Here is a 112642-nt window from a genome sequence, read left to right on the forward strand (position 1 = left end):
AATTAGCCAATGACCCTCTTAGCCTTAAGAGGGCAGATAAGACTTGTCTCAAAGGTGCTTTTTCAAAAGGCAACTGGAGCTTAAAGACTTTTTCAAAAGGCAACTGTTTTTTCTTAAAGACATTTTGCTTATCATCCAAGAAGCTTCAGTCAGAACTAAATAAAATACTTGGATGAGAAGCAAAACATCTTCAAGGAAAAACAAAGTCTAGTTGCCTTTTGATAAAGCACCTTTGGGACAAGTCTTATCTGCCCTCTTAAGGCTAAGAGGGTCATCATAGAACAGGAGTATTTAGGAATCAGGGGGAAATCCATTTGCTGTCTCTTTTAATTTGCACAATATCTTGAACCAACTTGTGCAAGGTAGAAATCCAAATCACGCTGGCTTCTTCTTTCATAAAGATTTGGAACTAGAGGGTTTCAGAAATATTTTGGAAGAATTTATCCCCGATCATCATTAAAATATAAACTTCTCTTAGCAGAAGAGAAAACAAACAAAATTGCCATCCCAACTCGTTCTAATATCTGGGGTGGTTTGTAAGATTCATATCAGGCAAGATTTCTTTTTGTTTGCTCACTTTATGTTAGCAAGTTTTAAACAGAAAAATACTCTGGGTGGCTCTTATTTTTGAGGGTGGGTGGGTGGAATTTCTATTTCTTCAATAGCCTTGAAAATTACAATTAACATGCACTGGAACAGTTGATAGACTTTTAGAAACTGGATATTGCAGACTCAGAGATGGATGCCATCTATTGCCATAATTGTGTATGGAAAAAGTTTGGAAAAACATGTGTGCAAGATTTAACAATGAAACATTTAAACTGCAAGCCATAAAACTATTGTGAAAGTCTACCACACTGCATTTAAAACTGTAGCTTCCTTGGACGATTCCAAAGGAATAAAGGATTCCAATAGAAGCAAAATGGTGAAGATGCATGTTGGAGTATCCTGAATGGAGTAGCTGCTTATTTAACAGATAACAGAAAAACAAGAGTTGGAAGGAACCAGGTCATCTAGTTCAACTCCCTGCCTAAGCAGGAGACCCTACACCATTTCTGACAAATGGCAGTCCAATCTCTTCTTGAAAGTCTCAACTGATGGCGCTCCCACAACTTCCGAGGGCAAGCTGTTCCATTGGTTGATTGTTCTCACTGTCAGAAAGTTTCTCCTGATTTCCAGGTTAAATCTCTCCTTATTCAGTTTCCATCCATTATTCCTTGTCTGGCCTTCAGGTGCTTTAGAAAATAGCTTGACCCCTTCCTTTCTGTGGCAGCCCTTCAAATATTGGAAGACTGCTATCATGTCTCTCCTGGTCCTTCTCTTCACTAGATTAACCGTGCCCAGTTCCTGTAACCGTTCATGTTTTAGTCTCCAGTCCCCTAATCATCCTGGTTGCTCTTCTCTGTACTTTTTCTCAACATCTTTTTTATAATTTGGTGACCAAAACTGGATGCACTACGCTAGGTGTGGTCTTACTAAGGCTTTATAGAGTGGTATTAGTACCTCACTTGGTCTTGATTGTATCCCTCTGTTAATACAATTTAAGATTGCATTAGCTTTTTTGGCTGCTGCTGCACACATTTAGTTCTCTTTGGAACATAGATTTTATCCCATCTGCCCATGTCCTCTTTTTTTCCCCTTCTATGTTCCCATATCATCATTTTGCCCCCTGCTCATGACTGAGATGGGCTTAAATTGCTCCTAGTGGTACCAGTGTTGATGTTGGACAGTTGCAATGTTCTTGGGAATTTCAGATGACCCGGTGACTGTGGAAATTATGGCAACCAACTGTCATACATTTAAAGATCTACCAATTCTTTGATGCAATGGCATGGCAAGTGGGGAATTTAAATATGTGGCTCCAAATCTCAGCCTCTTTGCAAAGGACATCTCCAAGTCCATCAACAGGCCCTGTGATCTTTGGAAACAATGCAGCTACTTCCTATCCCCACATGCCTCAAAGCCTTGCACAGCTGTAATAGATCATAGAACATCCTGTACGCTATTTCAAGAAGCATTCTGACTGTTAGGAGAGAATTCTTTGAAAAATCCTGCAAGTCCCCAAGCAAGCATCCATATGAAAGGGAACTTTATGAAACACTCACCTGGTCCTTGATAAATGGAGAAGCTTGAGCTTCCAGCCGTGCCAGTCATAACAAGGCTCAGCTTGAATGGCTTTCAGCGGAGCAAACAGTAAAGAAACATGGGATATGGGAGGTTTATGGGCTGTTCTATCCCACTGATTGCTAACACTTGGTTTATTCTCTAGAAGAAAACTTCTTAAACATATGCTTTTTTTTTTTTTTGCATTTGTGTAGAGTCTAACATTGCTGCCAAAACTACAGGTATGGGATTGGATCAAGCAATGGCACTAAAGATGACCTGACTGTTTGAAAGTCTTGTATTACAGCTTACAGCAGGGGTGACCAGCTTTGGCGATTTTAAGACTTGTAGACTTCAATTCCCAGAATTTCCCAGCTAGCAAATATTGAACACCTCTGATTTAGAGGTTTGCCAATTCTTGGAATAGTGGCGCTAATGATATGAACAATAGTTTAGTAGTAAGAGGTGTGGTGGCACAATGGTTAGAATGTAGTACTGCAGGCTACTTCTGCTGGCTACCTGCAATTTGGCACTTCAGATCTCACCAGGCTCAAGGTTGACTCAGCCTTCCACCCTTCTGAGGTCAGTAAAATGAGAACCCAAATTGTTGGGGGCAATAGGCTGACTCTGTAAACCGCTTAGAGAGGCTGTGAAGCAGTATATAAGTCTAAGTGCTATTGCTATATTATGTGCTTGGTCGTACCCAACAAAAGGCATTAACAATTTACTGATCCAGCTTCAGCATATGCTCTACAAGAGAAGGGCTCTATCTTGGGGACTGCTATACACCTCTGGTCTTTTGAGTCCATGTTGGGAGGACAGTCACAAAAGACAGTTGATTGTGGTGGGAAAAAAGATGAAACAAATGAAAAAATAAAATATTTGCCAATCTCCAAACACTTAACACAGTTGAGATTTCTCTCCTATCATCTCAGCCTCCTTTTTTTCTGGAGAAACAAACACACCTCTAAACAAAGCACTGAGTTGAAGCTGTCCACCATTTTGATTTTCTATGACTCCCTCTGGAAACTATGTGGGGCCTTTGGCATTGCTGCTAATACTTAAGATGGGTGCATTGCTTTCCAGCATGCTAGTTTTCTGTTTAAAAAGAAAAAAAATAGAATCAGGTGGGATAGGGACTCTGGGCAGGTACAGAGGGAAGTCTTGACAACTTCAGATATCATACTGAGGTTACCAATTTGGAATGATTAAAATCACAGACAGCTATTTAGGCCATGAAGCCCAATTTTCTGCTTAGTGGGATAATCCAAATCAAAGGATCCCTGAAGAGGATCTGGTCTCTGTTTGAACACGTTTAATGAATGAGAATCCACTACTTAACTGGTTAATTGGCCCATTATCAAAGTGTTCTTATTATTTCAAAAAAAATTTCTAACATTCCAAAACAATCGTCCTTCTTTTAACTTAAATTTGTTATCCAGTGTCCCATATTCTCAAACAGAAAAGAGGAAGTTGGGGGATCTTATGTGTGATGCCCATTCTGGTATTTGAAGAATGGAACCATTCTCAGTGATGCTACTGAGAAGTCACTATGTGGTTGGTTGGTTGGTTCATTCCTCCTCTGAAAGAAGCATGAAAGATAGTTTGGTGCTTTAGAAAAAAAATTAAAGTCCAGTTGCCTTTTGAAAAAGCATCTTTGGGACAACCATGACCTGGATGATTGAGAATCTTCATACATATTTGGTTTGATGAAATGTTTTGAGTAGCTAAATGGGCTTATATAAGTCACTTTTCTGTTTTAATCATGAGTTGCTGAATAATCCACAATGGCTGAGTTCATATAACAGCTTAAAATATAAACCATGATCCACAATTGAAGTGATCAAGCAATGTTCAAGGCCCCAAACAAATCACATACATTTTGTGAATTCATGTAGTGTTGGATTATATTTTGATAGGAAGAATCATTGGGATTCAATAAGGTTGATTCTAAGCCATTCCTGTGCCTATTTATTTATCGGTTAGTAGGGGAACTTATTTTTGCACCAACATGCATTGGGCTATAGCTTGCGACTATTATCAATAAGACTCCAAACAAGTCAAACTGATTGTGTGTGAAGCTGAATTCATTTTGGATGCTTATTTTTCCCAATTTTTCACTTAATTCCCTTTGCAGAAAAAGAACATTGGCAGTTTTTCAAAATAAACAGTCAACTAATTTTGTTTGGCTGAAAAGTAGCTATTTTTGGGTTAAAATATGGGATATGTTATTTTTTCATCTATTGATACGAGTTGAGACAAATTCATTTTATATTTTCGCTCCTCTTCCCAAACTCATTCATTTTTTAAAAAAACCGATTACTATAAAATGCAAGAGTCAACACCAAATTAATCTTGGTCATAACAGCTGGTTTTTTGCTTGCAAAATGCAAGGATAATATTTTTTTGTCTCAGATTAGTCAATTTTTAATTTCTAGGTGAATACTGTGTACTGTCCTCAGGCAGCTCTCTGGGAGGGAGAACCAGCGGTCCATTGGATGTGGGAAATCTCCTGTTTTGAGGTGGAAAATTACTTATTTGACTTTTCAAGTCCCCATGAGACCAAAGGAAGATTCACAGCTGGTGTCCTCTGATGCCAGAACTCCAAACGTTGAATTCTTAAGTGAGAGACTGCAAAAAGAAGGTATTCAGAGACACTGAGAGCAATTGAGGAAAGAAAGAGAAACAAGCAATGGCTGTAAAAGTCCCAAAGAAAAGAAATATGCACTCCTTTCCATTTCTGTCAGAATAGAATAGAATAGAGTAGAATAGAATAGAATTCTTTACTGGCCAAGTGTGATTGGACACACAAGAAATGTGTCTTGGTGCAAATGCTCTCAGTATACATAAAAGAAAAGTTACATTTGTCAAGAGTCAAGTATCATAAGGTACAACACTTAATGATAGTCATAGGGTACATAGGGTATGATAAGAAATCAAAACATACTAGGAAACAGTCAGCAGAGTATAAAAACCAGAAGGCTCTTCCACCTTGATTTCATTCTTGCTCTCTCCTAAATAATTGTTCTAGAAACAATGTTCTTCCTTGTCTTGGTCTATTAGTGGAAAACACCAACTCCACCAAAGAGCTTGCTGCTTAAAAAACAATATAGGGCACAGTAGCAATGAAGCTTGATTCACAACAGCAAGGAAACTTGGAGTACAGTTAGGAAGTTGAACATTGACCCAGGTAAGATAGAACAGCATTACAGCGAAACACTTAGATAACATGTTCCTTACTACTAAATGGCAAATCTTCAAATAAATTCCAGGAAAAGAAAATGAAATCTCAGGAACATCACAAAAGGAAGTATATTTTTGGAGGTTAAAAAATGTCATGAAACATAACACAAAGACACTAACCTCAGCAACATTTGGAATGAGCAAATAAAGCTTGGACTGGGTACACAGAAATGGCTCCTAGAACAATTTGACCCGTATAAAAACAGATAAAAAGTCTAAGCCTTATCTCCATGTCTCCTTAAGTGCAGCATGCACATTATCCAGTAAATGTTCTTCTTATGCTATGTCCACATGGCATTGCAGTTGCCTCATGCCCAACCCAAAGCTGATTTAAGTGTTTAAAAGTCAGCGTTAACCACCACACTTTATTGAACAAATGGTTGCAGTCAGAATAGAAACTACTCAGCTCCTATTGGCTGTTTTGCTTGGTATGGGCATCTCCCACATCCCAGTCTGGCAGCTGGACACCTCTCTCCACCTAGGTGTAGCAACAATTAAATTATTTTGAGGAGAGTCTGACAGAACAAAAATCCATACTTAAAATCCATGATTAAAAGTCCATGAATGACTTTCAGTGCTATCAAAGATGTTTATGGTAATATACAGGAGGTGAACCTCAACTTACAACCACAATTGAGGCCCAACATTTATGTTGCTGAGTGAGAAATTTGCTGAGTGAGTTTTGTCCCATTGTATGACTTTTCTCGCCACTTTTTTAAAGCAAATCATTGCAGTTCTTAAATTAGTAACAGGCTTGTTAAGGGAATTTGGTCTCCCCGTGGACTTTGCTCGTGGACTTTTGTCACAAAAGGGGATCACATGACCCCAGGACACTGCGACCATCGTACATATGAGTCAGTTGTCAAGCATCTGAATGTAAATCACGTGACCACAGGGAGGCTGCAATGGTCATAAGTGTGAAAAATGGTCATAAGCAGAGGTGGTATTCAGCAGGTCTGACCAGTTCTGGAGAATCAGCAGTGGAAATTTTGAGTAGTTCGGAGAACCGGCCAATACCACTTCTGACTAGCCCCGCCCCCATCTATTCTCTGCCTCCTGAGTCCTAGCTGATTGGCTGAGTCTTCTTTTGTTGCCCTGCACAGGAGAATGGAGCTGGAAAGCAGGTTAGTGGGGTGGGGAGGGAATGGGGATTTTGCAGTAACCTTCCTCTATCATGCTCACCGAGCCACGCCCACAGAACCGGTAGTAAAAAAAATTGAATCCCACCACTGAATAAATCACTTTTTTCAGTGCCATTGTAACTTCAAATGGTCACTTAATGAAGGGTTGTTAAGTTAAGGACTACCTCTACTGATGTTGGCTTTTACAGCTGGTACCAATTGGGTGGTATTGAGCTTCAGGGTTTAGTGACCCTCATCTAGGTAGCAGATTTCCTGATGTTTCATTGTCTACTGCGACCGGCATCTTCAGAGGCAAAGTCATCAGCTATGCAGATCCAGCTCTAAGGAAAGGAAGCCAGTCAATCCCTGTCTCGGTTACCATGGTTTGTGTTGCCGTCCATCTCACCTCTAAAGTTGGCAGCTCTGGCTGTTGCTGGAACATCAGGAAATTTGCTGTCTGGACCACAGTCCTTAAACCTTGAAGGTCAACACTGCCCGGGTTTACAGCAAATTAGTAAAACTATAGCAGTCTAGTGTAGGAAGGAACTGGCGGGCTGACAAATATTACACCAACCTCTTGTAAACATCTACTTCTTTGTATTGTCTTTGTTATTTTTCTATTTCTTTCTTTCACTTTTAAGCTTTTTTATTTTTTCTTTCTTTATATTAGTTGTCTTAGTTTTTTTTAAACTTTTGATAAAATTATTAAAAAGTGTCCTAAGAAAAAAAATACTCATTCTATCATCAGACAATGCCAAGTCAATACAAATGGGCAGAAAAGAAACTGGTTAAATAAGTGGTAATAGGTATCTTCCTAGGGTTAAAACGTTATCTTGTGAGTAACTATTTAATAAGATGTTCACTTCCTGGAAGAAGAACTATGACTATCCTGGACAAAAGTGCAGGAATGTTATATTGACAAGCAAAAGCAATTTTAAAAGAGGACTAGGTGTCTATGTAGTACTGTATTACTATTCATATAAACTAGAGCATACAAGAACACAGTGACAAATAATCCTGGCAAAATGATGTCCATTGGATTACAGAGCCATAAATTACTGAATTAGTGAATAACAAGGTTAGGCTAAGAAGTTGGAAAAAAACAGATTCTGGGGGTAAACCTTTTCTATTTGGTTTCCATGAAAACCACATTAAGTTGATATCCTTGTAATTATTGGGAATCAAATTCATTTTGAGTGAGACGTAAAAAGGAGAAATAAAGATGGAAGAGAGAAAAGGACTCTGGGAAAGGAGAATGATATATTACTGACTCCTATGAACAAACATCAGATTTCAGAAGCAGTTCTTTAAAAAGATGAGTGAAGAGCTTCAAAATATGGACATGTAACTTATCTACTGAGAACTAGACTTCTGCTTTTACTAGGTCTATACACAGGGAAGCCTCCAACTGGAATAAAAACTGAGCAAGAAACCTCAAAATTGGACACATTGGTAAATTCCCTTAGATTTTCATTCAGCATAAAATATGTTGCCTTAACCACGCTCTCTACACACTTCCACCACACAGCAGGATTTTGTAAAATATTTTTAGCATTTGACAGCTGAGATGAAGTACACTGATGCTTATAGTAGCCTAATTTTCAGCAATTACATTTATTTTCCTGTAAGGAAATCAACTGTGTTGCCCTGCTGTTGGTTAATTTTTGATTAAAGCCTGCAGTCCATCAAATGTCAGTATTCAGAGGAGCTAATGAAGAACAAATACTCAGCTCTGATATTCTAAAGTAGCTTTTCCAATGTGCTTCCTTTGAGGAATTTTTCTCACTCATTTGTTTAGCTGCTGAATAATTTCTTAGCGTTCCTTGATGAATTTGGGGCATAAAAATCCCCTCTAGGGCTATTTCACATGGGCATTTAGGGTTGGTTCAAGATTTGTTGCTAAAATTTGTTGTTAAGAATATCTTGAAACACTGCCAAGTAGTTTGGGTTGGACTCAGACATTACATGGAGAGCCAGATGTTTACAGTAGATGGTCTCTGCTTTCTTAATAGATTCAGGAAGCTATCTAACCTTCCTAAGTGCCTGAATGCCTGGGCTTGATGCAAAAGGAAATCTCTGGGACACAAGACAGTAATTTGCAAGATTTCACACATATTTATTGGGAACTGCTGAAGATCACCCAACTCTACGTTGCTATGCTAAATTGTTATACTCATCATACTACTGTACATTGTTAATGGCTTACTGTGCTGTGAACAAATATTCAAATATTTTTGTTTCTAAGCAGCAGATCATTGAGCAAACCTTTCCATGGCCTTTTTACAGAGGAAGAACAGATACTTTTCTAAAAAGAAAATTCAAAATCTGCTTGCCTTCCTGATGTTTTCCAGGCAACAAAAATAGCAGCAGCAGTATTTGGAGAACTGCTGTCAGAAACGAGAGAAGCATATGAAAAGCGAAATGAGCCAAAATGCATGGAAGTTGTACCAAAATAAGACTTAGACATTATTTTGATTTGTCAATTGCTTACAAGATAATAGGTATAAGTATATACATAGTTATGAATACATGAAATGGGTACATATAAGAAAAATAAAAGAAACAATAGGACAGGGATGGTAGGCACATTGGTGCGCTTATGCACGCCCCCTACAGACCTCTTAGGAAAGGGGTGAGGTCAATAGTACACAGTCTAAGGTTAAAGTTTTTGGGGTTTGGGGAAGAAACTACAGAGTCAGGTAGAGTATTCCAGACATTGACCACTCTGTTGCTGAAGTCGTATTTCCTGCAATCAAGTTTGGTGCGGTTAACCCTGAGTTTGTATCTATTGTGTGCTCTTGTGTTGTTATGGTTGAGGCTGAAGTATTCATTGACAGGTAGGACATTGCAATGTATGATTTTATACACCATACTTAGATCAGACCAAAGACGGCATAATTCTAGGTTTTCTAGGTCTAGAATTTTAAGTCTAGTGGCATAAGGTATTCTACAACGAGTAGAGCAGTGGAGAACTCTTCTTGTAAAATATTTCTGGACTTTCTCAACTGTGCCAATATCAGATACGTAATGTGGGTTCCAGACTGATGAGCTGTATTTGAGTATTGGTCTAGCAAATGTTTTGTATGCTCTAGTTAGTAGTGTGATATTAGCAGAGAAAAAGCTACGTAGGATTAGGTTAACAACTCTTAATGCCTTTTTGGCTATGTAGTTACAGTGGGCTCTAGCACTTAGATCATTAGAGATGAGTATTCCAAGGTCCTTTACAGAGCTTGGATCATCAACAAGATCTTGACTATTCAGCTTGTATTTTATTTTCTGAATTTTTTTTGCCAATATGTAAGACAGAGCATTTATTTGTTGAGATTTGAAGTTGCCATTTGTTTGACCATTCTAATACATAGTCAAGATCTTTCTGAAGGGTAGCAGTATTGTCTGTGGTATTGAACAGCTTTACATCATCAGTGAAAAGAACGCAGTTGCTCTTAATATGATCACAGAGGTCATTTATGTAGAGTATGAAGAGAGTTGGTCCTAGAGCACTGCCTTGGGGGACACCACTATTGACTGGTACAGAATTTGATAGGACACTCCCAATTTTGACCATTTGTTGTCTGTTTGACAGGAATGCTTCTATCCAGTTATGCAGGAGTACAGAGATACCATAAGATTTTAGTTTTAGGAGTAGTTTGTCGTGTACCACTGAATCAAAGGCTTTACAGAAGTCTATGTAGATTGCTTCTATTGCTTTGCCCTGATCGAGTTGTGTAGTCCATATGTTTTTGCAGTGTAAGAGTTGCAGATTACAGGATAGTTTTTTCCTGAAACCAAATTGTTTATTGGAGAGTAGGTTGTTTGTCTCTAAGTGGAGGATAATGGATTGGTTAATAATTGATTCCATGACTTTACAGGTGATGCAGCATAAGGAGATTGGTCTGTAATTTTTAACTAGGCTGGGGTCTCCCTTTTTGAAGATGGGGATGACTGTGGCTTGTGACCATAGGTTAGGCAAGGAGCTGGTCCTGAAAGATTTTTCAAAGATTATGCTTAGAGGTTCGGCTATGGAAGTGGGTAGCTTTTTTAAGAAGTAGGCACATATTCCATCCGGTCCAATAGATAGAGATGGTTTTAGATTGCGAAGTGCTTTTTCAACATTGTCTTCTGTAAAATCAATATGTATTAGATCATTGTAGTTGTCTGTAGTTCGGCTAGGAAATACTGGGCATGATCCATTGCTGTTTACAAATACTGAGCTGAAGAATGTGTTAAAGATGTTGGCTTTAATGGTGTCGTCTGGACATCAAGAAAATATAGTCCTTGACTTACAACAGTTCATTTAGTGACCATTCAAGGGTATTGAAAAATGTGACTTAGGACCATTTTTCACATTTATGACTGTTGCAGCATCCCCATGGTCACATGATCAAAATTCAAGTGCTTGGGCAACTGGCTCATTTTTACGACAGTTGCCATGTCCCGAGGTCATCTGATCCCCTTTTGTGACCTTCTGACAAGCAAAGTTAATGGGGAAGCCAGACTCACTTAACAACTGGATTACTCATTTATCAATTTCAGTGATCCACTTAACAACTGTGGCAAAAAAATGTCGTAAAATGGGGCAAAACTCATTGCACAGCAGAAATGTTGGACTCAATTATGGTCATAAGTCAAGGACTACCTGTAATTTCCTGGTAGGAAAATTCAGTTCCATGTTATTGTTGCCTACAGACACAAAGTTCTTGCTGTGGGAAAATAGGAAGAAGATATGCTAGCCACCTTGAGTTATTTGTAAAAATAATAAAGTCAGGATACAAATAAAATCTAACAACTCATCGTACTGATATCTTAGTAAGTTAACAGTAATAGCACTTCAGCGGTGGTATTCTACTGGTTCGGCCGAGCCGGTAGTGCTGAAGAGCAGCGGAGGCTGAACCAGTTCTCTCCAACGTTCTGCTGTTGGGCCCACCCACCCCGCCTGGGCTCTCATACTCACCTTTATTCCCTGCTTTTGAAGTGTAGCTGCTTTGCACGACACAGCAGATTGCTGCGTGGCAGCTGCTGAAGCAACAGGGAGACTGCAGGATTGCAGGAGGGAAGGTTGGAAAGCCTCTGTGCCTGTGCAAAGTGCGTGTTTGGTGCACGCACATGCGCAAAGTGCGTGTGCATGTGCAAAGCACGCCCACCAAGCCACGCCCACCAAACTGGTGGTAAGATTTTTTGAAACGCACCACTGTTAAGACTTATATACTGCTCAACTGTTTACAGAACTCTCTGGGCAGCTTGCAAAATCAGTAGGTCATTGTCTCTCAGCCTAACACTCCTCACAAGATAGTTGTGAGCTTAAAATGTGTATGGAGTGTTAATCATTATTATAACAATAATACAGTCTTAAAAATTTGTAAGAGGAAATGCTAGGTGTTTTTCATTTAGAGATTACTGTGGAATGACAAATGAATTTAGAAAGTAGCACATAGGAAGGATATGGGGTAGGTGAACTAGCAGCCCCAAAATTAGCTGATTGTAGCCTTGTAATTCAAAAGGGAGATCTTGGGAATGATAATAAACACAAATCTCTCTCTCTCTTTCTCCCTCCCTCCGTCCCCCGCTCTCTCTCCCCCTCCCTCTCTCCCTTCCTCCCCTCTGCTTTTCTATTTGTCCGGCTGAAGTTGCTCAAGAGCTTATTAATTGGACCACATACTGCTTTTGGCACAGTCCCAGCTCCATGGGTCACTTCAGGGAAGGAAAGGGTTTGAAAAGCTGCAGAGTGGGGAGCAGGAATGCCTCAGAAGTCTTGTCAGCGAGAGAAAAACAGAAGCTTCTCTTTTGCAACCAGGAGCTGGAGATACCTGGGTGGCTGTTGGCCTGGAACTGTTGAGCAAATGCAGATATTAGCACATGTAGGCATGCACAGCTCTATGGAAGAAGGTACACACAGATGAGATAGTATGAGGGAGTGCACGAGTGGAAAAGAAAAACACGGAAAGCGTGTTAGATGCTTCATTTGGGACCTTTCAACCGCCAATGCCGGTCCAGATCAAAGGACATTGATTTGACAAGGATCACTGCCTTGCTAGACAATATAGACAAGCCAGCCATTCATTTTATGAGTAGGGGGGCTTGCAAGGAAGAACAATTGCAGCTTCAAAGTCCAACGTTTTCACTACTGAAGAAGCAACTAAAGGCCAAGTTTAGTGATGTCTAGATGGGGAATTCTGGGAGTTGCAGTCCATAAAACTTAAAACTTGCAGTGGTTGAAAAACATTGATCTACTATCTTACCTGCAGTTTTAGTAAACAATTAGCAAATTCATAATCAAACTATTATTATTCTTTGCAAAGCCAAGAAGCCAGGATTATTTAGCAGTTGCCCCAACTTTGGGGAACAATTTGTTTCTTAAGATTTGAAGGTGTATAGGCCATCATTTTTTTTCAATGGAGTTTATGAATTCTTTAGCTGGGTGGATTTTCTAATTTTCAATCTATTTTATAGTTAATATGTTTATTTTGATTCTATTTTGGCACACTTTTTTCAAATTTTAATTGTTGAGTACTATCATGTCAACCACCCACAGCCTGTTGAATTGGAGTGGGATATTTATTCATTACATTCTTCTTTCGAGGAGTTGAGAAATAAAATAGAATCCTTTCTACAATGCAGCATATTTCTTACTAGTCTTTAACTAGTGTGCACTTTTGTGAGATTCTCTTTTCTATATTAGTTAATGGTTTTAATAATTAAATAGAAACCCTTAGGCTAATTTAAAGACAATTCTGGGATGTTGCATCCTCACATCATTGAGATGGCACTAGGAAAGGTGTTTTGAGATCAAAGATAGCCCATCTCTGAATATTTTGAAGAGATCTAATCAAGATCCATTCCAACTCCAATTCTTAACCTCTTGGAATGTCTGTGAAAAGAACATTTTGTGAGGCTTGACCTTTAAAGATGTGACACTGGGTATTTAGCAGCTGGAGAAACACTGAAATGTATCTCACAAAACAGACAGTCCAAGGTGGGCAACTCAGTATCTTCCAGATGTTTTTGGATTCCAACTCTTACAAGTTTCTGGAAAGATTGTCATGGATTAAAGGTTGCAAAATCCAAAACTTCTGGCAGGTGATTGCATTCCAGCCATGAACAAAGAAAAGAGAACAATTCAGATTTATGCAATGATTTAAAAAAGAGAAATATTTTAGGGCAGAATTACCCAAATGTTGTTATCAGAATTACCCAAATGTTGTTATCAAAATTACCCCAAATCATTCAAATTTAGCAGATATCAGACTTCAACTTGTAAAATTTCCAGCTCACTGAAATTAAAGACCACATACCTAAGACCCAAACAATCAAGTCAAAAACAATATCCTAAATATACACCCCTACCAACACTGGTAGGAAAAGCTACTGTATATAGACAGAAAGCACACTCCACACTCACTAGCAATGATGGGGTTACCTAGTTGGGTAATGAAATGCTTGCAAGGAAACAAAAAAGGTCAGAGAGTACCAAGGACTCCACAGCTCAACCCTCACCTATAGAAATTATTTTCTATTAAAACTTTTTACTAGACCATTTCAAGATCGTAAACCATTGTGCAGGTTCTTCAGAAACCCTTAAAAGATGGACAAAACAACACTAAAACAAGTGTGTGTGTGAGGAGGAAGATGAATTACTGATGTTTAAACCACTTTTTCCAGTTTTTGTATAGAATGTAAAAGTAGGCCACAGACATTCAAAATGGTCTACTTAAGTTCTAAAACAGTTTATTGTTAAACTTAAGAAGGGATGCAGAGATAAATGATGCTTGTTGCCTTACTTTTGAAAATATCAGAACCAGCTGTTACTTGGCATTAAATTCTAGTTGGTTTTAAGTGTTACCTGCAATTTTCTTGGTAGGAAGAATAAATATTAGTATATTGCCTTTTCTCAGATGGTGCCAACCCTGCTTATTTATTTCACTTACGAAGGGTACAATGTTATAACATTGCTCATCTGAGAAGTCCGCTAAACTTTTAGGATCTTACTGTTAAATTAGACAACCTCGTTTAGCCTCATTTCATCCTTCTATCAGAAAAGCCACATGCCCTCACAAACAAGGGTGAGAGGAGTCATCTTGTTCTTCCAAGTTCAATTATAGAGATGACCTTTGAAAATCTCAAGCAGCCAAGCTGAACAGGAGAGGAGATGGAAGACTCAGGTTCTGTTTATACAAACTATCACATTTCACATCCCACCCATGGCAGGAATGGCAGGAACCAAGAGGGGAAGGGAAATGGATGATGCAGTTTTGCTTCTCCAATTTAATCTGTCTTCAAATGAAAAATAAAAGCATTGGGAAGGCGTCGAGGTTAACAGATTACACATTATTTTGTAACCGAATGCACTTGCTGTGACCAGCACTTATGCTTGAAGAGGAAAGGCTTATGGTATATTGGACACAGATATTGAAAATTTATCAGTAGAGGACAGTAAAAGTCTGTAGAGAAAGCCAGTTTGGTGTGGTGGTTGAGGTGGCAGCCTAGAAACCAGGAGACTCTAAAAGAATGCAAATGACCGTCTATCTGCAAGGAATATAAATCCTTCCATTCCCCACCATCTGGTCAGAGCTGAAGAAGCTTCTTGAATGAGAAGCAAAATGTCTTCAGAGGAAAACAAGAAAGTCCTCTTGCCTCTTGAAAAAGCACCTTAAGGGACAACCATGAACTGGATGACTGAGAATCTCCACAGACAGGAGACTATGAGTTCTAGTCCCACCTTAAGACATGGTGATGTTGTGCCAGTCACCCTCTCTCAGCCCACCCTAAACCACTCCACCCCACTAGGAGTGGTTATGGGGAAATAAGAGGAGGAAGGGAAGAGTATTAGGAATGTTTGCCATCTTCAGTTACTTATTAAGTACAAGTAATAAAGGTGGGATAAAAAAATCTAATAAATAAAATTAATTGGGTTTGTGCCACAATTAGATTTGATGCACCTATTGTTCTGCTGTGTGTCTTTGTGAGGAATAGCCTTCTTGACTCCAACCAAAACTTCACTTAAGAAAGCTAGCTATATTCCAGGAAATTTGACGAGGAAAGCTCCCTTCAACTGCCTTTCTTCCAACATACACTATTCAAAAATGGAGGCGATTAAAGAATGAATGATGGTGAGTAGGAGGAAGACCCTTCACTTCATTCATTTGCTTGCGTAACGATAGTCCACCCATATTAAAACTCCATTTCTGTTTAGAAGAAATTATGGAGATAGGTCTTCCTTATTTCTCTTCCTTTACATTGCTGGCTAGCCGAAACATCCCCTTTATTGAAACATCTTAGTTAGGGATGGTTACACTATTTAAGACCTTGAAATCTAAGAATGATCTATTATGAAGTATTACTGAATGAACAAAGGAGTAGCTAACTAACTTATCTGCATGAACGTCACTTGACAAATTGTGGGGCAACATCCGTGCTAAGCTTGTGAAGATGTATTACTTGGAGCACATTTCTTTGCCCTCCTGGAAGGAAACAGGGGTGGTCTAGGATGCATTTCTGGAAGGAGGCAACTTGTGTTTATTATTCTTTTCTGTAGACAAGGGAGTAGACAGAAATTAAAATGAGATTAACTTTTGTACTGTGGATGTGAAAAATCCAGCCCAGTGCTCGAGCTTAAATTGGAACTACTACATTCAAATTTTTATAAGGTGCTGGGCAATTTACTAATGTAGTTTTTATGAATTTATAAATGAATGAGAATTCTTTAAACAAGAGCATTTTGATGAAGCATTTCAATGGGAATAGGGGAAGTCATCAGCAAACCAGAAGCAAGGAAGTTGTTGAGTCTTTCCATACCACTGCCCTGTGAATTTTGCAAACTGTTGGAAGTTGTTTTTATTTTTATTTTTTTATTTTGTCAAGCGATTATAAGATAACAGGTATAAGTATAAACATAGTTATGAATACATGAAATGGATACATATAAGAAAAATAAACAATAGGACAGGGACGGTAGACATGTTGGTGCACTTATGCACGCCCCCTACAAAGTTCCCCCAAAGGATGGGCTTCCTCCTCATCTTTTCACCAAGTGTGGCATGCCAACCACTTTCCAAAGGATTCCAGGACAAGCTGTAAGGTAGGGGCTGTGATGAGGACACAGGCTTCACCATTCCAAAACTAGAGCCAGGAGATATGCAGAGCAGCCAGAAATTTTGGCTGCTTTTGTAAAGTTCCATCTCTAGATTGAACAGGCAGCTGCTAACGCAGGAAGTGGGAAACTGTGAATGGGGAACATTTCCTGTATCTGACAGACTCATTGAGCAAAAAGTGAGACCACATCAATGAGTTGGGAAATTCCTCAAGTGTGTCCAATTTAGTTCATTTTCAGTTAACAGTTTTCCCCATGGACAATTGAGAGCTATATGCAGGTTGAGAAAAATATGTATATCTTCAGAAGACTTGGAGAACAATCAGTCTTCCACTTGTTCTCTCCAGTAGATGGAATTTAAGCCACATGATTCAGAAGAGCAGAATCAAACCTTGATTAGTTGCCATTCGCAGCTTCCATGTATTCATTTAGCTTTATTAAAACTCTTTGAATGAATGCCTGCCACCACTCGGAGATGATAGAAGAATCCACCATTTAAAAGGTATTTTATAACAATTGTATTTTTATCAGTCTCAAATCCCTTCATCATAGCTTAGATTTCTATTTATTTATTTACATTTTCCACATGCATGATTTTATAAATCTGTATCACAGCATCTACTCTGCACTTCTTCCATCTCATTTTCATGGATCGTGACGGTGGCTTCACCACAAGCTTTCTTTGTACTTTGGCGACATGTCAGAGTAAGTTAAGACATGAGCAGCCATGATTCCAAATCACGGTTTGGATATTTCTCAATTCTAATTTCATCCACGGCCTGCCTCTGGATAAACCTGTCGACCAAACCACTGCATAACTTAGTGTGTTGTGCACATGTGCCACTGAAGTACGTTTAAAATGAACAGGTAGAGGAGGTGGCTAGCAGAAAGAATCGGAGGCTGACAATGTTTCCCCAAAGCACTGAGCACTTTTAATAGTTGTTTGGTCCGTTAAGAAGATGGCATTTAGCCCAGGCCTGAACTGACATCATCTCTGCCTCTTCCCCAAAACCACAAATATATTTCCCATCCTCAGCTATAAAGAAGGATGTGCTTGGAAAGATGTGGTGAGCTCAGGGCAGGAAGGATCTGCCATTTAGAAGGACAGCCAGGCCAGAGATCCCAGATTGGTTTTATTTTCACATGAGTTTTTAGAAGATTGATGGAGGGAGAGTCAGAAGAAATACATATCTGATGCTTGCCATGCCAGAATGAGGTGGTGGAACAAGCACCTTCAGTTTGGTGCACCCAAACCAGAAATGTGAAGTTTATTTTCTGCAGCAGACATACATCTTTGGCTGCCTTGGGAATTTGTACTTTCCAGCACCATCAAAAAGTTGTAATTGCAAGCTACAGATAGGAGCAATGCCTTCAAATAAACTGGAATGCTTTCATACTGTTCAGCAAAGCCCATAGTATGTTTTACAGATATAAGCAGAGTTGGAAGGGACCTTGTAGGTTATCTAGTCCAACCCCCTTGCCTAAGTGGGAGACCCTACACCATTTTTGACAAATGGCACTCCAATCTCTTCTTGAAAGTCTCAAGTGATGGCGCTCCTACAACTTCCGAGGGCAAATTGTTCCATTGGTTGATTGTTCTGTCAGAAAGTTTCTCCTTATTTCCAGGTTAAATCTCTCCTTGTTCAGTTTCCATCCATTATTTCTTGTCTGGCCTTCAGGCGCTTTAGAAAATAGCTTGATCCTTTCCTTTCTGTGGCAGCCCCCCAAATATTGGAAGACTGCTATCATGTCTCCCCTGGTCCTTCTCTTCACTAGACTAGCCACGCCCAGTTCTTGTAACCGTTCTTCATATGTTTTAAGTCTCCAGTCCTCTATTCATCCTGGTTGCTCTTCTCTGCACTTTTTCTAGAGCCTCAACATCTTTTTTATAGTGTGGTGACCAAAACTGGATGCAGTACTCTAGGTGTGGTCTTACTAAGGCTTTATATCCCTTGATCTTGATTGTATCCCTCTGTTAATGCAACTTAGAATTGTATTGGCTTTTTTGGCTGCTGCTGCACACTGCTGGCTCATATTTAGCTGGCTGTCCACCAAGATTCCTCTCACAATTACTGCTATTAAGCCTGGTTTCACCCAGTCTATATGTGTACTTTGGGTTTTTCTTGCCTAAATGTCGGACTTTTTATCATGGGAAACAGACTAAGAGAGGACTGGGCAATTAATTTCTTTTACGTTCTCAGCAGTTATCCCTGGAGGTGTTCGTGAGCAATGAATGTCATCTGTGAAGAGGCTGCCTAATTATAAATGGTGCCCTTCAGAGAGGCAAGGAGGCACACCTTTCCTTTGTATGCCTTTGTTCCCCTTCATTGCACGTTCATTGGCCTTGAAGAGCTACAACGTGATTCAGATGGCTTTCAGGTCTGTAAATTCTTATTGAAACCATCAGGAGCCAAGGACAACCAGGAATTTGTCCAGACTTGTCTAAGACAGAATAATCTCCAGCTAAGCATGTTAATAATATTTTTAGTCCTTTTTAGCATCCAAACCAGCGTTTCTCAACTTCGCAGCTGCCACTGACTACTGTTAGCTATTGGATGTTGCCATGGCACGTTTGCACCATAGTTAGGGGTAGAATTGGTGTACCTCAAGGACATTAAAGTACACGGCTACTGCTAGAAAAAAAACTAGGCCCAAATCCTCCCTCTTCCAGCACTTGCTCACTCTTTCCCACCAAGTGTTAGATGAGCGTGGTGGATGTTGTAGTGCAAAGAACCAGTTTGGTCAAGTAGAGGTTAAGTTACCAAGCTAGAAAGCGGGAAACAGCTCAGATTCTACCTTAGCCATGAAAGCTAGCTAGATGACATTCGGCCACCCATTCTCTCTCAGGCCATCTCACCTCACAGACTTGTGGGGAAAATAGGAGGAGGAAGATGTGTTAGATAACATATGTAACACACCTTCCTCCTTCTATTTTCCCCACAATAAGCCTGTGAGGTGAGGCCTTTCCTGAAGGCTTCTGATGGCGAAACAGAGGCTGGGGTGCCATGTGCGAGTGGTGGCAAGCAGCCGCAGAAGTGGGCCGGCGTCTGCTGGGCGGGGCTACTAATGCCGCCGCCGCAAGGTGAGACAGTGGAAGACATCTACTGAAAATAAGACCCGATGCCTCTTTTGGAGGCAAAACAAATAATAAGACGGGTCTTATTTTCGGGAAAACATGGTAGTAACCTCTGATCCAAAACTGGAGAATATACTGTATTTAGTCTGACCCATGTTTTCTGGCATACACTTTTACACTTGTGGACTTCTTGAATTATCTGGAAAAAATGGTGAACCAGTGTATGGGAAATTAAGTAGAAGATACTGACTGGCTCAAACTTAGAGAAAGCACCATAGAATGAAATCCTGTCAAGAATACAGAGATCATACCTTATCTGCAGTGTGGGATCAAGAACACAAAAATAATACCCTCAGTTCCTCAAATTAATCAGATTTCATAAATTATAGTGGTTTGATTATGGACCAGTTTAGGCAAAACCATGTCTAATGAAATTCTGCATGCATCTGGAATATTTGAAGACACAGGAAAAAACATTAAATTAAAATTAAAGCCATCTGAATGACCTGGAAAAATATAATCACTAGCAACTATGAGTTCAATGGTAGTCTGCAAAGAGGAGACACCATATACTTGCATCTTGATAGATTTCCAGCTTTATGGACAATGTCTTAACTGTTGTTGAGAGGAGTTACTATGTGTATAGCTGGTATTCTTTAGCTTCCGTCCATCTATCCATCCTCCACAAAAAGTGCATAAAGCCTTTTTTTTCACTTTGGGAACCTTATAACATGAAAAAGCACAAAAAATATTTTATATGAATTTGTGAGCCCTTCTGAAACTTTTGTGTTGAAACTAAATGCATGCATTCTGATTCTCCATTAATAATAAGAACCACAAAATAATAATAGTAATAAACAGGGAGGAAAATGGCTGCAAAACATCCCTAAAGGAATTTCACTGCTGAGAAGCTGTATTAATTTCAGCTCACAGATATCATCGGGAAACGTTGCCTGAGAAGAATCAGACGCAAAACATTCAAAGTTGTTACAAAATCATTTACTCTGTAATTTTTCATAGTTGATGTACTTAATTTCTGGATCTCATTAAAGTTTGGGAGGGCTCCAAAAGGAATAGATTATGTTTTCTTCTGAAAGTAACTTTATTTTCTAACCACATTTTGATGGGCATTTTTTTTTCCAGAAGGAACAAGTACTCTGAAGTCTAAATGTAATTACCTACTGCACATGAATGGCTATAAGAAATTATTTCATTATTTCCTGAATACCGTGAAGTTTTTTTATACACTGTAATTCTCCACAAACCATTTACAATTCTGTTTGATCAATAAAAATAGGCTTAGTGACACATCTCAAAATGGAACTGAGAATGTGGGGTGGGCATTAAAACATCCAAGTTATTTTATCCTATTCTTTAATCCTTCATCTATCTGGAAGAACCTTGGGACATGAATGATTATAATGCTTCCTTTTATTGGAAGAAAAGAAAATTGCTTTACATTCTCCTTTAGTCAAGGCTGTATTTTTAGCTGGTGCCAATAAGCAATATGAGTGTGTCTGTCTTTCTTTCTGGGCGGGGGAGTCAGACCCACTTAGTGTCATGTCTAGAGCTGGTGACATCTTTCTCAATGCATTTTCTTTCCAAATGAGGCCGATTTAGCTCTTTGATTCAGATAATTTTGCCAACTGAGAATGGCGTCAGACAGAATGAAACTTAATGGAGGATCCTGAGAGAGGCCACTGCGAGGAGATTCTTATTCCAGTCTCAACTTCAATTTGGCTCAATCTTAATTTATTGGCAGATACGGTCATACAAGAATTGCCAACCCATTACCAAGGTCAGAACAAACTAACTGGAAGGTTTTCTGGGAGAGATGAAAATGTTTTTCTTTCTTTTTTATATATAGACACCACTGGAATGTATTGGTGCCTTCCAATTCATATTTCTAGCCAGCCTCCAACTTTATATGGTTCATCTACACTATTTTTCATGCCTTTTGCTACATTTAGTGTCTACCATTGGTGATTTGATTAAAATAACATGATTCATGAGAGAAGAAGAACCAGAACTAGATCATGACCAAAATGCTGTAAGTCCTAGGATATTTTCAAATATTTTATTGAAAGATACTGGAGAAATTATGAGATGATTTGCTACAGAACATTCTGTTCTTGCAAAGTTGTGGGGAGTACATTGTCAAAAATAAAAATATCACCTGATTCTGATCATTGAGACTGGATGGGTGTTGCTTGCATGTAAAGCGAAACATGAGATCTGACCTAAATTGCTGTCATTTTCCTAATAGATTATACAGTTTTGGTCACCAAATTATAAAAAAGATGTTGAGACTTTAGAAAGAATGCAGAGAAGAGCAACCAAGATGATTAGGGGACTGGAGGCTAAAACATACAATGAACGGTTGCAGGAACTGGGCTTGGCTAGTCTAGTGAAGAGAAGGACAAGGGGAGATATGATAGCAGTGTTCCACTATTTGAGGGACTGCCACAGAGAGGAGGGGGTCAAGCTATACTCCAAAGCACCTGAAGGCCGGACAAGGAATAATGGATGGAAAGTGAACAAGAAGAGATTCAATCTGAAAATAAGGATAAATTTTCTGACAGTGGGAACAATCAACCAATGAAACAACTTGCCTCCAGAATTCGTGGCAGCTTCATCACTGGAAGCTTTCAAGAAGGGACTGGACAATCTGTCAACAATGGTGTAGGTTCTGCTTGGGCTGGAGGTTGGACTAGATGACCTACAAGGTCCCTTCCAACTCTGTTAATCTGTATCTTTATCTGTATATTCCAGGGAAGCTTACTTGTGTGAGCTCTATAATAGAAAATCTCTCCTAAGGACTGAGTTGCAATTGTATATGTAAGCTAAGAGACTTAGTAGGAGGCAGCCCTGGGACAGCTTTGGCTTTCTAGGACATAAAGTGGCTAAATGTTCAAAGTGACACTTGGATGGGGGAACCATTGAAGAATCCCAAAGCTGATAGTAAAAACTCAAAAGATAGTAAAACCTCAAAAGATATTTTAAAAAACATCTCAGAGGACAGTGATAACAATCCACTTCTATATTGTTGCCATCACAAAAGCTACATTGATGGGGTCACTCAGAAGTTGAGTTTGATTCAAGTTAAAATTTTGGGTTAATATGACTCCTGATAGCCTTAGGCTTAGGTGAAGCCATGTTTTGCCTACCTGGTGCCATCCAGATGCATTGGACTAATTTTATAATACTCAAACAACAAACAACAAGTTTTTGGGATTCACAATTCAGCCCAACCAGAAGGTACCAAGCTATGAAACACTGTCTTAAATTATCTCCTATATCTTGTGTGTAGGCAGCAGTAATATTTCTCTATAATGGAGAGCGTTCTTTCCTTCCATTGCTTATCTCTGTAGCCTCTGGCCTTATATACACTCTTTGTGCTGGTTCTAGATCAGCTCTATGCTTCTCATACCCAAGACGATGGTCTACTTTCCCAGCTAAGTTGCTGTTTCTAAGTTGTTGTTGTTTTGGGAGGGGGTAGGGAGTGCAATGCTGGAACTTCTGGCAGTCTGTTTCTCTACTGACTTTTCTGATTCTATCCACTGCCCTCAGGCAAGAAAATAATGCTCTGAAAATCAGAACAGAAGGGGGCTGGATTTGGATTGCTAGGAAAATGAGGTAAAACAATTACTGAGATAGAAAATGGACCGGATTGGCTGGAGACTGCAAGAGAAGGAAAAAGAGAGATTTCCTAAAGGTGAAACGGGGAGAACCCTCACAGCTGCCCCATTCTTAAATTATCCTTCCTATTTTTTGCATAACTCAAAACTGACCCCATTTATTTATTGCCAGAATTAAATGACTCTCCACAGTTATAAGATCACCCAACATAGTAATAACATCCATGATAGACATCTGCCCTGCACTTCTCACTGTACTCATAGAGGCAAACGTACACAGACACATTTCTTGGACACACAGAAGGAAATATGGTACCTTTGATGGCTGCTGCTGCTAAAAGCTTGAGAACAATTTCAGAACTCATCTTTTGGGTTTTTTTTAAAGTTATTTTTTTTAAAAGAATCAGTTTTATTTTTATTTTATTTTAAAGAATCAGTTATCCAACAGGTATACATTTATTATGTATATACATACCAGTTTAAACTTATGTTTCTATGTTATGTTCATACTTATAAGTATACTTATACTATGTTATGTTCATACTTATACTTGATAGTAAAACCTCAAAAGATATTTTAAAAAACATGAGAATACATGCTTGACAAACTAAACTAACTAAAAATAAAGGTACACAGCAACCGTTCCTCGTATGTTTTAACCTCCAGTCCCCTCATTATCCTGGTTGCTCTTCTCTGCACTCTTTCTAGAGTCTCGACATTATAGTCTGGTGACCAAAACTGGACGCGGTAATCTGAGTGTGGTCTTACTAAGGCTTTACTTACCAAGACCTGGCTGACCACATCCCGCCTTTCGTGTGCGCGCGCGGGAAATCCAGCGGGGCGCTTTCCCCTTCTCCGCCTGCTGGCGTGGGGGTGGACGGGGTGGACGGGGGGAGAGCTTCAGCTACAGCGGCGCCCCGCGCGCGTGGGGCGTGTGCGGCTGGGGAGTCTCCACCTCTTCTGGCGCGGGCCCGGGGAACTGCCGGAGCTCTCCGCAGACGGGGCTGGAGGCGAAGGAGCGCGCTTTGCAGCGGGACGAGGCGGCGTCGGCGTCCTGCAATCTCTCTCTCTCTCTCTCTCTCTCGGAGCAGCAGCCGAAAGAGCGACCCTCGGCGGCCTCCTTTGGTAGCGGGCTCGGCTCGGTTCCCGGGTCCGCAGCACCTCCATGGACGCCAGGTGGCTTTTCTGCCGAAGCAACGCGCACTGAGCGTCCCCCGCGGCCCTTTTTCTTCTTCTTCTTCTTTTTTCTTTTTGAAGGGGAACCGGCTCGTTTGAAAGAGAGGAGCCTCCGCTTTGGCCATGCTCCGATCCTGGGCGCTCGTGGCCCTCTTCTTAGGTGAGAGTTACGCAAGGCTCGGCTGCTCGGCGAATTTGGGGAGCGGGTGGGACGGGAGTGCGAGTGTAGGACTTGCGCGGCTCGGCCCGGGATTGGCGTTCCTTGGCGCCGTCGAGTTTCAATCGGGGTTGTTGAGGGCTTTCGGGAAAGCCAGGTCCGCTCCCTCGAGGATGGGTTTCTTCCCCCTCCAGCCTAGCAAGCTCCGGGAGTGTGTGTGTTGGGGGGGGGGGGTTGGTTTATTTTCCCCGGAGAAACCTTAAAGTGAAGGGGTACTTCATCCTCTCTGAGCTTATTTGCTAACACTGATGAGGTTGCCTCCTTTGGGTAATGAAACGTCTGCAAGCAAACAAACAGGGAGCACCAAGGAACTCCCCCTCGGGTCCACCCAAAATATTCTCCTTTATTCAAATATTAACAGGCAAACGTCAAACGGAGCGCGCGCGGCTTGATGGATGGGGCTGCCGTGGAAGAGACGGTGGAAATCGCGCGGCGGAAAACGGGGTACCTGTTCCCGAACGCGGGATCGTTAAGCCTCAAAACAACGGTGTCCGGAATAAGCAGCGCGGTCCTATTTCTCGAGCGCTCAAAAGTGAAGCCCGCCGTTAGCTTGCTTCGTACCCTGGTTTATAGCCTGCGACGGGTTTGGAAAAGTTTTGAGGTTCGAGGGTATTAAGAGAATCTAACCGCGGAATTACTCTTGGATTGCAGGGGAAGGTCAGTTAGCTGGAAATAAAATTAAAACGAAAAAAAAAAAGACAATCGGGAACAGCAGAACCGTAAAGGGCATGTTTAGTAGCTGATCCGTGAACGCTTCTGCTAAAATAAACGTATTGACCTTTTAAGACGCCGCAAAAGCTTTTACTAATTTTGCTTTGGTAAACTCGAAGGGTTTTTCCTTAACGAAGAGAAAATCCACTCCCATCCGAGTTTAAACGTTGCCGTTAGTAATAATGATAATGATGTGCCGTTAAGAAAATAAGAGTTTTTCCTGATAAATTCAAAGGACTTTGTTCCATATGGGGCAAAATGGCTCAGGAGATTCTCATTCATTCCAGCTCATAATTGTCCCAAAGGAGCTTTTATTTTAAAGACAAGTGAATTATCTGGGTTTGTTTTTTGTTGTTGTTGTTGTTGTTGTTGTTAAATCGTTTGGCTTTTCATCCAAGAAGCTGAAGAAGTGAAGAAACTTCTTGGATGAGAAGCGAAACGTCTTGAAAGAAAAATCAGACAGTCCAGTTGCCTTCAAAATGAATTAGCACCTTTGGGACGTGGGGCTGTATATAATTGCAGTCAGAAGTGGGAGAAACTGAATACACCTGTTTGCAAAAACAAAAAAACCCCTGAGTTAGCATATTGGCTTCCATAAGGCTGAACCAATTTTCATGTTTGGTATTCTTTTAATTAGCTTAAGAGGAGCTGTTGCCCTGGTTCGGTGTTTTTCAATCTGGGTAAATTTAAGATGTATGGACTTCAACTGCCAGGATTTCCCAGCCAGTAATATATATGGAAAGAGTGGGAGAGTGCTGACTTTCCTGGCTTTTTGAAAAAAGTAAATTCTGCACAGAATGAAACGGCCAAGGAGTAACTGTTGACCACTTTACATTGAGAATGTCAGCAGAGTGAAAATTAATCACTACTGCCTTCTCAAAGAGCCAATCTCTGTTTGAAATAAACAGATTTTCCTTCACCGTCTTTTTAAGCGGCCAAATTGTTCCTTGCTTTTAGCACGCTTTCTTTCTTCTTTTTCTTTTTTAAAGGATGCTTCTTTACAATATTGTGCTCTGGAGAATATGGGGAATTCTCTCCAAAAGTAGCATAATGTGTGAGACTTAATAAATCTGTTTCTTGTGTGGGCTGAACCATCTGGGCTCCTATTTGTAATGCAGGATGGATGGAGAACCAGGGAAAGCATCCAAACCTCCTGTCCCTTGCCCAAAATAGATGAGGCTTCCTGTGTCTCTTATGCCCCAAATACCAGATGGTGAGGTGTGTGTGTGTGTGTGCTAAATCTAAGACAATGCCATATTCAGAACCCTTCTGTTCTTTTTTCTCCCTTCCCATATTCTGGAATTGACAGCAGGCTCTGTGGGTAGCCTGGTTGAACCTTGGCTCATGTTTTAAGCTTAGATGGTTTTCTTAAGTCTGTCCAAGGCCAATTCCAGAAGAGTGGCCACAATAACCAATAGTAGCTAATATAGCAAAGAATCTGGAGGTGGCATAAACACAAATCCTACTCCTCGATTTTTTATCTTATTTTGCAGAGAAGAACTTCCGTCAGCAGATGGATATGTTGGCTGATTTTCTTAAGTGTGAAAAAATATTTTCTTGTGCTCTTTGGTCTTTTTCCTTTGAAATCCCAAGTCATTGATCTCTTGGCCTGCAGATTTTATACTGTAACAAAAGGGTTTCAGAAATACAGGCATCGTGTGTTAGGTGTCTGCTTCTGTTTGCTGGGGCTGGGGTGGGTTTAGAAAGCAGCTCCTAAATATCAATTAAGCAACTAATAAAATATCAGATTCACTAATGAAGAGGTGACTGCTGAGTTTATTAAAAACATCTAAAGTTTGTATGGAAGAATTTTCTGATTAAGAAGTCTGTTTGGTGGGGGTAGATGGGATAAGAGAGATTGCTATCATCTTTTCCCATTATTGTACGATATTGAGCTTGTTTAACTGGATAAATGAGAATTGTTAAGATTGGGGTTTTGTCCTCCTCTTTGTGCAAGTTTTTTCCCCTCTGCCACTTGCACTTGCTGTATTTGCATTTTATAGCTTTCAACGGCATGAAATTATTCTTGGTACGATAGCAGAATATATAAAAGACATGCTAATCTATATAAAGAAGAATATTTGTGTGCACACAGTGGGCCTTCATGAAGCAAAGAAGAAGGATTGCTAGTTGCTCAAATGGTGATGGGAGTTGACATTTGTGTACATAAACATGACATTCCCTGGCAAGTTTTGTAAAATTTGAAGCCACCCAAACATGGCTGACATTCATTTACTTTATGGAAAAACATCTGGAATTTTGAGTTCGCTTGTTGAGATGGGTAGCCATACAGACTAAATTAATATGTAAAATACATTAATGATAGACTTCTGAACCTGTGCAGAATGTGAGGCTACTGTTACTCATATCCTACAATAGTGTTTCATAACCTTAGCAACTTTAAGATATGTACAACTCCCAGGATTCCCTAGCTAGTCATGTACTGTCTGGGGAATTCTGGGACTTGAAGTCCTTATATATCTTCAAATTGACAATGTTGAAAAATCTTAGAAGCTGGAGTTCGAAACATTTGACTGATAGCTAAAAGCAAACCATGGTGGCGTGGCGGAATAGGAATGGAGAGATCTAAGCTTTGCCCTCAGCCATGGAAGCTGAGTGGGCATCTTTGGGGCAGTAACACATTTTCTACCTAGCCTACTTCACAGGGTTAGAGTTGTGGGGAAAAGCTATAGGCTTTGCAGGGAATGCAATATAGGTTTCAATGAGTTCTGGTACAAAAGACAGGATATTAATTTAATACCGGTAAATATCACATGATTACCAAATATCTTATTAGATCCAAGTAGAAAGTTAAGATGGACTGAGGTGGTTTTTGTTTTTAGGGTTATAATCCATAATATCAGATAAAGCAATAAATAAGACAGTTCTGTCTTCTTGCCTAGTGTTTTGAGTGACCTGCTAGCTTTTCAAGTATCAAAATGATTTTTCAACAGCAGGGATTTGGAGCTATCAAAGTAGTTCAAAATCAGGTTTATTTTCTCCCGCTATCCTTTTTGCAATGTTTTGCAATGAAGAAATGAATTTGAAGTGAAGCACAGTGGCTTCATTTCTTCCTTCTAAAAGTAAATCTGGGATATCTCAATCCCTGCATATAGTTACAGATCTTCTGTTGCCAACCATGCCTACCTGCCACAGACTTCACCCTGACCCTGGCTTTTAATTTTTGAAACAGAAAGCTTTTTCATGTGCACTCTCAACTGCACTAAGACAGGGTCTCCGAGGGACTTGTTGGTAGACTTTTAAATGGTTAGAAACTTAAGCAGCTCAATTAAGTTGGGGCTATGTTTGGCTGGTCCCCAAACAGAGCAGACCAGGGGTGGGATTCAACTACCGGTTCAGTGACTACATTTTGTGCTGCGTGCATGTGTAAAGAAACCTTAAGCTGTGCTGCCCGGACAGCTGAAAAGTGCTGCGTGCCTGTGTGCAGTGTTTGAAAAGCCTCTTTTTTCCTGCTTTTTCAACCTCAGCTGTGCCGCACAAAGCATCTGAGGTTGAAAAAGCAGGAAATCAAGGAAAGGTAAGTGCCCAGGCGGGCGGGTGGGCCAAACTGGTTCAGTGTCTGCTGTTCTTCAGAGTTACTGGTTCTATAGAACCGGGCAGAACCGGTAGAATCCCACCCTTGGAGCAGACATTAAAATAGTGATGCTGAATGTGTTCAGTGCATAATTCTTTTTTCTCCTGGATGAATGTACATGCTAAGCAATACTTTTGCTGGCTTCATTGTACTGAGAGTAGAGTGACAGATTCAAGGGCTTCCTGCTATATTTTGCTGGATAGATAGATACGTTCATTCATCCCCTCTTAGACTTAGACTAACTTTATTGTCACTTTGAATGTGCACTAATCGGCATACATCAGGAGTATCAAACTGGCAGCCCAGGAGCTGGATGCGTCACACGCAGGCCACGCCCACCCCAGCTCCATGAAGGGAAAAAACCACCATGAAGCGTCACGTGACAACAACGTGATGCGACAAGTTTGACACCCGTGGCATACATTAAAATGAAATTCTGTTGCATACAACTCTCAAAGGGTGTCCACCTCCAATATACACTACATAAACATGGCTAAATAAATAAATAAATGCAAAATTATGCATATACCCACACATATCATATGACACGGACAAACCACACAGTTTAGTTTGGATGTATACATGTACATGGCAAGAGAAACAAATCTTGCAATCTTTACCAGACGGAACAAAGCTCTTTCCCTATGGGGAATCCTCACCCATAAATGAAGGCTGCCTATAGAACTAGTGGATTTAGAAACTAAATCATTGTGAGAATTGCACTTTCTTTAGATAATAGTAATATTAAGGCTTCCTCTGGTGGATGTGCTGGTGGTTATGTACTGTAACCAAGAATGGCATGGGGTGTTACTTCCAAATTGTTTCTTTATTGTGTTTACTAATTGACAGAAACCTTGCTAGACCCAAGCAACAATCTGCATAATTAATAGATATACTCTGTGAATTGCTAGGAAGGGTCCGCCTTCGTCCTTTTCCTTCATACCAAAAACTTCACGCTTTGCTGTCTTGTTTCCTCTCTGGGAAAGAGACCCTCCCTCCTGCGACTCTAGACTACATTCCACCCCATCATGGTTGAGAGATATTTCTGGCCCATTGATAATGGGCAGTAGTTAGGGATTATCTGTTTCTTAAAGGCAAATAGGTGTGTGACAATTGAAGGCACCTGTTTTTGATTGGCCTTTTATCTAGAATAGTATAAGGTCTCCTGTCTGAGCAGAAGATTGGACTAAAACAGGGGTGACAAACCAGAGGTGGTGTTCAGCAGGTTCTGAGCAGTTCTGGAGAACTGGTAGCGGAAATTTTGAGTAAGTCGCAGAACCGGCAAATACCACCCCACCCCCCATCTATTCTCTGCCTGTTCTGACTCAAACCTTGTTCCAAGTAAACAAACACCAAACAGATAAAAGCAAAACCTTTTAATGCTTGTCTCTGAATTACATCAATTCAGGGTTAAAAGGCTATTAAAACTAATTGTCTCTGATAAGAACGAGCCTTGCCAAGGTTGTGCAAGGCTGCCAAAAGCACTAGATTAAGTTGCCATGAAATATTCCAAACAAAAAGTCTTCAAACACAAACCAAGATAGTCTGAACTTCCACAAGGCTTGAAGTGCAAGAACTTCTTTGCTTCATGCAGAGAATACTGGACTCTCGGACTGGCTTTTATCTCTTAAGGGGGGGGGGCATTACCTTGCAGTCTTACTCCCGAGTTGCCCGTGCTGCTGCAGCTGCTCTTTCCTACAAGCAGCCCTGCAGGCATGCGTACTGGGCACAGGCTCCTCGGGGACCTCTTCATCACTGCTGCCAGCCTCCACAATCTCCGAAGGTAGCACTCCACTCCCTGATGGTCTTGGCCCCATTCCTACATCACACGCAGGTCCCTCATCTGAGTTCTCACTCTCCGAGACCTCAGCCATCTGCACCTGCTGCTGGCGAACCACAGCACTGCCTCCCGCGTCCCAGCTGATTGGCTGGGTCTTTGGTTGCCTTGAACAGGAGAATGGAGCTGGGAAGCAGGTTAATGGGTGGGGAGAGAATGGAAATTTTGCAGTATCCTTCCCCTGCCAAGCCCACCAAACCACGCCCACAGAACCGGTAGTAAAAATTTTTTTGAATCCCACCACTGTGGCAAACTCAAGGTCCACGGGTCGAATCCATCCCACAGGGTGCTTAGATCTGGCCCGCAGGGCCGCCTAGGAAACAGCAAAGGACCGGCTCACGGGATGCCTTTGCCAGTGAAAATGGAGTTTGGGAGGGCTGCGTACGGGGCTCCCTTTTCGCTGGCAGAGGGCTAGCAAAACAAACTAAAAACAAAAGGAGAAATCTCTCCCCTTTTGCATTTGAGCATGCAGGAAAGGACAGGAAAGGAGAAAAGGAAAGAGGAAAGACAAAAGAAAAACAAGGGAAGATGGGAAGAGAGCAAGGAAGGGAAAATAAAGAAAGAGGGGAAGGAAGAAGCAAAGAGGCTGAACAGGGAAAGAAAAAGAAGAAAAGCAAGGGGGGAGGAAGAGAGATTATAACGAGAGTGAGGGAGGGTCTGAGGGAAGTTTTGCCTTAGCATTTGGCCACCACAGCTGCCCCCTGACATGAATGATGTTGAGCTGGCCATGCCCCCCTGCCCTCTCCCCCCCAAGGTTAAACACAACCCTGGTGCGACCCTCAATGAAATTGCATTTGATACTCCTGGACTAGAAGACCCTTCCAACTGTGTTATCCTGTTACTGTTTCCCTAGACCACCAAACCAACAACAACAACAAAATTAGCCTCCAAAGTGCTTCAGGGAGTGCCTGAATGGCATTATGAGTTGTTGAGGCTTAGTTTTCTAAGAGGGACTTTGAGGCATCAGGGCAAGAACAGAAAGTGGTTCAAGAGAATCACACAGAAGACTAATGGGCAGTAGCAAAGCTATAAGCAGTCAGATAGTTATTAGAACTGGACTTACAGGAGTTATTGGGGTTGACCCTTTTTCTAAGGTTAAAGGTGGGCATCATCTTTTCTGTGGAGGGAGATGCATTGTATGCTACTGATGGATGCAGCTGAAACAACTAATTGGTTGTGTGCATCGATCTCATTGTTGCAGGACTGAGCCTTTGGTATATTACTGTACATGAGAAAGGGAATTAAATCTAATCACTTGTTAGTTTTCTTGGTCCATGCAAATAACAGATAATCAGAGTTGGAGGGGACCTTGTAGGTCATCTAGTCCGACCCCCCGCCCAAGCGGGAGACCCTACCCCATTTCTGACAAATGGCAGTCCAATCTCTTCTTGAAAGTCTCAAGTGATGAAGCTCCCACAGCTTCGGAGGCCAAGCTGTTCCATTGGTTGATTGTTTTCACTGTCAAAAAGTTTCTCCTTATTTCCAGGTTAAATCTTTCCTTGTTCAGTTTCCATCCATTATTCCTTGTCTGGCCTTCAGGTGCTTTAGAAAAGTGCTTGACCCCTTTTTCTCTGTGGCAACCCCTCAAATATTGTAACGCTGTTATCATGTCTCCCCTGGTCCTTCTCTTCTCTTCACTAGACTAGCCATGCCCAGTTCCTGTAACCGTCTTCGTATGTTTTAGTCTCCAGTCCCCTAATCATCCTGATTGCTCTTCTCTATACTTTTTCTGGAGTCTCAACATCTTTTTTATAATGTGGTGACCAAAACTGGATGCAGTACTCTAGGTGTGGTTTTACTAAGGGTTTATAGAGTGGTATTAGTGGTATTATAAATGTAGACAACATGATGACCTTTTAAGCTTCCTCTCCCCCAGCATGCAAAAATATTGTTTGACATAAAAGATCTTTGAATATGTGGGTTGTTTTTAAAATATGGGACCAATATTATGCTCTGCAGTTTCTCTGCCTGCTGTCTGAAGGGGTAATTGGCTTGTTTTCTTTTCTTAGCATCTATGTTGGGTCTTACTCCATGAAACCTTTTCATAAGGAGGTGTGTGGTTAAGTCCTGACATTCAGAAGGGCTTGGAAGAACCACGTCTCTCAAATAGTTTTTAACTGATGTGGTTTTTATTCTACGTGCTGCTGTACGCTGCGGTTTGTGCTAATTATTTTGATCTGGCTGAATTTTAAAACAGAAGTTCATTGTTTCATTGTTTTTTTTAAACCCCTCTTTGCATTCTTCAGCAATAGATGGAAGGAACAATGGCTTGTCTGGGTTGGGATAAAGTGCTGTGCTAAACTTAAACAGATTTGTATTGTGGATTGTGGTTCATTGTGTTGTAGGGCTCGGGTTTTGTCGTAGCATGTTATGTGAACCAAGTCATTATTTTAAGTTATGATAGCATGTTGAGTGATCATAGGAATGAGCTGAATTTAAGAGTGTAGTGCAACTTCAGCAGCTTTAAGCTTGGCAGACCAGAGAATTATGGCAGTTGAAGTCCACCCATCCTAAAGATGTTGAGGTTGAAAAGCACTGTTTTTTAATGAAAATAGGAGTCAGTGTAGGAGAAATCATAATGCTGGTGATTGGTCCATTTGAAGCTCTTCTCCTTTTTATTTCTTGGTTATGTGACCCAGTGCAGACCATATGCAAGCATCTTCCACTTGCCAGTACTCACATTGACATAAATATACATACATTAAGAGCTGCAGTGGTTAGAGTGCAGTACTGCAGGCTACTCCTGCTGACGGCTGGCTGGTTGCAATTTGGAAGTTTGAAGCTCACTGGCTCAAGGTTGACTCAGCCTTCCATCTTTCCAAGGTGGGTAAAATGAGGACCCAGATTGTTGGGGGCAATAGGCTGACTTTGTAAACTGCTTAGAGAGGGCTGTAAAGCACTGTAAAGTGATATATAAGTCTAAGTGCTACTGCTATTGCTACATGCAGCACCAGGGGATAGCAGAAACAAAAACAGACAGAAAACATGTATGCAAACTCCCTGATTAGAACCTCCCCAACATGCAGAAGACACAAAGAAAACACATGTATACCCACACTCTGATCAGACTCTGGGGAGGAAGTCTGTACACGTGTACATGTACACATACCACACACATGCATGCACAAAAAAACATTTTGCTACATGAAACAGAAGAAGATACAGAAGCCTCCTATGGTGATTGCTGGTACAGAAGGTACTCTGCAGATTTTCCTTGCCTTGTTTAGGATTCAGAGAGATTCAGTGGTGGAAGGGCTGGAGAAAATAACTGAACTTTAACCATTGAGTTTTGGTTGAAGGAAACATCTCAGACCTTCGGAAAACATTTTAAATATGTTCTATGAGACCCAAGGAAGGAAGGGAGGGAAGGAAGGAAAGGAGATGGGAAGAAGGGAGAGATGGAGAAAGTGGATGGATGGATGGATGGATGGAAGGAAGGAAGGAAGGAAGGAAGGAAGGAAGGAAGGAAGGAAGGAAGGAAGGAAGGAAGGAAGGAGATGGGAAAATGGAAGGGTCTGGTTTTTCCAATATAGCCCCCTAAGGTGTATGGAGGTCACAGTATGGGCTGGCTAGCAATTCTTTGAAAAGAAGCTGATTGTGGGAGGCTCACATTTTCCTGCATGTCACAAAGTTTGGTATGTATCAGTCTGGGATCTCTTTAAAACTACAATTCAAGTCCTACATATGCTATATATGCATTCTAAAGAGGAACTCTTCTATTTTTCCATTTTGTATGTTTAAAGTTGGAGCCATACACCTGTGCTGGAATTCTCTGAGTCTGGGAATGGACATTTGGAAAATATTGCAGGACCAGCTGAGTTCTTTATTCCTTTGCTCTTTATCCAGCAAACGGCTAACAACATCTCCCCTGCGTCAAGAGGCAGTCAGGGCGTAGAACAGGCTCATCCAAAACACCTTAATATACTCAGTGGAAAAAGGGAAGTTATCTGGTTTCCAAGATTTTGTAACTTGACTAGTTTATCATGGAAATAAATCTGATTATTGGGACAATGCAAAGAGTTTTTTCCGGATATACGGTGTTCTCACTGTATAAATCATGAGAGAAGAGGCATGGGATACTCCACCTTTTCTCCACCATTTTTAATCATGTCATTTTACCCCATTGCAAGTCCAGTCCTGGATACATATTTCTAGGAGCCTCTATGGAAACTCTCCATCATCCAGGTCATGGTAGTCCCAAAGGTGGTTTTCCAAAAGGTAATTGTTTTTTTCTTTGCAAGCATTTTGCTTCTCATTCAAGAAGAAACTGAAGAAGCTTCTTGGATGAGAAGTAAAAAAAAATTCACAGGAAAAAAAAACCCAAGGAAGTCCACTTGCCTTTTGGAAAATCATCTTTTGGATTTCTAGGAGTGGAGATGTGGCTTCAGGAAAACAAGTCAACATAAAGATGTTGAGACTCTAGAAAAAGTGCAGAGAAGAGCAACCAGGATGATTAGGGGATTGGAGACTAAGGTATATGAAGAACGGTTGCAGGAACTGGGCATGGCTAGTCTGGTGAAGAGAAGGACCAGGGGAGACATGATAGCAGTCTTCCAATATTTGAGGGGCTGCCACAGAGATTAGGGGGTCAAGCTATTTTCTAAAGCACCTGTAGGCCAAACAAGGAATAATGGATGGAAGCTGAACAAGGAGAGATTTAACCTGGAAATAAGGAGAAACTTTCTGACAGTGAGAACAATCAACCAATGGAACAGCTTGTCCACGGAAGTTGTGGTAGTATCATCACTTGAGACCTTCAAGAAGAGATTGGACTGCCATTCTTCAGAAATGGTGTAGGGTCTCCCTCTTGGGTGTGGGTGGGGGATTGGATTAAATGACCTATAAAGTCCCTTCCAACTCTGATTTTCTCCTCCATGCTGCATCGAGAGCACAGGATGGGGGGGGGGGGGTGTTGACTCCTTCCTATGATGTCATAGCTGAGTCTGTACTAAGATATAAAAGCCAGCCCCCGGGAGAGACCCCAGCTTTTGACTCAGCTACTTTCAGTCAGTTGCTGTGTCTCTGAAAATGTTCTGTTAGATAGCAATCACCAGCGATCTTCAGTACTTTTTCCCTCTCTTCAAGCAGCTCCCAGGGATCTGGGCAGCTGCTCTTCCAGGAGAGCAGGGCTCTCTCTCTCTCTCTTTTCTCTCTCTCTCCTGCAATGTTGGGAGCAGCTTTACAGAGCTCTGTGCAGGCAAGCTGGGCAGCGTCTGCAGACCTCCCCCATGCCTGCAGTTTGGAGGGATCATAAACACGATCGGCAAACTGATAAGAGCTTAAGCCAGCTGATCGTGTAGCTGGTTGCTGTGTTTTTCCCTTGCTGACTTTGCTCGGGGCTCTGTATAGCCTAAGGAGCGGTTCTTCAATCTTGGAGCCTGTTTTCCTGTAGTCAGTGGCCATCTTGGATTCAAGCCTTCCACCACATGGTGAGCGGCCATTTTGTAAGCCCGGGGGCCATTTATACCCTAAGGGGCTTAATAGAAAAATTTCTAAACAGCTTCTTTCCAACGCAAGAGCCTTTATTTTACAAATGGAGCAAGATAAGGCTCTGGCAGAGCTTCCACCCCCAGTGGAACATTCTCTTAAGCCCAATAGGAGAAAAAGACGTAGGCAAGGCACCCAATCAGTCCAGAAGGAGGTGGCTGCTAAAATCAAAGCTAAGGCTCTAGCCCAGGGGTGTCCAACCTTTCACCTTCCCTGGGCCACATTAGAAGATGAAAATTTGGTTTGGGCCGCACATAAAATAAAATAACAGTAATGATACCTGATCATCCAAAAAAACCATAGAAAACATAGTTAACATATTAAATTTATTTGGAAATGAAGTTAGTGAGATGTTTTTATTATTAATTATTTATTAAAAATTATTTATTTTTTATCACAGTTTTTATCACGGTTTTTTATCATGGTTTATTTTCCAGCCAAATTTTTTGCGGGGGAAAACTCGCCCGCCTCGCGCCTACCTCTCCTCCTGCAAATGGCCCGGCTGGATGAGGCAGGACTGGAAGGCAGAAGCAGCAGCAGCGGCGTGGGCAGAAGCAGCGGTGGGGGCAGTGGCGGCGGGGGCAGCAGCAGCAGCGGGGCGGGGGCAGAAGCGGAGGCAGCGGGGGCAGAAGCGGCAGCGGCAGGGGCAGAAGCGGCAGCGACGGCAGGGGCAGAAGTGGCAGCGGGGACAGAAGCGGCGGCGATGGCGGTGGTGGCAACAGCAGGAGGTGGCGCTCTGACGGCGCCTGCTTTTTATGTTGCTGCTTGGCCTGGCGCTCGCCTCGCCCTGCCTCGCGCCTGCTTCTCCTCCTCCTCCTCACTGTCTCTGGCACGAAGGTTGGGGTGGGCACTGGGCCGCATTACAAGGTGACCTGGGCCGCATGCGGCCCTTGGGCCGCAGGTTGGACAAGCTTGCTCTAGTCCCTAAGAAGGCAACTCAGGCTGAATTGAGGGCAGAGAAGCGCAGACATGCAGCTCTAGAGAGGCAGTTCAACAGAACTATTCAATAGAAGGGAGTGCAACTACAGCATGTTTCAGGCGATACTCGTGGGCCCCAACCAAGCCCTCCCAGGGGAGGAGAAGTTATCTATGAGCCTTTCCATCCTCCATCCTGGTCTCCTGAGGCTCTTGCTGTACAGTCAGATCCTCAGGATTTAAGCAGATCTAGGCCTTATTTCTAACAGGCTTCTGTGCCTTATGCTCCTCCCCCTCCCTCCAGGCCTTGAACCTCTCCTCAGTCTAGGCCTGAAGCCACTTTCACTCCCACAGCAGCGGGCCTTCAGCCTTCTGCCTCTACCTTTGAGCATAGACCAAGGGATATCCAAGATGTAGTCTCATCAGCCATTAAGCAGGGATTGACTGAAGGCTTCAAGCAAATTCTTCAACCTCTGGAAAGGGTTCAAGCCCTTCTCCCTTCTCAATCTATAAGTTCCTTGCCTCATCATCCTGATTTACACAGGCCTCAGGACCTCAGGGTCCATTCTTCTCTACCAGAATGGGAAGAGGTTGATGAGGAAGGAAGGCCTTCACCATCTGAACACAGTTACTCCTCTCATTCAGAGTGTGAAGAGGGTAAGATTTTTGACCAAAATCTTTCAGCATTGGTCTTCAAACCTACTCTCTTCAGACCATTACTCAGCAAGGCCTTGGTCACTGCCAAGCTGTCGCCAAAGGAAGTGTCACCAAGCCACAAGGAAATCCCTCTAGCCAAGGGGATTTGCTCTTCTCCAAGCCTGTAGTGCATGCAGAGGTTTTGCCTTCTCCCATTTTGTTCCTGGACATGGTCAAGGAACAGTGCACTTCTCCTTCGGCAGGTCCTCGCCCATCTTCTCTAGATAAGCGTTTCTACAATGTTCGTGCAGCTCTGGATAATGCCCTGGCAGTGCCTTCTGTTGACATTCCGGTTCTGGCCTCGTTCCCATCTTCTGGCACTTCCACGGAGCCAGAAGATATCCTGCAACCGGATGATAAACGTTCCGAACAGAACCTCTGGCACAATCACCAGGCTGCTGCTGTTCGGCTGTTCGGGCTTCAACAGCAGCATCCTTCTTCACCAGGGCATTCATACGGTGGCTGTGCCAACTCTAGAATAGATTGCCTGCTTCTGACCTTTGGGTTCACCAAGACCTTAATAAGATTATTGCAGCGGCGGAATTCACTGTGGATGCCACTCTCAATTCCACCCAATTTGCATCCAAGGCCATGGCATCTTTTGTAGCAGCAAGAAGACTTTTATGGCTCCGAAATTGGCAGGCAGAGTCACACCGAAAATGGAAGCTGGCTTCAGTTCCTTTCGCAGGCGATAAGCTTTTTGGTGATGCTCTGGAACCTTATCTCATCGAAACCAGAGATAAACATAAAATTCTCTCTTCCTCTGGGAAGAAAGCCGACTATCACCCTGCTCCTTAGCGCCCTCCTGCCTTCCGAGCGGAGACCTTATCTCACTTCCCCCGCTCTCACAGGCCATACTCCCAATGCCAAGACCAATGGGCGGAAACATCTGGCAGGCAACAACCTTCTACCGGTAAACGGCCCTTTCATGGAGGAGGGGGTCATTCCTTCCGTTGCCCTAAGTAATCCCTCGTTCTCCCTACCCATCGGAGGTCGCCTAGCCTTCTTTGCCTCCAAATGGGAGGAGTCAACGACGGACGCCTGGGTGCTTAGCACTATTAGGTCAGGGTTACAATTGGACTTCCTAACCCCACCCCACCCAAATTTTTTGATCTGTCCTGTGTCTTGGGACATTTCCAGGCAAGCCCTCATGAATCAGGCCATTCAGCACCTTCTTGAAATCAGGGCTATTCAACCTGTTCCCCCGTCTCAACGGGGACGTGGGCTTTACTCTAGCCTTTTCATCATTCCCAAAGCCTCAGGGGGGTGGCGAGCCATCCTTGATCTAAAATTTCTCAACCAATTTGTAAAATACAGGCGATTTAAAATGCAGACTCTGCATTCTATTTTAGAGAGTGTTCAGGAGGGCGACCTCCTCTCTTCCATTGATCTCACTGAGGCTTACCTCCACATCCCAATTTGGCCTAAGCATCGCCAGTTTCTCCGTTTCTGTTATCAGAATACCCATTACCAGTATCGAGCACTTCCCTTCGGCCTCTCATCGGCTCCAAGGGTCTTCACAAAGGTTCTGGCAGCATTGGTGGCATCTCTGCATTCTATTCCGGTGAGGATCCAATGCTACTTGGACGACATTTTGATTCTTTCCTCTTCCATCCTTGTGGCCCATTGGGATCTGCAAATTACCCTGTCATGTCTCCAGAGCCACAGATTTTCCATCAACACCAAAAAGAGCCAGCTCTCTCCTACAACCAGATTGCAACAGTTGGGAGCAGTCATCGATACCATGTCGTGCCAGGTTTTCCTGTCCCCAGCTCATGGAAAGAGCCTTGCAGAGATCATCAGCCAGATCCAGCAACATCAAATTGTCCCCCTGTTGCTGCTGTCCAAACTTCTGGGGAAGATGGTTTCCTGTACTGGCATCGTCCCGTGGGCTCGGCTCCACTCCCGAGCCCTCCAATGGTTCCTGCTTCCCTACCAACGAGCAGGAACCAGCCACTCATCCATTAAGGTCCCACTCCTGCCACAAATCCAGAGATCTCTCAATTAGTGGCATCCCCAGCTATCTGGAGGGGACTCCTGTTCAGGGACTCAGACAGGCTGGTGATAACCACCGATGCCAGCCTCCTGGGTTGGGGTTCCCATATGCAGGGCCAGATAGCTCAGGGCGTTTGGTCCAAATCAGAACAGACCCTTCCCATAAATTGGCTAATGCTCAGAGCCATTTTTCTGGCTCTCAAGCATTTCAGGCAATCAGTGACCAGCTCTCATGTTCTAGTCCTTATGGACAACATGGCCGCAAAGGCTCATGACAACCGGCAAGGGGGGATGAGGTCCAAAGCCCTCATGAGAGAGGCTCTACGGCTGGGGTTATGGGCAGAGCAACCCCTGTTATCGATCTCGGCGGACCACATCTCCAGGGTCGACAACTCCCAGGCCGACTGGCTCAGCAGGAGCCTAGTCGACCAGGCAGAATGGTCTATTCCTCTGTCTCTATTCAGGGATCTTTCCCTCAGATTCGGAACACCAGAGGTGGATCTTTTCTCCACTCCTCAAAATGCCCAAGTCACCAGATTCTTCACCAGGTTTCCTTGCCAGGGAGCAGAGGGGACCAATGCTCTTCGGTGCAGATGGCCCAAGGGTCTCCTCTATGCCTTTCCCCCGCATCCCATCATTCCGGCAGTAATTTGGAAGATGTTGGAGGAACGTGTGGAACTCCTCCTCCTGGCACCCTATTGGCCAAGGAGGCCCTGGTTTGCGGACCTGGTCAACCTATCGGTGGCTTCTCCTTGGAGGATCCCTGCCCATCTAATCTCCCTTCACCAGGGGGCCCTTCTCCACCCAGAGCCCCAGTGGTTCAAGCTGACCGTGTGGCACTTGAGCAGCAGCGGCTAGAGGAGGCTGATCTTCCAGAAAGGGTCATCTTCACTATCCTGGCTTCTCGCAAACATTCTACAAGGCGCATCTATGATGCCACCTGGAAGGCTTTTTCCTGATGGTGCCTCAGGGAGGGTCTTTCTCCTGCTTCAGCCCAGTTGGCAGAAGTTCTTAGCTTCTTTCAGCATGGGCTGGAAAAAGGTTTGGCCCCCAACACCTTACGCAGGCAGGTTGCGGCCCTCTCCTCAGTCCTTTCATGGGGTTCTCTTCCTTCCTTATCCCATCACACTTCAGTCAGGAGGTTTTTGAAAGAGGCTTCCAACCTGCACCCTCTGGTGCTTCACAGGTATCCTTCCTGGGACCTTCATATGGTCCTTAATGCTCTTACAAAGCCCCCCTTTGAACCTCTTAGAACAGTGTTTCTCCGTTTCCTGACTCTGAAGGTAGTGTTCCTTGTTGCCATCACTTCTGCCAGGAGGGTTTCTGAGCTTGCTGCTCTTTCCATCAGACAGGACCTTTGTTCCTTTCATGATGATAGTGTTGTTCTTCTTCTGGACCCCTCATTTATTCCGAAGGTTAACACCTGATTTCACAGGTCCCAGGATATTGTTTTGCCTGACTTCTGACCTCTCCCGCACCATGACTTAGAGCGGCAGTGGCACACGCTAGACGTAAGAAGGGCTCTTAGAATATACATTAAGCGCACTTCCTTCTTCAGGAAGTCGGAAGCCATGTTTGTTTCCTTTTTCCCTTCTCACTTGGGGCACAAGGCCTCTTCTCCTACTATTAGCAGGTGGGTCAGGTCTTGCATTGAGCAGGCCTACAAAGCTGCGGCCCTTCCGGTTCCCCGAGGTCTGACAGCGCACTCTACCAGAAGCACGGCCACTTCTGCTGCCTGGGCGACCCAAGCATCCGTGGAGGAGATTTGTCATGCGGCCATGTGGACATCCCCATCTCTTTTCATCAGACACTACCGTCTGGATGCTTTTGCCTCGGCGACTGCAGCCTTCGGCAGATGGGTGCTTCAACAAGTGGTTCCACAGTCGGTGTGATGAGCCAGACGAGGACCCCCCATGGACATGCAAGCTTTGGTATGTCCCATCCTGGGTTCTCGATGCAGCATGGAAGAGAATGGGCATTGGTAGAAGTTACTGTGAACATCCTTTCTATCTATGCTGCGAGAGAGCCCAGCCCCTCCCTTGATTCATCCGGAGGGGGTAAGGCATATTTCTGTATTTTGGGCTTTCAGGGACACCTTTCAGTCTGTCAAGTATCTTCGCCAAAGCTGGAGTCTCTCCTGGGGGCTGGCTTTTATATCTTAGTACAGGCTCAGCTATGATGTCATAGGAAGGAGTCAACCCATCCTCGGCTCTCTCTCAGCATAGATAGAAAGGGCGTTCACGGTAACTTCTACCAACGCCCAATCTGTTATCTGTTAATGTGAGCTGACTTGTCCATCCTTCCCAAAATGTGTTCTCTGGTTTTAGGACAGCACATTATGCAAGTGGACATCTTCTTTTGGCTTATATATGTGAGACTGATGCCGTGGCAATTATCAGGAGAAATGACTCAGAAATTACTTCTTATCTAAGAGGCAAAGTGACTGCATTCCTTGCAAGTGGTTAAGTTTAGGTAATATTTGAATTTCTTTTTCTCTAGATGTCTGCATTGGAAGTTATTTTCTGGAAAGCGTTAACTGCAAGTGGTGAAATGGTGTTTAGGAAACAATATGGATGGCAAGTGCAAGTCAGTAAATTTTCAGCTTTAACTGGCTTGTCGAGTTGACATTTAAAGAGGTTTTTTTTTCCCCTACATTCAAAGAGAAACATGTGTGAAGGCAAGATCAAAGACAGGCCCACACTAAGCCGAATGCGTCTATCCAACAGTGTCATTGGTCGCTGGACCTTATTGCCTCACACTTCATTACGGGCTCTAGATTTTTATCTGAAACTTTCAAAAATAACATTATCAGAGAGTGGCAAGCTAGAAAGAAGGAAACAGCCATCCTTTCCCACCTTTATATATGCACTCAACACCAAGGCTCACTTCCCTCGCACTTTGCAAGCTGGCTTGGAGATCTGCTTCATCAAAGCTATGAACCACAAGGGTCTGGAATGCGAATATAGAAGCACATTATAGAAACAGGACAACTGAATATTTTTTTTTTCATCTTAACTGTATATTTTTTTAGGGCTCATCTTTGATTGTGAGGACGGGGTTAACAGACCAGTTAACAGAATAACCGAATTGGAAAGGACTTTGGAGTTACCTGGGATAGAATAGAGCTGGAAGGGAGCTTAGAGGTCTTCTAGTCCAGCCCCCTGCTCAACCTTTTTCGGCTCCCGTGCCGATAATTGCTTCTGCACGCTTGCTTGCGCACGCTTGCATGCCAGCACCCAGAAGGCAATGAGTGCGCGAGCCCCTCTCCTGCACTGCACATCTGTGCATGCGCCCGTGATTCTCCCCTTGCGCCGTACATCTGAATATGCACGCACAATTCCCTCCTCATGTACCGTGCATCTGAGCATTTGTGTGCGATTTCCTCGCGTGCAGCGTGTCCCTGTGCATTTCCCCTCCACCTCCTGCGCATGCACACCAGATACCCGACAATCAGCTGTTGGGAGGCAGCGCGCGCATGCGCAGTGGGGCTCTTCTGGGCGACCTCTTGCATGCTGGGGAAAATAGCTCTGCGTGCCACTTCTGGTATGCGTGGCATAGGTTCGCCAACACGGCTCTATACCATTCCAGACTAGTGGTTGCCCAGTCTTTTCTTAAAAACCTCCAGTGATGGAGCACCCACAACTTCTGAAGGCAAGTTAATTGTTCTAACTCTCAGGAAATTTGTCCTTAGTTCTAGGTTGCTTCTCTCCTTGCTTAGTTTCCCCGTCCATTGTTTCTTGTCTTGCCTTCTAGTGTTTTTGGAAAATAAGCTGACTCCGTCTTCTTTGTGGCAGCCCCTCAAATATTGGAACACTGCTATCATGTCATCCCTAGTCCTTCTTTTCATGAGACTAGACATAATCCCAGCAACCCTTCTTCATATGTTTTAGCCTCCAGGTCCCTAATCATCTTTGTTGCTTATTCTCTGCACTCTTTCCAGTGTCTCAATATCTTTTGCCTAATGTGGTAACCAAAACTGGATAGTTTTCAAAATATTATACAGTTCACACTTATAATTGTTGCAACAACCCCTTGGTCAAGTGATCAAAATTCAGGCACTTGGCAACTGGCATGTATTTATGACAGTTTCACTGTCCCGGGGTTATGTGATCACCACTTGTAACCTTCCCAACTGGCTTCTGACAAACGGAGGGAAGCCGGATTCACTGAACTGACCACATTTCATTTGACAACTGCAATGATTTGCTTAACGACTGTGGCAAAAAAGGTCATAAAATGGAGCAAAACTTAACTGTTTTGCTTGGCAACAGAAAGTTTAGGCTCAGTTGTGATCATAAGCTGAGGACTACCTGTATGTTTCTCTCAATGTTCCATATTTCAGTGGTACTCAACTGTATCATTTTCTTTCGCTAATATGTGGAATAGTACTTCTGGTCTCTGGTTGGACCAAAACAGCAGGATTGAAAGATATTCCACAAGGTACAAACCAAAGGTACAAGTACAGATTAGGTGAAACCTGGCTCCAAAACAGTAAATGTGAGAGGGACCGTGGCATCCTAGTGGACAATTGTTTAAACATGAGCCAGCAGTGTGCAGCAGCAGCCAAAAAAGCTAATACAATCCTTAGTTATAGAAACAGTAACATAGAATCAAAATCGCATGAAATATTAGTATTGCTTTATAAAGCCTTAGTAAGTACAACTTGAATGAAAAACTGCTGATGACCTTCTACCATAGAGAGTATTTTAACATACTGCACCTCTGCATGGTTTGCCAATTGCACAGGGGCAGATAGGAAAGCACTCCAGAGGGTTAACGTCATTGCCCAGAAGGTCATTGGTTGCCTTCTCCCCTCTTTGGAAGAGCTTTATAGCTCCAGCTGCCTTAAGAAAGTTCGAAACATTTTCAAAGATCCATCTCATCCTGGGCACCCTTTGTTTGAACTATTACCATCTGGCAGACGGTACAGAATAATAAAAACAAGGACAAATAGGCTGCAAAACAGCTTCTATCCCAGGGCAGTAGCTCTTTTGAATTCTGCTGTATAGTGCAGTATTTGTGCGGTGTTGCGGGTTTTCGGTCCAATGTGTGGAGTGTGAAGGATGTGTGTTTGTGTTTATTTTCATGGTCATGATGTACACTGAAGATGGTGTTTGATAACAGATAACAGATAATCAGAGTTGGAAGGGACCTTGTATGTCATCTAGTCCAACCCCCCGCCCAAGCGGGAGACCATTTCTGACAGATGGCAGTCCAATCTCTTCTTGAAAGTCTCAAGTGATGGCGCTCCCAAAACTTCCAAGGGCAAGTTGTTCCATTGGTTGATCGTTCTCACTGTCAGAAAGTTTCTCCTTATTTCCAGGTTAAATCTCTCCTTGCTCAGTTTCCATCCATTATTCCTTGTCGGGCCTACAGGCACTTTAGAAAATAGCTTGACCCCTTCCTCCTCTCTGTGGCAGCCCCTCAAATATTGGAAGACCGCTAGCATGTCTCCCCTGGTCCTTCTCTTTACTAGACTAGCCAAGCCCAGTTCCTGCAACCGTTCATTGTATGTTTTAGCCTCTAGTCCCTTAATCATCCTGGTAACTCTTGATTTTGTTGTACAAGGTGCAATGACAATAAAGTAAACTAAATGAAACCACAATAGGAATACTGCGACCAATTTTGGTCACCACATTACAAAAAAGATGTTGAGACTTTGGAAGCAGTGCAAAGGAAGGTCCTTTCCAGCTCTCTTCTGATTCTGAAGATGAGAAAGGAGTTTTAAAGCTTTCATCAACGTGGTTCTCCATATGGTCTGATCAGTTCCTTGCCCTGGTGGTGATTAACTTAGGCTACAGGAGTTGTGGTATAACATTTTTACCAGGTAGGGGAAGGTAATATCATTGAACCCACTCTGATTTGAATGGCATGATGGTCTTTGACTTACCTCTGTTTAATTTATATCCCACTTTTTTTGTTTTTTGAGCTTAAGGTGGTGAATGCCTTAATACCATGCTCCTTAGTCCAGTTTTTTCCTCCTTAAACAAATTTGTGAGGTGGGTTGTTCTGAGAGTATAATCTCTAGGCAGTTTTCGTAGATTTGAACTTGGGTTTCGTAGATTTGAACTAGTGTTCACACACTAGCCACTATGACACACTGTCTTCTGAACTAGGACAGATTGACTGGCCCAAAGTCACACAGTGAGATTCTGTGGATGACGGTGAACTAGGATCTGGGTCTCCCGGTTCTGGTCCAACATGCGAACCACTATACTATACTGGCTCTCATGGTTTAAGTGGAAATACCATTCAGACTTTTGGGGCTAGTCCTGAGAGACAAACAGACGTTTTGCCATTTCTGGAACAGATGTTGGATTTTTTTAATGCCAGCTGTGGCTCAACCACAGCAGAGTACACAGGCTGATTTCAATTAAATGGCCCAACTTGTAAATATGAACTAAGCTGCCTATTTAGCTAAACATGAAGATAGCAATTATAGTACATTCAACCAAAAATCAAATGGTAAACCCAATACACGAGGGAACTGATAGCTTAACCCTCTCTTGATGTGACTTTTTGGAATGTTGGACAAAAAGATGCCATTTCCATTTGGTTGCTGAAGTACCACAAGACAGGAAAATCGTTTGTGTGAGTTTGTTGGCTGCCCTAATTCATAGCTCTTCCTTTACAGGTAGTCCTCGACTTACGACCACAATTGGGCCCAAAATTTATGTTGCTAAGTGAGATCGTTTTTAAGTGAATTTGGCTCCATTTTATGATTTTCCTTGTCATAGTTATTAAGTGAATCCCTGCTTAAGTTCTTAAGTTAATAATATAGTTGAATTTGAATTCTTTATTGTCATTGTACGTATATACACAGTATACATACAACAAAATTCAGATAATACCCAGAGACCAGACCCAACATGCACACACACATGACAATCCCCAAACACCCCCCCACCAGCCAAAATTCCCCGCCCCCTAAAAACACACAAGCATCCACACAACAGACCAAGTAATACAGTCCAACAGCTCACTGAGGGTGGTCCTTAAGTTCATTGTTAAGTGCAATTATAGCTCTGGGATAAAAATTGTTCAGAAAATGTATGATCCGAGTTTTAATTGTTCTGTATCTTCTGCCAAAAGGCAACAGTTCACAAAGATTGTAAGCAGGATGGGAAGAGTCTCTGAGAATGTTGTTTAACTTCTTCAAACAGTGAGATGCGAAGATATCATCCAGGGCTGGTAGCTGGAGCCCAATGATATTCTGAGCAGTTTTAATGATTCTCTGTAGAGCTTTTTTGTCCGCTACAGAGCTGCTCCCATACCATGCAAGAATGCTGTATGTCAGGATACTCTCAATGGTGCTGCGGTAGTAGGACAGAAGTAGATACTGAGATAGATTTATCTTCCTGAGCATTCTCAGGAAGTACAGCCTCTTCTGTGCCATTTAGTTAACTTAACATCAGCTTCCCCATTGACTTTGCTTGTCAGAAGGTCGCAAAACAAGATCACATGACCCTGGGACCCTGCAGCCATCATAAACATGCGTCAGTTGCCAAACATCTGAATTCTGAGCACATGACCTTCGGGATGCTGCTGTGGCCGAAAGTGAAAAATGATCATAAGTCACTTCTTTTCAGTGCCTTTATAACGTCCAACAGGCACTAAATTAGCTGTTGTAAGTTGAGGATTACCTGTATTTTATCCATATTTTCTTATTCCAAGCAGAGCTCGGTTTTTCAAATATACCTGGCTTGCTTATTTATATTCCAGGGAATACAATATTCAGGATGCCAATTTATTACCATGCTCTTTTCTAGACTATGCTACCAGAGTTTCTGAACCTTGGCACCTTTGAGACTTCAACTCCCAGAGTTCCCCAGACAGCAAAGTCCCCCCCATCTTAAAGCTGCTAAGGTTCAGAAACACGGTGCTCTCCAGTTTCCCTCCCCTTTGCTCTTCTCAGACCATCATCTGGGTTCCACAACCTTTTTGCCCCCAAGCAAAAAGATGGCCCCCATCCATCCAGCATGTTGATACCCCCTCCGGTCTATAATCGTGGTGTTTTGGCTAGATGGAGATAGAAACGCAGATAATGAGTTCAGTATTAATATGATATTGTCTGTATTGTTCAGGAAATTAAGGAAGGCAGCAAGAGCCAAATCAGTTTCCAAACGTTTGTTCTGCCAGATGCAGCCTTCCTTAAATAGGGTTCCAGTGCTAGTATTTTTTTTTCCTAGCAATTTTTGGTTTTTAAAAATCTACTTACTCATCAATCTACATTTGTGTGTGTGGGGGGGGGGGGGGACAGAAAAACTGCAATATATTCACATTTCCCCCAATCTGCTTTATAGGAATATTATTATTATTATTTTTAAAAAAGCTCTATCTCTATTCTTGGATGAAGACTTGAGGAATAACCAGTTTCAGAGCAGAAGATCCCAAGGAAGTCCATTCATCATTTCATGTTTTTCTCTACGTGAAATATTGTTTTAAAATATAGAATAGATGAATAGAAAAGACATCCAAATTAAACATGAGCAGAAGTTGGAAAGTATGCATTTTACTTATTAGATGTGATTTGTTTGTTCAGTGTTGTTTCGTTTAATTCTTCTCCACATGAAATAATTATGCACAACTGTTCATCTTAACCCAGTTTCTAGCCAATGTTTTTCAGACACGAAACTATAAGGATTAAATAAACAGTGTGGATTCTTTTATGTTAAGATGGTCTGGCTTGCATAAAAAAATAGTTGGTATAGTGCACTGGAATTCCACTGCTTAATGAAAGAGTAGGTAGAATTTTGGCCATGTCTCTGGTGATGTTTCCAACAAAGAGTGGTTAAGTACTGAACAAGAAATGAACATTGGCGACATTAGAGTTGTTATTACTAGAGCTATACAAATACTAAGAAATAGGTGTTTTGGAACTTGACTTCTCTCCCAGTTAAGCAGCTTCCCTGTGCATGAATGCCCCATATAGAGACAGCTGAAAGAGAGTCTATAAAACAGTTGTGTTACCTCAGGAAAAGATGAAACTGCTTTCACTATTCAAAATGGAGTACTTTGTGGGATCTCCCACATATTGCAAAGAGTCTGTTCTAAGAAGTTGCCCAGCTGTGGTTACTGCTATTATGTGGGATGTTTACATAGCTTTCCCATCCATCATCACTGAAATATAGCATGATTCTGTCATTCTTTGTGGGTTTTCCCTAGTGGTACTTGGAAATTGTCACTGATCAATGGGTATTTGGATTTCAAGGAGACATAGTACAGATATATATTCAACTCAAAAAGAAGTTAATGGTTTTTGAAATAGACTGGGCTTATTTCCAAAAAAGAGTTTTGTGCTTTGGTTGATCTAAAACCTCCCTACAGGATCAAGAACTCAAAAAGTATTGCAAACCCTTAGCTTCAGAAAGGTGATGAGGCTAACCAGCCTTCTTGGGATTGGTCTGGTTCCCTGAAAGTCTATTAGATGGCTAAAACCATTATTCCAACAATGGTCAAGATTTTTGAAGGTGGTATTAATTGTAGTGTTAAAGATCTGGAAAGATAGCAGGTTGGGGAAAGCTGGCCAAAAACGCTTAGCATCTTTTTGAAGGGCTAAATAGATTTTCAATTCACAGATAGGACAGGTGAAGTATAACCAGTGGTAGCTTTTTATTCACCTACCAAGGAATTCAAACTAAGAACTTCTGGTAACTTATAGTGAGAGAGAATGGGCTCACTTCAGGGAACAAGGATGGGGTCCAGCACATGTCTGAAAGCTCAGAAGACTAAACCTCTGGTCCCGGTGACTGACCAAGATTGGATTCTGCAACATTATACTGGGATTTGCCTTCTTTCATTATTCAAACTAAGACTTTTTTTACCAAAATAAAAAATAGAGAAGATCAGGGCAAGCAAGATTAGGGTGAGTCTGTTGACTGATCTTGTCTTCTGTCAGATGATCTGTTGTTGCAGAAAATTGTTGCTATTATTCCTGGCATAAGCGATAAATAGTTTGAAGATTTCCTACATGAAGAACACTTTATCACGGGTGTCAAACTCGCGGTGTCACGTTGCCATCGCATGACATTTTGCGACCACCTTTTTCCCTTGGCGGAGCTGGAGTGTGTGTGGCTTATGCATGATGCATCTGACCCGTGGGCCGCCAGTTTGATACCCCAATTTCCTATCTCATTTCTGTCTTACCTATATACAGCACACCTACGTAGCCACAGGCACTATTGTCCAAACACTTCACTTCAGCCTGTAATTAGTAACCTGTAACTCCAAAGTTTACAGGTTACTAATTACAAAATCTTGGGGAGGCAGTGGCTCAGTGGCTAAGATACTGAGCTTGTTGATCAGAAAGGCTGGCAGTTAGGAGGTTTGAATCCCTAGCATTGCATAACGGAGTGAGCTTCTGCTACTTGTCCCAGCTTCAGACAACCTAGCAGTTTGAAAGCATGTAAAAATGCAAGTAGAAAAATAGGGGCCACTTTGTGGGAAGGTAACAGCGTTCCATACATCTTTGGTGTTTAGTCATGCCAGTCACATGACCATGGAGACTTCTTCGGACAGCGCTGGCTCTTTGGTTTTGTAACAGAGATGAGCACTGTCCCCTAGAGTCAGAAATGACTAGCACATATGTGTGGGGGGGAACCTTTACTGTCTTTTTAACTCCAAAGGTATTGAGTTCTTTAGGGTAGTGACTCCCCCTCAACCTTTGGGGCACCAGGGACTGATTCTTTGGGAATTTTTTTTCCCATGGACTGGGGAGGGGCGATATACTACCTAGATCTTATCCATGCACAGATGAAGCTTTGTTGGCTTACTCAACTTGGTTCCTAATGAGCTGCAGACTTGTTCTGGTCCATGGCCCAGAGGTTGGGGACCCCTGCTCTAGGGAATGCTAAAATGGGAGCCTTCACCTTTCACTTGCTGCATTTGTTGTGGGGAAGTGGGCTTCAATTGCAAATTGCCTGATACTGTTCTGAAAGGACATCATTGGTGCCACAGAGGTTTAGCAGTCGTAGGGAAAAAGCAAAGCCGAAAATGTTGGAGGTAGGAATTTGAAGGCATTCCCACTAATGAGAATGGCCTGTTCCTCAGCTATGCGGTACTCCAGTGTTTCCATGTGTGAAAGAGACATCTTGCAGTTTGTGGTAAACCCCAGTCCAGCCACAAGTCAGCTCAGCTTTCTAGTGCTAACAATGGTATGTTGGTAAGAGTGGCTGAAAGGCTTGAGTACTGCTGCCACAGATCCAGTCATACCATATGACATCTTTGACCTAGGATGCTGCCTAGCTAAGTTAATATTCTTCTTCAAACTTCTGCTCTAAACCGTGGGTTGTATTAACGAGCCGTAAAGTTGTCCTATCTGGTGTCAATTGGTTCAGTTCAGATAGTGCTATTCTAACCTGAAATCAGAGGTGGCATTCAGCAGGTTCTGACCAGTTCTGGAGAACCGGTAGCGGAAATTTTGAGTAGCTCGGAATACCACCTCTGACTGGCCCCACCCCCATCTATTCTCTGTCTCCCAAGTCCCAGCTGATCGGCTGGGTCTTCTTTTGTTGCCCTGCACAGGAGTACGGAGCTGGAAAGCAGGTTAGTGGGGTGGGGAGGGAATGGGATTTTGCACTATCCTTCCCTTGGAGTGGGGTGCAAATGGAGATTTTACGGTATCCTTCCCCTGCCATGCCCATCAAGCCATGCCCACCAAGCCAAGCCATGCCCAAAGAACTGGTAGTAAATTTTTTTGAATCCCACCACTGCCTGAAATAGTCAGGCTTGGGCCACGTTTTGATAATGCCTCCACATATAAAACCAAACTGTGAGTCCTTCAAGGTAAGCAGAGCTAGGTTGGTTCCCCCCCACAAGCAATATAAGTACATTAACACAAATCCAAGATGCATATGAATTAAAAAAAGAGTATGAAAAAAAGATCTACTATAATGTGAATAAAAAGATGGGTACTATACATTTGAAAATTTACCATATATAAATTATAGATTATAATTATCAAATTATATTCTATTACTATTATGATAGAGGGATGCGGTGGCTCAGTGGCTAAGACTCTGAGCTTGTAGATCAGAAAGGTCAGCAATTCAGTAGTTCGAATCCCTAGCGCCGCGTAATGGAGTAAGCTCCCGTTACTTGTCCCAGCTTCTTCCAACCGAAAGCAGTTCGAAAGCATGTAAAATGCAAGTCCAAAGCGTTCTGTGCGGCTTTGGTTTAGGCATGCTGGCCACATGACCACAGAGATGTCTTCGGATAACGCTGGCTCTTCGACTTTGTAACGGACATGAGTACCACCCCCCTAGAACTGGAAACGACTAGCATGTATGTGCAAGGGGAACATTTATCTTTTCCTTTACTATTAAGATAAACCATAAAATCCAACCAAATCCAGTGAAAACCAGTCTAGTGAAAAAAAGGACTAGGGGTGACATGATAGCAGTTTTCCAATATTTGAGGGGGTGTGCCAAAGACGAAGGGTTCAACTTATTCTTCAAAGCACCACAAGGCAAGACAAGAAACAATGGATGTACATTAGTCAAGGAGACAACCCTGGAACTAAGGAGAAATTTCCTAACAGTAAGAACAATTAATCAGTGGAACAGTTTGCCTTCAGAAGTTGTGGGCTCTCCATCACTGGACAGCCACTTGTCTGGAATGGTGTAGGATAGGGCAGGGAGGTTGAACTAAAATATCTCCAACGTTCTTCCTTCCAACTCTGTTATTCTGTTAAATTGTGGTTCCTGTTTGTGAAGTCTCATTACTTTACCTTTATCTGTGATAACAACTCAACTGTTACGTTACCTAGAATTTTCCAATGTTGCACAATTAAAAAATTAAGTTGCTAATCAGTTCTTTATGTTTAAACATATAGTTTGGTCCTGATAGTAATAAGCCTAACTCTGGAAAACCCTCTGTTCTTTGTTTAGTGATGATACTTATCTCCAAAAAAATTACACCAGAAGGGTATGCTTTGATCACCTGACCACTAGAAATGTAAAAAAAAAAAAAATGACTCTTTTCTTAAAACCTCTCCAGCATTTGGAAGAATAATATTGGTATATCTGTGCCAATCTTAACAGGAGTCAATTATGCCAATGATGCATAATTTTCCACAATGATCCATAATTTTCCAAAATTTTCCATAATTTTCTTGCATTGAAATTAAGGTGAACCCATCTGGTTTCATAACTGCCAATTTGTCTCCTGTTTGAAATTACCAAGATCCATATTTCAAACTTCCTTTATTCCATATGGTGAATCTCCTATTTCTATATATAACTATATATTACCTATTTCTATATTTTCTATATATTACTATAACACCCTATACATTTCTGAGATAGTTCCTTTTGGTGGTTTTGGATAGTGAATATTAAATACTCAAAATTAATATAAGGCTGTATTGTTGAAGCTCTAATATTTTCATTGTCCAAAAGAGTCGGTATGAAAAAACCCCCACAGGAGTTTATTGCTTATTTGTTCCTCTATTTGATCTTTATTGAAAGGTTCACCATTATAGAAAAATATTTCAGTCTATAAAAATGATCTGCTTTCAAAGATTTCATTTTAGCCAAACCGTAGTAATTATCCTGATTGAAATAGGTTATCAAAGGAGTTAAAGGAGACATATCCTTTATCAAAATTTTGTATTTATTCTTCCAAATTTGAAACATAGTTTTAGTAAAACATTTTCAATATGTTTTATTCTAGAAAAATGTTTTGGATTAAAAAAAAACCTGATTTATAAGCTTATTTGACTCAACATATTTTCAATTTGAATCCATTGTTTAGAAGAGTCTGCATAATAAATGGAATCATATGCCCTAACTAAGCTGCTTCATAATATATTTATAAATTGGGCATGTTTCTGAGGTTTATATAGAATCCTTTTATTTACTGTAAAAAAATTTCATCAAAGCAGCAGCTTTCCCTCCCCGCTTTCTTTCTTTCTTTCTTTCTTTCTTTCTTTCTTTCTTTCTTTCTTTCTTTCTTTCTTTCTTTCTTTCTTTCTTTCTTTCTTTCCCAATGTCTTAAAGTTTGTTCTGGAATTATCGCTGGGATGCATTGCAATGAAAAGTTAAGCTATACAAGAATTTTCATCTTTACTGCTTTAATTTGCTGTAATTCAGTGAAATATTTTGAAGCCCAATTTTTCATGTCCTTGTTTAATGTCTTTCATATTGGCATATAGTTTTAGTAATATTTTAGTAATAATACCTAAATATCTTCACTGGAAGCAGCAAAAGGGGAAGTAAAGAAAAAAAGAAGACCTAAATATTTTAAAGATTTATATACTATTGGAATCCCTAAAATTATAGACACATCCTTTTGAATTTTGAGGGGAGAATGAAAAAAATATCAGATATGATTTGCAGAAAACTAATACTGTAAATTCCTCCAACTCCTTAATATAGCTAACTGAATAAGAAACTTTTGAGAAAATTAAAAACGTATCATTTGCCTCACACAAACTTTATTATTGGATGTAACTGTTGAGGTATTCTTCGTTAGTAAAATGAGTGCACTCAGGGAAACGTAATGAGAGTGGTGAGGAATAACACACAACCAGCATACAGATACACTGAATAGTAAAATGTAGGTTTTACGTCCCATAAACGGGTAAACAACCCAACTGTTAGGTGACTATCATTCCTAACAGTAACTGTTATTGTCGACATCTCTGTGGATGGGTTGAAAAGATAAAAGACAATTCTGTTTGATTAAAATCCTAAAGGGATTTGAATCCTGCTAAATTGTATCTGGGTTTTAGTTGGCCCACAAATATATTGAGTCATCTACAAAAACCAACTCCAAATTTAAATTTAAATATTTCCTGAAAACCAAAAAGATTTATATTTGAAGAAAAAATGGCTAAGGAAAATTAATTTCACTAAATTATATCATATTTAATAATTTCCTGATAGGGATAGATATATTTCAATTTGAAATAAATCCATATTGATAGATATGAATCATTTTGCCTATTATCACTTATAGTCAATTAATTAACAGTTGAATATGCAGTTTAAAGTCCATGTTAAGGCTGTGTATCTTTAGACGACCAAGCCAGGAAGTTCATACCTAAAGAATTCCAGGGACTATATTGATGTGGGGCAGCGTTTTTCAATCCCGGCAGCTTTAAAATGAGTGGACTTAAAAACTCTGAACATTAAACATATATTAAAATGGCTGAAGTTGAAGAAACACTGCTGTAGGGTATAATAACAGCATGTAAAAATTGCAAGCCTGTAAAATTTTTGTCTTGCCTCTTCTTATACCAGAGAGAATGAAGGCAGGGTTATTTTGAGTCTCTTTCTCTTGTTTCTGCCTTTCTAGGGATTATGTTGTGATTTGTATTCTTCCCTGTTGTGTCTTAATGTTTCTGCTGATGCTTCTTGCATTCTTTTTCAACTTTATCTCTGCATTCCACTAGACTGAGGCAAGATGTACTGATGGCATAGAGTTGTTCTTTAGGGAATTGTGAGCCACATGAACCACAATTGCTGAGTTTAAGTCAGTTAAGCCAAAACCACACATGTCACAACAGAGAACTTGTTAGTTTAAGTGGGAAGGCAACATATCATACACAGCTTGTTTATGTAGCTGCTGCCCAACACTTCCTTGTTGCCAGCCATCTTTGTAGAGCTGGTCTGGTGGATTCTTTTTGCTGCCCTGACTGATGAGTTCATTAACTTATGTGAGCTACTTTGAATCTCTCCGTGATGCAGACTGTCAGTTCTTGCATTGGATATTAGGACAGTGCCTTACCTGACTATCAGTCTGTGGTGCAGAGGCGGTATTCAGCAGGTTCTGACCAGTTCTGGAGAACCAGTAGCAGAAATTTTGAGTAGTTTGGAGAACCGACAAATACCACCTCTGACTGGCCCCGTCCCCATCTATTCTCTGCCTCCCAAGTCCCAGCTGATTGGCTCAATCTTCTTTTGTTGCCCTGCACAGGAGAACAGAACTGGAAAGCAGGTTAGTGGGGTGGGGAGGGAATGGGATCTTGTAGTAATCTTCTCCCAGGAGTGGGGAGGGAATGGAGATTTTACAGTATCCTTCCCCTGAAGTGGGATGGGAATTGAGATTTTGCAGTATCCATCCCCTGCCAAGCCACACCCACCAAGCCACACCCACAGAACTGGTAGTAAAAAAAATTGAATCCCACCACTGCTGGGGTGGAATATAATTTGGATTTCCATGAGGGAGGGAGTGCATTGATGTCAGGATCTGAGAACCAAGAAGGACATGTTGAGGTTCTTCTAAGCAGTTTCCTTTTTTGGAGACTTATAGATACAAATCTTGACAAACTAAAACAGATCACTTGCACCAATAAACATATACTGTGTGAACTCCTGGGGGAAGTTGTCTTAACTTTCTTTCTTCCATACAGTCTATACTTTGTTGTCTTTTGCTGCTCTGGAGTTCACCCCTTCCCTCCTAGGAATACAGACTACATTCCACCACACAGACGTATAAGGAAGACAAAACATCAAAACCAAAGATACTTGTTAGGAATTGATAGTCACCTAACAGTTGGGTTGGAAATATATAAACCAGGATAGACATTCAATACTGTTTCTTTAAGGGAATGCAGTAATTGTAATTGGGTGTGGTTCCTCAAACAGCCATAAGATGGAGCCAGAAACCTGGGTTGTTATGTTGTTGGTAGTTGCTAGTTGCTAGATGTTCTGTTGTTCGCTGTTTTTGGTTCCCGCATTTTTCCCTATTGACTGTTGCTGATCGTCGTTATTCTTGGATTGCTGTGAGTCTATTTACTGAACTGTTTATGATACTGGACTTTGTTATTTGGATTATCCCTGGACTGCTTTAACTGTGTATGACTTGGACTGCTTGTTGGACTTTGCTTAACCGTTTACTGGAAGTAAAACCTACATTTTACTATTCAGTGTATCTGTGTGCCGGTCGTGTGTTATTCGACATCACTCTCACTACGTTTTCCTGTGTGCACTCATTCTCCTAATGGGGAATTACCTCAACAATACTATTACTATCTTATTATACAGATATAATGAGCAGTATCCATAGCCTGAATATACTTCCACCCTCCTTTTATCTTTATGAGAACAAAGGAAGATCATATCAGATGGTTTCTCAAATTACATTTCTACCCTGGACTCAAATCTCTGACTATTGTCCTGATTGTGACTTTCCCCCCATACCCTAAGGTTATTCATTCTACCCATTACATCCACATGTTTTATATGGATATGTTTTGTGAATTTGAAGTAACCATGATTGCAAGGAAATTAAGATCCATTACAATAAAGCATCCTTTTTTCCCCTGGCTTAATGCATTTTACCAGTATGCTATCCTACAGTATCAATGTCTGTATTTTATTCACATTGAAACTATATCCTAAATGCTCAGCTGAAGTCATCCATCCTTAATGTGGGGTCAGCTGAGCCTCCAAAACAGCTTCTCGGGCTTCATCCAGAATTATAAAGCTTTATGTTGAAAATGAGGGAGATATGGGAAGAAAAGACACCATGAAAAAGAGTGTCCAAAGTCGAGACACCATGAAAAAGAAAAGACACCATCAGTCATCATTTGAATAAGTCAGAAAATGTATTTTGCCACAGCAAAGATTGTTCTACATAATCTGTCAGAATCTGTAAGCAGGATGAACAAAGGGCATTCAAAACACGAAGCTTATATGTCTATCAGATTCTCAGTCATCCAGGTCATGGTTGTCCCAAAAGTGCTTTTCTAAAAGGCAACTGGACTTGGTTTTTTCCTTGAAAACATTTAGCTTCTCATCCATGAAACGTCTTCAGTGAAGAAGTTTATTGGATGAGAAGTAAACCATTTTCAAGAAAAAAAATACAAAGAAAGTCTAGTTGTCTTTTGGAAAAGCCCCTTTAGGACACAAGGTTTACTTATTGTAAAAATATGTGGATGACTGAGCACATATGTGCTCTTTTCAAAATGTGGCACTCAAAATCAAAATTTACTCACTGCTTCAGATTCCATCTAAGATGGGTATCAAACTGGCAGCTCACTGGCCGAATGAGTCATTCCCAGCCCACGCCCACCCTGGCTCTGTAAAGGCAAAAAACATTGCAATATATCACGATACATCATGTGACGCAATCGAGTTTGACACCTGTGTTCTAAGAGCAAACTGGTTTAGTTCCTCAATAATGATGGAAAGCTATAGTTTTAGCACAGGCTCCCAGTCGGTGACAGTGACAGTTCAGATCCCAAGTCTTGGCCTTAAACCCGTGATGGCAAACCTATGGCATGCATGCCGGAAGTGGCATTTCCCCCAGCATGCAAGAGCTCACCCAGAAGAGCTGCACTGTGCATGCGCACGCACCGCTGTCTCCTGACAGCTGATTGTTGGGTATCTGGCATGCATATGCGGGGAGCACGGGAGACACATGCACATGTGCAGATGGATGCTGCGGGGAATGATTGCAGTGTCAGGGGTTTTCAATTCAATGTGTGAAGTGTGAAGGATGTGTGTTTGTGTTTATTTTCATGGTCATGATGTGCACTGAAGATGTTGTTTGATTTTGTTGTATGAGGTGCAATGACAATAAAGCAAACTAAACTAAAACTAAAACGTAAAGTTAAAGTTAAAGTTAAAGTAAAGTAAAGTAAAGTAAAGTAAAGTAAAGTAAAGTAAAGTAAAGTAAAGTAAAGTTAAAAAGTAAAGTAAAGTAAAGTTAAAAAGTAAAGTAAAGTAAATGACCAGCTGTCTGCAAGGAGTATATTTCCCGCCATCCAGCCAGAACTGAAGAAGCTTCTTGGAAAAACCAGAAAATCCAATTGCTTCTTCAGCTTCTTGGATGAGAATTGAAATGTCTTCAATGAAAAACTAGAAAGTCCAGTTGCCTCTTGAGAGAGCATCTTTGGGATAACCATGACCTGGATGAATGAGAATCACCATAGACCAGGGGTGTCAAATTCAAGGCCTGAGGTGCTTCGATCTCGCCCATGGGGCTGGCCTGGAAACAGCAAAGGACCGGCCTGCAGTGCCTCCGCTAGCTAAAATGGAGCTTGGGGGCAGATGCGCATGGGCCCCCTGCGCCCCGTTTTCACTTGTAGAGGGTTATTAAAACAAACTAAAAACAAAACAGAAGGAGAAATGTTTCCCCTTTTGCATTTGAGCATGCAAGAAGGGACAGGAAAGGAGAAGGGGAAAGAGAAAAGAGAGCAAGAAAGCAAAAATATGGAAAGAGGGGAAGGAAGAAGGAAGAAGGAGGGAGGGAGGGAGGAGATTATAATGAGAGGGAGGGAAGGTCTCTGAAGTCCTTCCTTAGCACTTGGCCACCACAGGCACCCCCGACACGAGTCCAATGTCACACCCATCATGGCCACACACCCCACCCCGGCCCTCTGAAGTCAGACACAACTCTGATGTGGCCCTCAATGAAATCAAGTTTGACACCCCTTCCATAGACATTTAACTATGCTCTCTGAGCTGTTATTTCTCCATTGTGGTGCTGATGCTCTTCTCCCTCAAATCTGTGCAGATTTCCTCTAATTTAGCATTAGGAAATTATTAAAAATTGAATTGCTCGAGGGCTTTTGAATTTTGTACATGCTATTGAGCTATTTACTGTTGGTTTTTTTTTCACTGTGTTTTGATTGTGTATTTATTTAGATATTTTGTGGTTACTGTTTTTATGTCATTACTTTTTTGTTACTGCACCCTGGTGTGTTATTGCTAATTTTTGATTGTTATCAAATCACCTGCTGTGATTTGATCGATTGAAGCAGATTAAACTTAAATGTTATGTTTAAAAAGTTAATGAATAAATATTTCTCCAAATCTCATGTTGTTATATTAAGCAAAACCATATGAGTTGCAACAAATATCTTCTTTATTATAAGGTGTTCCTGAATTCCTAATCTTTTTATGGTAATAGACCTGGTAGGGGAAAATGCCAGACTCACTGCTTACATAATAGATAAAATACACTCTTGCTATTCTCAGGGATAGAAGGAATTAATAAAGTATATTTTATATATGAGGTGAGAAGAGAAAGAATCCGAGAACCTGTGCCATTTCTGTGCAGCGCCCTAATTTAATAGGAATGGTGCAGTGACCTAGAGATGCAGCTCTCGCATCACAATCAGGAGGCTGTGAGTTCGAACCTAAGTAGAGGCAGATATTTTTCCCTCTGGGCACAATGAGAATATATCTGCTGAAAAAAATTCGGCATTGGTGACAGGAAGGGCATCTGGCCATTAAAACACCCTGATTGCTCCACTCAGTTGCCCAGACTCCACCCCGCTGGGGATTATGGGGTTGTTGAAAGGAGATGACCTTAATTTAATGGGAAATCTATGGCTTTTCCATTAGGAGTCCTTGTGGAAATTTTCACAAATAAAGATTTTTCAGCAGTTCTTATTTCAAATGGTGTGTGGGAAAAGCAGTAGCTTCTACTTTAGTTGGATGGTTCATTTGCATTCTAACGCAAACTTGAACAATTATCCAGCATTCCCATAAATAGTGAAAAAGGAAGAATGCATTTAAGCCAGTGAGATGTAAAGACTTAAGGTCACCTTGTTTGGGTATTTTTGTTTTAAATTTTAAACACGTTTGTGTAAGCATCCCTAACAATAAAACTTACATTTTAAAATTCAAGTGTTAAGGTCCTGAGATTGTGGCTAGTTTGTTTAAACTGAACCTGAACTGAAGCACTCTCAGATAGAAGACCGAGGGATGAAATCAGGGGTGGGATTCTGCCAGTTCGGACCAGTTCGGGTGAACCCTTAGCTCCAATGATCAGCTGGCTTTGAACCGGTTTGCTCCGACGATTATGTGGGCCCACCCGCCTGCCCCTGCTTCTCTACTCACCTATATCCGCTTAGGTGATTCGTGTGGCAGAGTGGATTGCCGTGCCTCAGCTGCTGTGTGATTTCTCTGAAGTAACCCTGAAGGGAAGCAGAACCGGTTGTTATACCGGCAGCATCCCACCACTGGATGAAATCTTATTGTTTTTAATACTAGAAAGGCTGTCGCATGAATAAAATCTCTCGCCTGTTCTCTTTGGACATAGTAATGGTTTTAAGTTAGAGGAAGCCTGGTTCCAGGTGCATGCTGGGAAAAACCTCCTCATAAGAGCAGCTTAATAGTGGAGCCAACAAGAGGTGTCGTTCTGAAGTGGAGACTAGACAAGATCTGGTGACAAAGCTTTAATGTGGATTCCTGCATAACCTAAATTGTTTGGTTGGTTCAGAGTGTAATGGTTCATGTACTGATTGCCATTTACCATTGGGATTGCAATTCATCGATGCTAGAGGTGCTGCACTGCTTGCCAGTGTGGACTTCTAAGAGCCATTTAAGTGTGGGTACTGATTTATAACTAGGGGACGCAGTGGCTAAGACACTGGACTTGTTGATCAGAAAGGTTGGCAGTTTGGCAGTTTGAATCCCTAGCACCGAGTAATGGAGTGAGCTCCCGTTACTTGTCCTAGCTTCTGCCAACCTAGCAGTTCAAAAATATGTAAAAATGCAACTAGAAAAATAGGGACCACTTTGGTGGGAAGGTAACAGTGTCCTGTGTGCCTTTGGCATTTACTCATGCCGGTCAAATGACTACAGAGATGTCTTTGGATAACGCTGGCTCTTCGGCTTTGTAACAGAGATGAGCACCGCCCCCCAGAGCCAGAAACAACTAGCACGTATATGCAAGAGGAACCTTTACCTTTACTGATTTATAAAGCCCTACCTGCTTGCCACCTAATTATCATATGAATAATGGTTGCAGGAATTGGGTATGTCTACTTTAATTAAAAGAAGGACTAGGGGGTGTCATGGTAGCAGTGTTCCAATATCTCGGGCTGCCAAAGCACCTAACAGCAGGACAGGAAGTAATGGAGGGAAACTCAGCAAGGAGAGAAGCAAGGGGAAATTTCCTAGCTGTGAAAACAATTAACCAGTGGAACAGAGGTTTTAAAGAAGAGATTGGACAACCATTTGTCTGAAATGATATAAGGTCTCTTGCTCAAGAGAGCAGGTTGGACTAGAAGACCTCTAAGGTCCCTTCCAACTCTGTTATTCTGTTATCTGAAAGACTATCATCTCACATTGGCCCAGCCAATGTGATCTACCTGGGAGAAACAGTCACTGGTGTCCCACTTTAGGGAGGAGATGGGCTTCCAGGCTCAGTGGCAATACTTTTCAGTGATACCATTTCTTTGTAACAACATCTCAGTAGACATTTGGTTGGCTCCTTCCCTGCCTGCATTCTGCAAGTGCTCAAAATGAACCAGGCAGGCTCAACAAAAGGTCACTTGTTGAAATGGGTGGCTATAGAACTCAAATAAATGAAATTTAGTCCTTGGTTGTAGATTGTTTCATGTGTATAAGTATCATATCTATAAATTGCTGAGAGTTCTTAAGGATTTGGCAGTCTGTGTTAACAACTTCAACTCCTTTGAATTCTGAGATCCTAAGATATTCTAGATGTTCCATGAATTATTATGAGATCTTATCTTGCTTGGATAGCTTAGGCTTTTTGTCCTTGAGTGTTTTCCCAAAGTTGTTCATAATGTTTAATTATATGATGTCTAGAGATACCATTCCTTTAAGCAGTGGTTCGTAATTTGTCTCGAATAATGTTATTACTCTTACAAAAAAATGGGAGTATTTTGTTTGACATAAGTATCTCAGAAGAGCAATTCTGCCTAAGTTGGCTTACAAACAAGCAATTACACCAATTGCTCCTTACCCCAGGATATGCCCAAGTTAATATCTATTTAAGAAGCACTGGCTTGCAAATTAGCATCTTGTATATTCGAAATGGAGGTAGTGACAAATTTTATTTTCCTGGGTTCCAAGATCACCGGAGATGGGGACTGCAGCCAAGAAATTAAAAGATGCTTGCTCATGGGGAGAAAAGCAATGGCAAATCTAGACAGCATACTAAAAAGCAGAGACATCATGCTGGTAACAAAAATGCCTATAGTCGAGGCTATGATTTTCCCAGTTGCAAGGTATGGCTGTGAAAGTTGGACCATAAGAAAGGCTGAGCGCCAAAGAATTGAGGCCTTTGAACTATGGTGCTGGAGAAGACTCCTGTGAGTCCCTTGGACTGCAAGGCGATCAAGCCGGTCAGTCCTAGAGGAGATCAACCCTGATTGCTCTTTAGAAGGCCAGATCCTGAAGATGAAACTCAAATACTTTGGTCACCTAATGAGAAGGAAGGACTCATAGGAGAAGAGCCTAATGCTGGGAACAATTGAGGGCAAAAGAAGAAGGGGACAACAGAGAATGAGGTGGCTGGATGGAGTTACTGAAACAGTAGGCATGAGCTTAAATGCACTCCAGAATATGATAGAGGACAGGAAGGCCTGGAGGAACATTGTCCATGGGGTCATGATGGATCAGACACGACTTCGCAACTAACAACAACAAAATATTCTTTGATAGGAAGAAAGTAAGATCAGTAGAGTGAATCACTTGATGTGCATGCTAAGATCTCAGTTTCAATTTTGGGACTTTTTAAGCAGGGATGAGAAAAACGTTTTGATTAAATTCTGGATAATTTCTTCCAAATAGTAATAGACAATTCTAAGGTACCTGGACCAAGATCTGATTTGTTAAACGGTAGGAATCTGTGTGTTCTACATAGAATCTAGAATAGAATAGAGCTGGAAGGGACCTTGGAGGTCTTCTAGTCCAGCCCCCTGCTTAAACAGGAGAACCTATACCATTTCAGACAAGTGGCTGTCCAGTCTCTTCTTAAAAACATCCAGCTTCGATTTCTGCAGGCAAAGCAGTTCCACTGGTTAATTGTCCTCACTGTTCGGAAGTTTCTCCTCAATTCCAGGTTGGAATACATAGCCTGGAATATCAAGTAATGGAAAATGATTCATTTATAATGTGTGTAGGGGCAAGTAAACTTGGGGTTAATAAGGCTGCCTGTAGAAAGAACAACCATCCAAATTCCTACACTTCAAAGGTGGTCCTTGACTTACAACAATTCATTTAACGACTGTTCAAAGTTACAACAACACTGCAAAAATATACAGTATTTTGACTGGTCCTTTCACTTACGGCTGTCATAGCATCTCTGTGGTCACATGATCAACTTTGGGTGCTTTGCAACCAGCATGTATTTAAAGATGGCTGCAGCATCCTGAGATCACGGGATGGCCATTTACAATCTTCCTAGGGGGCTTCCAACAAGGAAAGTCAAAGGAGGAAGCTGGATTCACTTAATGACTGCATGATTCACTTAGCAAACACAGTGATTCACTTAACAGCCATGAGAAAAATGGTAGTAAAATTGGACACAACTCACTTAACCACTGCTGTGCTTAGCAATGGAAATTCTACCCCCATTGTGGTCATAAGATGACGATTACCTGTATTTCTAGGAAAATTTACAGTTCAGAAATTGAGTGACTCAGCCTGTTGATCAGTAGAGAGTTCTTACTTTGGATGTGTGATATAGGTGCTATGATGGGGTGAAATGATAGCAATGTTCCAATATCTAAGGGGCTGCCACAAAGAGGAGGGGGGTCAAACTATACTCCGAAGCACCTGAGGGCAGGACAAGAAGCAACGTGTGGAAACTAATCAAGGGGAGAAGTGACCTAGAATTAAGGAGAAATTTCCTGACAGAACAATTAATCAGTGGAATGGCTTGCCTTCAGAAATTGTGAATGCTGGAAATTTTTGAACACTGGAAATTTTAAAGAACAGATTGGATAACCATTTGTCTCAAATGGTGTCGAGTTTCCTGCTTGAGCCAGGGGTTGGACTAGAAGACCTTCCAGTTCAGTTCTGTTCTATTCTGACTGATTTCAGAATTATCTCATAGGCCTGGACAATCACCTGTCTACCTTAGAAGGTAAGAAGGATCAGTGACCTAATGACATACTAAGCAGCTTTCTACGTGCTCCTGATATGTTGGTGGGGAATGCTGATGTGGTTTTCAGAACATTTTTTCCTTAATATAAACATATTTTTCAATTACTGAATGACATCCTCATTCCATCAAAACAGGCCACCTGGAAAAATCAATGCAAAATCTAAATGAGAGGCTACATTTGTGATGAGGAAGTCCTAAACTTGGGTATAATTTCAGGGCACACAGCTTCTGTGATTAGATTACGTTCAAGGCAGGTTGAAGTTTAATTGAAATGTCTGTCAGTGACATTTGAGGGAGCTGGAATGCATCAAGAATGGCCACTGCTGGCAGGCAAAACCGTAGGATGAAATTTCAGACTATCTAGAAACCACACCTTAATAAACAGTTTGTCCCAGATCCTGCCTCTTGAAACAAATTCAGTTCTGTGCCTTGATTGAATAAGTGTTTTTCCTTGTAGCCCGTTGTTGAGTCAAAGTGAAACATGTCCCCTCTCTCATTTATTTTGGTTTATGTCACTGGTGCTGTGGCATGTATCACTTTAATAGCTTTCTAAACCTAGCAATTTCCTTGGTCACCTTTAAGGGGCCTTGCGCATAGCGCACTTTCTGAATGGAAAAACTTTTTTGCTGTTCCTTGCTGAGTTAATAGTAAGCATGAGAAAGTCTTAAAAGAGATATGAAGAAGTCTTTAAAAAGCACGCAAACTCCAAAAGAGGGTCTTTCAGATTGACGCTACTAAACCAGTAGTCTTCACTTACCAACTGCCTCATTTAGTGGCCCTTTAAAATTACAACACTGTAAAAAACAACAACAACAACCCATAGTTTTGTGACCAGCTTTTGCATTTATGGCTGTTCGAACAGAACAGAATAACAGAGTTGGAAGGGATCTTGGAGAGCTTCTAGTCCAGGGGTGTCAAACTCAAGGCCCGCGGGTCAGATCTGGCCCATGGGGTGCTTAAATCCAGCCCGCAGGGCTGGCCTGGAAATATCAAGGGTGGTGCCTCTGGCAGCTAAAACAGGCTGCATGTGCCTCCCATGCCTTGTTTTCACCCTCCATGGCCCCTTGCAGCACTCTGCCAGTCGATAACAGCCCAAATAACTGCCCTAAAATGGGCCGAAAATGGCTTGAAACCAGGCCTGAAACCAGGCCTGAAAAGGCCAGACAAATGGCCCCCAAACCACAGGTCGGAAAATGGCTGGCAGAGTGCTGCAGGAGGCCATGGAGGGTGAAAATGAGGCACAGGGGCCCACATGCAGACCCTCATGCCCCATTTTGGCCAGCAGGGTGCTTCAGGAGGCATCCATCCTGCCCCCCTGCCGCTGCCCTCACCGCCTCCCCTCCCACCGGCCCGCGGAGAACTACAATGCTGATCCGGCCCTCGAAGAAATCCAGTTTGACACTCCTGTTCTAGTCCAATCCCCTGCTCAAGCAGTAGTCCCTTTACCATTCCGGACAAATGGCTGTCCATTTCTTCTTAAAAGCCTTTTTAAAAGGCTCCAGTGATGGAGCACCCACAGCTAACCATTCCACTGGTTAATATCGCCGGGTCCTGTCAATGCCATCCAGGTGCTTCATAATCAGCACACACCTTCTTAGTATTTGCAACCATCACAGTATCCTGTAATTCATTGAACACGGTTTGTATGCTTCCCAACAAGCTTGTGACGAGCAGATTTAATAGATAACATGGAAACAAAAGTGGTGCAGAGGTGGAGCTCTCGCCTCACATCAGAAGGCTTCTATCCTAGATAGAGGCAGATATTTCTCTTTCTGGGCACAATCAGAATATATCTACTAAACAAAACTCCACATTGGTGACAGGAAGGGCATCTGGCCATTAAAACACTCTGCTTGCTCCATCCAGTTGCCCAGACTCCACCCTGCAAGGGATTATGGGGTCGTTAAAAGAGGGTGATGATGGAAATAAAATCATAAATCAATGTCAGATGATTTTCCCTTTAGTGACCGTTGCAGGTCCCAGTTGCGGTTACTAAGCAAGGAGTTTAATTAGGTTCAAGCAATACACAATGCTGAACCACTTTTATGCCGCAGCATGTTATGTGAAATAATCTGAATAAGAATTTCAAATTTAAGAAATGAAAGCTTTCAGATTTTATTAAATGTATGTGTGCATATGGAGATAATCACTTCCATTCTCCTTTAGAACATGGGAGCTAAAACAAGTTAAAACATCCTTAAATTTCAATCTTCTTTATTCAAACTTGTGCTCCTTCGTTTGCCCTCATGATGTAGTGATTAAAGAGACCCAAAATGTACCTCAGTGTGTGAGTTGGAATCAATCATTGTTTTTCAACCCAATATGTCTCCCAGGATTGTTATTGCAGGAAGAAAAAGTGAAGGAGGGGATTATACTATGTACATGGATTTGAACGCCTGGAAGAAAGGCAGGATAGACAGGAAATCTAACAAGCAGATATGGGCTTCTCATTGTTAAATTAGCTAAGCTTTAGTTGATCAAAATCTGGAATAATGAAAAACTGATGTAATCTCCAGTTTGCTTGTTGGTTGGTTTTTTTTTTTTTTTCATTTTGAACTTGTTGGGAAAATCGTTTGCAAATTTTACTGAGGCTGGACTTAAAATGTTTAAGGTAACTGAAGGAGAAATTTCCTGACAGAACAATTAATCAGTGGAATGAATTGCACAGAGATTGTGGGTGCTCCAACACGGGAGGATTTTCAGATTTTGTCTGAAAAATGGTATCGGGTTTCCTGCCTGAGCAGAAGGTTGGACTACAAGACTTTCAGAGTCCCTTCCAACTATTTATTTTCTTTATTGAACTCTGTTATCAGTCCCATTTAGCATAGTTTGATCTGTTCAAGCCTATCACAGTCCCAATGTTTTGTGAGATTTGGGTTTTGTTGTTTTCAACAAAGGTGGTGAAAAACAGTTCTCTGCCTATACTGTATTATTGCAATTATCTGTGTTGTTTATTTATTAGATTTTTTTATGCTGCCTTTATAGGTAACTTTATAGGTAACGCAGGCGACAAACATACATAATACATCTTCATCCTCCTATTCTCTCTACAACAACAACTCTGTGGGGTTGGGTGGGCTGAGAGAGAGAGAAACTGGCCCTGTCACCCACCTGGCATTTGTGCCTAAATTGGGTCTAGAACTTCCAGTTTCCTGATGACTGGCTTAAAATCACCTAACCGGTATCAAAGGGAGCAGAGCTAGAGGTGGTATTCAGCAGGTTCTGACCAGTTCTGGAGAACCGATAGTGGAAATTTTCAGTAGTTCAGAGAACTGGAAGATACTACCTCTGTCTATTCTCTGCCTCACAAGTCCCAGCTGATTGGCTGGGTCTTCTTTTGTTGCTCTGCACAGGAGAACAGAGCTGGAAAGCAGATTTGTGGGGTGTGAATGGAAATTTTGCAGTATCCTTCAAGTGGGGTGTTCTGACCAAGGCTTTCTGAGACATTATTAAACACAGATTAGTCTCCAAAATTATTTATTTTAGCGGCTATGAAGTATAGTCATTCACAGCCCTTAATGAGTCTCAAACAATTTCTAAATAGTCCCACAGAAGTCTGCCAAAGTCCTTCGGGATATGTCTGCTAAGCACACATCTTTATCTTTCTTGAAATGCTGCCAACAACTAAATTGCCAATTAGTTGTACAAGGCCAAATGGAGCACAAATTTAACACGGAGCTTCATGTTTCAAACCGACCAGTACGAACAAAGTTGCTTCCTTCAAAGGTTCATGTCCCTTTGCTCCTCCTTTATGTCTTATGAGAGAGCCAATCACCTCCAAGTCTTACTCCTGAGTTACCCCTATTGTCTTAACTGTTCTTGCCTTCTGGCAGCTCTGCACATGCGCACACTGGGAACAGGCACCCCCTGTTCCTCTGCCTTTCTGCTGTCAGTTTCTGGAGGCTCCGAAATCAGCACATAACTCTCAGATGGCTCTGGCCCCATCTCTCTATTGGACGCAGAACCCTTGTCCAAGTCCTCCCTAGACTCCTGGACTGGCCCATGTTCCTCTCCACTGTCCGACTCTGCTGCCAGCTCCGCAGACTGCTGGCAGACCATAACAAGGGGCGGGAATGGAGATTTTATAGTATCTTTCTCCTGCCACGCCAACCAAGCCATGCCCAGAGAACTGGTAATAAAACTTTTTGAATTCCACTACTAAGCAGAGCAGCCCTCATCAATGATCTCCCACAAACTAAAATCACTTTAAGAAGTTCTTTCTGTCATCCCTTTCATCTAAAGCAGTGTTTCTTAAACATTTTCCTCTTAGGATTCTTTCCCATTTTTAAAAATGATGGAGGATCCTAAAAGAGCTTTAGTTTATATGGCTTTCATTTATTATATTAAAAATTAAAATGGACACATAATGCTGCTGCTTACTGTATCTCGTGATCATTGGATGAGATTTTAATATTGCATTATTTTTTCAACATAGCTTGGTGTTTGATTTTGATTTTATGGATCTCTGAGAGAGTCTTTGAAAAACCTGAGGGGTCCTAGGAGCCATGGTGGCACAGTAGTTAGAATGCAGTATTGCAGGCTAACTCTGCCCACAGTCTGGAGTTCGATCCTGACTGGCTCAAGGTTGACTCAGCCTTCCATCCTTCCTAGGTCAGTAAAATGAGGGCCCAGATAGTTGGGGGCAATATGCTGACTCTGTAAACTTCTTAGAGAGGGCTGTAAAGCACTATGAAGCGCTATGTATGTCTAAGTGCTACTGCTATTGCTAAACACTGCTCTAATATAGCCCAACAAAAATGCTTGCAAACCTTTAGAGGCCCAATCAGGATCAATTCCCCTACTAGCAGAATTGGGACAGCCTTCCCTGCATCCACCTTTTTCTAACATGCTTAGCCTCTCCCTAGGACTGTGTTGGGAGTAGCTTAAAACAAAGTAGAAAGAAAAACTAGAGTTCTTAGAATGACCTAGTTTTTGTGAGGTTCCTCTAGAGTCATGTTTTTCAATTTAGTAAATTTAAGATGTGTGTACCTCAGCTCCCAGAATACCTCAGAATTCTGGGAGTTGAAGTCCACATAGCTTAAAGTTGTCAAAGTTAAGAAACACTGTTCTAGGGTTTCATCTATACGCTGATAGTGGGAAGATAAGCTTAACCTTTGGTGCTAACTCACCATGGAAATTAGCTTAATAGAAACAATCCTGGGGCTATTTGGGGCTAAAACAAATTTGCTCTAATCCCACAATGAGTGGATTTAGCAGTTTGCATGACAAGCTCCTTTCCTGACCCAGCTAAGGATCTCCCATGAACAGCCCTATTCCCAATGAACGCTTTAAACCGGGGTTTATTTTCTGACTCATACTCCCAAGTCAGATTCTCTTGCAATTTTTCTCTGAGATTTGGCAGAGGGAATGTGTATGATATTCCTTTTCTTATTCAGAGAGCATCTTGCCTTTTGTAATTCTATCCTTCTGGAACAGTTTCTTTCTGCCCTATTTAAAAAAAAAAACATCATTATTTCAGGATTGTAGCCCTTGAATATTTATCAGTTTCCATCTCATGTGCTAGTCAGACAGTTCATATCGAGTTGTTTTTGGTTTAGCTAATACGAGGAACATTGTCTGCCATCCAAAGAATCTTTTTCCAATCTGCCTTACTTTTTGCTGTTAGTTTTCTGTCAGTCGGATGAAACTTCTCATTTACACTTACTATTCTGTGGTTAGCTGCTCCTTTTACTTTAATTATTTACACACAGAGAACATTTTTTTGGAAATCTGATTAATACTTGCACTCTTCAAAATGCTGCAGAGAAAGAAGGGAAAAAGTGTGTATACATCCTTATAATCGAAAGACCACAACCATCACTAATATAGACTTCTATCCCTGCATATGCCAGGGTGACATATTTAATTCCAGAATAAGCAGCGTAGTCTCCCTTTGATGCTATCTCTTCTGCAAGGGAAGGGAAGTCTGGGAACATCATTTAGTGGAAAGGTTAGTTAACCGCTTTGGTTTCAGCTGCCACATTGGAAATCATGTCTGGTAACTTGGCCTCCCTTCAGTTGGCAATACCGAGGTATGTTTGAGTTCTTACTTCCTATTGGCGATTTCCCAGGTCAACAGATTCAAAAGGCATCATGGTCTGATTTCACCAGGCTCCATGAGACTGAGGGGCAATAGATGCTACTACTATGTGCTTTCCAGCAAGACCATCATGCCAAGGGGAGCCCAGCTGCATTGGCCCCAATTGCAGCAATTAGGTAACCTTATCAGTTCCAGAAGAGAGTGGGGTTTGCTTTCTATTTATGTAAAGTGGCTTACCCTGTGAATGTTGTGACAGTGTACTTGATGGTCCCTTAATTAGACTGTTTACTGTTTGATGGTTCGCCTGAGTTGGTAGCTCCTTGATGGGGTATTGTTTAATGCCTGATCATTGATCTAATAAATCTTAGAGTTAATCTCTGAGTAGTTATTGCTATCCAGGAAATGTTGCGGTCTTTTAGCTTTTTGATTGTCTCTTTTGAATAGTATGTAGATGTGCTTGTTGATGGCTAATTTGTCTGAGTGCCAAGCTTCTCAGAATCTAGCATTTCTGGACTTCATCTAAGATGCTCACAACTTTTCAGCTGAAGCTATGTAAAGTCTGTCCATGTGTTGTGCAAGTAAGGAGTTTTCATCATTTCTTGTGACTGCTAGTTGGTGTACATGAAGGCATTTTACTAGCCTTCTGCCTGTTTGTTCTAAATAATGGCTATTACAGTCTTTATTTCCCTCTCGGTGTAGATGAAACCCATAATTGTTATGGACAGCTTTGTTTTCATCTGTGTGTCAGAGATGTAGAACCATCAGTTGCTGGTGAAGGAACAAGGCAAGCAGGAGAAGAACATCCTAGAGTGGTATAGAAATAGTAATATTTTGCTCTATTTCTCCCCCCTGGCCTTGGAGAACATCTCCCCATTCATTATCCATTCATTGTGAGTTTTGCATTTAGATGGTAAACCTAAGAGTTTGATCTGCCCGTCTATCTCTTAGCTTTGGGAAACAGCTATTTGGAAAAAGTGGGGGGGGATTAAAATACAGGAAGTAAATAAATGATCTGAACTTCTACCTGGCCTTTGGTCTGCAGACTATCAATATCTCTGACCGGAGAGCTATTTTTACACAACATAGGATTGCAATGGTATGTGGGATTGATCTTGGTAAATAGGAGGAAATGCTACGGATCAGACATCTGTCATGCAAAAGACTTGCAAGGTTCTGTTAATGTTTCTTAAAATAAAGATAGAGCTACTATTCTTTGTTTCATTCCTTTCAAGACTTCAAAGGGTTAGTAGTAAAATTCCTTTGCTTTTAGTGCATACCAAAGTCACGTCTCTTTGCAGCAACATGATTACTTTTCAGTTAATGTTGTAATATATAAGAAAAGAACAGTCACCCAACATGTTCATATATACTTATGAGAAGGATATAGAATTCGACGAGCTGCTTCCTTCACCCTTGGGTTGCTGGTGTTGCATGAGAATACACTTCACAGGTTTGGTTAAATACAGGTGCAATCTTCTCTAATCTTGTCATTTTTATCTTGTTAGAAGACATTTAGTGTCTCTTGATAGTGAGATGGGTGTTGTAGAAATTTAATAAATCTCTCTCTGTATATATCAAAGCGAAATACCACTCACGCATCATCACAAAATCTCCAGAACTGTAAAGCCTACAAGCTTGAAATTTGGCATGTACGTTCCTCTTGGCTTCTAGTTGCTCACAAACAAAGGATTTTTCGAAATGACCACCAGAGCATTAGTATTTTGTATATTATTATTAACACACTCTGATGCCAAGGAGTTCTACTCCCCCTCCCCACCTGAAAGTTCCTCGCACAATTAGCTGTTTTATAAAAATGGAAGGATAATTTTTTCTTCAGCTATTTTAAGAGTTGCTGCTCTTATCCAAATTTAACAGCAAGAAGACCAATGCAATTTTCTCATATGATGTGGGCCTCCTTCACTCCATTTGTTTACAAGCCTGTAATCCCTTAATTCGGGATAGAGTTGGTTGGAGCTGAGCATTTACTAGCTAGATGCCCTTCCTGATGCCACATGGAGTAAATATTTTTTTCTTTGCACCTTAGGAGAGAAACATCTGCCACTACCTAGGATTGAACTCTCAACCTTCCAAGTGGGAGACGAGAGTCTTCACCACTGCACCACCATGCTGCTCATGGTCCTCCTCCTTAAATACATCCTTAGGACACCCAATTAACACTTATCTTGTTGGTGTGTTCTTAAATAGTGTAGGAGATGACTAGGTGGAGCCTGAAGGTGGAGTCAAATGTGTCATCAGTTTGGAGTCACTGCACTCCCACAAGAGACCTAACTTCAGACCCCTGTGAATGTTATATAGCACCAGTGGTGGATTCAATTTTTTTTTACTACCGGTTCTGTGGGTGTGGCTTGTTTGGTGAGCGTGGTTTGGTGGTCATGTGACTGAGTGGGCATGGCCAACTCGGCAAGGTGGTGCAGCACCTTGCTGCGAGTGACATCAAGTTGGCCATGCCTACTCAGTCATATGACTGATGCTGCAGAGACAGGGTGATTTCCTACGTACCTCCCCCCACCCTTCTGCCCTTGGGCTGACAAAAAAAAAAGCCCAACTAAAGATTGCGACTGCCTGCCAAGTCTGCCTGCCGAATGGATTTTGTTTTGGGGTGATTTTTGTTTTGTTTTTTGCCAGAAGCCCCTTGGAGATAAATTTGCACTGCCAAATCTTATTGTACCACATTGTTGCAGTGCTGTTGCTGCTGTGGGCGCTGCTGTGGTGTCTAGCTGCCCAAATAAAGAACCGCACCGGCTCAGGGCAACTGTCAGGAGCAAGAGGAGAAGCCAAGGCACTTGCCCCATAGCAGCCAACTTCACTCTCTCTTGCTCCAATTTGGCGCTCCCGGCATGCACAAGGAGCATGAAGGGAGGGTGCCCGCTCTCCCGGAGCATGCTTTCTTCCTTCTCCTGGTGGAGGCACCTCTTCCAACCAGGCCTGGCATGATCAGCCAGCAGATAGGCCACATGTTCCAGGGCTTCTCGAGCCCCTTGTCATGAGATGCCCGCAGCTGCTGCGTGCTTTTTTCGGTGTGGCTGGAGTCCAGCAGCCACACCGAAAAAAGCACTCTCTGTTCTATGTGCCAGGCCCGGCAAGTCTGAGCAGCCGGTGCATAGAACAGGACAGTGCCAGAACATGGGAGAAGTGGAGCAGAGCAGGAGATCGGTAATTTCACTGCAAGAAGCCTGTGACTGCCACGTGTTCTCCAGCCCACTGAATAAAGCACAGCATGCGCCGGCTCATTGGAGAAGCAGAGCAGCAGCTACAGGGTTCTCGCACCAAAAAAGGGGTAGCTGGAGGAGACTCTTAGTCTCCAGCCTCATCTTGCAGCGCAAGAAGCCTTCCCCAACCAGCCGGCTGCTCTCTTCTTCCTCAGCCATACAGAACAAACAGGCAGAGAAGGAGGAGAGCAGCCGTCCGGTTGGGGGAGGCTTCTTGTGCTGTGAAAGAGGCGGCTGGAGACCGAAAAAGAGTCGGCTCCAGCCACCCCTTTTTTCAGTGCAAGAAGCCTGTAGTTGCCACTCTACTTCTCCAATGAGCCGGCGCATGTTGTGCTTTTTTCAGTGGGGCTGGAAAACATGCGGCAGTCGCAGGCTTCTTGCAGCAAAATTACTGATCTGCGGCTCCCACTCCACTTCTCCAACGTTCCGGCGCCACACTGTTCTATGCACCGGCTGCTTGGACTTGCCGGGCCTGGCACATAGAACACAGTGTGCTTTTTTTAGTGCAGCTGCTGGACTCCAGCTGCACCGAAAAAAGCACACAGCAGCTGCAGGCCTCTCGCAACAAGGTGGGGAGGTGAGAAGCCCCGGGACATCCATCCACCCACCTGCTGGCTGGCGGGGCCAGGCTGGAAGAGGCGTGTCCACTGGGAGAAGGAAGAAAGCATGCTCCTGGAGGGCGGGCAGGTGGGCGGATGTCCTGAGGCTGCTGCACATGTACACTGCATGTGTAGCAGTTGCAAAACGCAGTACGCATGTGCAGCAGCCGTGGGACATCTGCCCGAACTGCACGGCAGCTGCCACGTGGTAGGGAAAGCTAGGAAAGCGACTGGGGCAAGTGAGCAACTGGGCGACCAGGTCAGGGGCGTGGCCAGCCATGGGTCGCCACTGGTTCGGTGACCCAAACCAAATCACTGCTACCGGTTCACTTGAACCGGTGCAAACCGGTTGAATACCACCTCTGTATAGCACCAATTTTCCTTGAACTTCAGTAGATCAGGCTTTTGTATATAGGTACCATGTAAGAAACTTGAAGTGCTTTGAACTAAACTCCTGTTCCTGGTTACTTGCACCTGACAAGTAGATCCAATACATAAATGCAGTGGGCTTTCTCTTTTCATCCAGAGGTCCGGCTCTCACCACATTTTCCCACTGAGGGACAATTATCCCAGGCATTCTGCGGTATGGGAACAGGGAAAAGCACGAAATCTTTAGCCAAATAAATAATTAGTCAGAGTCCTTGCACATAACTACTTTTCACATATCGCAGTGGTACTTCAGTTGGTACAGTGGATGAGTAGTGGGTCAGTAATTTGTTGCACATAAATGTACACAAAAACCCTGATTGCTGATGGCTATGTTTATACTTCTGGAGAAGCAATTTAGGGATAGAGAAGTTAGAGTGAAGGGCGTATAGTCTAATCTCTTTGCCTGCCTGAGGCTTCTCCATTTCAAAATCAGTCTCTCCAAGGAGCCCAAATTGTTTTAGTGTTAAAGAGTATTTCTTAGTAGAATTATGTATGCAATATTTTCCAGTCACAACACTATAAAGCCCCATCTGGTATGTATAATTGATTTTTTTTTAACCCTTTGTAAACACAGGCACAAAAAAAGGCATCAAAAGCTAGCATAATTCACACACAATTGAAATCTATTAAACATTTGATAAAACATAGATTTCTTAAAGACCTGCTTTAAGAAATTACCATGTCACTATTGGGTGAAAGCTTGATAGTTAGGTTGCAGCTACCAAATAGGCCCAGATCAGTGGTGGGATTCAAATTTTTTTACTACTGGTTCTGTGGGCGTGGCTTGGTGGGCGTGGCAGGGGAAGGATACTGTAAAATCTCCAGTCAGAGGTGGTATTTGCTAGTTGTCTGAACTGCTCAAAATTTCTGCAACCGGTTCTCCAGAACTGGTCCAAACCTGCTGAATACCACCTTTTGCCCAGATGTTATAAAATCTTATATTGTCAGGCCCGGGCCAAAAACAACATAGAACAGGGGTGTCAAACTAGATTTCTTTGAGGGCTGGATCAGCATTGTAGTTCTCCTCTACAGGCCACCTGGGGAAGGCGGGGAGATGCGACAGACCCCTCCTGCAGCATCCTGGTGGCCAGGCTGAAAACGGGGCACCTCAGACCAGTCTCTTGCTATTTCCAGGCTGGCCACATGGGCCAGTGTTAAGCACCCCAACATAGAACCTTGAGTTTGACACCCCTGATCATTTCAGCCAAAGTTCAGTTGTGAAATCTATGCTAGTCTAATGGATATATACTGGAGAATCCAGAAATGGCTATCCTAAATTTTTTTCCTCTTTCTCAGATCCATTTCTGGGCTGGATTGTCTATTGTTTCACCCTCCACCTTAGAATGTGCTTCCTCCTTTTTGGAAAACGAGCTCTTCATTGTAATCCATCATACCACCACCGTCTCTATAGATACAATCCATCAAATTGATGGGAAACCAATTGATGGGAGAAAGTGATTCTTGATATAGCACACTCTCAAATTATTTATAAATGATGATCTGATGTTTTAATGGGCAGCATATATTAAGAGTAAACCCTTAGAGATTGACCAGGATCAATATAATAAGATTTAAAAAGCAAGCAACTCAAAAGTATTCTGATCTCCAGCTGTGCCAGCTGTTGTTTCCAAATATTATTTAAAAGAAGCTTTCAGAGAAAGAATTGCATTATGTCAGTTAGGCATATATAATATTGAATTATTTCCAGGATGTTGTGCTAATTGCCTGATTTGTAGTTTTCGCTTATATACTTTTAACAATAATTGATAGTAGATAGATGATATTCATGATATGTGTATTCTTTTTTCACTATTCCTCCTAATTCTTTTTTTTCCATTTTCTTTTTATCCTCCTGTACTCTAGAGTGAAGCCCATTTATAATGTCTCCCAATTCTGAATTTTTTATATTAGTGTCAAAGTGTTTTTAAATAGCTTAATTCTTCATTTGAAATCCAATTTCATAAACTGAAGTTTTGCTCCATGGCTTTTCTAAAGCAACACATTTTATTGAAATCTTATGGACTAGACTCCTGATTTCCCCATGTTCTATTTGTTTCTCTTCTGAGCACTTAGAAATGTTACAGTTAGAGGTAGAACTGAATGTTGTTTTCAACAAAGAGAGCAAGTAAGAGCTGAGGTTGAGTCTTATCACTCAAAGAACTATAAATTTTGGAGGCATTTAGGAAGCGGTCTTATTACAGCTGTTTTTATTTCTCACTATTTTCCAATTTAAGGTTCAGGTTAATTTTTATCCTGATAAAAGTTCTGTGTCACTCATTTTCAATGTTATTTTGGAGGTGCCCTCATGTGGTGGAAAAAGGAAGTCTGTGTAAGTTTCTAGCTATAATTTCAATAGAAGAGTGATTCTTGTTTTCTCTCTTAGAACCCCTTCCTGCTTTTAAAAATCATGACAGATCTCAAAGGAACTCTTGTTTGTATGGTTTAAATTTATCAATATTTACTGTATTGAAAATGTTTGATGGGATTTTATTATTGCATTATTTTTCATCACAGGTTGGCAAATAATTTGATTTTGCGGATCCCTGAAAGGGTCTTGGGGCAGCCCTAAGATTCCTAGGATGTAATGGGCCAACTCACCATAGGCCAACTTACTGTGGGACAATTCAACAATTCAATTTAATTATTTTTAATATAATTTTTAAATTATTTTAATTTTTGTCATTCACATTTCATTTTGCTCCTCCTTTTGCATCCTTTTTAAAAACGATTCTATTCCACCATTTCTGTGATATTAATGTAAATCTTGCCCTGAGTTGTCAACTTGACCGTGGCTGTGGGAAATTGGCTGTGGCAAGTTATCCTAGACCAGAGATGTCAAACTCGTTTTCATTGAGGGTTGTGTTTGATCTTTTGGGGCGGGGGAGTGGGCGTGGCCAGGGTAGGCATGGCCAGCTTGATGTCACTCATGTTGGGGGTGACTTTGAAGGCCTGAGTGCTCTGCCAGCGAAAATGGAGATTGGGAGGGCTGTGCACAGCCCTCCTGAGCTCAGCTTTTCTGGCAGAGGCATGGTGGGCTGCTCCTTCACTGTTTCCAGGGTGACCCCATGGGCCAGAGATCTAAGCACCTCGCGGACACCCCTGTCCTAGAGATCCTAGGATCCCACTTTAAGAAATACTGCAATGGAGTATTTGGAAGGGCTATACGCCAAACTATATTATTTTCCCAGTGCAAATCTTTGAACAAAGGTTTGTGCAGAAGATTTGACTTCTACATATCCAATAAAGGCAGGATTTCTTCAACTGTCTTTTTCTCAAGTTCTTGCAAAATGAAAGTAGCTAGGGAACCTCAGCCTACCCCGGTGTGAAATCTAGATCAAAAAATGAATTTAGAGAGAAAACCATGATAAACATCATCTTTCTCCAATGAGGAGCCAGGCAGCCAGTCTGCAAGAGTCAGTATTTAATCTAGCTCAATGGCTTTAAACTGTTGCCAGAGCTCAGCCTATTCTAAACCAAAGCCCTCCAGATATGTCAGGAACATGTTTTCCAGAATTCCTAGGCAACGGAAAATGGGCTGGGAATCACATTAGAAAAGCTTTCCACATCTTAGATTGTTTCCTCCTGTATTTGTTAACTCCTCTTTTTTTTCAATTACAATCCCTTATTTTTTTTAATCTCTTCCTTGCTCCTCTTAGCATCTTTTATGAAGTTACTTTGGCTTTAAACTCTCCCCTTTTAAACTTCCCCTGTCTTCTTTGTAGTCCCTCAAGACTAGTCCTACCACTCAAGGCCATCTGAAGTTTTAGTCCCTGATGTTTTAGACATTGCCTTTTTTCCAGGGATGGGATTCTACCAATTTGCACCTATTCATTCGCTGGAACCGGTTGTTAACATTCTAAGCAGTTCGGAGAACCAGTTATTAGAAGAAATTACTGGCCTAATCCTGTAAGGAACGCAGGAAGGAAACATTCTGGTGTTGCTTACAGAAACTGCCTTTCCGTTAACCCTTATTACATTTCTTGGCAGGACTAGACTTCCTGTCTCAGGAACTTCTCAGGAGTTTTTTCCCACTCCTTTGCTGGTACTTTGCTTGTGTGGAGTGACCATTCAAAGTTACAATGGCATTGAAAAAAGTGACTTATGACCATTTTTCACACTTACGACTGCTGCAGTATCCCCACAGTCATGAGAGGTCAGGCGAGGAGATGTGTGTCTCGATGTGAGTGATATTGAGTTGGCCACGCCCAGCCAATAACATAACCACCAAGCGATGGCCACCCAGTCACATGACTACCAAGCCACGCCCCTGTGGAATGGGCTTTGAGAGTGAAATAAACAGCACTGATGGGACGAGGTAGGAAAGGATGTTCATGAACATTCCCAGTTCCACTTTTTAAATTAATTTATCAAAATATGAAACATAAAGAAAAACTAAAATAATGGGAAAGTAGGGAAGAAAAAAGGGAAGAGGAACTAAGCCACGCCCACAGAACCGGTTGTTAAAAGAATTGAATCCCACCCCTGCTTTTTTCCTTTCCTAAAGAAATTGGACTGCATATGTTTTCTGAGCTTTGTTCTAATAATTGAGATGTTTATGAACACCAAGTGGTTTGTTGTTATAGAGATGACTAGTACATATTACTATATAAAAATAAAAAGTTGAGACTGTATGTTATTGTCTAATTCTACTGAGTTATAAAGAGTTAGAAGTCAGTGCTTTTCTTTCATTTTCTCCTTTTACCCTATCCTACCCTTTCATTTTTCCTCTTCCCTTTTTTCTTCCCTACTTTCCCATTATTTTAGTTTTATGTTTCATATTTTGATAAATTAATTTAAAAAGTGGAACGGGGAATGTTCATGAACATCCTTTCCTACCTCGTCCCATCAGTGCTGTTTATTTCACTCTCAAAGCCCATTCCACAGACATTAAAACATCTTAATGGCAATGCTTTTCTCTTTTCTCTTTCTCCTTCTCTCTAAATTCAGAAAAAAAGGCTTAAAAAAAAATGTGTTAAGACTCCCTGATGGTCTTTTCAAAGCATCTGGGATATAAAACAATGTTGGCTGGATGCATTTGCCAAGGAATCGTAACAAGGATTCAATCAAAGTGCAGTAGCACATACCAGTTGAAATTTGCCATTGTGCGTATAGTTGGGTCATAAATCATCAATAGACAGCTAAAATATCCACATTGATTTTGATCAGCATTTACTGATGTAAATAGTGGTTCGTCAATGATTTCATCAATACATCAATGTATTATAGTTCATTTCATTAATGCTTCATTTTCAGACGTTATACTAAGATGATGTGGCTTTCATCTACAGTTCTTAAGAATTTGTGATTACATCGATGGCTATTCTGAACAGGATTTTTCTGGGAGTTGTTATCCCGAAATATCTGCAGAGAACTCGGTTGAAGAATCCTGTCTTAGATCTATAGCAGAGGTCCCCAAACTCGGCAACTTTTAAGACTTGTGGACTTCAACTCCCAGAATTCTCCAGCCAGCTATGGGAGTTGAAGTCCACAAGTCTTAAAGTTGCCAAGTTTGGGGACCCCTGATCTATAGGGTCTTCAGGAATGGGATCACACCCAGCAACTTTGAACAGCTGCTGGACAACTCACCTCTAGAAGGGCCCTGAAGCTCTTGGGCCACGCAATGGAAGAATGAAGGTTGGCTGGCTCTCTGTTTTGTGTAATTGTGCTTTGTTTTTGTTTTTTTCCTACTATTACCTGCTGCCTGACTCAAGAATGCATTTTGTCTTGGAACAAATAGCCAGAGAATTGAGAGGAGACAAAGATGAACAAATCTCTTAGTTGTTGCTTCATTTCACTTCATTTGTCGATCAGTTCTCAAAAGATGTAGACTTCCTATTCTGATTTGCTTAAAGGGAGTTATTCTTACTAAAGTGCTGATACAGGTAAAATCAAATTGCCAGTCCATTGATCAGTTGATTGGTCAGTCAGTAGCTTGGAGAAAGGAAATAATAAAATGGTAAAACCTGTCCATCTGCAACTTGAAACGGCACTGTTTTGTTAAGACCCATAATACTTATTTGGCATTTGTAGCATGGCTTTTTGTGAAGCAGACAAGAAGCCAAGATTCTCTCTGCAATTTCCTTTCAACTCTCCAGATGAAATTATTGATTCCATCGTTTCAGCCAATTTGGGACCAGACATAAAAGCATGAAATCTCACTTGATTTACTTTCATTTCAGCTGCATTGCTGTCGAAACTGCTCTAAAACTAAGGTGGTTTTTCCTTGAGATGCTATGGCAACTTTCCTGAGGGAATTCTTGCTTCACCTCATCCCTTTGACTCCTGAAATTCAAGCCTTTGAAAGGAAATGCTAATTTGAAGGCTTTGCAGCTCCCCTCAGTAGCGCACAATGTTCCTTTCTATTCGTATCCATTTTATGTATTAATAATCATTTATTTATTTTATTTATTTATTTTATTTGTCAATTGTTTACAAGATAATAAGTATAAGTGTATACATAGTTATGAATACATGAAATGGGTACATATAAGAAAAATAAAAGAAAAATAAAAGAAACAATAGGACAGGGACGGTAGGCACATTGGTGCGCTTATGCACGCCCCCTAGAGACCTCTTAGGAAAGGGGTGAGGTCAATAGTAGACAGTCTAAGGTTAAAGACTTATATTATAAATCATGTTTATAAATCATGTTTATACTTATACCTGTAGTCTAATATGCGCTCAACAAAACAAACAAACAAACAAGAATTTTGCCAATTTCCTTCAGCACTTCATGAACATGGAATGCTGAAAGTCCAACACTTTTTGCTTTCCTTGTTTTCATTTTGTGTAGGGTGAAAGTGAAAGACTTTTAGTTTGTTGACCTGCAGGAACTTATTACCAGACAATGATTTCCATTCTTTGTCCATGGCATTTCACATCAGTAAGATAGGAAGACGATCACAGATTACCTTCCAGCGACAGGTGGTCCTTGATTTATGACCATTTGTTTAGTGTCCATTTGAAATTACAGTGGCACTGGAAAAAGTGACTTATGAGGCGTCCTCGCACTTATGACTGTTGCAGCATCCCTATGGTAAGGTGATTAAAATTTGGCCATTTGGCAATAGGCATGTATGTATGACAGTTGCGGCCTCCCAGGTTCATGGGATCATCATTTGTGGCTTTCCTAGCAAAGTCCAACATGCAAACTTAGTGAGAAAAGCTGGATTCACTTAGCAGTCAAGTAATTCACTTAATAACTGCCATTAATAACTGGCAGAAAAAGGCTGTGAATCAATCCAGCAACCATCTTGCTCAGCCATAGAAATTCTAGTCCCAATTGTGGTTATAACTCAAAGACTATCTATACTTTTGAAAGTTATGGGGATTGAAAGTGGCGGCAGGGTAAATCGCCCATATGTACTTCTAGCCTTTCTAGTATTTCTCCTCTAGTTTTGCAATTGAATCTGGACATCCTTTTTGCTCTTAGATAAATCAGGGGTTAAATTTATCTCCTAGACCAGGGGTGTCCAACCGTGGCAAGTTTAAGACGTGTGGACTTCAACTCCACAATCTGCTGGCTGGGGAATTCTGGGAGTTGAAGTCCACACGTCTTAAACTTGCCAAGATTGGACACCGCTGTCCTAGACGTTCTTTCTCATTCTTTCCTAGCATTATTGAGGAGGAAATGGTTAACCCCATTTTCAGTTTCAGAGTTCCTTGGTTTTTTTTTTCTTCTTTTCTTTGAACCATTTTGTCACTTGCTGGTGGAGAGTAGTCTATTTACCTCAGATGTTCAGAAAACAATTCTTACTCTCCAGAAAGGACCCTATTAATTCCAAATCTTGATTCCATATGTGCTGTGGTTTGTGTTGCCAGCATTTTTAGAAACATCGTAGGAGCCATGTATAAATTACCAGAATTGACAACAATTGCAGATGATCAAATAAGGATTACAGAGTATTTGGGAGCTATTACACAAACTATCGAGCAGAACACAATACTGTAGCCTCTTTTGAACTTATTTTAGCTTCTTTTAGCTCTATTTTTATTTGAGAAGTGCATTTGTCCTGCTTAAATTTCCAGCTAAAAGCTGGGGGATTAAAGGATAGATTGTGCGTAAACACTATTCCCATAATTATCCATAACTATTCTGGAATTTGAACTACTTTATGTTTGCTTTTTTCGGGAACTGCTAATTATAATCAGTGATGCTCTTTTCCTTTCATCTCTAACTCTTAACTCCTTTTTGGAAAAAGCGTCGAAGTTTTCATGGACTTTCATGGAAATCTTTGCACTGCCTTTTATCAGAGATGTAAAAGAGAATCTATAGAGCAAGATATTTACTAAGATGAATTCTATGAACCGTAGTAGCAAATATTGTGTTATCTTCCCTGCTGAAAGATCAGTTGTACAACTTGGGTGGGGCAGGGGAGGGGCTGTCTTAGATTTCGTAGACCTAGAAGACCAAGAGATGCTATTGTCCAGAAGTGCCGTTATTCAGCTACACCTGGTGTATTGGATACTATTAACGTTCGAGAAAAAGAAAACATCTAGTTACATTGATTTGTCCTTAATCATTTTTCATCCTAATAACAGGAACACGCACAACTCTATACAGAGCATTTTGATAAATGTACTGAAACTCCAGTTCCAGTCAAATGTGGCAGCTGTATTTCATCATTGACACATTCTCCTGATTATGATATTATTTCTTAGTTGTTTCTGGACTTATCTCAAGTTACTGGCTTTGTTAACCAAAGTCCTAAAGGATATCAGAATCACAGAGTTGGAAGGAACATTGGAGGTCTTCTAGTCCAGGGGATCACCAACCTTTTGGACCTCAGGGTCCACCAAACTCATAATTTTAAATCCCAGGGATCACTAACTGGTTTTGTGGGCATGGCCCAATTTGTGGGTGTGGCTTGGTGGTCATGTGACCGGCTGGGCATGGCTTCTATGTAAATATTATAAATATTTATATAAATATTGATTTTTTTTTAATAAAAAAAGAGAAACTTTTACCCAAAATCAGGCAAAGCACGCAGGCAGATTGAGTTGCTCACAGAATCACAGTGTCAGCTTTAAAATTCAGCTGCCACATTTCATGGAAGCGGGGTGGAGGAGTTGAAAAGTACAAGGTTATTCTGAATGTTGTATTCAGAAATTCCAGTTGCAGTTAATTGGTTCTCGTGATTTATGAAGTGTAGAAGTGAGAGGAGAGAAGGTGGATTCTGTGTAACGCGCGAAAATATTTCACTTTGGGAAACTGCCTTAGACATACCAGATCTGTTTTTAAATATATCAATAGGAGAGAAAATGTTCGATATCATGGATACTTTCTGGATGCCTTACACACAGATATCATTCATATCTCTATCTATCTGCCATCGGCTAGCTTAGTCTGTCACATAAAATTTGCTTGCAAGCAAACTCACAAAATTAACTCATAACACACCAAGTATGTAAATATTGAACTTTTTACATAAAAAGAGCAACTTTTACCCAAAATCAGGCAAAGCAGGCAGACAGGCTGAGTTGCTCACAGAATCACTCAGTGATCTATCTATCTGCCATCGGCTAGCTCTGTCACATAAAATTTGCTTGCCGTGAGTCTGCATTGAATAATAGAAGCTTCAGTCCTAAGGGAGGTTCGACTGTGCTTAAAAGCAGAGCCGAAGATCTAAAGACTAGCTAGAAAGCAAGAAATCCATCAATTTCCTGCTTCCTAGCTAATCTAAATCTCTCACAGCAGAACAGCTGATGGTCGGAAAAATAGCAAATTAGCAGGCAAGTTTGCCGGGTAAGGCGTGAGTGGGTGGGGAGAGTTCCTGCGGGCCATGTGAGTGGTGCAGCCTTGTGTTTCTGCACAGCCAGGATTAATTGCTTTGGGGGTGTGTGTGCTCTGGCGGTGAGATTTCTCTGCGGCTCACCAAAATTTTCTCATGGCCCACCCGTGGGTCGTGGCCTACCAGTTGGCAACCGTGTTCTAGTCCAATCCCGTACTCAAATAGTAGACCCTATATCATTTCAGACATTATCAAATTTATTTGCTACCCATCTTGGGGTTTAAGGTGACTCATAATCACTCCTTCCCTGTGAGACTTCCTACAAGTTACCATATTCACTTGGATTTTTTTAATTTCTCACTCTCTGGATAAGCCAATTTGGTAAAGGTTATAGACAGGGCCTTTTCAGGGGCGGCTCCTCCCTTATGAAAATTGCTCCTAAGGCTGATGGTGGTGTCATTCATTCTGCCAACTGTTCAGCAGAAACATGTATCTCCTAAATTTCCTAAGTAGTGAAACTAATGTTTGAAGTGAAAGTGGTGCAGCGGGCCTAAACTATGGATATTCTTTTTCTAATCCCTAATTCTTTATTTTTCTTTGAACTGTGGCATAGTTCTGATAATTTCACTTGCCCCTTCCATTGCTTTTGCCTTACTCTGTGACATTCTTGGAACTTCAAAAGAAAAGAGGAAGGTTTTTCTGGGGTGACTCAAGTCAATCGGTCCTTCCCACTCACCCCACAAATTTTATTCGGCATTGGGATCAACACTGCAGTCCTTTGGGCTGAGTCTTTAGTGATAATATAGGGTGGAGACATATACAATATAAGGTGATTTCCATAATTCACTCATTAATATTTGCTGTGATGTATGGGAATAACAAATTAACAAAGTTGGTAGGGACATTGAAGGTTTTCCAGTCCAACTCCAGCTCAAGTGGGAGACCTTATACCACTCTGGACAAATGGCTGCCGACTGCCAACAGTTCGATTCTGACCAGCTCAAGGTTGACTCAGCCTTCCATCCTTCCGATCCAGATTGTTGGGGGGCAATACACGGACGCTTAGTGAGGGCTGTAAAGCACTGCGAAGTGGTATATAAATCTAAGTGCTATTGTGATTTCTATGTTCCTCACTGTAAATAGAACACGGTAGTTGGAAATGGATGCCAGCAGACTTAATTTTGGGCCTCTCGGCTAGACCCCCAGAGATAAAATAACTATTAAAAAATGAGAGATTGATTGCAGCTTTGCAGACGGTACTTGGTTTGTTTGTGTCATTTTTTTTCACTTTCCACTTGATAGTCCTTCAGCAAGAGTTGGTTTACATATGAGGCTTACTAAAAATACAGATCAAACATAACGCTCAAGATCTCGTTATTATTCAATTTCATTTTGTTTCATTTCATTTCACTTACCACTTCCATCCAAATAGATGTTGGAGTGTTCACAGATAATTAGTATTGCAAAACCATGATAATAAATGATGCAGCATTTTACTTTTTTAAAAAAAATCCTTCCTTTATTATTTTTATAAATAACTCAAGGTGGTGAGCATACCTAACACTTCTTCTTCCTCCTATCTTTCCCACAACAACAACCCTGTGAGGTCAATTGGGCTGAGGCTGCTAAACAATTAGATCTTCACCAAGTAATACAGTCACATTACTTGTGACTAATACCGGTAGCATTAGCTTAAAAGCAAAAATAAAACAATGAAAGATAATAAAAGTTTGCTTTGTTTTTTCATGATGCATGCTTATATATGTATGTCAGAAGAGACTGAATCCTGTTGGCATGCTGGAACTATTATTATTAAATTGTGGTATTTTAAAAGTTATTCCTATTGCTATTTCAGTTCTCTAACAGACAAGCCTTAATTTTACTTTCTCTTCATAATAATAAAATGGACGTCACAGTGACCTTCTATGTAATTGCAGAGGAAAAGTGATATCTTGGAAACCTCCTTCGTGTTAACAAATGCTGTCACTGCTTTTTATGAACTGAAACATCATTTCCAGAGAGTTCTCTGTCTCTGTATCCTAAAAAAAAATATCTAATTTTTCTTTCAAGCCCTTGCAACTGGAAAGAAAATATGGGATGGCCCCACAGCACATATCAGCCAGCTAGGCTCAGAAAAAGTATGGTGGGAGCCTCAGTGCCAGTTCCAATTGCGCCACCTTCAGGACGGTGCGAGAATTTCAGCTGTTCTACGGCCACAGTTAGAAGGTCATTGGATCTCAACAGGGTATGTATGAACATTGCCTCAAAATGCAGAGGAGCAGGATAACGTGTTATGTCTGTGTAACACATTCAGTGCATTTGATTGTCAAGGTGGGCTTTTGTTAAAATGTGGAAAGTATTTCTTATTCTCTCTCTCTCTCTCTCTTTGTGTGTGTGTGTGTGTGTGTGTGTGTGTGTGTGTGTGTGTGTGTGTGAACATGTTCCTCTCTTGCAGTAGCATCTTTTATGGCATTTTAAAGACCAATATATAGTTGTAGTAATCAGACACTGTAGTAATCAGTGTGTCTAAAGTCCTCCAGTTGGGTAGGTAAGAAAAAAAATATAAAACTGCAAATTGCTTTTTTGACATTACCCAAGTTTTAAAAAGTATCAGCTCAAGATATATGGTATCTGCAGATTGTTGAATTACAAAAAAGTTCTAAAGTTCTAAAGGTTTCTTGGACACCTCTTGGATTCATTTACAGATACCTTCTTGTCTTAGTACAGAATTGTTAATGCTTCTCATGAAAAATAAGACAGAGAATAATTTTCCTAAGTGCACAGCCCCAATTTTCAGTGCTATTGATAATGTAGGGTTCTTCAGATTTGAGCTCCCAAATTGCAATAGCTTGCGACTCTCAGAATGTCCAGTCTGGTCTGACATCATCATCTTTATAAAATAGGAAATCAGAACTCACAGATCCATTTTTAAAACATCTTTGGTAAAATGGAATATGTTTATCTTATCTTCCAATCCAGAAGGCCATCTATATTTTCCTTAAGCCAACCTTGCAGACTTGGCAGATCAGACTTTTTATAAGAAAAATGGGACAGTGCCAGACTTTTGATAGCTCTGGAATTTCCCCAATGATGAATTTCTTGTTCCAAATAGTGACTTGAGTTCGTTCTATAAATTATTCCTTTGTTTCTGTCAGGACAGGAGATTTGGAGACGATTGGGTGCATGTCCTCGCTAAACAGTACCACAGAGTTGAATAATTCACAAAATGGCTGCCTTGGTAACCGTGGCCATTCACAAAATGCCCATTTACCAGAAAGCACATGAGCTCTCAAGGATATTTTTCTCCCTTTGCAGTGGACCTTTGTGAGATCAAAAAAACGTTCTTGTAAATAAATATGTGGGCAGAGACTGATGCTTTGCATATGTCTGCTTTCTGTTAATATTTGAAATTAAAATAACTTTTAAAAAAGAAATCAGAGTGCAACTCTGGGAACCCATCATCCTCGTCATGCCATTCCTGGAAATGAAGAGATTTTTCTAATTCTACTCAAGTCTCTAAATTTACCCTCTTAACAATTTTTTTATGTTGTCCAGCAGCTTAGCTACTTATACCATTTTTGATATCTAACATGTTTACTGATACAGTGTTGGTCCATACCTACTTTTGGCAACTAACAAAATAATAGAGTTGGAAGGGACCTTGGGGGCCTTCTAGTCCAACCCCTTGCTCAAACAAGGAACCCTATAGCATTTCAGAAAAATGTTTGTCCAATCTGTTCTTAGAAACCTCCAGTGTTGGAGCATTTGCAACTTCTGGAGGCAAGTTGTTCCACTGATTAATTGTTCTGTTAGGAAATTCCTCCTTAGTTCTAGGCTGGTTCTCCCCTTGATTAGTTTCCATCCATTGCTTCTTGTCCTTCCCTCAGATGCTTTGGAAAACAGGTTGAGCCCCTCTTCATTATGGCAACCCCTAACAGGAATTTCCTCCCCTTGTCTTCAGGTGTGAAGTGCGCCCAGGACCTGAATTCCTGACTCGGTCATATATGTTCTTTGCCAACCGCCTCTTCAAAGCCTATCAGTTTTACTACCGTGACCCTTCCTGTAGAGAGCCCACCTACTCTCTGGTCATCAAAGGGAAAATCAGGCTCCGGCAGGCATCCTGGATCACCCTAGGGGCTACAGAAGCAGATTATCACCTTCATAAAGTTGGCATTGTCTTCTACAGCCAAAGGGCCATGCAGGAAACGGTTGCCCGCCTCAACCAAACAGGAGTGCGTTGCAGTGGATTTTTGCCAGCTGGACGGACTTGGGCTCCGGGTGCCCTCTATGAGCTTCTGAGTGCTAAAGGGGAAGAGGACTGCACCCCTGGCCTTGGCTTTGCCATGCATGAGCTTAGCCTGGTACGAGTGGAGAAGTATCACCAGCCCTTGTTCCTCCAGCACAACCAGGGGAGCAGGCAGGTGGAGGAGCTGTATCTTGGAGACATCCACACTGAATGGTCAGAGAGGCTTCAGTATCGGCCTACAGGATATCAGCGCCCACTGCAGAATGCCATGGTAAGACCGATGCTTTCAGGGACGGTCCATTACAGTATTATTAACTCGGCCTTTTATTGTTGGGTCCCAACAATGAGTCCATAGAAAGAATAACAGAGTTGGAAGGGCCCTTGGAGGTCTTCTAGTCCAACACCCCCTCTGGTTCAAGCAGGAAACTCTAAACCAGGCCTGTCAAACTAGCCGGATACATCACACGCAGGCCACGCCTACCCTGGCTCTGCAAACATTAAAAAATGTCATGATAGGCCACGATCCAGCAAGTGACACGATCAGGTTTAAACACCCGTGCTTTAAACCATTTCAGACCAATGGTTGTCCAATCTCTTCTTAAGAGCCTGCAGTGTTGGAGCACCCACAACTTCTCGAGGCTTAGTTCCACTGCTTAATTGTTCTGACAGGAAATTTCTCCTTAGTTCTAGGTTGGTTGTTTCCTTGATTAGTTTCCATCCATTGCCTTCAGGTGCTTTGGAGAATAGATTGACCCTCTCTTCTTCTAGAATGAGGCTAGGATAGAAGGAGTAGCAAGGGAAATGTAAAGGTAAAAGTTCTCCCGCACATGTGTGCTAGTTGTTTCTGGCTCGAGGGGGTGGTGCTCATCTCCGTTTCAAAGCGGAAGGGCGAGCGCTGTCTGAAGACGTCTCTGTGGTCATGTGGCCAGCATGACTAAATACCAAAGTTTCATTTCGTTTGTTTTATTGTCATTGTACCTCACACAATGAAATCAAACATCATCTTCAGTGTACATCATGACCATGAAAATAAACACAAATACACCTCCTTCACACTCCACACATTGAATTGAAAACCCCCAACACTGCACTATACAGCAGAATTCAAAAGAGCTGCTGCCCTGGGATAGAAGCTGTTTTTCAGCCTATTTGTGCTTGTTTTTATTATTCTGTACCGTCTGCCAGATGTAATAGTTCAAAAAAAGTGTTCCCAGGATGAGATGGATCTTTGAGAATGTTTTGAACTTTCTTAAGGCAGCTGGAGCTATAAAGCTGTTCCAAAGAGGGGAGAGGGCAACCAATGATCTTCTGACGTTAACCCTCTGGAGTGCTTTCCTATCTGCCAGTGTGCAGTTGGCAAACCAAACAGAGGTGCAGTGAGTTAAGTTAAGATGCATGGAGCGCTGTTACCTTCCCACCAAAGTGGTCCCTATTTTTCTACTTGCATTTTTTATGTGCTTTCGAACTGCTAGGTTGGCAAAAACTGGGATAAGTAATGGGAGCTCACTCCGTTATGCAGTGCTAGGGATTCGAACCACCAAACTGCTGACCTTTCTGATCAACATGCTCAGAGTCTTAGCCTCTGAGCCACCTTTAAGGAAAATGTAGTACACCATTATACCTTATGAAAATGTCATTACTAGAGGAAATAAGCCTGAATGTAATTAACAGCAGGCCTGGAAACCCAACTCTTAATGGAGCTGAAATGTGATTCCTTTTTTTGCTTTGTTTTTGCTCAGAAGCTTGGTTTCCTTCCCAGAATGTGTATTTTTATCAAAATCATAACTAATCAATTTAGAAAGATGATTGATCTTTAAGATAAGTTGGTTGTATTTCAGCAGAAAAATCCTCTTGAGGATTACCAGATGGGAACAGAAGGAAAGTGTAGGGAAAGAAGGAAGGAAAAACAACGACTGATTTTCCACCTATTTAATATTGCAACAACTGGGGTGATAGAATAACATCAACAAACCACCCTCCTAGACACATGTTCAGACTGGCATTAAAGTAGAGGTATCCTGGGCCAAAACAATGGAGGCATGAGTTAAACCAGATGGTAAACAGGAATACTTTGTAAAATTAATTTAAAACAGTCTGAGATGTGGTGAAATGCAAGGACTTCATTGCACTCCTTTAGATAATCAGCTAACAGTTTCGACATTTCATACTTTCCATCCACAATATTGACCGAAGAGGGTTAAATGTTATCTATTTAAATCCAAAGAGCTTTGTTTAAGTGAAAGTGAGACATTTTTGACTTTAAGCAAGGCTCTGCAAGTTCCATTGTTTTGAAGTGATAGGTATCCCTAACCTTAGGATAGCAAAACTCCAGTTAAAGCTTGGAAATACTCTAAACCAGTGTTTCTTATTTTGCTCTTTGAACCCAAAGAGCTTTTGTATGTGTGGGTGACATTTATCAATGTTTACCAGCTTAAAAATTAAAATGGACTAATTCTTAGAATATTTATTATTGATTCTTGTAAAAAAATATAAAAATTAAACATTAGACATTAACATAAATAAAACATTTTTCATGGAAAAAGCCTTGTAATTTTTCAACAAAGAAAAAAATAATATGTGTATATGGTTTTAAATATTTGCAAATATCTTCGATACCTGGCAAATAATTTATATTTTGTGGATCCCCAGAAGGTCCTTGAAACCATTCCTTCTGAAGCTGCATGCATAGGCAACTCAAGGAGAGAACTTGAGGCAGGTTCTGGACATGGCCAAAAGCACAACTGTTGAAAAAAAGGAGGCAGATCTGTTCTAAAAGAAAGGATCTATGATATATATATCATATTCTGTGCTCTTTTGTTCTAAGTAGAGTTTCCTTTTTCCTGTTACAGATATATAGTTGAGCAGTAAAGCACATGGTGACTGTACTGTCTGGTTGCTCTGTGTAGTGCTTTATATAAACAGAATTTCTAACAGGTTCATACTTCTTGTGCAAAAGATCTTGGCTTCTCTTCTAGGCACCTGTAGTTTTCAGTAGCATTAGACAGCACCCCTGGGAAAAACATAATTTTAGGGAACCTCGCATATTCTTAGATGGTGTAAGACTTTTGAGGAGAACCTTGAAAAGACCTGAACAAAACAAATACTGGTAGTCCTCAACTTACAATGGTTCATTTAGTGACTGAAGTCACAACAGCACTGAAAAAAGTGACTTACGATGATTTTTCACACTTACGGCCATTGCAGTATCCTCATGGTCACAGGATCAACATTGGGATGCTAGACAGCTGGCATGTATTTTAAGATGGTTGCAGTGTCCTGGGGTCATGTGACACCCCCCCCCCCATTGTGACCTTCTGACATGCAAAGTCAAAGGGGAAGCCAGATTGACTCAACAGCCATGTTTCTAACTTAACCACTGCAATGATTCCCTTAACAATTTTGGCAATAAAGGTCAGAATATTGGGCAAAACTCACTTAATAACTGTCTCACTTGGCAACAGAAATGTTGGGCTTAGTTGTGGTCATAAGTCAAAGACTACCTGTATTCTAAGCATACAAATGCCTGGGTTGGATACTCCCTGGTTGCTAAGCTATCTTGTATTTGATGTAGAAGTATTTTAGAATGTTGGGTGCACTTGCTATTTAGCGTTAGGATTATTTATTTGTTTTTATTTATATCCCGCATTTATTATTTTTATAAACTCAAGATGGTGAACATATCCAATAACTTTCTCCTATCTCCTATTTCTATATCTTGGAGTACTCATATTGAATGACCTACATGCCAGAGCTCACTGCAACAATATTGCCAAAAAGGCTTTAAGAGTTGTAAATCTAATCTTACAAAGCTTCTCCTCTGGTAATACTGATTTGCAAACTGCAGCATACAAAACCTTTGCTAGACCAGTACTTGAATACAGCTCACTGTCTGGAATCCGCACTGTATATCAGATTTTAACACAATTGAGCGAGTCCAGAAATATTTTACAAGATGAGTACTGCACTCCTCTGTTCGCAACAGAATACCCTACACCACCAGACTTGAAATTCTAGGCTTAGACAACCTTGAACTACGCTGGCTAAGATAGGACTTAAGCATAGTACATAAAATTATCTGTTACAATGTCTTACCAGTTAATGATTATTTCAGCTTAAACCACAGCACAAGAGCACTCAACAGATACAAACTTAATGTGAACCACTCCAAACTTGATTGCAGGAAGTATGATTTCAGCAACAGAGTAGTCAATGTCTGGAATTCACTACCTGACTCTGTTGTCACATGCTCAAACCCCCACTAGCCTCAAACTATCCTCTATTGACTTCATCCCATTCCTAAGAATGTAAGGGACATGCATAAGCGCACAATCGTGCCTAACGTTCCTGTCCTATTGTCCCCAATTATTCATACCTATTTCCTGTATTTATACTTATGTTTATTCTTATATCTTTTATATTGTAAGCGATTGACAAATAAAGTAAATAAGATAAAATAAATATATATATATTTCCCCCCACAACAGGAATTCTATGAAGGAAGTTGGGCTGAGGGAGAATGACTGGCCCAAAACCACCCAGCTGGCTTAGTGTTTTAATATGAAGCGTGAATCTGTTATGGTCTTCTCAGTAGCTGGTTATTTCTACTGAGATATTCATAAGAGTCTAATGCTCCCATTCTGTTTTCCTCAAACTTTGTTGAAATGGGGTATTCCTACAACCTGGAGGAAAATCAGTTGTCTTCACCATACTAGTTGTTAGCAGAAACTTATCCAGGACTGTTATTCCATCCATCCATCCACCTACCCATCTATCCTTCTCCACACTAACACAGATAGACAAACAGCCCCAGCCCCAAATTGCTTCTATACAAAATAGCTCTTTGTTTTTTCCCCAAATCTGTGCCTGGTTTAACAAAAAAAAACCTCTCCTATTTTTGGAAAATTATCTTATTAAAGAATTTCCTGGTTTAAAAGAGAACATACATATTTCAATAACTACTGGGCTATTTAGCTATTACAGACTGTGTAGCATCAGTGCTCCTTGGAATGACAGTTGCAATAACGTGGTTAAAAATGTTTCAATTACAGCAGACTTCAGTCAACATATCAAATTGCCCTGGTGCTGAGCTAAGTACAGTGTTATTTAAATCTCCTTCCCATACAAACAAGGCTGGCGTCTCTCAAAATCAACCATATAGAACAGCTCATAGCTTATAAAAACAGGTATCATTCACCCTAAATCTTTTGGTGCCTACTATGATAGTTAGAAGAGGAGTTAACTTCTAATACTGACCAGAAAATGATTTGAGGGACTACACAACATAGTTATCTATAATTCCCCAGACCATCAAGGTTAGAAAAACACCCTTCCTTGTTGTGAATTAAAACAAACAAATACATTTTTATAAGATGATTTCTAAATCAGTCTTCCCAGCTGGTGCTTTGTAGATGTGTTTCACTACAACTATCATTTATTTGGCCTGATTTGGAAATAGTAGAGTTGTAATTCAGCACCCAAAAGGAAACATTTCAATATGCAGGCATCATATTACTTTGTCCATTAAGATGATAGTCTTGAAGTGGTTGATATTCAGATGTTCTAATTTCTACTGTATTAAGACCAATGTCGATGACTTCCGGTTGGGCACTGTGTCGGTGTGGAGCTGAAGAGGGGATCGCCGCTCTGAAAGATTCCAATTTTTGCTAGTTGGTGGCTTTTTGGAGCATGTCAGACCCCAGAGGGGTAGGCAAAAGAAAGGGAAAGACACGGAGGTCTTGGGGAGGTGCCGCGATCCCGGAGAATGGAAGAAGAACCCCCTGAAAACCAACAGCAGAAGAGGGAGATTGTGACAACCGTGACGATCGGAACCAAAGACTCAGCAGCTCAGCCGATTAAAAAAAGCGAAAAGAGGGAAACAGCAGGCTGAGCACTGGAAAGGCATATTTAAAGAAGATTTTCAGAATATTGGTGTATATTGTAAAGGAAGCTCTGAATTGGGTGGTGTGGTGAAGCGGCGGAGTTATTGACAGGAGCGATGACTGAAACAATGTCAGAGATTTATGCTGACTAATGGAATTGTGAAACCTGAGGTGACGAAGGGTGAGATAATAACATTTGCTTTGCGAGTGGAGGAGTGAACGATAGAACCTTATTGTCCGTTTATCTGAGAAGTGGGGAAAGAAAGAAAAAGAAGTGAAAGTGATTAAGTGGTATAGGAAAACGAAAGGACAATTAAGAGTGTAAAACTTGGAAATGAACTTTTGACGCATTGAAAGATCTGAAGAAAGGACTGCGGAAAAGAAACTTTAATTTGATAAATATTAATAGACAATCCTGACAACAAAATAAGAAAGATTTATTTAAGGTTCATAAGTGAAACTGTGACTGTGTGGGAATAAAAGAACAAAAGAGTAACAAGAAAATACACAAACGGAGAAAGTGACTGTGCAACTTGGAACGAGGACATTTTGAATCAAGAGTTGTTGTAAGACAATTAACAAAAAAAAATCTCTGGATCTGATTTAATAGATATTGGTAAGATACAAACCTATTTAAGTGACATTAGTAGAAAACTAATTTGATAGAGGTAAATATATTAGAAATTTGTATACAGAATATTGCTTAATACTGATTGAACTTTTTGGATTAATTGAATAATTGTTGGAAAGTGATTCTATAAGCATATGAATTAGATGGTCAGCGAATAATTATATAGTATTATTATTTTCATCTTATTGTTCTACTGATAAATTATACCAATTTTTGTTTAAAAGTGCTATATAAGAAATCTAAGGGGAAAAAAAGAAATTAGACTTACTTACTTCGATTAAATATATATCCTTAAGAAAATAGATAAATTCATATATTAAAATATATTAATGAGCTGGGTGCTTTAACTACAGTATTTACATTAATTACGTGATTATATAGGTTTGGTGTTTTCTGGTTAAGCATACTGGTATCTGTTATGACTCCCCTTCGAAATTCAACAAACAAAATGGAAAGCAGTCGCTTCACAACTAAATCAAATGTGAAAAAGTCTTAATAAATAACGGCTGACAGAAACCACAGCATAAGTCTTACTCTGTCCGGCAAACCAGTCCTGGCAATAAATTCTCAACCACAGAGCTCTTTGCTGTAACGTCCCCACTCAAATAGACATTTTGTTTCTGGCAAAAGGCACCAGCTCAGCTGTGTCCTTTTATACCCATTAAGGCAACGTGCTAATTAACTGGCTTGCCCTTCAGATTAACGTTTCCTGGTTCTGACGTCAATCCACGATTTAACAGTCATCAGATTCAAAACTCCTAACAGGTCCCGATCCTTCCAATCACAACACTATCCCCCACCGCAGGGCCCTTCCCCCGAGTCTGATGATTAACTTGACGATGTTTCGTTGACAACCCCACTCTGTCTCCCACAGCCAATGGAGGCGTCGCTCGTTCCAATTGTCTCAGGTGGTCTACACATTGGAGACTTGGAAAAGAAATACCGTTCTGCGACCAAGCCACCAACGGATTGTGCAACCGCAACCAGGACATTCCGAGCACCAAAGGGAGATGAAGGTTCGAGGTGATATAAAACTTATCGCCTCCTCATGATCCCCAATGATCATACGCACTGGCTGGGTGGCGAAACGAATGGGTCCAGACTTGAGCTCACGCCCATCCACGGTTTCCACCTTAATGGGTGGATGTACAGCAACCAATGGGATCCCATAGTGCTTAGCAAAAGCTTGGTCCATAAAGCTGGTTGTAGCTCCTGAGTCCACCAACGCAACAGCAGGAATTCCCTCCTTCTGTGACTGTAGAAAAATTCGAGTGTCCAAAAGTAAATGCCGAGGAGGGCCAGGATTTACTTCAGCAATTTGAGGTGGGGATGTGAAATGTGTCCGACCTAGGGTTTCCTTGAGATCAGGTCTACCCTGTTTTCCTGACGAGACAAGAGTGGTTTCAGGTACGGATCTGCGGATCCCTCTCCGTTTTCAGGAATTAACAAAATGTCCCAGACCCCCGCAATAAAGGCACAAGCCTTCCTGGAACCTTCTCGATCGTTCTCGTGCCGTTAAGTGAGGGCGGAGTGCGCCTAACTCCATCGGCTCCTCAACATTAACCGTGGGTTGGAAAACTCTCGGTGGCGTGGGATGTGCACGAGAAAACGAAGATGATTCCATACCGAGCGCTTACGTCCACGTTGCTGTAAATGAGCTTCAATTCGTAAGCACTGAACTATCAATGCATCCAAAGTTAAAGCCCTCTCTGCATGGACCAGCTCATCTTTGATGGCATCAGACAAACCTTCCTGGAATGCAGCCATATGAGCCGGTTCATTCCAATTGGAGTCCAAACACAGCAAACGAAATTCTGCAACGTAATCTTGAGGGAACGTTTCCCTGATTTATATCCCACAAACGCCTGTCCACAGTTTGTATCTTAATTGGGTTCTCAAACATCACTTTCATTTGCTGAAGAAAACCCTGAAATCATTCAACAACGGGCTATCTTGAACTAACAAAGGAGTAGCCCAATTAGCAGCCTGCCCAGATAAGAGGCTAAGAATGAATCCTGTCTTGGCCCGATCATTTGGAAAGTTTTCAGGCCTCAAGGACATAAATAATTGACACTGCCCCAGAAATGCCGGAAACATGTCCATTTGCCCAGAAAATTTCTCCGGCATGGATACTGGGCTTTTCCTCACAGGAGGGGCAGGGGGAACAGCAGCAGGGCTTGGTAAGCTGGAAACATAATTCAGCAATTGTGTTACCTGATTCTGAAGCGTCACATTGCTTTGCAGGAGCTGATTTATTTGCTGTTGCTGCACATCTACCAAACGCTGCAGTTGATTTAAATCCATCTTGCCTGAAAGATGGTTTGTTTAGGCCAGGAACAATAATGTTATGACTCCCCTTCGAAATTCAACAAACAAAACGGAAAGCAGTCGCTTCACAACTAAATCAAACGTGAAAAAGTCTTAATAAATAACGGCTGACAGAAACCACAGCATAAGTCTTACTCTGTCCGGCAAACCAGTCCTGGCAATAAATTCTCAACCACAGAGCTCTTTGCTGTAACGTCCCCACTCAAATAGACATTTTGTTTCTGGCAAAAGGCACCAGCTCAGCTGTGTCCTTTTATACCCATTAAGGCAACGTGCTAATTAACTGGCTTGCCCTTCAGATTAACGTTTCCTGGTTCTGACGTCAATCCACGATTTAACAGTCATCAGATTCAAAACTCCTAACAGGTCCCGATCCTTCCAATCACAACATGTATCTATTTACTTGTATTTATAGTGGATTAACTAAATATATATTGGATTAATATTTAACTCTCTAAACCTTAGACTATTTGACCAGTTAAGAAATAGAAATAAGATCTGTCTGGGATTATCTATAATAGAAAACTCTTATTTAACAATATATGTATAAATACGTATACTGTATTTAAAAGAGAAGACAATATAACTCTACTAGGACAGTTGATGGTGAATTGGAGAGAGCTTCTACAAATAGTTAAAATGGCAACAATAACTACAAATGTAAAATCAGGGAAGAAATCTACAACAATGTCATCTTCACCTCTGGGACAGAGATTGATTGATGCAATGTTACTGGCGGAAAAGACAAGTTCTGCCCAAAGTTTGCAGGCAGTACAGTCAGCACTTGCCATGATGCAGGAAATGATGGTAAAAACCCATGAACTGATAGCGAGGAATCACGAAGACATGATATTAGAAATGAGAACGGAAATTGGAGGAGTGAAGAATGAGATACAAAATTTGAATAGCAAAATCGGAAAGATGCAGGAGACAATGACAAAAAATGAACAAAAATTAAGCACAGTAGAGGCAAGAACTGAGGTGATGGAAAAGAGATGAGAGGAATCAGAACAAAATTGGAAAGTCTTATATTGTGAACTTTGGGATTCCGTGGTGCATATAGAATTAGAAAAAGCATCATTTTATTTGAGATTTCAGAATGTTGTTGAAGATAAAAAGGAAGATTTACATGAAATAATGGTGAATTTGAAAGCAACAGCCCTATAGAAGGACAAACAGGAAATTGAGAATGACATCGATGTGGTATACAGAGTATATACCCATTATTCCCGGACACAGACTACCCCGAGAAATCCACATCAGATTCGCGAGAAAGACGATACCAGACATGTTATACAGCAAGACCAGAGACGAGCCACTGATATATAAAGATCATGCAGTTGTAACATTGAAGCAAATAACTAGGAGAGTTAGGGAGCAAAGAAGGGGCTACCAGTTTTTGTTATCTCAGTTAATTAAGAATGGTATATTGTTCAGTTGGCTCACCCCAGAAGGGCTCCTAATAGCATGGTAGGATAAAAAATATAAAATTGATACAATAGAGAAAGCGCATCAATTTCACGAACAATATCTGGGACCTGAAGAAGAACGTGAAAGTGGAGAAGATTTAAATACAAGAAGTCAGGAAGAACAACTCTCCGAAGAGAAAGAACTTGCACCACAGTTAGAATCTCAGAAACTTAGAGAAGATGAGGACAACAGACCAAGTACAAGAGAACCCAGAACAAGGAAAGAAACAAAAAATGCTCTACACAGAAAGTAACACAAACAGAGAAATCACCTTATTTTCAGTTAATATCAATGGTTTAAACTCAACATTAAAAAGGAAACAGTCATTTGAAAAACTTAAAGAACAAAATGCAGACATAACTTGTATACAAGAAGTACACATCATAGATAAACAGGCAGACCTCCTAATGAATAATAATTTGGGAAAAATGTATTGGGCTCTTTCAAATAAAAAAAAATGGGTATCGTATATATAAAAGATTGGCTGCAACACAAACAAGTATATAAGGATGATGATGGGAGAATGCTATTTATAGGAATAATATTAAACCAGAAAAAGACTTTGCTAGTTACAGTATATGCCCCGAATGTAAATCAAAAAGAATTTTATAATAAACTCCATCACAAGATAGTAGAAACTGAATATACAAATATGTTGTGACTCCGGGATTGGAATCTGCTCCGTTGGCAGATGTGAGTTCAAATGAAGAGGATCTGGCAGTGGAATTTGAACCTGCATTGCTGAGTGACTTGGATGTTAGCCAGGATGAGGAAATGGATTTAACTAGGAGAGACGAACCTGATTTAGTAGAGTTGTCAGGGCCTTCGACCTCCTCCAGTTCTTTCCCTTTGACTGAGCAGCAGCCGGGAATAGCTAACCAGGAAAACAGGCGAGAGTTTTCCAGCGAAGAAGAGAACTTTGAGAGATCCTCACTTGATGTGAGAAATAGATGGAGATTGAGACGTCAGTCTCAATTGGGAAGGAGGCGTCGAACCAGTGACAAATTAAGGAGATTAACACGCCCCATAGAGGATAAAAGGAAACGGCTTGGCTGGTGAAATTCGCCAGAAGCAAAGTGATTTATGGGAGTGAAAACACAAAGAGAACTCTTTGAGGCATTGGGAATTTATAACCACGTCAGGACTGCCAGACAGAGTTTGGATTTACTGCTGAGGACTGAAAATACCTCAGCAGTTCTCTTGTGGGGATTTGTTTTTTGGTTTGTGATATTTCTGGAACTGCTATATTTCGTTTTGCTCACCTGCAATTAAAGGGGAGACATAACACAAATATATGTATTGTAGGAGATTTAAATGCTGTTTCAGACAAGGACAAAGACTATAAAAGTTCCTAAATAGATAGATAGATAGATAGACAGATAGATAGATAGATAGATAGAGACTATTCCCATCTTCTTTTAATAACATGGTGAAGGAATTAAATTTGAAGGATGTGTGGAGAGAACTATATCCAACTAAAAAGCAATATACTTTCTTTTCCAATCCCCATCACTCTTGGTCTAGAATAGATTAGATTTGGATGGACCCAGGCTTAATGGAAAACATTGAAAATATAGCGATTTTGCCAAATGTATGGGCTGATCCTAACCCTATTCAAATTAAGTGGAAAGGGAAGAGAATGATTGGAAGATGGACGTTTAATAATTGTATATTAAAAGATAAATATATTGAAATGGTGAGAAAAGAATTGAAAATATTTCTTGAAATAAATAAGAGAGAGCATACGTCCCTCCAAAATTTCTGGGATACAACACAAGCTTACGTGAGAGGTTTAACTATTGGCTATAGTATTAAAAAGAATAAAGAAAAAAGGCAATAACAAAATGTGTGGAGAGAGAAACTTAAAGATTTAGAAGTTAGTAGACAAATTGATCCGAATAATCAAAACACTAGTAAAGAAATAGATTTGGTAAAACGTAAGATAAATTTAAGTATGCAGGAAGACCTGGCCCGAAAAGTTAAATTAGTAAAACAAAATTATTTTGAAAATGCAAATAAGCCAGGGAGATGGTTAGCCCATAAAATAAAAAAGAACAAGGAAAAAGAACGATTGTAGCTCTCCAAGACCAAGAAGGGAAAGTATGTACTCAGGCTAAGGAAAAGAAAGATATTGCCAAGGACTTTTTTTTACAAATTTATACAATCAAGAAGAAGTACCAGAAGAACTTATTAATCAATATTTGAAGGAAAAAATTTTACCGGAAATTATGGATGAAGAGAAATGTATTTTAAATAATAAAATATCCACAGAAGAAATTAGAAAGGCAATTGGAGCCCAAAAACTAAATAAAACTCCGGGCCTGGATGGAATTCTGTCTGAATTCTATAAAAGGAGTTTCAAGAGTTATTGGAGGAATTAATGACAGATCTATATAATGAAGCCTTGGATAGTGCAAATATACCAAAGTCATGGACCGAAGCATATATAACCCTTATTCACAAAGAGCAATCAGACCCACAAAAAATTCAAAATTATAGGCCAATATCACTTTTAAACGTAGATTACAAGATTTTGGCCACAATATTGGTGGAAAGATTAAAGAAAATGTTAAGTAGGATTATTCATACTGGCCAGAATGGGTTTCTGCCATATAGACAAATGAAGACAAATACAAGAATAATTGTGGATGTTTTAAAATTCTATGAAGTACACAGTTAAAACAATGGCACTGATGTTTTTAGACACTCAGAAGGCATTTGACAATTTGAATTGGAATTTTCTTATTAAACAACTGACAGGCATGAAATTTGGCAAAAAATTTTTAGGATTCATTAAAACAATATACTGTATAATACCCAAACTACAAAAATATTAATAAATGGGGAAAACACAGATAATATAAGGATGAATAAGGGTGTAAGACAAGGATGTCCCTTGGCTCCCCTACTTTATATTTTAGCAGAAGAGACACTACTGGTACAAATCCGACAAAATCAAGAAATCAGCGGGTTAAAAGTTAAAAAAGAGGAGTACAAACTTCAAGCATTTGCTGACGATATGGCCTTTATAGTGGAAGATCCCTGGAAATGACACCTATTTTGATGAAAGAAATAGAACAATATGGAAAGGTGGCAGGGTTAAAAATTAATAAATAAAAAACAAAAGTGATAACAGAAAACTGTACAAATGAAAAAAAGGAAGAACTAACAAAGAGGTTAGGGATACAGGTGGTAAATAAAGTAAAATATCTGGGGATATGGCTGACAGCTAGGTGCTCATCAATTAAAAAAGATAATTATGATAAATTAACAATTCAAATATTTAAAGACTTAGATAATTGGGCTAAATTACAAATATCTCTATTCGGCCATATTGCAATAGTAAAAATGAATATTTTGCCAAAATTGTTGTTCTTATTTCAGACGGTGCCAATCAAGTTGGAAAAAAGCTTTTTTCAAGAACTAAATAAACATATATCCAAATTTATATGGCAAGGGAAAAACCCAGAATAAAACATAAATTATTGCAGGATGATAGAAAGAAAGGAGGCTTTGGTCTTCCAGATTTTGAAACATACTACTATGCTGCAATAGCAACCTGGCTTAAAGACTGGGTTAATTTGATAAATAAAAGGATCTTAACATTAGAGGGCTTTGATCTCCAACTTGGATGGCACGTATTTATGTGGGATGGAAAGAGTAAACACCACTTGTACTTTCAAAGGCATTATATAAGGAGTGTGTTGCTAAATATTTGGGAAAAGATTAAAAAAGTACATTATTGTAAGGTCCCGCTGTGGTTATCTACAATGGAGGTAGTTACACATCCAAATGTTTTAGATTTTGATAATATTGTAAGATATAAAGATCTATTACATCAAACCGGAGAGTTAAAGGGTAGGAATCAAATACAAATTCAAGGAAAAGAGATAGCATGGTGGCCCTATGCGCAGATACAATTGCATTACAAAAAAGATAAAGAACAATTTGGTTTTAACATGACCTACCAAGAATTAGATAAAATTCGGCATGGAGAGGAAAGGAAGTTGATTAGTAAAATATATAAATATCTCTTGGATTATAAATTAAAAGAAGAAACAGACAAGGAGTGTATGATAATTTGGGCTAAAAAACAACAAAGATAGTGAATACTACAAAGTTTGGAACTGTTGGTATGAATGGTTAAAGAAAAAGCAACGTTTGATAACTGAATAAATTATGAAATTTTGAAGGATGTGCATTTAATTATAAAGTATTCTGTGAAATTAAAACATTAAAAGAACGAGGAAGGTGTTGTAACAAGGTAGATCACGTCAATGTTATGGGGTAAAAAAAAGAAAAGAAAAATGTAACCAATGCTCAATACCTGCTGCAAAATGTATATATGTATATATATTTATGGTATTCAGCTTTGTTCGGGTATTTTCCCACGTCATTATAGTTGTGTTTTTAAAGTTGTAGCAACGTTTCGGCAGAATCTCATCTACCATCATCAGGCTTCTGTATAGTGTTCATTTGTGAGTCAGACTTTCCCAGCTTTTTCTATTTTAAATTTGGGGCTAGCCTACTGCTGTGCCAGAATGGTTTTTTCTTCATCCTGATTGGTTGGGAGTCTTGGTCTGTGTTTATTGGTCTTGGAGTTTGCTGTGTTCTGCTTGATTGGTGTTTCTAATATCTTCTGTCTGTTTTGTAGCTTTTTTTGTCTTGATTGGCTGGCAACATTGTGTTTCCTGTATTGGAGGCTTTTAGTGCTGCTTGGCGCCAAGTAAATGGATGGCTATTATTTATTAGGAAGCTAGGTTTCATCTGGGTGCCTGGTTGGGGTGTGTTTGAGCTGGAGGTATCAGGGGGAGTCTGTTTGTGCCCAGGTGTTTGCCTGGCTTGTGGTGTGGAGATTTTTTTTGTTTGTGAGTTCAGGCTTCCAAATAATTGACAGTCTGGTGGAATCATCTCTTCTCTTCATGCTTTCAGGTCTTTTTTCAATCTCTATAGCTTTTCTGATAATTCTGTAGCTGGGGTTTTCTATAGTAGCTAAGGTTTTGGTGCCATTGAACTCGATGCTATGACCTGTGGCTTTCATGTGTTGGACTAGTGAGGAAGTCTGTTCCAGCTTTTTTACTGCATTTTTGTGTTCATCTAGGCGGGTACTTTTTCTTCTATTGGTCTGTCCAATGTATGTGGCAGGGCATGATGCACAGGGGACTTTGTATATGCCTTGGTTTTCCAGGTCAATTTTATCTTTGGGGTTTCTAAGGATGGCTGCTGTTTTTCTGTCTGTTTTGAAGGCAGTCTTGATGTGATGCCTGTGTAGTATCTTACTAATTTTGTCTGCAGTACCTCTTATGTAAGGCAGGACAGCTGTTCCATAGGTCTGTTCATCTTCTAGATCTCCATTATGTCTCAGTGTGTTTTTGTGGATCAAGCCAGTGATTTTGCTTTTGTGGAAGCCGTTGGCTGTTAGTATTTTAGTCAGGGTGCATAGTTCAGTCTTTATGTATGTCTTGTCTGCCAGGCGTTCGGTTCTGGCAATTAGTGTTTTGGCCACGGAGTTTATCTGCTGGGTGGTGGTGGGCATTGAGGTAGCGGTTGGTGTGTGTTTTCTTCTGGTATATGGTGTGTCCTAGTGTGCCATCTGTTTTTTTGTAGATTAGTACATCTAGGAATGGTAGTTGTTTGTTTCCGTTTCCATGGTGAACTTGATTTTGGGGTGTGTGCTGTTTAGGTGTGTTAGAAAATTGTTTAGGTTTTCTTTTCCATGGGGCCAAATCACAAATGTGTCATCGATGTATCTTAACCATAGTTTGGGTTTGTGGGTGGCATTAGCTAGGGCTCTGGATTCGAATTCAGTTTCAGCTCTCCAAGTTGTAAGTTGTTTTATCTTGTCCCAAAGTAGAGGGTGGATTTTGTTGCTCAATTCCAGGTGTAGAATTAGAAGATCTTTGTTTAGCTGATTGAGTTGGAATCTCTTTCTGTGGAGCTCGTTCCTGAGTAGAGCCATTTCAGTTCTTTTCATGATATGTTTAGTAGCTGCTGTGCTGTGATGAAATATATATATATATATATTATATATATGTGTGTGTGTGTGTGTGTTTATATGTTTGTTTCTTTTTAAATGTTTTAAATATATGAAATTTAAATAAACTTTATTTCAAAAAAAGAAGACCAATGTCAATTTCTTATTTTTATTAGCTTAACAAATTTACAATATCAAAATTCAGCATATGTGTGTGTTACGAACTTCTTCCTACAAAGTTCAGGCAATTTAGTGTTTAGGCAATTTAGTGTTTTTGGCTTCAGAACAGTCAAGAAATGTTTTATTTTGAGGGTAGTCAGAATAAGTAGTGCTAACTATGAATACAAATTATCTGCTGGAATTAGGGAAGTGAAGAGTGTTTTGGCCTATCTGGGGAAGTTTCATTGCCTATAGTTCAAACCAAGCTCTGTTAATATTTCATACTTTAGTAGGGTATTTTGGCGTTCAACTGTGTTAAATGAAATCTCCCAACATTCCTCACCATTGGACCGTTGTGGAAAAGGCTGTTATGAATTACAGTTTAGCACAGGGGTGCCTGCAGGTCGGTGATGGGATTCATTTCTTTTTACTACCGGTGTCTTGGTGGGCGTGGTGTGGCTTGGTGGGCGTGGCTTGGTGGGTGTGGCTTGGTGGGCATGGCAGGGAAAGGATACTGTAAAATCTCCATTTCCTCCCCACTCCAGGGGAAGGTTACTGCAAAATCCCATTCCCTCTCTGCCCCACTAACCTGCTTTCCAGCTCCGTTCTCTTGTGCAGGGCAACCAAAGAAGGCCCAGCTGTTCAGCTGGGACTTGGGAGGCAAAGAATAGATGGGGCAGAGGCCAGTCAGAGGGGTATTTGCCGGTTCTCCAAACTACTCAAAATTTCCATATCTGTGCATCACAAACAAAACCCAAATAGCATTTCAATTGCATGTCACTAATTCATCAATTATAAAGCCCTCTGTTGCTTTAGATTTGTCTTTCAAACAGAAGCTCATCTTTGCTACTGAAATAGGTTCTCTCCATGACAGGATTACATTAACAATGCAATTAAAATGTTGCTTTCATTTCCTTCTGCAGCACCACATTCATCCTTGCCCTGCTTGTGGGGTGATATACAGAGCTGACGAACATAACCCGCCAGTATTACCAGCCAGACCTGAGCTTCCGATGCTGTTGAGCGGCCACTGGGTCAGCTCTCGCTGCGAAGTCCGCCCAGCAGTGCTTTTCCTTACCAGGTACTTTATCTTCCATGCCAACAACCGCAGCTGGGAAGGCTACTATCATCACTACTCTGACCCTCTCTGCAAGCAACCAACTTTCACTGTCTACGCCTTGGGTCATTACAGCGAGGGAGCCCCTTCCCGCATCGTGAGAGGAGGCACCGAGCTGGTCTTCAAGGTGACACATGCTCGGGTGACACCTATGGATCAGGTCACTGCGTCCATGCTGAACTCCTCTGAACTTGGGAGCTGTGGAGAGGCTGGATCTTGGCACATGGGGCAGGAGCTAGATGTGACCCACACCAATGGATGCGCAGCCCTAGGTATTAAACTCCCGCATGCCGAGTATGAACTCTTTCGCCTCGAACGAGATGGAAAAGGCCGGAGCCTGCTGTTTATTGGTGAGAGACCAACTGATGGCTCAAGTCCTAACACTCTCGATAAGCGGCCCACGTCTTACCAGTCTCCTCTTCTCCAGTGTGGTGGGCCCTCGGGAACATTGGCAAGATATAGCATGCCACACGACCCAAAAAGATTAAGTGCCCAAGCAAATCATGGAGCACTGAAGACTCCCTTATCTCTGCTGGTGTTTCTAGCTACATGGCTGGCCCACTGGGGTTAAAAGCTTGCTGTTGGAGCAGCAGAAAATGCAGATAACCTTAGCCTTCAGGCTTTGTGTAGTCCAACCAAAAAATAAGCACAGAGGCGTTTTTCCCACAGGTTGCAAACAATTATGTTTCCTTGCCTATGTTTTCCGTTGCCGTGCTCGCTTACATAGACCTGTAAATTGGTTTTCTTGATTTTTGAAGTGGAAAATCACTCACTTTTCATCAGGTGACACACACAACTACCTGTTTCTGAAGCAGTGTTTCTCAATCTCAGAAATTTTAAGATACAAGGACTTCAATTCCCACAATTCAATTCAGCTGGGTGGAGAACTCTGGGAGTTGAAGTCCGCACATCTTCAGGTCCCTAAGTTGAGAAACACTGTTTTTGAAGGGCCCAAAAAGATAGAAAAGGGTTTTTTTTTCCACCCTCCTTCAAAGACATCTCATTGTTTAAACTTCTGTTGTTCATTGAAGAAATATTTCACTAAATATTCACTAAATTTTCTTCTTGACGTTGCTTCATATTAATTTTACTGATACGCAACCAACACTTTTTACAATGCAAAAGGTTATCCTTGTTCAAATAATAAAGGATGAGAGAAATTGAATTTTAGGTGCTATAAGAACGAACCATGTGACATAATGCTCGCCTAAATTAAGAGCCTTAGTGAGAAGGTTGTTTGCCAGGGTGGATGGTCATTTTAGCAAGGGGAAAACACCTTTCTTGGTAGACCAAATACATAAGGATGATGATGTCCCATAATTGTTCTGTTGACCAATGGTTAAGCAGCTTTAAATTATCTTTGAAATAAAAAATGTATGGTTTTCAGTCCTCAGGGAGAATAAGCTAAAAATAAGAAAAAAGAAAGATTTGTCAGCAAGGTCACAATTTGTGGATGCCAACTTATTTAAAAAGTTTTGCATTGTGCTGAGCATGTTGCTTACGGTAAGGCTAAGCGTAGTGCTTATGGAAGGCGGATGAAACCCTCACCTCGGATTCTGTCAACCATGACGCGTGTGCATGGTATCTGCAGAGGTTGAAAAAATGCCAAGATGGTGGTCATGATCAAACCTGTCCATTTTCCTTGGGTGGTCAGCATTGCAGGCACATACAGGTAATCCTCGACTTACAACAGTTCACTTAGTGACCAAAGTTACAAGGAGACTGAAAAAAGTTGACTTGCAACCATTTTTCACACTTACGACTGTTGCAGCATCCCCATGGTCACGTGATCAAAATTCAGGTGCTTGGCAACTGACTCATAGTTATGCTGGTGGTAGAGTCCTGTGGTCACCTTTTGTACCCTTCTGATAAGCAAAGTCAGTGGGGAATCCTGATTCACTTAACAGCCATGTTACTAGCTTAGCAAACTTCAATGATTCGCTTAACAACAGTGGCAAGAAAGGTCGTAAAAATGGGGCAAGATTTGCTCAACAAATGTCTCACTTAGTAACAGAAAATTTGGGGCTGAATTGTGATCCTAAGATAAGGATTACCTGTACACAGAATCAGGGTTTGGGCTTCGTTGAGAACCACCAGGTCCTGCTCACATGTGTTACAAACAGCACTTTAAAAACAATTATTAGTGGGGCCAGCGGGACTTTCCTAAGCATTTGGGTTGTGTAAAGGATTTGGTCCCGTGTTCTTCAGCAGTAATAATTTTTAAGAAGGGATTTATTTTGGTAAACAAAAGAGAATGTTCAGGCAGCTTTGTCTCCAATTTACTCATATTAGTAGATTTCAGACATGACTGCAAGTGGCCATAATTCCCAGTCAATGTGGCATAAAATGAGAGGCACTGGCCCAGGGATGGGATTCAAATTTTTTAACAACTGGTTCTGTGGACGTGGCCAGGTGGGCGTGGCCATGTGACTTGGTGGGCATGGCTTCTTTTTTGTAGCAACACCCCCCCATTTTTCGACCTCCTGGGACTCAGGAAGCCTCCTGGGGGGCGTTTTTCCCAGAAGCTTCCTGGGGCCTGGGAAGGCAAAAACAGAACGCGTGGGGCGGGGGGAGAGTGCACAGCACCCTTCCACCCCCACATGTGCCCCTTTTTGCCTCCTGGGCCTCAGGGAAGCCTCCTGGGGGAAGCAGTAAGACAGCGAGGGGGATCCTGGCACAGCTGATCATTGGAACAGCTGATCGTCGGGAGGGGGGAAAATACCTTAAGGAGTGACTGGGCAGGGGAGAATGCAGTCAGTGATGTTGGGCATGTGCGATAAGGACTGACTGGGTGGAGAGGGGCAGGCGGAGAGGGGCGGGGCCAGCCAGGGGCAAAATTTGCCCGTTCTCCGAACTGCGCAGAATCATAACCGGTTCTACCGGTAGAATCCCATCCCTACACTGGACTCTCATACTTCGGTAAGGCTTCTTTGGTGTCTTCTAGTGATTTTCCTATCCATCCTAAAAAAAAAAATTGGCTCATTTTAGCTTTCTTGGTTATCAACATTGACTTAAGATGTATCTTCTGACAAAGCAGACAACAGTGGTTGTCACACTGCTCAAAATTTTCTTCCAACCTGTGGAAACCCAGTCTGAGTTAGCAGCTACTTCATTTTAAAAAATTATTTTCTTCTTGTTTTTTTGCAGTAAGAATAGGCAGGCGCCCCAAAGCTTAGGAAAGAACAAGTGATTCTATACAACCTAAACTCAGGATGATGCATATGGGATCATACAATAAAAAGCTGCTGTAATTTTATTTTTAGCTTTGTGTATTAATAAGCTTTGTTTTTGCAAACTGATATATTTTTTGATGAAAAGAAGAACTATGCAATGACTGCAAATGATATAGTGTACTAACAGGATTATGATTAATATGTAAAAATGTTAATGAGATTTTATAGAAATCAGAGCCAAATTCATTTACTGCAGACCAAATGTAATGCTTTTCTTAATGTCTAATTGTTACAATAAATTGTATTTCAGCAGATTTTTTTTAAAAAAAAACCCTCAAAGGAAAGTATTTAGATGTTCTGTACATAAAAACAACTGTTCATCTTCTTAAAAAATGAGTCTTTTGTTCCTGGAACTGCCTGTTCCTTCCTTTTACTGATCAACAACAGGACTAAGTATTAAATCTTTGCAATTTCTGATGCTTACTGTTTGAGACTCCTAATTTTGTATGGGCCATTACAAATTTCCTAATTTAAATCATAAGAAGAGTGGCTTCTCTGTAAAAAAAAGATAACATTCTGCCCAGGAAGCTTCTACTTTTGATCTATTAAAAGCAGTTCCAGATATCAAGTTCCAGATATAAGGGGGGAAAATAGGCAGTACTTAGCTTGAATGGTCTTATAATTCACAAGAAATGAACCTTTTAAATTCGGGCTACATTTAGCTCTTGAGGAAGATCCCAGGGTTTGCATTCCAATAAGCAGTTGGAAACAAAACAGTGTCATTCAGGAAAACGAATTATAGAATGCAGCTAAAACGTTAAACATGATTAATGTATGCCATTCTGTCTTTGTAAAAATAAATTTTAATACATTAAATTTTCCATTTGGTAGTAATTGGACGGGGCAGGGGGGGATAGTCTGAAGGCCACATGTAGCCTAGGGGAGGGTCTTCCAATTGCTGTCCCACTTTTTAATAAATCTCAGCATTTCACTAATTTAAAAAAAGTTGCTGTTTTTCTCTCTCTCCAAATAACGTATGCTTGAGGAACTATTATCTCCAAATGGTCTCCAGACTGTTTCAATAATTTAAGTACAATATAGGTGTGGCTTATTTGATATGGATACTAGAAGTTAAGATAGGGCTAGTTTAAATTACTTTGGATTTGGAATTAAAATTAGACCTTTGTCTTTGTGAACCTGTTGCACTGGCGCAGCCTCTTGGAGCAGGATGCCTTGCAGGGTCCCAAAGACTCATTTCTGGCGGAGTTTGCGGGAGAGAAAGACTTTGGCTGCTTTCCTTGCGTGCAGCCAAAAGCAGAAGAAGCAGAAAGAAGCAGCCTGGTGGCCAGGCAAGTTCTTTCCCCCTCCACCCTTCTCCCATCCCCTCACGACCTCATGTTGGTTCGCAATGCAAGCGACACAAGCCTGGATTAATTGCTTTGGGGGGGACATTTCTCTGCGGACCACCAAAATTTTCTCACGGAGCACCAGTGGACCAGCCCTGGCCCACTGGTTGGTGACTCCGGTTCTGGTCCAAACCCTTGCTCAGGCAGGAAACTCTATACTGTTTCAGAATGCCTGGCTCAAAGCCATCCAAGTTTTTCAGCTCAACTACCGAGGCAGTGAATCCTTAGGCTTAGAGGTGAATTCAGAAATTTTGTAATTACGCACCTCAGTTTACAAGGTAAATCAAGTTTTATTGGTAAATTCTGCACAAGTTATCAATAGCAAAAATACCACAGCTCTTCCCCCCACCTAGCTAACTTTAGTTGAACAATCCATGCTGAAAACATGTTCTCTTCCTTAAATACCTTACACATAATTCTAATTGTAAGAATGTGTCTACTGAAAAAGTCAACAGGCATTTACTCTGCCCTACCCACCACAATTAAGTTTTTAACATTGCAAGTGGGAGTGTGCAATGTGCAAGTAAGTTTTATAGTCACTTGGAAATATAAAGTTCTGATAGAAAACAAATTAGGAGAGTGAAACGTGGTTGTAAAAACATACCAAAATAACTTAAGCAAATGTCCTAATTGCACATTCTTGTTTTAAATGAATTCAGTAATCAAATTTTGGTATTCATCTGCCTACTCAAGTTCTTCAAAGATTTGAATGCTTAAGCAAGTTGACTATTTGCAACAACACAACCAGTTGTGATGGAAATGTGAAGGACGTTCATCTACCTTGCCACGTAACTCACAAATGGAGGCTTTCTTATGTAAGATTTGCTTGGCCTTGTTTTGTCACAAACATGACATAAATAGAAAAAAGTGTCATCTAATAAATTGGTGATTGGAAAAAAAAATGAGGCATTAAGATTGTGGATACAAAACTCTTGCCTATCCTGGGACAAAGTACTGTAATCTGCTTGGAGACAAGTATGAGCATGGCTTCCCTTTTTAAATATATTTATACACCATAGCCTGTTTGTTGTGATAGTTCAGGATGGTTGCCTGTCAACATTAGCCATAAACAGAGCGTGAATCATGAATGGCCTGATTTAGAACCATGATTGCACATACCTTTTCTGTAACCCTGCCCAAGATCTCGACATCATGAATGATTTGGTGCCTGAATCACTTGTCTGTAAAATTGAGAACACTGGAATCTCAAGTATCTTTGTTCTATCCAAAACCATAAATGATGTGAATGCATAGTACTTAGTGCTGGTTAAATACTTGCATAATTTACTGTGGGGTCCATGCTCATACAATTCTGAAAACCACATTCACTAATTATAATCCACATGGGACTTCTTCCTTTGGTGCAGAATGGGACTGGATTATTTTTATTTTAACTATGTTAAAATTCAAGTCCAAATCAAGTCCAAAATAGGGGCGGAAAATCATTTAAAATGATCATAAAACAAATATGCCAAGCTATTTCTACTTCATATTAAAGGCCACTGTTGCTATATTGA

At 41.1% G+C, this 112642-nt stretch overlaps 1 protein-coding gene across 1 annotated transcript; it reads left to right on the top strand.

Annotated features, from left to right (window-relative positions):
• The first annotated feature begins 24246 nt into the window (after positions 1 to 24246).
• On the top strand, positions 24247 to 109043 carry APCDD1L (APC down-regulated 1 like). The gene is made up of 4 exons (XM_026697443.2): positions 24247 to 24601; positions 86813 to 86987; positions 88704 to 89259; positions 106353 to 109043. Exons 1-4 carry the CDS (start codon positions 24565 to 24567, stop codon positions 107115 to 107117), a joined length of 1533 nt encoding a protein of 510 aa, XP_026553228.2. The 5' UTR covers positions 24247 to 24564; the 3' UTR covers positions 107118 to 109043.
• The last annotated feature ends 3599 nt before the right edge of the window (positions 109044 to 112642 follow it).

Source organism: Pseudonaja textilis, chromosome 3, assembly GCF_049901715.1.
Source record: "Pseudonaja textilis isolate UNSWEBS1 chromosome 3, rPseTex1.2, whole genome shotgun sequence".
In the NCBI taxonomy this organism is placed as follows: Eukaryota; Metazoa; Chordata; class Lepidosauria; order Squamata; family Elapidae; genus Pseudonaja; species Pseudonaja textilis.

Excerpts from the sequence above, each read along its gene's own strand:
- APCDD1L (XM_026697443.2), top strand. The coding sequence starts at position 24,565 with ATGCTCCGATCCTGGGCGCTCGTGGCCCTCTTCTTAG. Across the intron at positions 24,602-86,812 it reads GCTCGTGGCCCTCTTCTTAG|CCCTTGCAACTGGAAAGAAA; the intron begins GTGAGAGTTACG and ends TTTTCTTTCAAG. Across the intron at positions 86,988-88,703 it reads GGTCATTGGATCTCAACAGG|GTGTGAAGTGCGCCCAGGAC; the intron begins GTATGTATGAAC and ends CCTTGTCTTCAG.